Here is a 144,179-nt window from a genome sequence, read left to right as displayed (position 1 = left end):
TGGATACCCAATAATTATAAGGCACAGAGGAATCATCTTCCGAAACTTTTCCCTCCTTGTGAGAGTAACCCACGCCTCAGGGCCTGTGCGATGGGAGGGTCTGAGAAAACTGTCCCAGAACTTTGACAGTGTTCCCCTGCCTCTGCTGGATGGCATTTGTGTCTCTCTTGCCTGTGCTCCTTCATTATTCAATGATCTGTGACCTCTGCCGCCAGCGTTTTCAAATGAGAATTTTTTTTTAAATAATTCCGCAACAAGGGCCTTATCATTCTGCCCCATTTTATTAGGCCTGTCCTGCGCGGAAATAAGAGACAGAAAATTCTTCTTGTAGCGTGGGTCTAGAAGTGTCACCCACCAGTAATGACTGTCACCCAAAATTTGGACAACGAGAGGGTCACAGGAAAGGCAGTGTAACATAAACTCAGCCATGTGTGTCAGACTGCTAACAGGCAAGACTTCCGTGTCCTCACCAAGAGGATGACTGACCATGCTCTCCTCCACATCCTCCTCCTCCTCCTTGTCCTCAGCCCATCCACGCTGAACAGATAGTATGACAGTTGTGCAGATAGTCTATAGCTCAGGAAACTAGCTACTGTTATTCCTCCTCCTCTTCCTCATTGTCACCCAATCCACGCTGGGATGAGATGAGGCTGGACTGTGTTTAATCACCCTGTAAGATTCCTTGCTCCATCTCATCATGCTCCGCCTGCAATTCATCCTCTTTAATTGTGAACAGAGACCATTTCAAAAGACAGAGAAGCGCTAATTATGGCTTCATCGACGGTCACCATCTTGGTGGAGTCCTCAAAGTTTTGGAGGATGGTACAGATGTCTGACATCCATGTCCACTCCTGAGGTCTTATCTCAGTCTGACCTGAATACCGATGGCTTTGTTGTTGCTAGTAGTCAACAAATGCCCTCTTCTGCTCACAAATCCTTCCCAACATCTGCAATGTAGAGTCATGTAGAGGCTTTTTTCTTGCCATAATACAAATTCTGACAGTCTATTCAGTAGGACTATCAGCTGTGTATCCATCTGACTTCTGCACAACACAAATGATGGTCCCAACCCCATTTATAAGGCAAGAAATCCCACTTATTAAACCTGACAGGGCACACCTGTGAAGTGAAAACCATTTCCAGTGACTACCTCTTGAAGCTCATCGAGAGAATGCCAAGAGTGTGCAAAGCAGTCATCAAAGCAAAAGGTGACTACTTTGAAGAACCTAGAATATAAGACATATTTTCAGTTGTTTCACACTTTTTTGTTAAGTATATAATTCACTTCACAGGTGTGCCCTGTCAGGTTAAATAAGTGGGATTCCTTGCCTTATAAATGTGGTTGGGACCATCAGTTGTGTTGTGCAGAAGTCTGGTGGATACACAGCTGATAGTCCTACTGAATAGACTGTTAGAATTTGTATTATGGCAAGAAAATAGCAGCTAAGTAAAGAAAAACGAGTGGCCATCATTACTTTAAGAAATGAAGGTCAGTCAGTCCGAAAAATTGGGCAAACTTTGAAAGTGTCCCTAAGTGCAGTTGCAAAAACCATCAAGCGCTACAATGAAACTGGCTCACATGAGGACCACCCCAGGAAAGGAAGACCAAGAGTCACCTCTGCTTCTGAGGATAAGTTTATCCGAGTCATCAGCCTCAGAAAACGTAGGTTAACAGCAGCTCAGATTAGAGACCAGGTCAATGCCACACAGAGTTCTAGCAGCAGACACATCTCTTCAACAACTGTTAAGAGGAGACTTTGTGCAGCAGGCCTTCATGGTAAAATAGCTGCTAGGAAACCACTGCTAAGGACAGGCAACAAGCAGAAGAGACTTGTTTGGGCTAAAGAACACAAGGAATGAACATTAGACAAGTGGAAATCTGTGCTTTGGTCTGATGAGTCCAAATTTGAGATCTTTGGTTCCAACCACCGTGTCTTTGTGCGACGCAGAAAAGGTGAAAGGATGGACTCTACATGCCCGCTTCCCACCGTGAAGCATGGAGGAGGAGGTGTGATGGTGTAGGGGTGCTTTGCTGGTGACACTGTTGGGGATTTATTCAAAATTGAAGGCATACTGAACCAGCATGGCTACCACAGCATCTTGCAGAGGCATGCTATTCCATCCGGTTTGCGTTTAGTTGGACCATCATTTATTTTTAAACAGGACAATAACCCCAAACACACCTCCAGGCTGTGTAAGGGCAATTTGACCAAGAAGGAGAGTGATGGGGTGCTACGCCAGATGACCTGGCCTCCACAGTCACCAGACCTGAACCCAATCGAGATGGTTTTGGGTGAGCTGGACCGCAGTAATGATGGCCACTCGTTTTTCTTTACTTAGCTGCTTTTTTCTTGCCATAATACAAATTCTAACAGTCTATTCATATCAGCTGTGTGTCCACCTGACTTCTGCACATTACAACTGATGGTCCCAACCCCATTTATAAGGCAAGAAATCCCACTTATTAAACCTGACAGGGCACACCTGTGAAGTGAAAACCATTTCCGGTGACTAGCTCTTGAAGCTCATCAAGAGAATGCCAAGAGTGTGCAAAGCAGTCATCAAAGCAAAAGGTGGCTATTTTGAAGAACCTAGAATATAAGACATATTTTCAGTTGTTTTACACATTTTTTGTTAAGTATATAATTCCACATGTGTTAATTCATAGTTTTGATGCCTTCAGTGTGAATGTACAATTTTCATAGTCATGAAAATACAGAAAAATCTTTAAATGAGAAGGTGTGTCCAAACTTTTGGTCGGTACTGTATATTTCCACCATTACCATTCCTTTCTTAATCCTTGGTACCCAGTATATATACATTTCTATAACCATGTGCTTTGGCATATCCACATTGATTCTTATGACTGTAGTCTAATAAATACACCCACTACCACAGGGTGATCTTTTTCATTAGCCATTATTCATTTAGTATTATTATTCATTTCAGCCAGTATCATTTATTATCTATGTATTTAGATACTATTGTGTCCTATCTATTGAATGCTCTGGTCTGTGATATTCTGGTCACGTTACCAAGTTATATTATCCGCCAATTCAGATATAGTCCCTTTCTTTTATTATACTATGTGTTACGCAGTATTAAGGGACTGTGGTAGCTAACCAAGTCCCTAGAACTAGGGACACCCTGGTCTATCCCTGTCCCCCGGGCTACTCCTGAAGGTGTTAATGTGCCTTACTAAGCTCCTAAATTAACCACTATATGTCCCCACCATCCCTACCAGGGAGGTGGGAAGCTGAAGTGTATAGGAATACACTAACCAGACAAACAAGGGTAGACGGACAGAGATAAATGAAAATAACAATCATACAAAATACATGCACCAAACAACAGAGTGGAACACAGGAAAGTTAAAGGTAGGAGAAATCAAATTGGAGAGGAAGGGGATGTGCACTGAAACAAAACTCCAAGCAACAATCCCCTTAACAATCCAACCTCCAACTCCACACCAGTCAGTAAAAACTAACACTGGCACCTCATAAGTGCCAGAGGCCAGCATATATAGAAGAGGGGAGTGGCAGACACTGAACAGCTGAGACAATCCAGATAGGAAAGCTCCAGGAGCTTCAACTGAACAGATTAACTTTTGCAGTGCTAGCAAGATAAAAAACCTGCACTGTTTAATAAGATGGTGAAGTACTCCTAGCCAGTGCAGAAGTTTATGTAACAGGACTCCACAATCGTCTGGCCCCTTTTTGTCAAGATATCCCCATGACAGTAACCCCCCCTTCTAAGAGGAATCTCCGGAACCTCAGAGCCATGTTTTTGTGGGTGAGCCACGTGAAAAGACTGGACCGACCTGATTGCATGAATGTCAGATGCTGGTACTCACATTCTCTCTTCAAGACCAAAACCCTTCCAGTGTACCAGATACTAAAGAGACCAATGAACCTAGCGACAATTGATAATCTTAGCCATCTGAAATTCCAGATTCCCATCAACAATGACTGGGGAAGGTGGGGGTGGGTATTGTTCGGAGGAAGCAATGTATTTTTTGAGTAGAGATCGGTGAAACACATTATGAACCCTAAAAGTGGGTGGCAAAGCAAGGGGAAACAATACTGGATTCACAATCTTATTGGAACTGATGAACCAATTTCCAAGAAGCAGCCTTCAACTTAATTTCATCAAGGACAACCACACCAAATCACCAACACACTGGTCCGGACCCACAAAACGTCTCCGATCAGCCACACTTTTATATTTGGACCACATCTTCTTCAAATTATCAAGAACACCTTGCCACACTGATGTAATAAATGAAGAAAACCCCTGAAGAAATATTCCTATTGAAATATCAGAATTGAGGATGAAATCCATTTGCCCGAAGAACGGGGACTTTCTAGTAGACTCAAGACAACGGTTATTCACAGTGAATTCAGCTAGAGGTAAGTAATAAATCCAATCCTCCTGATTCTCAGACACAAAGCACCTAAGATATGCCCATTAGACTGTGGATGAAAGGAGGAAGAAAATGAAAGATGGACCCCCAAACAAGCACAAAATTCTTTCCAAAGTTTGGAAATAAATTGCACTCTCTGATCAGAAACAATATCAGCAGGAATCCCATGTAACTTCACAATTTCTTTGATAAAAATTAGCGCCAATGTCTTGGCATTAGGAAAAGCGGTTAGCGCAATGAAATGTGACATCTTGCTGAATCTGTCCACCACTACCAATATAACAGTATTACCTGCCGACACAGGTAGATCAGTGATGAAATCTACCGACAAATGAGCCCAAGGTCTACAGGGAATTGACAAAAGTTGAAGAGCCCCAGATGGATGAGTATGTGGGGTCTGTCAGCGGTTTGGCTACTACTGAAAAGTTCTTGATGAAGTTCTTGATAAATGGTAGTAATTGGTGAAACCTAAAAACCTTTGTAAAGCTTTTAAGTCTTCAGGATGATCCCAATTCAGTACCAATACCGCCCAAATTTTCGCCGGATTCATGTGAAAACCTGTGGATGATAAGTAATAGCCCAGCAAAGGGATCTCCTGGACCGAGAACATATATTTCTCTGGTTTGACAAATTATTTATTGTCTCTGATTATCTGTAAGACCTTCCTAACATGTACCTGATGTGATTCGAGGTCAGGAAAAAAAATCATTATGTCATCAAGATAGACCACCATTAATCTACCTGCCAGGTGACTAAAAATGTAATTTACAAAGTGCTGAAAGACGTTAGTTAACCTAAACGACATCACAAGGTTTTCATAGTGTCCTTCAGGTGTATTAAAGGCTGTCTTTCACTCATCCCCCTTCTTAAATCAAATGAGATTATATGCCCCCCTGAGGTCCAGTTTAGAAAATCCTTTTGTCCCGACGATCTGGTTAAAGAGGTCTGGAATGAGAGGGAGCGGATATGGATCCCGGATCGTGATCCGATTAGGTTTGCGGAAATCTAGGCAGGGGCGTAACCCCCCCATCTTTCTTTTTAGCAAAGAAAAATTCTTGTGGCTGGGGGAGATAAGGAAGGTCTGATATGACCCTTTGCCAGACTTTCTGCAATATAGTCCTTCATGGCCTGCCTCTCCATACCAGAAATATTATATAACCTGCTCTTAGGCAGCTTGGCCCCAACAATGAGATTAACGGCTCAATCATAGGGACGATGACAAGTTCTTGTCACCCCTGTTCCAAAAACACATCCCCGAAGTCAGAGAGGCATTCCGTCAGAGACCGGGTAACCACCCTGGCTAACCGGGTGCCCAAGCAGTGTTCTTGTCCAATACGGCAGGGTTCTCCAACTCCAGTCCTCAAGGCCCAACAACAGGCCATGTTTTCAGGATTTCCTTAATATTGCTTAGGTGATAATTGCATCATCTGCTCATGAAATAATTTCATCACCTGTGTAATAGTTAGGAAATCCTGAAAACATGATCTGTTGGTTGGCTTTGAGGACTGGAGTTGGGGAACACTGCACTATGGGATTGTGCAAAGTAAGACAAGGTAGTCCAAGAACCACAGGAGAGGGCAAGCCCTCTAGCACAAAAAAATCAGTTAATTCTGAGTGCATGGCCCCCTACCTGCAGGTGTATCACTCGAACGACCTGAGTAAAATACCCCTGTCTCAACGGTGCAGAATCAATGGCGATTTATGTGTATCGGTCTAGACAGTTTATGTGGCTTGAGACCCTGGTCCTGGCCGAACTGGGTGTCAATGAAACCTCGCCCCACTGTCCAGAAAGGCTAAAGTAACCAACTGACTTTTCCCAACATGGATCTCAGCTGGTAAAAAAATTGAGACCTACCCAAAGAGGATATATGTACACCGCTATGTTGCTAACCTCCCTGCAACCTGGGTTCCTTAATTTTGCGGTGGCACTTTGCGGTTAGGCATGGAAGGAAAAGTACCCACAAAATGACCCTTCCCACCACAGAAAAAACTTACTCCCCTTTTACACCAAACTACAGGAGGACCTATAAAATGAGTCATCCGTCCTGAACTGCATGGGTTCCTCAGTTGACTCAGCCCTAGGTTCCTATTACTGACAGTTCACAGTTTAACTAGATGTAGCAGAGTCGAACCGGTTGTAATCGACAGTTTTTTCACTTAGCTGACTCTTGCTCCTCATCAGGCAGTTGCCAGCTGAGGCCGGTGTTGATTTCTTCAGGCGTCCCCGCCCAACCAATGCTCCGTCTTCTGGCAGCAGCGGGCGGTCTCCGGTTTTACCCGCTGAGCCCTTAGTCCATAACAGTGCACCTCACGTGCTTGGCTCCACCGACCCTGCGTCTCTTTTCCCTCTAGTCGGCTTGACTCCTCCGGTCCACTGCACTCGGCTCTTGCTCCAAGTACTGGAGCCAGGAGCCTGGACCCTCTCACACTGCTCTGCTCAGCAGGACCTGGCTCCGCTTTCCCGCGCAAACGTCCTCATCTCTTCCTCTCTCTAGCCACGCCAGGCGTTCCCCGGTCACCTGACCTCCCAGGTCTCCCTCTCGACACGCCCCAAGCTTCCCAGCCACCTGACTCCTGTGCTGAAAGTCTGTCTTCCCCCTGCAACCAGAGGTACGGCCCCGGCAGTTCCGGATCCCTTGCTCTGAAAGTACTTACACCCCGGTCTTCCCCCTTACAGTAGAACTAGGGACGCCCTGGTATATCCCTGTCCCCCGGGCTACTTCTGAAGGTGGGCACACCGATTTCATGTGCCTTACTAAGCTCCTAAATTAATCCTTATCTATCCCCCCACTCACCCCCAGAGACACCCTGGTCTATCCCTGTCACCTGGGCAACTCCTGAAGAGGTTAATGTGCCTTACTAAGCTCCTAAATTAACCACTGTATGTCCCCACCCCCCTACCAGGGAGGTGGGAAACTGAAGTGTATAGGAATACACTAACTAGACAAACAAGGGTACATTAACAGGGATAAATGAAATTAACAATCATACAAAATACACCCACCAAACAACAGAGTGTAACACAGGGGATGTAAAGGTAGGAGAAACCAAGTTGTAGAGCATGTAGGGGATGTGCACTGAAACAAAACTGCAAGCAACAATCTTTTGAACAATCTCCAAGGGCCAACTCCAATCACAGACAACACCTCCAACTCCATATCAGGCAGTGAGAACTAACGCAAATCATAAGTGCCAGAGGTGAGCATTTATAGAAGACCGGGAGTGGCAAACACTGAACAGATGAGATAATTCAGATAGGAAAGCTCCAAGAGCTTTAACTGAAAATATTAACCCTTGCACTGCTAGCAAGGATAAAATCTGCACTGTTTGACCAGTTTACCCCCAAAGGCTGTTTGCACGTTAATGACCAGACCAATTTTACAATTCTGACCAGTATCACCTTATGAGGTAATAACTCTGGAATGCTTCAATAGATCCCACTGATTCTGTGACTGTTTTTTAGTGACATATTTTACTTCATGATAGTGGTAACATTTTGAAAATTTTGCCATTTTAAAACTTTGAATTTTCATGCCCTTAAATCAGAGAGATATATCACACAAAATAGTTAATAAATGACTTTTCCCACATGTCTGCTTTACATCAGCACAATTTTAGAACCAACATTTTTTTTGTTGGGAAGTTATAAGGTTGAAAAGTTGATTTCTAATTTTTCCAACAAAATTTACAAAACCATTTTTTTGGGACCACATCACATTTAAAGTGACTTTGAGGGGCCTTTATGACAGAAAATACCCAAAAGTGACACCTTTCTAAAAACTGCACCCCTGCAGGTGTTCAAAACCACATTCAAGAAGTTTATTAACCCATTTAGGTGCTTCACAGGAATTTTTGGAATGTGGAAGAAAACAATGAACATTTAACTTTTTTTCACAAAAACTTTATTTTTGCAAGTGTAATCGGAAAAAATGGACCCCAAAATTTGTTGTGCAATTTCTCCTGAGCACGCCAATATGTGGGGGAAAACCACTGTTCGGGTGCACGGCATGGCTTGAAAGGGAAGGAGCGTCATTTGACTTTTTGAATGTAAAATTTGTTGAATAATTACCGGACGCCATGTTGTGTTTGGGGAGCCCCTGATGTTCCTAAAAAGTATAAACCCTCCACAAGTGGCACTATTTTGGAAACTAGACTCCTCAAGGAATTTATTTAGAGGTGCTTCACAGAATTTTACATTGTGGATCTGTAAAAATGAAAAATATATATTTTTCCCACAAAAATATTGTTTTAGCCCCAAATGTTTTTATTTTCAAAAGGATAGCAGGAGAAAATGGACCCCAAAATTTGTTGTGCAATTTTTCTTATGTATGCCAATACTCCATATGTGGTCGAAAACTACTTTTGATGTACAGTGCAAGCTCAGAAGGGAAGAAGCACCATATTGGAGTTCAGATTTAGCTGGACTGGTTTGAGGGTGCAATGTCACATTAGCAGCTGAGGTGCCAGAACAGCAGACCCCTCCATAAGAGACACCATTTTACAAACTACACCTCTCAATGAATTAATCTAGCATATTGACACCACAGGTGGATCACATAATTTTATACCATTGGGCAGTGAAAAGAATAATAATTACATTTTTACCACCAAAATTTTGTTTTAACCCCAGATTTTAGATTTTCACACTGGGAAATGGGTAAAAATGTCCCACAATTTCTGATGAATCTAGAAATACCCCATATGTGGCTTTGCAGTACTGCTTAGCCATACGGTGAAACTCGGAGGGATGGAGTGCTATTTGCCTCCTGGAGAGCAGAGTTTTCTAGAATAGTATGCAGACTCCATATACAGAGCCCATAAATGCTAGAATAGCAGAATCCCCCGTCAAGTGACCCCATTTTGGAAATTATACCCCTTTGGGAATTTATCTACAGGTGTAGTGATAATTTTGACTCCATGGGTCTTTTCCAGAAACAACCAGCAGCGGATGTTGCTGAGTGAAAATAGCAAACTGCCGTTGTAGTGACCAGTAGGTTGTAGTGACCAGTAAGTTGTGCCCTTCTCATGTTTCTGGAGACACGCACCTGTAAATTATGCAGGCTCTCATCACTACAGAAATGCCAAACATGTGGACATTAACTGCGGTTTAAGCAAACACTGGGAGGGGGGCATTTGGATTTGGGAGTGCAGAATTTGCTCAATTTATTTTGGGTGGCGATGAGCCATGGTGCTTTTCCAGAGCCTTTGCCAGTAATGTGAAGCGCCCCTATATTTCCGATAACAGACGACGGACCTGAGTGGGTACTTGCTTTTTTTGTGGCCTGAGTTGAAGCTTTTGTTGGGAACATTTTACATAAGATTTTGGATCACATTTATCCTGTGCTTTACGCTGAGCCCTTTTATCAGGGTTTCCATCTAAATCTCAGAGTGACGTGATTCAGCCTGAACCCCCGAGGGATCCATTGACTATAATGAGGCAGTTACTCTGGATTCCGTCTGGCCTCTGTTCAGCATTGTCCTTTTCAGAAGTGCACAAAACTGTGGGAGACGGCACTTTTATGCATACCTAATAAAAAGGCGGATGCAGACAGATCATAGGCCAGATGGCGTCCACAGTGCCTCCATCTGCCTCATTATAGGGAATCTTCCACCGGGGGTTCTGTCTGAATAACGTATTTCAGAGACTTATACGGAAACCCCGGTGTAAGCGCAGAGTGCAGTATAAATGTGAGTTGCGCCTTACTGCGATATTTGGGAGGTAGAATGAACAAATCAACAGCAGGTGAAGAATTGGTTTTATTTATTTTTTACGCCATTCCTGGTGCAGTATAATTGATTAGGCGACTTTATTCTTCGGGTCGGTGCAATTACAGCGATATCAGATTTATAGCAGATTTTTATGTTTGGCTGCTGTCACACACTAAGGGTATGTGCGCACGTTCAGGATTGATTTGATTGCAGAAATTTCTGCAAGGTTTCAGTATCTCTTGTCAGCAAAATTGCATTTTGCCGCAATTTTGATGCGTTTTTGATGCATTTTTGTACAGCAATAAATACTTTTTGGACCTAAATAAAGAATTTGAAAAAAATATCCTGGGACATCGCTTTAACCTTTGGATTACCATCAGACCTGGGGTGAGTATATTGGTTAATTTAAATGATTAAAGAATGTGTCTGCTGTATTTCAAATAAAGTGTTTTACTCTCAGTGTGTGTGTTTATTTAACTCTTTACTTACAGGTTTGTTTAGTAATGAGGACTATACAAATGAGTACTAAACAAAGAGCTTGTTGTCAGCAACACTTAATCCTGTAAACCCTAATCACATTAGCAATAATTCCCATTGATCTCATTTCTGGGGCAGCTGAGAGCTGCTATTTTTAGCCTAGGAAGTGGCCAGTAGGCCAACCTGTTCCCTGGCTATTAATAACAGCTCACAGCTGTTTGGTTAACCACTATGTCCCCACGATCTGCAACTAGCAGCGATTTGGATGCAGCGTATCTTCGCTGCATCCAAAACACTGTATTCTAATGCCGCACTTGTGTTGTCAGTACATGCGGATCCACCGCACGTAATGACATTTAAATAGGTCAAAATCTGCAGAAATTGACATGCTGCGGGTGAGTTTGGGTATGTGCCCATGATCAGAAAATGCTACGGGTTTGAAGCTTCATATTTATGCAGCGTTAAACCCGCAGTGGCCAGATGTTACAGCATAGTGGATGGTATATCTAGAAATCCCATGTCCACTATGCGTGACATTGAGGCTGAAGATCACCAGCGGCTACTGACATGTGGTGCGTCTTTCAGGACCGCAGCATGTGAAATTCACTTGCGGAGTCTCTAGTCTCCTCAACAGAAATTTGACCACTAAAATGTTTTGAATGTGGTAAATCCGCATGGTTCAGCGAACACATGCGAATTTACCTGCGTTCAATAGAAAGCAGCTTTTTTTTTAAGCAGCAAAAATGTGCTGTGTCCAAAGCGCTGCTACGTCCGGATCGTGGGCAAATAGCCTAAAATGAAAAAAAATGGCTTGGCTCCCTCGTCATTTTCATAACCAGCAGAGGGAAAGCTGACCGCTGGGAGCTGATGTTAGTGGCTGGAGAAGGGGCCATTAGCCAAAAATGTTCCCTGGCTGTTAATAATAGCCCACAGCTTTTTGCTTAGCCTTTACTGGCTAGCTTACAGGAGGACCCCAGAATAAATTGACGTAGGGTCCACCTATAAAATCTAACCAGCAAAGGTTAGGCAACATCTTCGGGCTGATATTAATAGCCAGGGAAGGGGCCATGGATTCTGGCCCCCTACGAGGCTAATAATATCAGCTCTCAGCGGCCCCAGAACTGGCGCATACATAAAATGCCCCAAATCTGGCGATTAGGCTCCACTCTTCCCACTTTCCCTGGTGCGGTGGCATGTGGGGTAATAGGGTTGGGGTTTATGTCAGCCTTGTATTGGCATCTTATATGAAGCCCAGGTTAGTAATGGAGAACATCTATAAGACGCCCCCATTACTAACCCCGTAGTAAAGTTTTTGAAATAAAGACACGTCCAGAATAAAGTATTTTTCTTTATTATGTTTTAAATAAAATTTCACATGGTTTTAATAATTTATGTAAAAATAAAAAACACAGTATACTCACCTAACGCCTAATCCCCGAAGCTCTTGTCTGCTGTGAGAAACCAAAAATAAAAAACAACAATATTCCTCACTTGTCCGCCGTGATGTCATAATCCACAGTGTCCCACGACGATCTGGGTCACTTCTACAGCAGCCACACCAGCAATCACTGATGTGACTGTTGTAGAGGACAACACAATATTCACAGACAAGTAGTGTAATCACTCGTGTCAGTGTATAGCTGAGCTGCTGGGACTGAGGTCACTTGAGTTCAGCAGCTGAAGATGAGTTGATCAGCTCCGCTGACCTCCCTTACTGCATCGGTGTTGCGTGGGAAAATTCTCACGCAGCACCGGTGCCGTAAGTGAGGTCACCGGAGCTCTCTGCTGATCATCAGCTGATTGAACTCAAGTGACCTCACTCCTGGCAGCGGAGTGCAATACACTGCCAGGAGCGATAACGCTCAGTGTATAGAGTGCTGTTGGGTGATTGGATCGTCATGGGACACTCAGGGTATGATGGATAGGTGAATATAAGGTGTTTTTTAATTTATTTTACCTTTTTTTTCACACAGCACACAGACGTCGGCTGAGGAGATTACTTCTCCCCTTAGCTGCGCCTGCTCTCGCTATTGTCAGCTGGAGCGGGCGTGGGATGATGGGAGGAGTAGTCTTACGCGGGCAATTCTTTGTGCGTCATTGCCGCGTTTTTGACTCATTGACTTGAATTGAGTCAGTCAAATACGCAGCAAACATCCGCAGAAAATCCGAAAATATTTCTGTACTTACGTTTTTTGCTGTGGATTTTGACTGACTCAATTGAAGTCAATGGGTGAAAAATGCTACATAAACGCACAAAGAATTGACATGCTGCAGATTTAAATGCAATGACAATCCTGACAGGAAAATTCCTGATCATGTGCACAGTACTTCAGGATTGTCATTGCATTAGTAGGCACACGGATTACCTAGCATTTTTGGCCCATTGCCAAGTGGAAAAAACACAGCAAAAATGCACTGTGTGCACATAGCCTAAAAGATGCTTTTATTGCAAAAAATAATTTTTGCATCGCCATATTTTGAGACCTATAATTATTCCATGTTTCAGCCGACAGAGTCATGTGAGGGCTTGTTTTTTGTGGGATGAGTTGATGTTTTTATTGGTACCATTTTTGGGCATGTAACGTTTTTTGATCGCTTTTTATTCTGATTTTTGGGAGGCAGAATGAAATAAAAACAGCAATTCAGGAACTGTTTTTTTTTTTTTCTGTCGTTTCGTGTGTAGTAAAATTGATAAGGCAGCTTTATTCTTCGGGTCAGTATGACTACAGTGATACCACATTTATGTCTTTTTATGTTTTGGCGCTTTTACACAATAAAAACTGTTTTATAGAAAAAATAATTATTTTTGCATTGCTTTATTCTAAGAGCTATCACTTTTTTATTTTTCCGCTGATGGAGCTATATGGCAGCTTGTTTTTTGTGGAACAAGATTACGTTTTCAGTAGTGATGAGTGAACGTGCTCGCAATTACTTGGTACTCGCCCAAGCATCACAGTGATCGACAAGCTCGGCGAGTATTTCCGGGTTACTCGAGCTGCTGCTGAGTCAGAGAGATTTGCTTGTTTATAGTTAGTATAGGTATTCCACAACTGCAGTGCATATAGTGCAAAAGGGTCCATTGCATGTTCTGACTGATCCTGCTATTACAGATATTTGTAGACATATCCCCAGGTATCAGGGGCCAGGGCTATTTTTTTTTATCTTAATCCTGAGTATTTGCTTAAAAAGCAATGCAGAGTGCACAATTTTTCTGCTCCATTTGCTTGTTAGCACTGAATAATACAATACAGCCAGATCTTTTCCATATTACAGCGATAAAAATCTAGAAATTTGTAGTGAATGTGGAAAATATTGTCCTCCATTTTCATTTTGTTGCAGTGTGTCGGCGAGGCTATTCACACGAGGTTGCTGTGAAGAATAGTATTAGTAAACTACAGGCCTGCTATTTAAAACCGTGGTTCTCCGTCACACATATCACATATAACTGCATTCCAAAATCAGCCATTTCTGGCCTCCATTTCCATTTTGTTGCAATGCGTCAGCGAACCTATTCACATGAGGTCGCTGTGAAGAATAGCATTGGTAAACTACAGACCTGCAATTTAAAACCGTAGTTCTCCGTCAGACTTATCACATATAACTGCGTTCCAAAATCAGCCATTTCTGGCTTCCATTTCCATTTTGTTGCAGTGTGTCAGCGAAGCTATTCACATGAGGTCGCTGTGAAGAATAGTATTAGTAAACTACAGGCCTGCAATTTAAAACCGTGGTTTTCCGTCAGACGTATCACATATAACTTTGTTTCAAATCCAGACATTTGTACTGAATGTGGAAAATATTGTCCTCCATTTAAAATGGGCAAGGTGCGTGGCAAGGGACGGGGAAGTGGAAGTGATAGTGATGGTGCATGCGGAGGCTGAGGCCATGGGCTAGCTGAAATTGTGCCACAACAAACACCCACATCTTGTCGCTCGATCTTCCTGTCCCAATTACTAGGAGACTGCAGAACACCACTATTGAACACAGAGCAGTGTCGAAAGGTTGTTGGTTGGATAGCAGATAATGCTTCCAGTCACTTTGCCACCACCAGCACCACAACCCTGTCTTCCACATGACTAAGTATCAGTAGCCGAGAGTCTGGACCCCATATTCCTCACCCTGATCCTTCTTCCTCCAACCATGTCGAGTGGCCAGAGACAACTGATCAAACACTTGGACACTCAGAAGAGCTGTTCTCTTTTCTATATGTACAGATGCATCTCACTAAATTAGAATATCTAGCAGCGAGTATTTACAGCTGCTCGGTGATAAGGTTAAATCGCTCCCGTGTGCATGATTTGCAACTGTTTGACAGCTTTATTACATGTGAAGAATGTCTATTTCTTACACATTCCTCACATGTAATAAAGCTGTCAAACAGTTGCAAATCATGTACACGGGAGCGATTTAACCTTATCACCGAGCAGCTGTAAATACTCGGCGCTCGGCCCGAGCATACTTGGACAGAACATACTCGCTCAACCCTAATTACAACCAATGAAAACGCAAAAGTCATTATCTTAGTAAATTAAAATAATTAACAAAAAACACCTGCAAAGGCTCCCTAAGCGTTTAAAAGGTCTCTTAGTCTTAGTCTGTTTCAGTAGGCTCCACAATCATGGGGAAGACTGCCGACTTGACAGATGTCCAGAAGGCAGTCATTGACACACTCCACAAGATTCCAGAGTTACAATTTTAATTTGGAAATCAAGGTCCCAGAGTCTGGAGGAAGAGTGGAGAGGCACACACTCCAAGCTGCTTGAGGTTTAGTGTGAAGTTTTCACAATCAGTGATGGTTTGAAGAGCCATGTCATCTGCTGGTGTAGGTCCACTGTGTTTTATCAAGACCAAAGTCAGCGCAGCCATCTACCAGGAAATTTTAGAACACTTCATGCTTCCCTCTGCCGACAAGCTTTTTGGAGATGGAAATTTCATTCTTCAGCAGGACTTGGCACCTGTCCACACTGCCAAAAGTACCAATACCTGGTTTAAAAACAACAATATCACTGTGCTTGATTGGCCAGCAAACTTGCCTGACCTTAACCTCACAGAGAATCTATGGGGTATTGTCAAGAGGAAGATGAGAGACACCAGACCCAACAATGCAGACGAGCTAAAGGCTGCTATCAAAGCAACCTGGGCTTCCATAACACCTCAGCAGTGCCACAGGCTAATCGCCTCCATGCCACGTTACATTGATGCAGTAAGTGATGCAAAAGGAGCCCTGACCAAGTATTGAGTACATTTACTGAACATACATTTCAGTAGGCCAACATTTCGGAACATTTTTCAAGCTGTTGTTATAAAGTATTCTAATTTACTGAGATAATGACTTTTGTGTTTTCATTGGCTGTAAGCCATAATCATCAACATTAACAGAAATAAACACTTGAAATAGATCACTCTGTTTGTAATGACTCTATATAATGTATAAGTTTCATTTTTTGTATTGAAGAATTGAAATAAATTAACTTTTTGATGATATTCTAATTTAGTGAGATGCATCTGTAGATTCGGGCCTCTCGCCCGGCCAGCTTCAAGCGAGTCAAGAGGAGAACACGTGTAGCGATGTCCAAATATTTGAGCAGCCACGGTCACATGAAGGCAACGGTGGGAAAGTGCAATTACTGTTGCAAGAGGTGGATGATGAGATACCATTGCCAGAAAGTCAGGAGTAGGACCAGGGTGTGGAAGTGGAAGACTTGGCAGGGGGACATGCAGAGCGAAGAAAGCAGCGTACAGGGGGAAAGAGGCGTAGCACCACAACAGGCAGGAAGAAGCAGTGTGGTGGCCGCAGACACAAGGCGGGAAAGCGTTCCCTGTAATGCCAACATGACGGAAGTTGCCAGTACAACTGTTAGGTCTTCCAGAGTCTGGTTGTTTTTTAAAGATTCTGCAGATAACCTCAAAAAAGCTATTTGCACCACCTGCCAGGCCAGCATCACCAGGGGTAGAAAAACTAGCAGCCTGACCACCACCAGCATGATTAGCAACATTGCAGTAAAGCACCCGACTAAGTGGGCCGAAACTCATGGTCCAGAAACAGTGTCTGCGGGTGACACCACTGTTTATTCTGCTGTTGTGTGTCCCCAGCCGCCACAATTTCTCCCAGTGTGCCGTGTCCGCATTACATGAGCACGTGTCCCACAACATTAGCCGTGCCCTTAACAACGAAGTTACTGACAAAAGTCCAGTGAACCACGGACACGTGGACAAGTGCTTGTGGGCAGGGACGGTACATCTCGCTGACGGCACACTGGGTTAATATAGTGGAAGCCGGGACCCAGTCGGACCTTGTGATGGAAAACGTCATCCAGACGCCAAGGATTGAGGGTCCTGGGTCAATCAGGGTTGCCCCCACATTCTACAGCTCCTGTGTTAGCACCCTCCTGTTTGTTTTTTTCCATCTTGTGTTTTGCGGTCACGTGACCACCGGCCTTTATATTCCAGCTCCGCCCTTCTGGCTGTGCTGGACTTCAGTGTTTGACTGTTTCTCTAGCCAGGTGCTTCGGTGCCTATCTCTGCCAGTTCGCTTGGTCTTTCTGGGACATCTAGTACCTTTTTGTCAGTTTGTCTTTTTGTGTTCTGCAACAACTTTCTCTGTTCAGGAGGTGTCCCATTTTTGTTCCAGTCCTTAGTTCTTTTAGGGACTCCTTCCTTTATGCTATAGGTCTTTGTTCAGACTAGCCGAGGACTAAGGCGGGTCTGTTCGCTAGGAACAGGCAGCCCGCTACATCGTAGTGATTCAGCTTAGTCTTACTGTAGGGACAGCTTTCTTTTTTCTTTCCTTAGTTCATGTTGCAGACCATAACAGTAAGTCCAGCCCAAAAAACTAAAATGAAAGAAATTCGGGGATCAGTATGGTTTCCGTCCAGGATTTGGCTCAACGCTTGCAGGGATTGTCTCTGGAGGTGGCCAAGCTCCAGCAACACGTGAGTAACTGTTCTGGAGCGCATTTTGTGGAACCCAAGGTAGGACTGCCTGATGTTTTTTATGGTAAACAGCAAGATTTTTTTTTCCTTTAAAAATGCTTGTGTGTTATATTTTCGTTTGAGACCAAGGTTCTCTGGGAATGAATCACAGCGCATTGGTTTTATTATGTCACCTTTGCGCAATGAACCACAGGGGTGGGCCTTTTCTCTCCAACCTAATGATTCATGTTTAAGGTCGGTAGAAGAATTTTTTTCTGCTATGGGGCTATTATATGACGATCCTGATCGAATCTCATCCGCTGAGGCGTTTGAATCAGGGGTCAGGTGATGTTGAAAATTATTGCACACACTTTAGAAGATGGGCTTCAGAAGTTAAATGGAATGATCCTGCTCTGAAATGTTTATTTCTTGCTGGTCTGAGTGAAAGGGTTAAGAATTTGCTAATTGCATTCACCGCACCTGAGACTCTGCAGGATGCCATGTAATTAGCTGTTCTTGTGGACAGGAGGCTGAGGTCCAGGGTGAATGAGGTAAAGACTCCTGTAATGCCAGGTCTTAGTCCCCAGAAAATCTGCTCAGACGGCGGAGAACCGATGGAGGTTGGGGGGATGTCACTCCGCTCTCAGGAAAGAGACCGGAGGTTTGCCGAGGGATTGTGTCTTTATTGTGGTAAAGCTGACCATTTGATTAAGTATTGTGAGCTTAGTTTAAGTAAAGAAAAAAAAAAGGTCAGGTACGCCCGTATAGCTTGTTTACGCTCTGCAGGAGCATTTCTTTCTGGGAGTACTACTTTGCAGGAAAATTTGATTGAATTTCAGGTATTTGCTGATTGTGGTTCAACACTTAATGTGATTGATGAAGGGTTTTTGGGAAAACTTAAACTGAAATCCAAACCTTTGTTATCACCTATTTCTGTGATTGCAATTGATAACACTCCCTTGAAATGAATTACTCACAAGGTTGCTGCATTTCCCCTCACTATCAATGGAGTTCACCAAGAAATTTTGGACTTGGTTGTATTAGATCATTTACCCTCTCCGGTCGTTCTAGGTTTGCCTTGGTTAAAACTGCACAATCCTTTACTGGACTGGTCTACTGATTAAGTTTTGGAGTCCGAAGTGCTATGATAAATGTTGTAATGGTCGCATTGTGGCTGTGGAAAAAAAAAGGTTTTTGGAGGTTTTTTTTGGAGGAGGAGTGGCAAGTTTTACCTCCTCATAGGGATTATGATTGCGCCATTGAGTTTGTTCCGGGAGCTACTCTTCCCAATAGTCGCTTGTTTAATCTGACTATCCCTGAAAGAAAGGCCTTGGAGGAGTACATACACACTAGCCTGGCTGCTGGTCGCATTAGACCTTCTAAGTCGCCTGTGGCAGTTGGATTTTTCTTTGTTAAAAAAACGGACGGGAGTTTACGTCCATGTCTGGATTTCGTGAAATTAATAAGATTACCGTACGCAATTCCTACCCATTGCCGTTAATTCTTGACTTGTTTAACCAGTTAGTGGGGGCCAAGTGGTTCTCTAAAATTGATCTCCTGGGGGCATACCATTTGTTACGAGTGAAGGAGGATGATGAATGGAAAACTGCTTTTAACACTCCGGTAGGTCATTTTGAAAATCTTGTGATGCCTTTTGGTCTTACCAATACACCTGCATTTTTTCAGAACCTTATTTATGACATCCTGAGACCTTTGATTGGTAAGAATGTGGTTGTGTATTTGGATGACATTTTGATTTATTTACCAGATCTAGAGTGTACGTGAAGTTTTGCAGTTATTGAGTGATAATTCACTCTTTGCTAAGCTGGAGAAATGTGAGTTCACTGTGCGGAAAATTAGTTTTTTGGGCTACATTGTCTCCAGCGAGGGCTTTGAGATGGACCCGGTGAAGGTTCAGGCTGTGCAGGAATGGCCTAGGCCTATTGGTTTGAAATCTATACAGAGATTTCTGGGTTTTGCCAATTATTACAGGAAATTCATTAAGAATTTTTCTGTAATTGTTAAGCCTCTAACCGATCTCACCAGGAAAGGTGCGAATACAGTCCAGTGGACTACTGAGGCAATTGAAGCATTTAAGTATCTCAAAGAGAGGTTCAGTTCTGCCCCTATCCTTATGCAGCCTGATGAGACCAAGCCTTTTTTGGTCGAGGTCGATGCTTCATCGGTGGGGGTCAGAGCAGTTTTGTCTCAGGAGAAGAGGGATTGAGTACATCCTTGTGCCTTCTTTTCGAAAAAAAATTCGGAAACTGAACTGAATTATGATGTTGGAAATCAGGAGTTGCTGCTATTAAACTCGCATTTAAACATCGGCGTCATTTTTTGGAAGGCGCTAGATTTCTTATTCAGGTTTTCACGGATCATAAGAATTTGATCTATCTGGATGCTGCCAAGCGCTTGAATGCCCGTCAAGCTAGGTGGGCACTTTTTTTTTCTCGGTTTCATTTTTCTGTTACCTATATCCCTGGTACTAAGAATGTTAAAGCCGATGCTTTATCTCACAGCTTCTCTCCTATGGTCGGTGCCGAGGAGGAGGAGAGCATTTACAGGAAGGAGTTGTGGTGGCGGCATTGGACTCCGTTTTGGAGAATGGGATTCTGAAAGCTCAAGATGATGCTCCATCTAACACTCCCCATGGGAGGTTTTTCGTGCCTTGAACCTTTAGGAGAGATTTGTTTGTGGAGTGTCATGAGTCTCGGTTGGCAGGTCATACAGGAATTTCGGAGACTAAGAGACTTATCAGTCGCAGTTTTTGGTGGCCTGGATGGCAAAAAGAAGTCATCAAGTGGGTGCGTCAATGTACGGTGTGTGCTAGGTCAAAGGCTTCACATACTCCTTCTGCGGGGTGGCTTTGCCCTCTGGAGGTTCCTAGTGCACCTTGGACGCATCTCACAATGGATTTTATTACTGATCTTAATGTGTCCGAGGGTTTTACTGTCATCTGGGTGGTCGTGTACCGTTTTAGTAAGATGTTTCATTTGATTCCATTCATTAAGTTGCCCTGCGCCAAGACACTCGCTAAGGCGTTTGTTAAGGAGATTGTCAAGCTTCATGGCGTTCCCATGGATATTGTTTCTGATAGAGGACCTCAGTTTGTGGCTCATTTTTGGCGTGCTTTTTGTGATTGTTGGGAGTCCATTTGTCATTTTCGTCTGGGTATCATCCTGAGTCTAATGGACAGACTGAAAGAAAGAACCAGGATGTAGAACAGTTTTTGCGTTGTTTTGTGGCGGACAATCAAGAAGTGTGTTCGGAATTTCTGCCTCTCGCAAAATTTGCTCTTAACAATCATACGTCCTCCGCGGCTGGGCCTTCTCTTGGAAATCACTCTCCCTGGACGCTGGGGCCTCCGTGACTCCTAGCCCTGGTACTGTAGTCAGCGTTTGGTAAACCTGGGACCTGTAGTCCTCCAGGGGTTCCGGTGGTCCCTACTGGGTATAAAGGGACCCCGTAGGCGTGGACCCGGTGTCCGGTATATATATCTCGGGGTGAGCCTGGTATGCTCCTCTGCTCCCTCGCTACTTCTTCCTTCTCCTCTCACGTTCGGCCACACTCAGGGCACTCACTCGTGCTGTAGGCCTTGGCTCGCCTAAGCACAGCAGCCAGCGTGCTGCCTCTTCGCTGCTCTCTGAGCATCAGCACGCTCTCAGCTCACTACTCACTGAACTGACTTCTTGACTGAACACCCAAACTGAACACTAAACACTAACTGAGCTGTCTGGCTCCACCCTCCCTATATATATCCCTAACGGGCTCCCTCTGCTGGTCCGAGGTGGTAGGGTGGAGGTGTGTGAATGTGTGAGGGCCTCTTGTGGAGAAGTCCATCCATGCACGCTTCTGGGTTCTGTGGCACCAGTGCGCAGCAGGGCGCCACATCCCCCCCTAGTAAAACGCAGTACTCCTGGTCTGAAGCATTTTTTCAAAACAGGTTAAACAATAACATTTCTTCCCTTCATGGGAGGCACTTTTCTTGAACGTTACAGGTAACATTATAATTCAATAATATAAAGTATCTTCAGAGTTTCTCAAATCAGTTCCAGTGAGAGCCCAACAGTGTATCCCTCTCACTGGTTAAAGTGCAAAGGTAGCTTGAGGGACCTGTCCATAAACCCTCCACGTAGGCCCTGGGCGTGGCTGCAGGGCACAGGCGATCCGGGGTCGGACCACGACTTCTGCCACGCCAAACAGGTTTTTGTTCTGAGGTCGCTTAAAAGGCACTCCAGGGAGTGCAACTATGTACATGACAGTTTTTGGGCTGCTCACAGTCCTCAGGACCGAGTCCTTTATATATACCCTTATGGGTAACTAAATGCAATGAGAAGTGTCCGTGTCACATTAATTGTCCATTAACAAGGCAAAATAAATCAATAAATAAATACATGAAATTATTATAAGAACATACCCTACAGGGTAACTATTTATACTGTCAGTGTTTCTCTATTCACTCCCTATACCTGACAGGGGTCTGGCCTTTTGTGCTACGCGATGACCTACGTAGTACTGGGATGCGTGTAGTGTGGATGCTTGTGATATTTTCCGCTCTATCAGCTCTATGTGTTGGTGGACTGCAAGACTGCCTTAACCTCTCTACGGGACTGGCAAGTACACTGGTTACTGGGCCTACTGGTTCTGCTTCTACCGGCGATCCTTCTTCCGGGGAGTCTTCCTGAGCAGGCTCTTCCGGGGCACTTACAGGTCTTACTTGCATTGGAGAGCCTTCTGGCTGTTGGTAGAAATGTATCACAGGTATTATGACCGTTCCATTCAGTTGAGGCCAATCTGCCGGGAAATCTCCTAAGACAGTATGGAGTACTTCTTCTTTAGGCTCCTCCGGTACGGTGAGAGGCACTTCCTCCTGGGGTTTCAGCGGACTTGGGCACAGCTTCAGATGGTCTCTTGATACCGTTTCAGTTGTTCTTCCTCCATCTTTGCTAATTAGACAGGTTTTCCTATTGTCGAATCTGGAATTCAACACAGTGTAAGGTTCCCTTCCCCACTGGTCGTCAAGCTTGTGGCTTCTTCTCTTTCGTTTCAGCACAACTTCTCCAGGTGTCAAGGGTTCGGCTGGTGCACTCTTGTTGTACTGCGCTTTCTGCTTATCTCTCACCCTACTTAGACTATCTTCGACACAGGCCTGTACTCTCTTGTACTGCTCCTGTCGAGTCGTATCTCAGTCTTCAGTGGACATATCTGCTTCTGGCTCTACCACTCCAAGCTCCAGGTCCATGGGCAACTTTCCGGGTCTTGCTCTCATGAGGTACGCTGGAGTACAATTGGTGGAACTCACAGGTATGTGATTATACAGATCTACCAGGTCAGGTAGTTTGTCTGTCCACTGGTTTCTTTCTTCTAGAGGTAAGGTCTTCAACAGGTCGATGACTATATTATTCATCTTTTCACATAACCCATTGGTTTGGGGGTGCTATGGTGTAGTCCGGATCTTCTTACACCCGCACAGATGGCAAAACTCTTTGAACAGCTTGGCTTCAAAGGCAGGGCCTTGATCCATCAGCACTTTATCCGGGTATCCATGGGGCCTGCAGAAATAGGCTTGAAACGTCCTTGCTGCAGTTTCTGCCGTCAGATCCTTGACGGGGGCTACCACCAGGAACCGGGAGTAGTGATCCACCATGGTCAGGGCATAAGATTAGCCTGACCTGCTGGGAGACAGCTTGACGTGGTCCAGAACGACGATCTCCAGGGGCTGGGTTGTCTTGATGGACTGCAGGGGTGCCTTCTGGCTGCTGTAGTCTTTTCTTCTGAGACTGCAGGGTCCACAATCCCGGCACCACCTCTCTATGGAACTCCGCATTCCAACCCAATAAAACCGATTCTTCAGGAGGGTTTCCAGCTTCTTCCAGCCAAAATGCCTGCTTGATCATGGTAGGCCTCCAATACCATCTGGATGTCTGTCCTGGGCACTACGATCTGCCATACCATCTCATGGGTCCTTGGGTGGACATACCTTCGGCACAGCTTCTCTCTATAGATGAACAGCCGGCTTCTCTCATTCCACAGTTGCTTGGCTTGTGGAGAAGCGTCCTTCTCCAGGGAGGAACCTTCCTGGGTTATCAGTTCCTTGATACAGCTGACAACCGGGTCGCTGTCCTCGGTCTCTTTCCAACTGTGATGAGGTAAAGGGTTTAATGTCTTACCACGATACCTCCTGGAGGTGCGCTGCTCGTGGACCATCCCATTTCTGTGGAAGGTAGGTAGCTCAATCTCCTCCAGGTCATCCACTTCTTCTTCAGTGTCTGACTGGTGAGGCATCCTGGATAGGGCATCGATGCTGGCGTTCTTGTGGCCTGCCCGGTACTTGATGGTGAACTGATAGTTTGACAGTCGGGCCATCCAACGCTGTTCCATGGCTCCCAACTTGGCTGTCTCTAGATGTGTCAAGGGCTTGTTGTCAGTATAGGCCGTGAACTTAGTGGAGGCCAGGTAGTGCTTGAATCGTTCAGTGATGGCCCAGACCAAGGCCAGGAGCTCCAACTTGAAGGAGCTATAGTTTTCTGGATTCCTTTTGGAAGGACAGAGTTTCCTGCTGGCATAGGCAATCACCTTCTCTTTGCCATCCTGCTTCTGACTTAACACAGCTCCTAGTCCCTCGTTGCTGGCATCAGTGTACAGCAGGAAAGGTTGGCTGTAGTCAGGGTAGGCCAGGATTTCTTCGCCAGTCAGGATCTCTTTCATCACTGCAAAGGACTCAGCCTGCTCTTTACCCCACTGGAAGGGGGGGGGTTTGCCTCTGTGGGACTGTCCTACCAGGAGGTCTTCTAGAGGTGCTGCCTTCTTGGTGTAGTCCCTTATAAATCTCCGGTAATACCCGACCAGTCCTAGGAACTGACGTACCTCCTTGAGATTCTTCGGTTCTGGCCATTTCTGGATGGCAGTGACCTTCTCCGGGCCTGGTGCTACTCCTTCTGGACTGACGATGTGCCCCAGATACTGGACCTTCTGTTTGAGCAGGTGGCACTTGGAAGGCTTCAATTTCATCCCATACTGGGACAACGACTCAAATACCTCCGCCAGGTGCTTCAAATGGTCCTCATACATCTTGGAGTACACTTTCACGTCATCCAGGTATAGCAGCACGATCTCGAAGTTACGGTGTCCCAAACAGCACTCCATCAATCTCTGGAACGTTCCAGGGGCATTGCAGAGTCCGAACGGCATACTGTTGAACTTGCAGAGTCCCATCGGGGTAGTGAAGGCCGTTTTCTCCCGGTCCTCTTCAGCAACTGCTACTTGCCAGTACCCACTAGGTAGGTCAAGGGTAGAGAAGTAATTTGCAGACTTTAGTGTAGCCAGGGATTCCTCTATACGGGGCAAAGGGTATGCATCTTTATGTGTTATGCGATTTACCTGTCTGTAATCTACACACATTCTCATGCTTCCATCCTTTTTCCTGACCAGGACCAGGGGAGCTGCCCAGGGGCTACAGCTATCTCTTATTACCCCTGCTTTCTTCATGTCATGCAACATTTCCTTCGCTTTCTGGTAGTGTGCTGGTGGAATGGGCTGTAACGTTCTTTGATGGGTGGATGGTCACCTGTGGGTATATGGTGCTGTACCCCTTTAATCCTCCCAAAATCAAGTGGGTGTTTGCTGAATACCTGTTCATATTCCTGGACCACCCTGTATACCCCTTGTTTTTCATGGACAGGAGTGGCGTCAGTCCCAACATGGAGCTGTTGACACCAATCCTCCACCTGGGTTTCTAAGTCATTGTCCTCCACGGTGTCTGGTGGGGTCAAGGATTCCACTGTGTGTATGGCATCATCATTCACAGTATACAACCTGGCAACAGTGGCGTATCTTGGTAATTTAACTTCATCCCCCCCACAATTTAGGAGATGTACGGGTACCCTCCCATTGCATACATCAACCACCCCCTTAGCAGTTAAGAGTGTAGGTCTGTGCTCTGAGCTAATGGGCTCCACTACCACCTGGTAGTTCTGTCCCTTGAGACCTATTGCTGCCCTACACCAAATCAGCATCTCACTCATTGGGGGGATCACAATGGGTATCGGGTCTGTCACCCGTACATTACCAATCTCACCATCTGTTAGATTTACCTGTTGCTGGTACAGGAGGGCTCGTATCTCTCTCTGGAGCACCTTCCTCTGCGCTGGTTTGGCAGTGTCAGCAATCTGTTGGAGCAAAAACAACACTTCTCCCAAACAGTTACCGACAATATTTGTACCAAGTATCATATACAAGTCTGTATCACCAGGGTTAGATTCTACTACAATCAGTCCTTGGTCCTTTAGTTCCGCTCTCCCCACCTTCACTGTCACGTCCTTAACCCCTACTAGGTTAAGAGGAAGGCCGTTGGAGGCATACACAGAGAGGTTCAGGACTGGCGGCCGGAGTTCATCTACGGACCAGTACCTTTTGTAGAGGACATCAGGTATGATGGTTACCTGTGAGCCAGTGTCCAGTAATGCAGGTGTGGCTATGCCGTCCAGCACGATGGACAGGAAAGGCCTTCCTCCTACGAACCGGTGATACCAGCTTGATCTACTCCTGGGTGTCGGCCCTCGGCCCCAGGGTTTGCTCGTTTAAAGGACAGCTCCGCGCTGTGTGGCCTGCCTTATGGCAGCGGTAGCAGATAAATTCTCCTGGAGGGTGACATTGGTCGTTGGTCCTCCCACAGGGTGGCGGTGTCCTCCTCCGGGGTGGCGTTGTCCTCCTACGGGGTGGCATTGTCCTCCTTTTTCTCCTCATCCAGGGGTCGTCCTCAGGGCTGTCGGCCAGTAGGATCCTTCCTTCCGAGTCAGGCTCCGTCTGTAGCTGCAGGGTGCTCAGGACGGTGGCCAGGGTTTTACTTAACTGGCGCACTTTAGAGCGTAGGCTGTCCAGCTCGCTATGAGGCACTGTTTGCATCTTTGTTTCTGCCGTTAATGAAGGAGCAGTGGGTGCTGCGGGCACTGGGGTGGCCCCACTCTGGTAACGCTGGATAGCAGTATCTGTTGTTTCCAGGGGCTGCAGCCCCCTTATAGCCATGTCCTTAAGGGTGTCAAAGGTGGCATCTGGATGGTCTAAGGCCCACCACCGTACAGTTCTGCTCTCCTCCTGGGACCTCAACCCCCGGATGGACTGTTCTGTCAGCATTTTATTTTCATTTTGTATGCTGGCTGGAATAACCTGTTTCAGGGCCCGCAGAGCTTCCTGTAAGCGCCAGGCGTAGTCCCGGACACTGTCCTCAGGTTTCTGGGCACAGTGGTAGAACCTCATCCGGAGATCTATCTCAGTGCGGTTTTCAAACAAAGTTTGCAGTCTCTTAAAGATGATGGATACTGATTCCTGGTCTGTTTTCAACTTCCCGCTCTGCGGCACCAGTCAATTGTCCCCGCACAACAGCAGCTCTCTGTTTACCAGTCATAGAATACATGTCTAGCACACCGCATATTTTTCTCTTGAATCCGGACAGGGTGTCTGGTTTGCCATTATACTGGGGAAGCCATTTCGCTCCAGGGATATACGGCAGGGCCATGGGTATCAACGGAGTCACGACTCCGGTTGGTGGAGCGGCCGCTCCGGTCTGTGCAGCGCTGGGCGCAGGTTGGGCATCAGGAGCATTAACCGGTGCTCCAGTGGCTTGCTGGTCGTCGACCATGGTTGCGCCCCCCTAGTAAACCGTAGTCTACCTTCTTCACTTTTTATCGGGTAGGCCGCAGCTCCGCGGCCGACGGTATTCTTCCAGGACCTTGTGTCGCTCGCGTCTGACATCAGAGCTTCCTCTGGGCTCCTTCCAGGACCTGACGCTTCCTGGTTCGACGTCAGGGGTGGGGCGTGTCCTAGGCTTCGCGCGCTTCCAGTGGTTACGCCTCTCCGATTCCCGCGGTTACGCCCCTCTTCTTCCCGCGCGGCGACAGGAAAATGGCGGACAATGACGGGAAACTTCACCACAGTGAGTGAGTATTACAGTCTTTTAAGGCGCACAGTACCCGGTGGCAACGGGCACGGTATCCTGTTCGTGACGTCAAGGCTGACGTGCCCCCTGGGCCATGGGGTACTCGGCAGCCGGGCCTCTGTGGATGCCGGTGGGGGATATCACAGTGGCTGGCCCGGTCTGTGATCCAGGGCGGTCAGTAAAAGGGGGGGAATATTTATAGGGGATTTGGAAAGTGTTCATGATGCCACCTGCGGAATGCGGCTAAAGGGAGCCGCCGCTGCGGAGCAGTCCTCTGGAGCTGGTGTTATGGCAGCAGGGATGGTGTGGCTCTCCACAGGTAGAGCTAGCTCAAGGGCAGTGTAGGGGTAGATGGTGGATGCTGGGGAGAGATGGCTGGACGGTCCCGGAGGAAAGACGGACACTCACACGGGGGTAAGCTTCAGTACCTTTACTGGTGATGATGCAGGCATGGTCCAGGGTACTCCGGATGAAGGGCGCACTTTTGGACTCTCCCCAGTGAGCGGGTATAGGGCCTCATGATCCGTGGCTTTACTCGCTAAGCTTCTGGCCTGCCTGGAACTAGGCCTAGCTTGGTTACGGTCTCTCTCTCCCTTGCACCTGCTGACCTGGTGGTAGGGCCTTCTCTTGGAGATCACTCTCCCTGGACAGTGGGGCCTCCGTGACTCCTAGCCCTGGTACTGTAGTCAGCGTTTGGTAAACCTGGGACCTGTAGTCCTCCAGGGGATCCCTACTGGGTATAAAGGGACCCCGTAGGCGTGGACCCAGTGTCCGGTATATATATCTCGGGGTGAGCCTGGTATGCTCCTCTGCTCCCTCGCTACTTCTTCCTTCTCCTCTCGCGTTCGGCCACACTCAGGGCACTCACTCGTGCTGTAGGCCTTGGCTCGCCTAAGCACAGCAGCCAGCGTGCTGCCTCTTCGCTGCTCTCTGAGCATCAGCACGCTCTCTACTCACTACTCACTGAACTGACTTCTTGACTGAACACCCAAACTGAACACTAAACACTAACTGAGCTGCCTGGCTCCACCCTCCCTATATATATCCCTAACGGGCTCCCTCTGCTGGTCTGAGGTGGTAGGGTGGAGGTTTGTGAATGTGTGAGGGCCTCTTGTGGAGAAGTCCATCCATGCACCCTTCTGGGTTCTGTGGCACCAGTGCGCAGCAGGGCGCCACAGTTGAAAAAAGCATGTAGCAGAGAGTTGGTTGCAATGATGCTTATAATGTAGCCTGGTTGGTTTTGTCCTGTGGTGCAGTGACAGAACTGGAGGGTGGAAGAGGGGAATAAGTGTGGGTAGTTCCTATAAATATGGCTAAGGATAGTGCTGACCTTCCTCCTGTTTCCATGCTGAACCTTGTGCGGCAAGGTTAAACTGTGAAACAAGTTCTGCAAAGTGGTGTCTAAAGATCAGTGTGAAGTAACGCAGGTTTGAGGTCCCTGTGGTGCTAACAGGGACCTGAGTGTTATAATTATTGTATTAAAAGTCTGTTGTCATAATATGTCATTCATTGTGAACTGCAACCATCAAGCTCTAGTGCCTTGTATGATATTTGTAACTATCTAGCTTGTTGCTCCACTGTGCATCAACAAAAAAAAGGTAAAGCTCTTTTGTTTTAGCCAAACTTGGTCTGTGATAGTTTTTTTTTTTTTAAGAGGGGGACATTCAACCACCTTCTTACATGTTATCTCAGAACAGAATATGATATAAGTGTACGTACAATCAAAGCTGTCAATCAGCCTGTGAAAGAGATGTAATCAGGACTCTCACTGTCATTTCTAGCAATCCAGTCAGGATTTACTCTGCTTCTTGGGGCTCATTCAGACATCTGTGCAAATTAGTCCGAGATGGGACTGCAATGCACAGACTGGTCGCTGCTCTCCTCACCGGAGCATGACAGCTTTGTGTATTTCTATGAGGCTGTCACGCTTGAGTTGGGAGACTCGCGGTCTGTCTGTACATTAGCGTTCTGTGCTCGGACGGACTTGCATGGATGTGTGAATAAGCATTTACTCAGATATCTTTGTCCAGACCATATCAACCTATATAGATCACAAAGCTCAGCTTCTTTCCTTCTATCATATCCTACTCTATCATAGCGTAGCATGCCTGGTTGTCAGTAAATCTGCTTGAAAATAAAATGAATTCTAATTGTACTCACAAAATGTTAATCTGAATATCACGCAATTGTGTCCAGCAAAAAAGACAACACTGGAATGGAGGTCAATCAGAAATGAAAGACTCAAGCAAACAGATACATTGGGGGAATGTCCATATCCATTTTTCGACTTTCCAGATGAAACCACTGAATGGAATACTCATCATGGAGCAGAACGTGATATCAATCCTCCCTTATTTTGATATTGAGTTATATTGCTTTTGGCCAACATGGGAAAAACCCTTATAAAGGGATTAACTGTTTTATCTTTTGACCTCAAAGTGCTGATCCAGATGCACTCCCCATGGTCCTCCATAAAATATAGTGCACCCTCCATGGTCCTCCATATATTAAAATGCTCTCCGCATGGTCCTCCATATAATAAAATGCTCTCCCCATGATCCTCCATATAATAAAATGTTCTCCCCATGGTCCTTCATACAATATAATGCACCCCATGGTCCTCCATACAATATAATGAGCCCCCCCATGATCCTCCATACAGTATAATGTACCCCCCATGGTCCTCCAAACAATATATTGCGCTCCCATGGTCCTCCACAAAATATAATGCACGCAACATAATTCTCCGGACAGTATAATGCACCCCCATGGTCCTCCATACTATGACGCTGAGTCACTTTTCACGGCCAGGCCGTTAGACGGGATAGTCAAGGAGTCCGAAGTCAAAGCCAGGAGGGTACGTCATAAACAGAGGGAAGAGGCAAAGGCGTAGTCAGGTAACGTTCCATTGGTCAGAATACCAGGAGGATAACAGATCAGAGCAGAAGGGGTTAAATAGACAGATAGTCAAAACAAGGTCCAAGATCAGGCAACAGAAGATCAATAAACAGAACTCAAGGCACAAAGATCAAACCTCACACTAGCCTAATGTATGTCTGGCAGAAATCTGGGACAAACATCTCAGTTATGTAGCCAGGCATTCAACTGGGATAATGAACACCTGAAGATAGCCAGTGCCTCCCAGTCTCAGATTGGACAGCCGAGCTGTCAATCACCACACTGACAGCTATTGCATGCCCCTGTACCAGATTGGATGGTTGAGCTGTCAATCACAGTACTGACAGCTCCAGCACGCCTTTGTACAAGATTGGACGGCTGAGCTGTCAGTAACTGCATCCCAGACACAGTGAGAGGTGGAACCGTGACACATACACTATAATACACCCCTATGGTCCTCCATACAGTATAATGCACCCCTATGGTCCTCCACACAATATAATGCACCCCCACACTGTATTATGGCCACCGGTCACTGATTTTAAAAAATAAAATGCAGTACTCACCTCTCCTGGTTCCAGCCCATGCCCCAGTCTCCTAGCATGTGGTATGAAGGTCAGAGCAGCGGGAGCCCTCTAATGACGTCATCGTGCCCGCTGCTCTGAGATGTCAGACGCCGAGGAAGAATGATGAGGGTGGAAGCGTCTGCTGACGCTCCTCCTATATCATTGTTGCTCGCGCAGACGGTCAAGTAAAGCAATGATGATGGAGGAGGGAGCGTCAGCAGATGCTTCCACCCTCATCATTCTGTGCGGGCGACCGGCTGGGTGCTAACAGGCAGAGGTGGGGCGCCATGTGGGGAGGGCCCTGTATGGTGAGGGCCCGCTGAGGGACCCCCCCGGCTCACGGGCCCCATAGCAGTGGCGTGGCCTGCCATTGGCGGTACGCCGTGGCTTGAGCTTGAGGAGCTGTAAGTGCATCCTCATGACATAATGCACTAGCAGACTGATGTATACAGAACTTCAAATGTAATTTCATGGAGGGTATAAAGGGATCAACTGGATTATCTTTTAAAGGGCTACACAGTATTACAAATAGTTTGGAGGGGGGGTAGAAGTTTTTGACAAGTTTCCTTTAAGTGATTTATGCAAAGGAATATGCATATTTGTAAATTTCCATTGTATATTTATTTGTACCTGTCACAGTAAACGAAAACATCACCAATGAATATAGGTCATTGCATCTTCCATTCTGTCAAGTTTAAAAATACTATTTGCATGTTTCCCAGTTATATCAACAGTGTTTCAGGGACAGATGTATGACAACCACCACAAATACCCTTGGGGTTGCCACCTAGGTTTCCGAGACTCATAAATATTTTATCTGCCTAGTTATGCAGTGACACATTTCTAGTCTTGTTTTGCTAAACGGTTTCTCCATGCCGACTGTTGCAGATCAGCTTTTATTCTCTTCATTTGGAGCTGATCTGCAGTACCCAGCAGTGGTCACTACACATTGATCCTAGCTCTGCAATGCAACTCCATTCAATATTTACATCTGGCTGCTGACGGAGATTATAACAGCTGATCAGTAGGAGTACCTGGTGTTGGACCCCCACCGATCTGACGGTCATCAATAATATACCGCCAGATAATGCAACGTTATGTGAATACCCTATTTATTATATTGATGGTGGAACTTTTTACCATGTACCTTTTGTGTCTCCCCTATTTCCTCTTAGACTGTAAGCTTGCGAGCAGGGCCCTCACTCCTCTTAATACCTGTTGAATGTGTTATTCTGTAATGTCTTTATTATCTGTACATATCCCCTCTGAAATGTAAAGTGCTGTGGAATATGTCGGTGCCAGAGAATTAAAAATTATTATTATCCCTTTAAATTGCTTGTCAAGTTTGCTATTTTAGGGTTGCTTATGAGAAAAATATAACTAGATACTGCAGGGGTGAAGGCTTTTAAGCTGTTCTCATTGTATTTACTTGAAAAACATTTCCCTTTTTGGAGGGTATAGTGAATACAGCATTTTGCATACCATTCTTACTCTGCAGTGAATAATATGATCAATGTCAGCAGGTTTGAATTACTCATTGTGAACAGCTTTTCTCACAATGGATGTCAAATTTGCTGACTCCTGCAGATGAGAAAGAGGTAGGCACGTAATGTTGAATGGCAAAACATCTAGTACAAAGCTACAACTCATAAATAGGTGCGTCCTTATGATACACACTGATAGAACAGGGTCTTTAGATCACATATAAATTGTAGATTATGTATTACTGTATATATAGTTAAATTATTTTCTAGTGGCATATTTATACACTAATTGCATAATTCCTCTGTGCCTTTAGAATGATAGGACTATATTTAATCAGAATTCAATGTGAATATTACTATATCAAGCATCCTGGCATTTTAATTCCCCTTAGAAATCTTGGTACAAGAATTTAATCACACAACCTGGAAATCCATTAGTTTTAGTAGGAAAAAAAAATCAGCTCAATCTAATTCTGATGAAAAACCCAACAAATATGAGATGTCCCCACACTGCTAAATGAAAACATAAAACGTGACTGAATCAACAAGAGCATTACCTGTAAAACGCTTACCACAATGTTTATTGAGATTTGCAATTTCTATTTTAAAAGTTTAACCGGCATTTGACTGAGGATAACAAGGGCAGTTTCCAATCAGGAGGCAGTTCTGTTAGCTTTACAGGAGGCATTCTGATAGGCCCTCTGTCCCACCACTCAAATCAAGTGGGGAGACCCTATTGAGCCACTATGTTGATCATGGTTCACATCAAGGAATACCTCTTCTCACATTGTATAAGCTTTTATCATTTAATTTCACTATACCTTAAGTGCCATTTCCCTAATGCCTTTGAGGACACAGTAGTTGTGGTGAAACGTAATCTTTTTAAAAAGGTATTTGGGTAAAAAAAAAGTACCAGAAAACCACTGGATAGTTGATATCTACTTGATTAGTGATCATACAATCACAAGACCCCTCATTAATTGCCAGAATAGGGAACTTCTTTCCAGTTTGAATGCAAAGCTTGAGTATGTCCACTGTTCCACCATTCATTCTCAATGGGACTGTCGGAAATAGATGAGCAATTTTTGTCTCCCATTTGAATTGAGCGACAGTCAAGCATGCATACTACCACTGATGTAGTGGTAGTATGCATGCTCGACTGTCGCTCAATTCAAATGGGAGACAATAATTCTTTATTCTTGCAATTGGTGAGGATTTCTGTGGTCGTAACCCCACACATGAAGTAGACATAACCTATTTTGTGGATTTGTGATACCTTCTTCTTACCCAAATATTCCTTTGATAAGGCACAGAGTCCATGGCTTCTCTCAAACCCTTGTGGGGGTTTTTGGCTGGTGAGACTGTATGGAAATAAAGATGTAAGGTCTCATGCACATGACTGTATTATATGGAGCTATAGGATACACAAAATTCTACGGGGTATTTTCCCCAGGTAATGTTTGGTCTAATGAATCTCTACCTTGGTGTAGTGTGGGGGAAGACACAAGACACAGACACCAAATTCTTAGAGGTGAAAACATTTTTGCCCTTCCAACTGTGCAACGTCTTCTAATGTATGCTGAAAAGTGAATGCCAACTTGCTCCGAAAGCTAGTGTTGAGACTAGGTGATGCAGCAGCTACTTTGACATCTCAGCCTCTACAGCCACTAGCTATGCAGAATGCAGCAGTTGACTTTGCTATTGGCTGCTGCACTCTGCACAGGCGGTGACTGAGATGACAGAGGCTGAACTTAGGATAATGAACTTGAATCATGTGCAGAGAGCAGCTGAGAAGCTGATGACAAAATCCACCTTGGAGGACCAAAAGAAAGGAATTAGTCAGGAGCCCACCCAGAGCCATATTTTGCAGAAGGATCAAGATTACAACATGGTGAGGCAAGAAAATGAGAATCGCACCCTCTCTCCCCAGATTTCAATACTGTTACTGAAACATTTTCTAAAAATTAAAAGCAAACAATATTAAATACATTTAAATATACTACCATTAAATGCATTTTGATTAGTTATTTACTTAAAACACAATATTTGTGCTTGGGGAAGACGGGGTTCATTACTAGACTAGCGGACAGGAGCTTGCGGGGTTGCAAACGTCTTTCCTTCCCCTGGTGTGACACCTGGAGCAAATAACCCAGTACACCTGGCAAGGGTCGGATCCTTCTTGCTGTCACAAGGGGGTGGTGACCGTGCTCGGTTCCTGGCGCTTCAGTGCAGAGAAAATAGACACATATTTGTGGGTGTGCAAGGGTTAATGCCGGTAGTACTGTCCCCTTGCCTCTTTGGTGTTTGATGGTGTTCCCCGTGGTGTTGATGTGATGGAGGGAGACAGGAGAGTCAGGAGGCAGTTTAGCAGTAAAACATATGAACTTTTATGTGAAAAGCAGCCAAAAAGATACAAAGACATAGATGGTGATACATGTTCAGATAACAAAAGTTCCAAAGACAGGCACATAGTGATGGATGCATGAACACCACATATGAGGCATGATAAGCAGCGAGCACAGTCAGAGCCTACAGTACAGACCAAAAGTTTGGATACACCTTCTCATTTAAAGATTTTTCTGTATTTTCATGACTATGAAAATTGTACATTCACACTGAAGGCATCAAAACTATGAATTAACACATGTGGAATTATATACTTAACAAAAAAGTGTGAAACAACTGAAAATATGTCTCATATTCTAGGTTCTTCAAAGTAGCCACCTTTGGCTTTGATGACTGCTTTGCACACTCTTGGCATTCTCTTGATGAGCTTCAATAGGTAGTCACCGGAAATGGTCTTCCAACAATCTTGAAGGAGTTCCCAGAGATGCTTAGCACTTGTTGGCCCTTTTGCCTTCACTCTGCGGTCCCGCTCACCCCAAACCATCTCGATTGGGTTCAGGTCTGGTGACTGTGGAGGCCAGGTCATCTGGCGTAGCACCCCATCACTCTCCTTCTTGGTCAAATATCCCTTACACAGCAGGTGTGTTTGGGGTCATTGTCCTGTTTGTCCTGCGTACTGTTTCCATTAGGCTAAGGGTGCTGTGATGACCAGGGAATTCCTTCTGCCCATTGGGTTCTAGTCCTTAGGCTATCCTACAGGTTTGCTTCAGGTCAGTCTCTGTCTTTTCAGCCCACTGGAACGGGGAGAATATTTCCCCTCAAATGTTTTCTGAGCTATCCTTTTGCTGATCTCCAACTGAACTGACTCTAACAGTTGCAGCCATTTTTAGTGTACCCAAAGACTCCACCCACCAAGCTATTCTCCTAGCAATTGGCTCAGTGAGGAGGTTAACTCTTTACTACCTGAACTGATGCAGTAAGTGTTGGCTCACAGTGACATACAGTACATAACCATAATACAGATTCCTACAGAAAATAAAACTTCCATATCATAAATAACATCATAAAACATTATGAAACTAAAAGGGAGAAGATACAGACTAGATATTAGAAAACACTTTTTGACTGTGAGGGTGATCAATGAGTGGAACAGGCTGCCACGAGAGGTGGTGAGTTCTCCTTCAATGGAAGTCTTCAAACAGAGGCTGGACAGACATCTGGCTGAGATGGTTTAGTGAATCCTGCAGTGAGCAGGGTGCTGGACACGATGACCCTGGAGGTCCCTTCAAACTCTAACATTCTATGATTCTATGATTCTAGTAATACCCAACTCTAGGGTATTACACTGGCAGCCCACACTTCGCCTCTGTCTTACATGTCTTACAGGCAAACACATTTCTGTAACAAAGTAAAATCAGAACTATTCCAAAGTACAACAATTACTAATTAGACAATGCCAAGTTTATTAACAGTTTATTGGTGGATGACAAGCTTACGTTTGGTGGCCAGTGTCAGGCAGCTACTGCAAAGGCAAATAACGTAATGGGATGCATTAAAAGAGACATAGATGCTCATGAGGAGAACATAATTTTACCTCTATACAAGTCACTAGTGCGACCACACTTAGAATACTGTGTACAGTTCTGGTCTCCGGTGTATAAGAAAGACATAGCTGAACTAGAGCGGGTGCAGAGAAGAGCGACCAAGGTTATTAGAGGACTGGGGGGCCTGCAATACCAAGACAGGTTATTACACTTCGGGTTATTTAGTCTGGAAAAACGAAGGCTCAGGGGTGATCTTATTACTATGTACAAGTATATGAGGGGACAGTACAAAGACCTTTCTACTGATCTTTTTACTCTGAGGCCTTAGACGGGGACAAGGGAGCATCTTCTACATCTGGAGGAAAGAAGGTTTAATCATAATCACAGACAGGGATTCTTTACTGTAAGAGCAGTGAGACTATGGAACTCTCTGCCGCATGATGTTGTAATGAGTGATTCACTACTAACATTTAAGAAGAGCATGGATGCCTTTCTTGAAAAGTATAATATTACAGGTTATAAATACTAGATTCCTTGATAGGGCGTTGATCCAGGGAACTAGTCTGATTGTCGTATGGAGTCAGGAAGGAATTTTTTTCCCCAATATGGAGCTTAGTGTTGGCCACATGGGGTTTTTGCCTTCCTATGTATCAAAATGTTAGGCTAGATGGACTTAATCTTCCTTCAACCTTAAAAACTATGTATGTTACTATGTATGTTACTAATTAGAGTATGCCAAGTTTATTAACAGAACAGCCAGGATTGGAGAAAAAGACTTGACCAGTCCTGTGACTGTAGAATTCTGATGGCTCTAGATCTGTTCCCAAGGGTCATCAAAACCCTCTCCAGTATATAAACAACCAAGCTGGTAGATGGACATACCATCTGACATCACTGTCATACTCTTACACTTAGATTTTCTATGTCCTGTTTCCCATTTGGTCCTGATTTTCTGCCTTCTCATATGCTTCTATGAGCTGCCAAGTAACCAATGTGGTTTGGATCCTGGCACGTCTGACATCTGGTTTAAAGCTATTACAGCTCTACAAAGTTGATTAGCTAACTGGGCTAACAATCAGTCCTAAAGTACTAAGATTGGGTTTCCATATTTCAGTTTCACCTGGCCTGTTTTATACCTGAGCTAGACAAAATTGATGATAAAGTTTTGTACTTTGTGCAGCATTCATTGGAGGATCAAATAACGCTGCAGGCAATGTTTTTTTAACTGTCTCTAGGACAAGTCCACCACAACAACAATTGGTGTGCTGGATTACTGGAAATAAGCCCAAGAGATCCAAGGGTATGTTCACACAACATTTTTTTTCAGGAGATCAATATAAATTTTTCTAGCTGAAACTGCTTAAAAAATGCCAATGTTGCTTGGAAATTTTTATCCTGAAGCCTTTTTTTTAACGTTTTGTTGCTTTTTCCTGAAGTGTTGGTAATGTATTTCTTAGACATTTTCTGTCAAAAGTTCTTTTGAGCATCATAGAATTTTTTTGACGAGTTTCTGTTTTTGAAATCCATGATAAATAAAACTATTACAAAATGCTCAAAAAGATGTCCAAGTATCTCTTCTGCATTTTTTAGCCTTCCTACTGATTTCTATTACAATGTATGGAGTGACCTCATAACGGAAAATTCTTGAAAAATGATCAACTCATTTCATTTACCCACTTGGCATTTTTGGAAACCTGAAGCGGTTAAAAGAAGCTTGAAATCCAGATCATACGAACAATAAAGTAGTTCTTTATCTATAGAAGATAATAGGAAGTGTTTTTTCAAGCATTTTTGAGGTGTTTTTGGATCCGACCAGCTAAAAAAAATACCTGAAAAAAACATTGTGTATAACCCAATTGTTTTCCTTCCTTTACCACTATGCCAAAAAAAACCCATAAATGGCCTTATACATATAGAAACTAAGATTTTAGGGGAACCTTTCAAAACTGCAAACGACTCTAAATAAGTGACCTGGAAGCGAGTTTAAGGCCGGAGTCATCCAGCCATCTATTCTTTCATACAAAAAAATTGGGCCGATTATGCTAATGATACTCGGATCAAACTCTGTGTCACCTTAGTGTAATCCAAACTCATAGGAGAATTGCAAAACAGGTGACATCCAAGTGCAGTCCGATGTTTCACACCGTTCACGTTACCATATAATATACTGAACAAAGGGAAAACAAATTCTAAATGCAAATTATGCAATTCTGCTGTAGGTTTTTGGGTTTCATTTTTACTGTGTTCAAACGTGTGGTAAAAATTACCTGTTGACTCGATTCTCACGCTCAATATGATTGTGGTGGTACCAAAATCATATAAATTTTATATTTTACTGCTCTTAAAAAATCAGAATGTTAAAAAAAAAAAAATTTGTGTTCTAAGGCCACGTGCACACACTGAGTATTTGGTGAGGCTTTTTTTTATCTCAGAATTTGAAAGCTAAAATCAGCAGTGGAACAATCAGAGGAAAAGTATAATAGAAACACGTCACCACTTCTGTATTTATCACCCACTCCTGGTTTTGGCTTACAAATACTGATGTAAAATATTCCCCAAATACTCAACGTGTGCACGTGGCCTTAGGCTACATTGCCACTATGAGCTTTTCAGGAGTTTTCCATGTTGCAGATTTTCTGCACCCCTTAAGTAAAATAGGTAACTGACTGGCATTTTTTTGAAAATATGCAGAGTAAAAAAAATCACCAAAAACTCATCATTGGAACGTAGCCTAAGTTTTTTTTACCTCAGTATGTGTAAACCAAAACCAGGAGTGGGTGATAAATACAGAAGTGGTGACGTGTTTCTATACTTTCCCCGATTTTTCCACTCCTGGTTTGGTCTTAAATACTGAGGTAAAAAACTCCCCAAATACTGAACGTGTGCACTTACCCTTATCTCCCCCATGTTGTCTTTGCTAAATTTGGACCTCTGGTACCTCAGTATTTGTAAGCCTAAACCAGGAGAGGAACAATCAGAGGAAAAGTATAATAGAAACACATCACCACTTCTGGATTATCACCCACTTCTGGTTTTGGCTTACAAATACTGAGGTAAAAAAACTACGCAACGTGTGCACATGGCCTAAGGCTGAATCCAGAAAATTTGTTGGTGAAATTTCAGTGACTGAAAATAAATTTCATTCATCTCAATGCAGCTGATTTGGTGGCAAACGCATGGATATTTTTAATCCCCATTCAGATAAAACATTTAGACATTTATGGAACAAATCAGGTGAGGATGAATTCACCCTAATATGTGCTCCCCAACTTAGTTCACTAAATCTATGGTGACCACAGTGGTGTACCGCCAATGGCGGCAGGCCACGCCACTGCTATGGGGCCTGTGATCGGAGGGGGGCCCGTAAGCCAGGAGGGCCCCAAGCAGCATGGGAACAAGGAGGAAAGGTGAGTAGGAGTTTGTGGCGGTGGAGGAGAGGGGTGCACACAGTAGCCGCTGCCCCAGCTACCACATGTGCCCGCTGCTAAAGGGAAATTAATATTCCCTCTTCTCCACTCCCATGGGCATTGAGAAGAGGGAATATTCATTCTCTTTAGTAGCGGGACCGGAGGAGCACTGAGCCGCGGCTCCTGCTGTCAGTGCCCGCTGCTAAAGAGAATGCATATTCTTCTCCACACCCATAGTCCCGGCGTGGAGAAGAATGAATGTGCCGGCAGCAGCTCACCTCGGCATCTGAGAGCGCGAGCTGCTGGCAGGCAGGACGCAACGCTGGAGCAGAGGTGGGGAAGGAAGGTGAGCATAACTGTTTATTGTTTTATGTGTGCAGTGATTGGGGGATTGAGGAGGCCACACATACCAGGATTGGGGAAATTTACCAGTAGCTGCTGCATTTCCCACCCTGGGCTTATATTCGAGTCAATACATTTTCAGTTTTTTGTGGTAAAATTAGGGGCCTCGGCTTATACTCGTGTCGGCTTATTTAAAATATACGGTATTTTAAAATCAGTGCGTATGTGGAGCCCATAATACTGCAGGACTGTGGGATGCATTATACTATATGGGGGCTGAATTTTACCCTATGAGGTGTGTAATATACTGTATGGAGGACTATGGCGAGTGCATTATATTCTATGGAGGACCATGGGAAGTTCATTATACTATATAGAGGATTATGTGGGGTGCATTACACTATATGGAGGATTATGGGGGGGGCATTATACTATATGGAGGATTATGGGGGCGCATTATATTATATGGAGGATTATCGGTGGTGTAATATACTATATGGAATGCTGTGGGACCATTATAATATTTTGAGGGCTATGTGGGGGGCCATTACACTGTATGAAAGCAATTATACAGTGTGAAGGTTTGTGTGGGGCCATTATACTGTTTGAAGGGCTAGTGCAGGCCGTTATACTGTATGTAAGCCCATTATACTGTATGGAGGGCTAGTGCGGGCCATTATACTGTATGTAGGCCCATTATAGTGTATGGAGGGCTCTGTGTGGGTCACAGTTGGGGGATTATACTGTGTTAGGGTCACCATACTTTGCCTTGGGGGTTGAAGTGGGGTACAGTAGGGTCATTATACTGTGCATGTTGAGGCTAATGTGGAGGAATACACCATGGGAGTATCATGCTGTGTTTGGGGGGCACTTTTGTTGCCATCATACTTTATGGGGTAATTAAAGAGGAATCTAGGACTTCAGCAGGAGCAAAATTACTATGTAAGGGTATGTGCACACGATGCAGAAATGAAGCAGAAAATTTCTGCATAATTTCTGCATCTCCCTGGCAGAAAAAACGCATGCAGATTGTGCATGCGTTTTTCCTGCAGAATACATGCGGATCCACATGCAGATTCACATGCGTTTCCGCATGCAGATTGACAAGCGCTTTCCAGGCGATGTTAGCATCACCTGGAAAGTGCTTGATAACTAGGTCACACTATATAAATCCATGCAAACAGCATGGATTTATACAGTGTGAACCGAGAGAGTGTATATACTTACCTCCGATGGCCCGCGCTGTCCTGCTCAATCTGTTCTCCCTCGCCGGCAACTTTGAATTGAAAGACCTGCCGACGTCAGCGTCACGTGACCCGTCACATGACTCTGACGTCACCGCAGGTCCTACAACTCACTGCAAGTGCCGGGAACCAAGCGGGAGCGCTGTGCGGGCCGACAGATGGTAAGAATACATTTATTTTTTATTTTATTCTTCTTTTACAGCTTTTTTAATGGTACCTGGGTGTGGATGAGACTCTCCTCTCCTCCACACCCGGGTACCATCCGCACATTAGAACGCACCAATTACGCAAGTACAAATGCAGTCTTGCGGAATTGGCGCGTTCTAATGCAAGTCAATGGCGGCGAAATCGCCGCGTTTCCGCAAAATTAATTGACATGCTGCGGATTTTTGACCGTAGCGTTAACGCTGCGGAAAAATCCGCATCATGGGCACAGCACATGCGGATTTCCATTGGGGAACATTGCTTCCCTTCTACCATGCGTTTTTCATGCGTTTCCGCGGCGTTTATGCAACTGCAAAAACGCCGCGGAAACGCATGAAATACGCATCGTGTGAACACAGCCTAAAGGCTGGAAAGTTGTAAGATCTGCTCTTCTGTGACACAGACAAATATTTATTTATTTTTTGTGGGGAGGGGGCCCAATTAGAGCTTCTGCTATGAGGCCCCAAGATGTCTATGTACGCCCCTGGGTGACCGTATACACAGAAGTCATGCTTTAACAGAAATGTTAACTCAGATTTTTACATTTAATTCCTGCAAACATAAAAGAAAAGATCTGTAACAAAGGTGTAGCAGCCTGGACGGGGTGCTATTTTGGTGTTTAGAAGATGGGATATGTATTCGATCTGATGCCGCATGGTTTTCTATTTGCATAACAATCCTTTTCCTTATAAGCAGGGATCCATGCTAATTGTGCATTAATTCCTTGGATGCATAATTGAGATATTGAATGCAGCAACATAAAAACTAAATCTTGTTCTGCACTCGATGTAACATGTTCTAAGCAATGACTGAATCATGACCACCATACATAAGTCTTCATTAATCAGCCTTAAAACCGGCAGGGCTATTAGAAGCAGGAAGAGTGTACATTTTGTGCATGGTCCAATTTAGATCTAATTTACATATGATGAACCCATGGAAACATGAATTTGTAAGGTAAGACAAACACTGCACCCTGTGAGACAAAAAAAAAAAATGCCTTCTGGCAAAGGCATTCCATTCTTATTTTTAATAGTCTGTTTATTGTACTTTTTTTACACTTTCATTTTTGATTAATTAAAAGAAAGTAATCATGTTTTAAACAAAGCTGCTTTCCCCCTTGGTTTTGACAAAACGTTACTAATATTACATGCATTTTTAAAGGGCCTGTGATCATACCAATTGAAATTACACTGTGTTCCAAATTAATATGCAAATGCTATTTTTCTCTGATTTTGCAAATGAGTCAGTATAATGTTCTAATCATCAACCATTAGAGTATAAATCAAATTTTATTGGACAAACCTCCCAATGATAATGAAAACTAAAAAAAAACCCTCAAAATGTTGTAAAGAACTGAAAATGGTCATTTGTTGATTTTTCAGCGTTAAGTGGTCACATTTACTGAAATCAAAAGCTTTTTCAATCAAAAACATCTTTACAGGCAAAGTTACATGTTAACATAGGACTTCTTTGATATCACCTTCACAATTCTTGCATCCTTTGAACTTGTGAGCTTTTGGATAGTTTCTGCTTGAATTTTTTTTGCAGGATGTCAGAATAGCCTCCCAAAGCTACTGTTTGATGTGAACTGCCTCTCACCCTCATAAATCTCTTGCTTGAGGATACTCCAAAGGTTCTCAATAAGGTTGAAGTCAGGGTAGGATGATGGCAACACCATGAGTTTCTTTCAATTTATGCCCATAGCAGCGAATGAGTCAGAAGTATTCTTTGCAGCATGAGATGGTGCATTGTCCTCAATGAAGATGATTTTGCAATGAATGACATGGTTCTTCTTTTTGTACCATGGAAGAAAGTGGTCAGTCAGAAGCTCTATATACTTTGCTGAGGTCATGTTAACACCTTCAGAGATCCTAAATGGGCCTACCAGCACTATCTCCATTATTCCAGGCCAAACATGACTCCACCACCTCCTTGCTGAGGTCACAGCCTTGTTGGGACATGGTGGCTACCCACTAACCATCCATCTGGACCATCCAGGGTTGCATGCCATTCATCACTAAACAAAACTGTTTTAAAACTAGACTTCATGTATGTCTGGCCCTCTCCAAAAGTTTCTGCTTGTAAGCAATGTTTAGGAGTGGCCGAATAGTAGATTTAACTGCAAGCCTCTGGAGGATCCTACACCTTGAGGTTTGAGAGACTCCAGAGGCACCAGCAGCTTCAGATGCCTGATTGCTGCTTTATAATGGTCTTTTAGAAGCTGCTCTCTAAATCCAATGAGTTTGTCTGGCATAAACCTTCCTCATTATGCCTTTACCTGCATGAATCAGTCTGTGCTCTGTATCAGTCACAAATCTCTACAAAGTACGATGATCACGCTTACGTTTTCGTGAAATATTTAATGTTTTCATAACTTATCCGGGGCATTGCACTATTTGACACTTCTTGGCAGCAGAGAGATCCTTTTTCTTTCCCATATTGCTTGAAAAATTTGCCTGCTTAATATTGTGGAACGTCCTTCTTAAGTAGCTTTACTTTAATTGGGCTCACCTGGAAAACTAATAATAATCACAGGTGTTTGAGTTTAGATTGATTTCACTGATCCAAAGAGCCCTGAGATACAATTCAATCTATGAGTGTATTGGGAAAACAAAAAAAAAATACATTTTTGTGACATTTAAATCTAATCTGAATAATAATTTGGAACGCGGTGTAATGTGTCTGTTTTTAAAAAAATGGACAGAACCTGTAAAACAAAAATGGATGTGTGCATGAGCCCTTAGGAATAATTTTACCCCTTAGATACCGGACTAGATATATAGCATCCTGGGCACCACGGTGGTTATATATGAGTAAACATCACATGTGTAATACTGCATGTAATTTAAGAATGGTATTCACACTATGCATAAGTATCACTGTGTTAAACCTCAGTAATCAAGCCTCAATTATGAGGTGTCAGTTTATGTTATAATAGATCTGGAATGTTTCAACATATTCTAATGATTTTCAAGCTTTCTTTCGTGACACATTGTACTTTATATTAGTGCTAAATTTAGGTCAATATGTTTTGCATTTATTTATGAAAATATCAAAAATGTTATCAAAATTAAAAAAAGGCAATTTCCACATTTTGTCTACTTTATATCAGTAGCATGTTTCAAACAATCATTTATATTGATAGGATATTATCTGAGCACAACCAGTCTCTAGATCACTACATAGAATGTTTCCGTAAAAAAGTTAAATCTGACATTATGGACAGACACCACAAAGTGCCACACAATATCAGTATGAAGGAAAGGAAAGACATAAAATATTTAAAATCTAACAACAATATCATCAAACCAGCAGACAAAGGAGGAGCTGTAGTCATCATGAACATGTCAGATCACATCCACAAAGCACATGGACAACTCTTGGATATAAAATACTACACTCCACTTCAATAAGATGGAGAGGGGGCGCCAATAGCACTGTTACCCAGACAAGTAGTGGTATAAAGGAAAAAGGATGAGATGGCTTAAAGCGTGATGGCTGCTCCCCACTACGAATATTCGTAGTCATTGAATTGAACTGTCCCCAGTCCAATTAGTAGAAATCGGCAATAAGATGGAGAGGGGGCGCGAATAGCGCTGTTACCCAGACAAGTAATGGTATAAAGGAAAAAGGATGTCAAGGATGACAAGCTATGCACTGATGAAGTGGACAGGACGTCCACGAAACGCGCCTTATTTTAGCTTCTAAATAAATGGATTCTTAACCAAGCACTGGGCATTGCATCACTTCGTTTGACCCGGAGGAGAGTGGAATCATTGGCACTTTCTTGCATCCACAACTTATGACACTCCACTTCAGGAAGATCCCAACAAAACATACACAGAGGAACAAACACATATCATCAATGGGTTTGATTCTATTTCATCCTCACTGTTGGAAATAATACCAGACAATCTCCAAACAGGTACCTTCTACATGTTATCTAAAATACATAAAGTAATCCTGGGAGGCCAATCATCTCTGGTATAGGGACTTTAACTGAGACTATCTCAGGCTGGGTGGAGAATATTCTGAAACCATAGGTGAGGTGCACACCCAGCTACAGTATATCCAGGACACCATGGATATTCTCTGCAAATTGTCAGCTCTGGGCCCACTTCCGGAGGACACAATACTAGCCACCATGGATGTAGAGTCTCTCTACTCCAACATTCCTCATGAGGATGGGATTGTGGCATGCAAACATTTCCTACAAAAAAAAAACAATCTGCAAGCATTGAGTAAATCCTAAAGGCATCTTCGGCATCATGCGTCCATAAGTATGGAGAAATTGCCCTCTAAAAAAACACTACGGGCAAACAAGGTTTACGGTGGTGCTTTGCTTCATAAGACCAAAGTGCAGATGTGGAGAGAAAGAGAAAAGCAGCACTCACCACTCCTTGTAAAATCAGTCCTTTATTCCATGCTGCAGGACATGTTGGTGGCAGTTTCTGGACCCATGGAAGAGTTCTGCTGAGCGCGAAACGTCCGTTGCCCGTCTTCTCTCCCTGGCACCCCCCGCCTGCCAGCAGCATGCCTCGCAGCATGGAATAAAGGACTGATTTTATAAGGAGTAGTGAATGCTGCTTTTCTCTTTCTCTTCACGTCTGTACAGAATTGAGTACTTCATCCTTATAAATGGATGACGTCTCTCTGTCATCTACGTAGTGCCCGAAGTCTCATGTCTGCAAAGTGGAATCAGAGAGTTATGTAGGCGCACCTTACTGTGCCCTATTAAACAGCCAGTGATTCCACTGCGCAGATGCGAGACTTTGGGCTCTATGTGGATGACGGACAGATGTCATACACCTATAAGCAGTTAGAAGAGGCGGCATTTGAAGGGACCAAGGCGGCACTTATCACAATTTGGAAACACCCATCGGACCGGACAATATATATATATATATGCAGCGTGAGACAAGTATAAAACACTTTTTCTGAAGTATGCAGGAGCACCTCTGAGGATATAAAGGGGTTGCAGAATCATCATTCTTTTGATCTTATAGGTGATGGGCATAGTTTAGAAGCAAAAAAAGTGGTGACAGATTCCCTTTAATGCCGAATTATGATGTAGATACTACCACACCAAATGAAACAAATGCAGGATGTATGAATCCAGCCACAGTCTACTGAATCTCGTTACATTGAGATCACTGACAAATGTGAGAAAGCATATTTATTTCTGCACTTTAAATAAAAAAAATCTATAATCCTCAATTAAAATATAATCTTAGGTCAAACACTAATAAGCCTAGTCTAACACTGTATCTTAGAAAAAGTTATAAAAAAAGAGGTGAAAATTACTCAACAGCAAAGATCTAAAAAGATAGCAAATATTCTCTAATTCGCTAGGTTACGAACATTCAACTTACATACGACTCAAAGTTAGAAATGTCAGATGTAAAAATAAAGGATACTCATATAATCGCTCATCTCTCTGGCCGCCCCACTGCTTGCCATCAGGTCTTCTTTCTGCCGTTGCGTACCACATCTCCAGCCTTTTCGGTATAGGCCAGGACTTCTGGACACATCCAGGTCTCAGAGATTATTAGGCGTCATAAGGTTGTGGTGATTGTCTTTATGTTGCAACCTTAAAACACGCAGTGACCTCTGAGGCCTTGAAGCAGCTAGCCTATAGTGAACAGGTCAGAGATGTGGCACTCAACGGTGGAAAGAAGAGGACCAGATGGTGGGCAGATAGGCGGCGAGAAAGGTGAGTGATGTAGTGAGAACTGGAAAAAAACAAAATAATCAATACTCACCTCTCCATCTGCCCAATCCTCTTCTTTCTGCCATTGTGCACTGCATCTTTGGGCTCTTCACTATAAACTAGGATTTTTGGCCGAGTCCAGGCCTTAGAGGTCACTGTGTATCATAAGGTCGTGGTGCACGTCTTAACATTGCCTCAGTGATGTCCAAGGCCTGGACGCGGCCAGAAGTCCTGTCCTACAGCGAAAAGGCTGTAGATGTGGTATGATATGGAGGAAAGGGGGGGGGGCGGGCAATGAAGCAGACAGAGGTCAGCGATGAGGTGAATGTTAGGGTATGTGCACACGTTCAGTATTTGCAGCAAAAAAATCTGCTGCAAATACTGATGTGTTGGTGCGTTTTTTAAGTGTTTTTTGCGTGCATTTTTTATGAGTTTTTCCCATTTATTACTATGGGTGAAATCTGTAGCAAAAACACTGAAAGAATTGACATGCTGCAGATTTAATTCAGCTACTATCGGGTTACGAACAAATTAACAAAATCTACCTAATTTGAAATCCGGGGACTGCCTGTATTTCTAACTGAACAACTAGGGTTAACTGGCTGCAAAACTGCTAGCTGAACAAATGAATAGACTCTAATTATTAGAGTATTGTGGCACCAGAAAGCATGCTGCTGCAAACAAAGTCTATGTACAAATACAAGAAGCAGAACGGGGATTGTCTGGGTATATGGTATTGATGAGATATCTGCAGACTAGGTACCCAATAGCAGATCAGGGAGGGTTCAGCACCTCCACCCATTCAAAGTGTAGCGACCGCTGTCGGCTAATGCAACACAACTTCTATGCAAATAAACAGGAGTTGTTCTGCAGTACCAGGCAGCGGCCACTACACTTACTCAGCAGCTCTGTTCACCGTGTTTACATCTTGCCGATGCCAGTGGAAAAAAAAACAGCTGAGAGGTGTTGGCATCAGACTCTTCCCAGCCTGCTATTCACCACCCATCCTACAGTTAGGGCATCAATACGGTATGCCCAGACAAGCCCCTTTATTAATATTGATGCAATACGATATGTTAAACACCAGAGCCATGATGGTGGATGCCGGCAACATTATTTGCGCAGTACAATGCACTAATGATCAGAACCTTGATGATTTACTCTGCTACCATAGATGCCAGCAATGCATGGAGGCTAAGACGCTGCATATTTAAGCACATTTTTGGCTGTGACACTGACATCATTTTTACTCACACTACAGTGGCGTTAAAAAGTGTTTTCCCACTTCCTGATTTCTTATTCTTTCGTATGTTTGTCACACTTAAATGTTTCAGATCAAAAAATAAAATTTAAATATTAGATATTTATTATTAAGAGAAAAAGAAATCCAAAATTACAGGGTCCTGTGTGAAAAAGTGATTACCCCCTAAACCTAATGATGTTCCTTTTCTGAAATGCTGTATTACTTCTACGCCAGATGTAATAGGACATGCACCTTCCAAAAAGTTCAACTTTTGTCTAGTCAGTCCAGAGTATTCACCCAAAAGTCTTGGCAGTCATAAAGATGTTTTCTGGCAAAACTGAGATGAGCCTTTATGTTCTTTTTGCTCAGCAGTGGTTTTAGTCTTGGAACGCTGACATGCATGCCATTTTTACCCAGTCACTTATGGAGGATCCATGAACACTGACTTTAACTGAGGCAATTGAGACCTGCAGTTCTTTGGATGTTGCTGTGGGGTGTTTTGTGACCTCTTGGATGAGTCGTCACTGCATTCTTGGGGTAATTTTGGTCGGCTGGCCACTCCTGGGAAGGTTCACCACTGATCCATGTTTTCGCCATTTGTGGATAATGGCTCTCACTGTGGTTCGCTGGAGTCACAAAGCTTTAGAAATGGCTTTATAACCTTTTCCAGACTGATAGATCTCAATTACTTTGTTTCTCATTTGTTCCTGAATTTCTTTGGATCGCAGCATGATGTCTAGCTTTTGATGATCTTTTGGTCTACTTCACTTTGTCAGGCAGGTCCTTTTTAAGTGATTTCTTGATTGAGAACAGGTGTGACAGTAATCAGGCCTGTGTGTGGCCAGGAAATTAAACCCAGATTCCCAAAGTAGTGATAAACCACAGTTAATTTATGTTTTAAGATGAGGGAGGGGATCACTTTTTCACACAGGGCCCTGTAGGTTTGGATTTCTTTTTCACTTAAAAATAAAGATCTTCATTTAAAAATCGCATTTTGTGTTTAGTTGTGTTATCTTTGTCTAATATATGAATTTGTTTTGTGATCTAAAACATTTAAGTGTGACAAACATGCAAAAGAATAAGAAATCAGGAAGGGGGGGGGGGGAACACTTTTTCACACCACTGTATGTGTGTGTGCTCCATGACAGTGGTGTCTTGTTGCTATGACTAAACTGAGCTGCTCTATATAGCTTGTGTGTGCATCGATGCCCCGGATATTGATGGGTTATTGTTTATGAATTGAGTGTTCAACTGCAGCGGTGACGTCTTCGGGGGTGATTAAATATTTAGCATCTTAGCCCACCAACAGAGCTCTGGTGATCAATACACTGTATTGCACAAATAACTAGTTTTGCTGGAGTACACCATTGGGGCTCCGGTGTTTAAAGGGAATCTGTCATCTGATTCATGCTGCCAAAATCCCGGGTATCAAGAATCACAGCCTAGTTATTTAGTAAGAAAGTCCAACCGGGTATCACAGCCAGACCAAACTAACCCAGAGCTGTCCTCGACACACTCCTCCATACATCAATGCAGGTGATTAACAGGTCTCTCTCTATGTACACAGACAGGATAGCCCTCTGAATCACCTGGGGAAGCGCTGCGAAAAGCTGGCTGGGGACCATAGGAACAGATGAGACTAGTCTGGTGCCGCCCTGGCCAGCTTTTCCCAGCGCTGCTGGGGTGATTGACATAACATGTATTGCAGTCTCAATATGCCCTTACAGATACTATTTACTTCCTTTGTAGCTCTCTGATATAGAGTCATTTTCACCTCTTTATTTCTTCCTCTAAGGCCTCTTTCACAGATCCCTGTCTCCAGTACATTTGGTGACGGTTTTCACACATACTGGAGACACTGACAAAGGAAGACCCATTCTAACGAATGGGTCTGTGCACATGCCTATGTATTTCCACAGACCATGTATCCATGGGTAAAACATGTTGAGATGTCGGTTTTTTGCACGCCGCACGGGCTGCAAAATGTCCAATACACGTGCACACAGATGACATCCATGCAAAACGTACCGGCGTCTGGGAATCAGCAGTTGTTAGCGCTGTTCCCAAGCGCCGGGTGCTGAAGGAATCTCTCATCATTGTCCCTTGCTTGAGCTGCAATCAGCACCACCAGAGGACAATGCTGAGAGTAGTATTCTGCCCCCACTGTCTCCTGGTGTACGAATAAAATAAAAAAATTATTACACTCACCTGTCTTGAGGCGACCGCACACGCTGAGGAGCAGAGGAGAATGACGTGCTGGAGCGAGCGGGCCCCTGCACTGCAGGGAGTCATTCTCCTCTGCTCCTCAGCGTATGTGGTCACCTCAAAACAGGCGAGTGTAATGATTTTATAATTTTCTTATTTTTACGGCGAGAGCAGAATACTACTCTCAACATTGCCCCCTGCTGGCGCTGATCGCAGCACAAGCAGGGGACAATGAGAGATTCCTTCAGCACCGATGTTTGGGAACAGTGCTAACTGTACCACTAATCCCCAAATGCCGGTATGTGTGATCCTGATGTGGCACACTGGCAGCACACAGTTGCCACAAAGGGACACAGACATCTCCGGTACTGGTCTTCCCAGTATCAGAAATATCAGGACGTATGAAAGAGCCCTAATAGCAGGTGCTGACGGCCGTAGATTCTCTCATTGGGTCGATTATGCAAATCACACTCTGATCAGAATGTCAGCAAAGTGTGATCCAATTCTCTCGGATCAGGAGAAAAAAAAATTCTCCATCTTCTCCATTCTGTCAATCCATGGAAAAAGGACGGCACACAGATGTCATCCAATTGTTTCCATGGACTCATTGACTTGCATGACCGAGTGCAATCCGAATATCAGATCAAACTTGCATGCAGAAATATTTTGATGCAGTCCAAGGAAAAAAAATCTAACATGTGCACGGCCCCACGGAATAACATTGGTCTGAGTCTGATCTAATGTTTTGTCAGATCGTGCGGAGACTGAATATACGGTCATCTGCACCTGATTTAAGATACAGGGTTACACTAGGATTATTTATGGGCAGCCTAACATTATATTTTAAAGGGGTTGTCCGGTCCAAATTGAAAAGTCTGCAGTAAACTTTGTGTGACCGTAGACTTATGAATCCCCCCCGACGCACCTTTTTATTAGCCAGGACCAGAGAGTATGTATGAGTTATACATACTCCAGACCAGAGCCCATTCAGTGGGCGCGGCCCTGTGCCATACACTTGTATGAAGCAAAGCCGTGCCCACTGGTCAGGCCCTGGCCAGGAGTATGTATAAGGCTTTGTGGCCACGATGCAGAAATGCTCTGGATTTTTCCTAAGCGTTTCTGCATCTCCCTGGAAGAAAGAACGCATGCGGATTGTACATGCGGATTGTACATGCGTTTTTTCAGCCAGGGACAAGCGTTTGTCATGCGTTTAGGACATGCGATTTCGCATGCAGTTTGTCAAGCACTTTTCCAAGCGATTTCAGCATCACTTGGAAAGTGCTTGACAACTTAGTCACACTATATAAATCCATGCAACCGGCATGGATTTTATATAGTGTGACCAAGTTAGTTAAAAAAAATGAATAAAAATGGTAAAAAAATTTTAAAAAAACATTATACTCACCTTCTGATATCCCCCGGTCTCCCCGATGGCTCGCGGTGGTGTAAAAGGACCTTCCATGACGTCATTTAGTCATGTGACAGGTCATGCGACCACCGCCATCAGCGGTCGCATGACCCGTCACATGACGTCATGGAAGGTCCTTTTAGACCATTGCGAGCTGCCAGAGAGACAGGACGCATCAATAAGGAGACCGGTGGCCATCGGAAGGCAAGTATAATGTTTTTTTTTAATTCTGCTTTTTTACAGGTACTATGGTACCCAGGTCTGGATGAGAGTCTCCTCTTCTCCAGACCCGGGTACCATCCGCACATTGAATCGCTTAATATCCGCATGTGCACATGTAGTCATGCGGATATTAAGCGATTCAATGCAAGTCAATGGCGGCAATTACGCCGCGCTTACGCAAAATAATTGGTAGTGCTGCGTTTTTTTCCGCAATGATAATCCGCAGCGGAAATTTCCACAGCATGTGCACAGCACATGCGGATTATCATTGGGGAACATGGCAGACCTTCTACCAAGCGTTTTTTAAGCGTTTCTGTGTTAAAAAACACATAGTGGGCACACAGCCTAACTCATACATACCCTCTCTCACACATACCCTCTGCGTGCACTGAGGGGATTTATACGTCTGCGGTCACAGAGTGACTTTCCCCAGTTCCGATGCATTTTCCATAAGGACATGTGCACACCATAGATGCAGCAGACATTGCTGAGCCAAACAAGCTGCTTCTTGGTAGGAGAACCTCTGCATTAAACACTTGCATTTTTTATGCTTTTTTCCTCATTCAATTGAATGAAAAACATGGCAAAAATGCTGAAAGGCCGGACAGGCTGTAGATGGAAACTTTCAAATCTGCAAGGTAAAATAAGCGGCGTGTGCAGGGACCTCAGACATAGCATTCACTTTGCTGAACCTGTAGAACACTTTTTTTTTTCACAGCAAAAACTTAACGTGTGAACAAGCCCTACATGTCGTCATTTGTGCTCACATAGCCGCTGCCTGTGTGGAGGAGCAGTGCTGGATGTACCGTCCATTCCCCGGAGCAGAACACCGGAGTCTGGTGACAGGGAGGCGGTCAGTGCAGAGCGGCCGAGCCCGGAGAATATCACAACCGAGAGCCGCTCATAAACCAGCCACAGGCACACACTGACAGCGGCCACGCCCACACTTAACCGTCACGTGCTTCCAGGAGCGACCAATCACAACGCTCCTCTTGGAATCCAGTCACGCCTATCGCAAACCCCGTATTTGTGCAGGTGCTCCGTAGCCTGCATAGTGATTGGTTGTCGCTGAGTGGAGTGGGCGGGTCAGGGTAATGTTTTGCAGGGTGAGCGGCTAGACTGCTTCCGGTAGCCGGTGTCCAGTGTTACTCAGCAGCTCCATACCACACCGGCTGGCTCGGTACTGCTGGAAGGTAACGCGTGGGCTCTCCGTGCAGTGTGTGTGGCGGTGGGGAGACTTGCTATTTCCCGGCAGCAGTCTGTGGCTTCCTCTGCTTTCTAGTCTGTCGCTTGCAGTGACCCAGCGGGTGGCATTGATTAGTGCAGTGCAGGTTCCCTGCTCCTCAATGATGTCTATAACTTACCTCAGTAATGAGGGGTCCATCTGTCGCCTGTTCCCTCCTCCCCCATACACCCCATTTCTTCTGTCTAGGCACATGAGGGATAATAGGGCTCCATGGCTGCCTCCATCCTGATGTGATGGGTGTGTGGTGATGCTGGGCCTCAGTGACCTCGGTGATGAGGAGCAGACCATGGTACTAGGGGTCTCAGGGATCACACATCTCTCTCAGGGGGTCTCATAGGGCTGAAAGCACGCTTCTTTTTAGTGTTAGAAGTAGGCAGATACAGCGACTCCTCCTGACACTTTAGTTTTGTTTCTTTAATGAGCAGTATGTACCTAATAAAGATTTCCCGTTGTTTTTCTAAATAAAGCTCGTCAGTTTTCTAATTTTATGTAAATATTTAAAGAGAATCTGTCAGCATGATTGCGTAATGTAAAATAGCTGTAATCCAGATTACATTCATACCTTTGGTGAAGAAATGCAGTTTCTGGTTCTTCTTTAATCACCATTTGGAGTTTTCTGCCATTTCTATATCGGCGCACAGGGGAGGACTGTAGACGGGGTCTTCCTCCTCCTCCTATCTGTGCTTCCCCAACCTCTCTGCCCACTTCCGGTCTGTGCTTCCCCAGACCCTCCGCATTCCTCCGGACTTCAAATGACAGCACAGTACTGAGATTTCAAACAGACCGGAGGTAGGCCGGGGGAACCACAGACCGGAGGTAGGCCGGGGGAACCACAGACCGGAGGTAGGCCGGGGGAACCACAGACCGGAGGCGGGCCGAAGGGCCGGGGGAACCACAGACCGGAGGCGGGCCGAAGGGCCGCGGGAACCACAGACCGGAGGCGGGCCGAAGGGCCGGGGGAACCACAGACCGGAGGCGGGCCGAAGGGCCGCGGGAACCACAGACCGGAGGCGGGCCGCGGGAACCACAGACCGGAGGCGGGCCGCGGGAACCACAGACCGGTGGGGCAGAGGAATCAGTGACCGGAGGGGGTCGGAAAGGCAGGGGAATCACAGCCAGGGAGGAGAGGAGAAGACCCAGTGTACAATCCGGCCCCTGTGCACGGAAATATAATTTGCAAAAAACTTCAAATGCTGATTAAAGAAGAACAAGCTGTATAAAAATTATTAGCACTGTATCTGCTACTGGTCGAGTGCCTGAGAAAATGACTTTCCCAGAGCAAGCATTGCCTAAAGTCAACTGATGAACAGGGAAGTCCCCCAACATGTAACATCAGGGGATGTCAGGGTGTACCAAACTCTTGGGTATGTCAAAGGTGCACACAAGTTTCCTCACTTGTTTGCAAATTAAAAGTAAATTTTCTCAGACACTGAATCAGTAACAGTGTTAGTATGATTTTTATAGGGGTTAATTCCCTTGTATCATGGTATACCTTGTTTAATATGCAATTTGTAAATTACAGGTTCCGATTAATTATTGTGTTACTTAGCGTGTAGATTTCTACTATATTAGTAAAGAGGCATATGCCTCTACATGATTCAGGAGTGTTGGACGCGTGGTGTACACCTCATCACAAATCCTACGCCAGTCCCTGCTGGGTGAAAATGGCATGAAAACTCCAAGTTGCATAATATTAGTGCACCTTTCAGTTGTGTCAAAACTATGCAACTTTTCCAAGCTTTTTACTCCAGAACACTGACGTAAAAGCCTTGATAAATCGGGCCCATAGTGTATGACATGCAGGGAGTGTAGCTATAAGGAGTGCAGAGGTAGCAGTCGCACCCAATCCCTTGTCCCTGAGCCGGACCACTAGTCTGTAACATAGGAAGATGACCGTATAATAAATAGCACATAGTAGATGGACAGCTATTACAGGTGGGCCCAGGAGTTTGAAGTCACCACTAACAGATTTAATACCACTCACAGCTGAGCGTTTCTTACAATACATCCTCTTCCTTGTATTCTAGTTGTTTTTCTGTCATTTTTTTCAGGTCTTAGGCTGTGTGCCCACTATGCTTTTTTCAAGCGTTTTTGATGCGGAGTTTCCGCAGCAGAAACACTTTAAAAATGCTTGGTAATCCGTGCCCCATGATCCCCAATGAAAATCTGCATGTTCTGTGCCCATCTGCAGCATGTCCATTATTTGTGCGTTTCTGCATGCAGATTTGAGGTCCCAATGCACTTGAAAAACGCATGTCAAATCCGCGTGTAAAATCCGCAATCGTTTTTGACTGCCAAGACCATGCTGAAACGCTGCAGAAATTTTCTGCTTCATTTCTGCATCGTGGGCACATTCCGAGTAAACCATAAATCTTTTACAAGTTAATGGACTTTTCAAAACCTTGCGCACAATAATGTTTGGCTTGTCGTTTTATTTAGTAAAATAGCAGCACATTTTCCACTATGCAATGCATATTGTAATGTGAAATGAATGTAGCACTAAGGTGCATTAACAGCAAAATTATCATGAAACGACTGTTCCTTGGATGGCTCGTTTCACCATAATCTTGCCTGGTAAATAGGCTGCCGATCAATGAGCAAAACGCTGGTGAACTGACTTTTAAGGATGCTTACAAAAGTCATCGTTCTGTGCGGTGCATCGTCCTGTGTAAAGATGACATGTGCGGCCGAGAACAATGGCAGCCTATGTGCACTAAGCGATATATTACTGAGCATTCAGTCTACACGGTTCTGCATTGGCTGCCTATGTACATAGGCCATTAAATGACCGCCGAAATGCAAATATTTACCATTCGGCTATAGTATAGTGCCACCGGTCATCCATGCAAGCAGACTTACATTTTGGTCATACAAAAAGTGGAATTATCAGATCAGTCACATCTGCACACTGGTCATCTTGCAGCTCTGTGCGCTCATCTGTTTCGCAAATGGCTGACTTAACTATCTGCCATTAAAACTAGGACTCTCAAGTGCAAAACTAGGGCATATTGCATTTTTTTTCTTTTTCCTATGGACTGAGTTGAAAAATTGCTTGTGAAATATTAACTTTCACTGTAAGTGTGAACGAAGCCTTAGGTCATGCTCACACTGAGGTATTGATGTGGGTTTTGAAAATGATCCAATTCAAAATCCATGTCAAAAAGCTTAGTATGAACATACTCTTGGACCGTAATATATGGAGCATGGCTGAAAGTGATGGCACCCTTGAAATTGTTCCAGAAAATGAAGTATTTCTCCCAGAAAATTATTGCAATTGCACCTTTTGTTATACACGTTTATTTCCTTTGTGTGTATTGGAACAACACCAAAAAAAAGAAAAAAAAGCAAATTGGACCTAATTTTGGGCTGGACAAAATTCTTGGCACCCTCAACTTAATATTTGGTTGCACACCCTTTGGAATAAACTGCAATTAATCGCTTCCTATAACCATTAACAAGCTTCTTACACTTCTCAACTGGAACTTTGGACCACTCTTCTTTTGCAAACAATTTCAAGAGTGCCAACACTTTCGACCATGACTGTATATGTTGTAGGGTTTTACTCCACTGCTTTTGAGGTATGCACAGGAAGCGATTTCTTTAAAAATGTCCAAGGTAGATTTATTGTAACTGCATAAACCGCTCCGCATCAGCAAAACAAAACACAGCCTTGTCCGGCACAGAGTAACAAAACAGAAAATAAACAGTCCATGCAGCACTGCGGGGTCACCCACTCACGGTCCGTGTCCTTTAGCACAAACACGCTGGAGATCTCCACACTTCTAGCCACAGAAACTGAATGAGACAATCTGCCTCCATTTTATACACAGGCCCAGGGGTGTGGATATGTGAGCAGCCATTCCCTCCCATCTCTTATGACTGTTCGTAAAAAACGGCCCTGATACGCCCTCTCAGCACTACGTGTGCTGGAGCATGCTTTCCCGGTTTTACATCACCGAAGCTATCAACCTCGGTGATACATATCTCCCCTCAAGGACCTGTCCGGCAGCCATCTTACAATGTCTATGAGACTGTTGAGTTTAGATCAGGAGAGCTGTGGGCAGTTCGTGAACCAAGGGTAACATCTGCCAAGTGTTTGTATGTTCTCCCCGTGTTTGTGTGGGTTTCCTCCGAGATCTCCAGTTTCCCCCAACACTCCAAAGACAAACTGATAGGGAATCTAAATTGTGAGTCCCAATGGAGACTGTGATGATGTCTGTAAAGCGCTGCAGAATATGATGGTGCGATATACAGTGCATTGTGAAAGTATGTGGCCCCCTTGAACTTTTCTACCTTTTGCCACATTTCTGGCTTCAAACATAAAGATATAAAATTCTAATTTTTTTGGGAGGAATCAACAACAAGTGGGATCAATCGTGAAGTGGAACGAAATTTATTGGATATTTTAAACTTTTTTAACAAATTAAAAACTGAAAAGTGGTGCATGCAATATTATTCAGCCCCCTTGAGTTAATACTTTGTAGCGCCAACTTTTGCTGCGATTACAGCTGCAAGTCGCTTGGGGTATGTCTCTATCAGTTTGCACATCGAGAGGCTGAAATTCTTGCCTATTCTTCCTTGCAAAACAGCTCGAGCTCATTGAGGTTGGATGGAGGGCGTTTGTGAACAGCAGTTTTCAGCTCTTTCCACAGATTCTCGATTGCATTCAGGTCTGGACTTTGACTTGGCCATTCTTACACCTGGATACGTTTATTTTTTAACCATTCCAATGTAGATTTTGCTGTATGTTTGGGATCATTGTCTTGTTGGAAGATAAATCTCCATCCCAGTCTCGGGTCTTTTGCAGACTCCAACAGGTTTTCTTCCAGAATGGTCCTGTATTTGGCTCCGTCCATCTTCCCATCAATTTTAATCATCTTCCCTGTCCTTGCTGAAGAAAAGCAGGCCCAAACCATGATGCTGCCACCACCATGTTTGACAGTGGGAATGGGGTTTTGAGGGTTATGCGCTGTGTTGCTTTTATGCCAAACATATAGTTTTGTATTGTGGCCAAAAAGTTCGATTTTGGTTTCATCTGACCAGAGCACCTTATTCCACATGTTTGGTGTGTATTCCAGGTGGCTTGTGGCAAACTTCAAACAAGGCTTTTTATGGATATCTTTGAGAAATGGCTTTCTTCTCGCCACTCTTCCATAAAGGCCAGATTTGTGCAGTGTACCACTGATTGTTGTGCTATGGACAGACTTTCCCCCCTCAGCTGTAGATCTCTGCAGTTCATCCAGAGTGATCATGGGCCTCTTGGCTGCATCTCTGATCAGTCTTCTCCTTGTTCGAGATGAAAGTTTAGAGGGATGGCTGGGTCTTGGTAGATTTGCAGTGGTCTGGTACTCCTTCCATTTCAATTTGATCGCTTGCACAGTGCTCCTTGAGGCCATGTGCCCACGTAGCGTTTTTGTAGCGTTTTTATGGCTGCGAAAATGCTTGTAAAACAGTCTGCCATGCAAAGCAATGTGAATTCGGATGTGCTGTGCACATGATGCGCTAATTTGCGCCCCGAATTCGCATTGCGTTGCAAAACGCAGCATGACCATTCTACCGCGATTACGCTGCAAATGCTTTCATTGAGGAACATTGAAACGCAGCAAATCCGCAGGTATATGTGGATTTTCTGCGTTTCAATTAAATTCAATGGCCGCGAATTTGCAGCGTAATCCTCTTCATCCCGGCTACCACGCAGTGAAAAAAAGAAATAAAGTTAAAAATAAACAAAACCTGTATATTCACCTCTCCGGCGGCCCCCGGTCTGCTCCCGACCACGTCCTCTCTCCTTGGCGTCCCGCCGTGTACTGTCAGGACCTGCGGTGACGTCATTTAGTCACCTGATGGTCACGCGACCGCTGACGTCGGCGGTCAGGTGATGGTCTCGTGACCATCAGCTGACTAAATGACGTCACCGCAGGTCCTGACAGTACACTGCGGGACGCCGAAGAGAGAGGACTCGGCCGGGAGCAGACTGGAGGAGACCGGAGAGGTGAGTATACAGGTTTTATTTTATTTTTAACGTTTTAATTCTCTTTTTTTTTTTTACTATAGATGCTGCATTTAAAGCATCAGTTGTTTACACATTATAAATCCATGTCGTTTGCATGAATTTATATTGTATGACCAACTTGTCAAGCACTTTTCCAAGTGATGCTAAAATCGCTTGGAAAACTGCTTGAAAAAACGCATGCATAAACGCATGTAAAAACGCTGAAAAAACACTTCTCTCTGGTAGAAAAAACGCATGTAAATCTGCATGTGTTTTTTTTCTGCCAGAGAGAGGCAAAAACACTCTGCATCAAATCTGCTACGTGGGCACATAGCCTGAGATGTTTAAAACTTGGGAAATCTTTTTGTATCCAAATCCGGCTTTAACCTTCTCCACCACAGTATCTCTGACCTGCCTGGTGTGTTCATTGGTCTTCATGATGCTCTCTGCACTTGAAACAGAACCCTGAGACTATCACAGAGCAGGTGCATTTATACGGAGACTTGATTACGCACAGGTGGATTCTATTTAGCATTACCAGTCATTTAGGACAACAATGGATCATTCAGAGATCCTCAGGGTATGTGCCCACGTAGCGTTTTACAAGCGTATTTGATGCGGAATTTCCGCAGCAGAAACGCTTGTAAAACGCTTGGTAATCCGCACCCCATTGTTCCCAATGAGAATCCGCAAGGCCTATGCCCATGCTGCGGATTTTTCCGCAGCGTTTTTGATGCGCACAAAAATCCGCAGCATGTCAATTAATTTTGCGTTTCCCCAAGCGGAATTGCCTTTTCTGTGCAATAATAAACGCAAGGCAATTCCGCATGTCTAAAACGCGCGATAAACGCTTGCGAAATTCCGCATGCGTTTTTCCAGGAAAGGACATGCGGAAATGAAGCGCAAATTTTCCGCTTCATTTCCGCAAAGTAAAGGGGCCGAATAATATTGCACGCCCCACTTTTCAGTTTTTAATTTGTTAAAAAAGATTAAAATATCCAATAAATTTAGTTCCACTTCACGATTGTGTCCCACTTGTTGTTGATTCTTCCCCAAAAAATTAGAATTTTATATCTTTATGTTTGAAGCCAGAAATGTGGCAAAAAGTAGAAGCATTCAAGGGGGCCAAATACTTTCACAATGCACTGTAAATAAGCAAAAACAAAGAATTAATCGTTGTGCTCAGACCATGATATATAATGGCTGTATTCGGCCTTCAGCTGGTACCACACATGCAGTGTTTGGTGGAGCCTGGAGTCAATTCCAAAGCAATGGGAAATACAAAGGAAGCAATTTTATTCTTTCATGCTGTATCCACTTCTGGCTTTGCCACAAAAAAACAAAACAAAAACCTGCACTTGCATCAGAACCACCTTTAAGAGATTCCACTCCCAAGTTCCATCAATTCTTCCATAAGAAAACATGTATTAAAAAAAACTTTCTCTTATAGTGGCTGCCACCCAAGTGAAAACCAAGTCGCCTTTTGTCTGTTCTCATGAAGTTAAACTCCAAACACCAGTGTGAACCTAGCTTATGTCTGGGATTTGTTTGTGCAAAATCCATAGTGAAAGTAAAGCACAATGTTAGTAAATGGTGTTGTCATGAATCCCATTCACTCTCAGCATACAAGTCAGCAGTTGTGAATTTTCACTGCAAATTTCATTCATTGAAACTGTGTGAAACATGGATTTCATTGGTGATTTGCTTGCGCGTATACATTTGCTGGCCATACTTACCTACTGCAGTATCTTATATCCATTCCTAGAACCCAAACTGGGGTGATTTAGACAGCTGTTTCAATTTTCTCTCTCTCTTCCTCGACCTGGGGAAATAGTAAGGCATGCTAAGATAACCCCTTTAACTATGGGAATTATCTAGGACTTTTTTTTTTCCAATGGGGCTAAGAACTTACCAGCAGGTAGTTGCTGCCTGCGACAATCTCTCCCGACTCGGGCAGTGAGTCTCCTGCTTCCTGTGACGTCACGTTGACAGAGCAGCTCTTTTTCTTTCGCTTGGCACTGCCAATGACATGCTGATTGATAGCTGGCATCCAGCTGCCTAACTGCGAGGAGCCGGTTGTCAGTCAACATGACGTCAACAGAGTACAGCGGAAACAAAAGAGCTGCTCTGTCGACCTGACATAACCGGAAACAGTAGAATCACTGCCTGAGCTGGGAGAGACCGTCACAGGGCAGAACAGGCAGGTGGATAAAGTTCCCAGATAACCCCTTCAAACATTTTCACATGTCAAGGATAGGTAATAACGTGGATTGGTGTGAACTCTACCTCTGAAATGTCCTTTCTGAACAGAGCAGCGGGAGAGCATGATTACACCACTTTATTCATTCTCTATGGGACTGCCATTCTCTGTGGTTCTGGCTATCTCCAGTCCCTTAGAGAATGAATGCAGTGATAGTACACAGCTACGGCCACAACTCTGCTCCATTCAGATAGGGCAGTACATAGCCCCGTTCTTGGGATTAGTGGAGGTCTGACCTCTCGTATCTGCAAGGCAAGGGCATGACTTTTATTGATCGGAATAACTCCTTAGAGACCCTGCCATTCTTCATTTCTGCTCTTTAATTTTTTACCTCTTTGCCTTCCAAATGCCATAACGTTTTTTTGTTTTTTTTTGCTTCATCTTTCCTACAGCATAGCCATACGAGGGATTGTCTTTTTGCGGGAAGAGCTGTAGTTTAGAATGACAAAATGACATTTATTTTACCAAAATGTCCTGAACAATGTGAAAGAAATTGTCTTCACATAGGAAGGGGACTTGAACTCAAGTGCCTCTGATTTGAAGTAGCAACCCTAAAAGTCACTATCGACCCTTTAACGAGCCTTGTCATATGACTTAGGATAAAAGCCAAACCAAAATCTCAATTTGCAGAAACTGTGTTTCAGGGGGTTGACCCTCCTCCATGCAAAGCATGAGGTCCGATTTGGCTAGGTGAGAGGCTGGGATCTAAGGCTCTCACCTAGCCACATCAGATCAGACAGGAGGCGATACCCCGAAACACTGTCTGCAAATTGCCATTCTGGTTTGGCTTTTATCCTAAATCCTGTGACAAGACTCGTTAAAGGGTCGATTGTGACTTGTAGGATTGCTGCTTCCAATAGGTGGTGCTAGAGTTCAAGTCCCTTTTCTCTCTGAAGAGACAATTTGCATATAAAGTTTGTATTAAACCTACATATATGACAAAAGAACAAGGGTACCATAAAATATAACATTTATTGGTGATATATAAAATCAGATAAGATCAAGGGAAAAGTATCACAAAAAAAGGTCATACCGGGGGCAATTAGTAATACAAAATCATATACATGCTGCAATATATATCATAGAATATAATAGTCCATAGATATGAAATAAACCATCAGTGAAGGCAAGGGCATAAATACATAATAGGGTATATAGAGATAATAAAGTGCATAGTGCAGTGTAAACAATGCTATATAAAAACCTACATGTGTATGTTATGATCGAAGTTGCAATAGTGGTTTAAACAGTTGTGCCCATGATAAATAGAGTAAAGCAGTATAGTTTAGACAGATCTATGCGCATGAGTATGTAGCTAAAACATGTAACTGGAATGAATGTTACTGACCCCCAAGAGACTGGCTGAATCCAACTCGCGTTTCGCCGATGGCTTTGACGAGGATGTCAAAACAGTGTCTGCAAATTGCGATTCTGGTTTGACTTTTATCCTAAGTCCTGTGACAAGGCTCGTTAAAGGGTCGATTGTGACTTGTAGGATTGCTACTTCCAATAGATGGTGCTATAGAGTTCAAGTCCTTTTTCTCTCTGAAGAGGCAATTTGCATATAAAGTTTGTAATGAAACCCAATTGAAAAATGATTTTTTCGCCCTAAATACATGCATTTAAGTAAAAAAATAAAATTGTCCTCCAAAGACGGACAACTTTTTTTTTTTTTGTAACTTAATGCTCACTCCTCGGTAATACACGTTGTTAATAAGAGGGGGTGCATTTTTTTATTTCATAGAACGTTGTGCGGACACCTTGAGTGAACGAACTGGTGGGTCTAACAGAAGTACTGAATGCACTTTACCTAGCACAACATTTGGGTAACACATTGTAAGGAGCACAAAAGCCTGTAGTACAGACCAGAAATGATATGTAGGAGCCGTGCCCCTCCAAGCTTACATCCTATAAGGAACCTTTTCTGTTGTGGTTACTATTTAGTGTACGCTTCATGCCTGCGGATTCTTCTGGAAGCTTTGTATGGTTGCAGTCTAAGCTGTTTTTTCTATTGTTTTCTGCAGGGATGTGTTTACCAGGTCGTCGACCAGTTACTCCAAGAAACAAGTTAGAGCACACCATTTACTGGTCACGGCTGTTTGATCTACATGACGTCTTGGTTTCCTATGTTAACAGTCCTGAGCATGTTTTACTACATTTGCCTTCGGCGCCGTGCCCGGTTAGCTAGTAGGGGGGAGATGATTAACAGCCGCAGAGCCATTGAGTCAAACAGCCGTGCTTTGCCAATGTCCACTGAAACTGTACAGTATGCCAAAGAAGTTCTGGATTTCAGTTCTCACTATGGAAGTGAAAACAGCATGTCTTATACAATGTGGAATTTAGCTGGTGCCCCTAATGTCTACCCGAGCTCTGGGGATTTCACCCAGACAGCTGTGTTTCGGACGTATGGAAACTGGTGGCATCAAAGTGACAGCTCGGCTATTCCTTTCAAGAGAACCTCACCAAGTTTCTTCAGTCAGGATTACGTAGAGCTTGCGTTTGAGGAACCAGTTTATCCTACAGCGGTTCATATCCTTGAAACCTATCATCCAGGATCCATTGTGAAGATTCTTGCTTGTTCTGCAAATCCTTACTCTCAGACCACTCCTACTGAAGTAAGGTAAGACCCCTATGTCAGTGGGCTATGAGTGTCCAAGATGGTTCCATATCTCACAGATGATGACAAGACTACTGTATAAGAAGTCTAGTATCTGCACAGAGTCTTCAGCTTGTCATAAATCTCAAAGGGATTGTCCACATTAAAAAATATTGACATGTGTTATTGATGCAGTTCTCTAACTTATAATGTACATAAAAAATGTGAAAAAAAGAAAATGTCTTGCAGGGAGATTATAGCCCATCTATCCCATATTCACAAAATGTTTTGGCTGTCGTTTTAGTGTTTCAGTGTGACTAATAGCTGGGAATGCTTTTAGTTTGGGTCATTAAATTTGTGGTTGAGGTGGGTGTGAGGGCACTAAATTGCGGAAGTCTGAATGAGGCCATAGATAGATGTTAACGGGGTCGTCCGCTATTTTGATATTGATGACCTATCCTTAAAGGGGATATCTGGGACTTTAAAAAAAAATGTGCCTAAGCACTAACACACATGTAATTACTAACAGAGGCAACTACCTGTCTGCTGTACTCGGCACCGGTCATTGACCACTCCTGTTAACAGAGCAGCAGTTTGTCTTCCTGTTGACAAGGCGGGAGTACTGGTGTCATGCTGATTGACAGCCGGCTTCCCCCAAATAGGCAGCAGAGAGCCTGCTGTCAATCAGCATGACACCAGTACTCCCGCCCTATCAACAGGAAGACAACTGCATCTCTGTCAGTGGGCATCTGTGACCGCTCTATGCCGGCGGAGAACGGCGCTGGGCACAACAGGGCAGGTAGGTAGCAACTATCTTCCTGTTAGTGCTTATGCACATTTTTTTTGTCCCCCCCTATTGGTCTGGGTCTGGCACCCAGCACTTCAGCTCTGGAGGCGGTTGGTTGAAAGCAATTCTCTTCAATAAGAACAGCTGCCAGGGAACGGCCACTAAGCAATATATGGGGATGTGCTGCTCCAGCTCCGTACACAGCTTCCATCCAACCTGCAGCCAAAGCTCATCAGTGGGTGGTGCTTGATGTTGGACCTTCACTGATCTAATATTGATGTGCGTATCCTAAGAATAGGTTAATATAAAGGTCGTGGACAACCCGTTTAATGTGAGATTAATCGTTATAAAGGTATATAGGGAAGGGTCTTTCTTTAGTCTTAACTTTTTTGTATTGAAGCCTCCAGCTGCTCCTGAAAACTTATGCCCTTCTTTCAAAACTCATGTGGCTCAGTGGTTAGCACTGTTGCTTTACAGCGCTGGGGTCCTGGGTTCAAATTCCACCAAGGACAACATCTGCAAGGAGTTTATATGTCCTCCCTGTGTTTGTGTGGGTTTCCACCGGGTTCTCTGGTTTCCTCCCACACTCCAAAGACATACTGATAGGGAATCTAGATTGTGAGCCCCAATGGGGACAGTGATGATGATGTCTGTAAAGTGCTGCAGAATATGTAAGCGCTATATAAGCGAGGAAAATAAAAAATATAAAGTGCTGTGGAATTAATGGCATTATGTAAATGAGAAAAAGAAATAAATCTAATGAAACATGGAAGCGATTATGAGCAGGTGGAAATGCTAACGTACTCTGTGTCATGTCTAGATGGGAAACAATCTGGTCGGCAGAACCCACCCGTGTCCATTCTCCTCAGGCTCGCCAGTTCACACCCTGTATAAAAGAAATCAATTTCCCAACCAATCTCCTACGCCTGGAAACTAATAGCGGTCTCTTGGAATATTACACCGAGTTAGATGCTGTGGAATTACATGGTGTCAAAGAGAAACCCATGCTTTCTTTAAAGACAGTCGCCATTGATATGAATGATCTGGATGATGATGAATATGATAAAGATGGCTGTGGAATAGACTGCCTTACTAATCAGTTCAGTAGCTCCAGCCTCAGGGATTGGACAAATAATGGCTATTTTGACAAGCTGCCTTATGAGGTAAGATGACCTACATCCGTGAGTGGCTATGCTACTATTCCTATGGTGGAAGTGATAAGTTCTACATCACTGGCCGCAGAAAACATATTGTTACTTTAAGATGCATCATTTCTGTATTTAGTAACCGGTTTCCAGTGGGGAGCAACATGTAAAAGTATTTACCCCTGCTGCTGTTACCTTGTGGTCAAGGGTCTGGCACGTGCGTTATCACAGGCTGTGCCAGCGCGGACACTTTTCGGGAGGACTGGTCACCCAATTTATTCCTCTGTAGAGGAAGATGTGATAATGTATTTAGCCTGAAATCCAAACTAGTGAAATGTTATTACTAAGTCTCTTTATTACGCTGTGTGCCCACTATTCATTTTTCAAGCGTTTGTGCCGTGGAATTTCCACAGCGAAAATGCTTAAAAAACACTTGGTAATACGTGCCCCATGGTCACCAATGATAATCCGCATGTGCTGTGCACATGCTGCGGAAATTTCCGCTGCAAATTATCATTGCGGAAAAATACGCAGCATGTCCATTAATTTTGCGGACACGTAATTGCCGCCATTGACTTGCATTGAAACGCTTGATATCCGCATGACTACATGTGCACATGCGGATATTAAGCGATTCAATGTGCGGATGGTACCCGGGTCTGGAGAAGAGGAGACTCTCATCCAGACCCGGGTACCATAGAACCTGTTAAGGAAAGAATTTAAAAAAAAAAAATAAAGATTTTACTTACCTTCCGATGTTCCCCGGTCTCCTCAGCGATGCGTCCGGTCTCTTGTACGGCTCGCAATGGTCTAAAAGGACCTTCCATGACTTCATCTAGTCATGTGACAGGTCACACAACCTCTGATGTCGGCGGTCGCGTGCCTTGTCATATGACTAAATGACGTCTTGAAAGGTCCTTTCACACCACCGCGAGCCGTATAAGAGACCGGACGCACCGGAGAAAAGACCGTGGGCCATCAGAATATGAGTATAATCTTTATTTTTTACCATTTTTATTTTTTTTAACTATTAACTTGGTCACACTATATAAATCCATGCCTTTTGCATGGATTTATATAGTGTGACCAAGTTGTCAAGCACTTTTCCAAGTGATGCTAAAATCTCTTGGAAAAGTGCTTGATAACCTACATGCAGAAATGCATGTGAAGAACACTTCTACCTGGCAGGAAAAACGCATGTAAAATCCGCATGTACAATCCGCATGCGTTTTTGCTGCCAGAGAGATGCAGAAAAAATCTGCAGCATTTCTGCATCGTGGGCACTTAGTCTTAGGGGCAACTGAAGACTTCCACATCCTATGAGTAACTGCTGGGCTCAGTAGCCCAAATGATCTAGGAGTTCTTGTCCTTAGTTCCATACTGGTTAGCAATACTGAGGAGTGTTTGGCCCCATTCTCATCCAGGAGAGTTGGACTATTTTTTCTCACTTGTCATCTGTGTGCTGTCCTTATACAATCCGATTTTTTACTCAGCAGCTATTAATCATTTCGTTTCCTATGTTACAGAATTCTAATGTAGCTGTAAAAATCACGTGCTTTACTGATGGTCCATATAGCATGCGATTTTGCAGTGAGATTGCAGCTTGCTTCGATTTTTTTCTCATGCTGAATACAGCTGAGAAAAAAGCCCTTAGAAAAACAAACTTAGTATTGGAAGTATAGTGAGAGCGTCTAAAGGCTCGTGCAATTAGCTCCGATATGTGCAGCAACTTGTGGCAGGCTGCCCTGATCCCCCTGGTAAATGGCAGGTTACGTTATAATGGCCGATCAGGATTTAGAATGAGTGTGAAATCAAACAATGCTGGAAGTAGAGTTAGAAGAGACATAAATGCAGACTGGAATTAACTTTATCTAAATTTGGCTAAGAGCTCATTCACACTCTATATTTTCGGTCCAAGTGCTGTGAGAAACAGAGCGCACTGGGATCAATGTTGTTCAATGCGGCAGTGCAGGGGGGTTTTTTTTGTTGTGTTTTTTCATTGACCGAATTGGCATGTGAAAAAAATTGCTGCGTGCACTAGTTTCTTCCGTAAATCAAATGAGACTCACCCATTCTGCTGTAAAAAAAAAACGGACTGCACACGGATTATAAGTGAGAAAACAATTGTCCCACGTTTCTGGATGAAACTGAATGATTTTTTTATTATACGCTTTTGTGAACCTACCCTAAGGGTCCCTGCAAATGAACGTATGAAAAATCGTCCAAGTTTCATCCAGAAAACTCTGACGATTATTTTAGTAATTTTCGTCCGTGTGTCTGTTTTTTACATCTGTGTGTGACATCCATTTTCATACAGCTAAATTAAAACATGTACATGATGAATACAGTTTCCTAGCTTTTATAATAGAAATCTATCTGTAAATATCGGATGGTCCGCGTGGAATCTGATTTTTTTTTTTCTCGCACCCTTAGACTTGATTGTGTGAGTCTCATTAAAGATTCGGATGAAAGTAGTGCATGCCGCAATTTTTTTACTCACGGACTGAGGATAAAAAAGGTTCATCTGAACAGCCTCATTCAATAAGATGGGTCTGTGTGCTATCAGATTAAAAATCAGCCAGCACACATCCGATTCATACAATCGTCTGCACTAGCCCTTAGGCTGACTTCACATATCAGTTGTGTCTGCCACTTGTCATGTGCAGAACACAGCTGATCAGAAAGTTGACCAGAAGACTCTGCATGCTACATTTTTGTTGTCTGGCTTTAGGACCAGGGGTACAACAACTAATGTGCCAAAAATTATCTAATAGAAAACAATGGAATTGCTAATAGCTTCGATTTCTCTACAGCAGTTCTGTAACACACCACAAGGAAAAAGCATCAGATGAGTCTATAGACATGAACCCACCCTTAGTAGCTTAAAGTCAGTTTCTGAATTTGTATAAAATTTGCAAGAGGAATGAGATAATGTAATAAGATACCCCTAACTCGTCTTTCAAATCCCCCACTGCTCCGATGGTCCCCGTCAGTTGTGCCACTAGTCAATTGGCTCCTTTCCCCATTTATCAGTCACTTCTTCCTCTCCACCATGCCTTGTCCAGACAAGATGGATTTGTGGTGTCATGTGGCACAACCCATTTTACTCCTATCAAGAGAATTACGGAGAGCAATCAGACGGAAACACTGAACCATGGTGCTGAGCTTTATAACAAGTCTTTTACCTAACATCAGAGTTTGATTCACATCCAGACAGTTCATCTTTGCAGGATAATGTCCTACAGGCTGCCGCAGCTTCTGTCTGTTTGCTAAAAATATCAGGAATCCTCCTCTGTGTGTATGCTGCGTATGGCTGAGATTACTACAGCTAATGTCCTCCTACCAGTTCAGAGTGGCTTGCAAATTAAAGAAGTACTCCTATCAAATTGTATTCTCAGAGTGGAGACTGAAACGGAAACGCTGCCGTTGAGAGTACAGTTCATTTTCTCCTCGCAGCATTCGGCTACGTGCAGGCGCCGGGCAGCATAATAACGCTTTTAACCCTGCAGATTAACTCCATATCTGCAGGTTAAAAAAGTTTTTTCTGGTGACAGGTTTCCTTTAATGACAAAAAAATACCTGAATGAGTGCTCATATGGAAAAATAAATATAATTTTGCATTATGAGTTTTTGTTTCTTAAATATGTACTCAAACTTGAACAAATCTTCAAATTCCTTTTAAAAATTTACAAATAATAATTTGCATGAAATAAGATTACTCACTAATGTAGCTTGGATGCCTCTGTAAGCCGGTTTGACATGTACAGTACAGACCAAAAGTTTGGACACACCTTCTCATTTAAAGATTTTTCTGTATTTTCATAACTATGAAAATTGTACATTCACACTGACTTCTGCACAACACAACTGATGGTCCCAACCCCATTTATAAGGTAAGAAATCCCACTTATTAAACCTGACAAGACACGCCTGTGAAGTGAAAACCATTTCCGGTGACTACCACTTGAAGCTCATCAAGAGAATGCCAAGAGTGTGCAAAGCAGTCATCAAAGCAAAAGGTGGCTACTTTGAAGAACCTAGAATATAAGACATATTTTCAGTTGTTTCACACTTTTTTGTTCAGTATATAATTCCACATGTGTTAATTCATAGTTTTAATGCCTTCAGTGTGAATGTACATGAAAATACAGAAAAATCTTTAAATGAGAAGGTGTGTCCAAACTTTTGGTCTGTACTCTATGTGCCTGGTATTTTGCATCTTACTTGTGTGAAGTCTTTCCAACTGAGCATGTCTCTTCCTCTTTACCTGCCAGTATAGAACATCACACATAGTATTCCACTTATCTTAAAACTGCTCACTGCTTTCCCATTCCTTATCCATCTTTGAAGGCATTGTCCCTGATTTATCAAGATGAACATTGTTCACACATGAGTTGAGTGAGACACGCCTGATTCATTAAAGAGGTTGTCCACTACTTTTAACATTGATGACCTATCCTTAGGATAGGTCCTCAATGTCTGATCGGTGGAGGTGCGACACACAGCACCCCCGGTGTTGGCAGCAGCAGGAACTGCTCAGCTCTGTCAACTCTATAGTGGGCACAGCCGGGTACTGCACATGCATGACCTATTTAAATCAATAGGGGGCGGATTTGCCGCAGCTACTATTCCGTCAGACTACACCGGGAACAGCTGTTCGGAAGAGGCGCCGAGTGTCACACCCTCACCGATCAGACATTGGGGACCTGTCCTATGGATAGGCCATCAATGTTAAAGTAGTGGACAATTTCCTTAAGAAGAGCATTCTTCTTTATGAATCAAGCTTGTTTTAAAAGTGTTGTGCGCCTCGTCACAAATCTAACTCCAGTTTGGGACTGAAGTAAGATCTGTGGCGTAAAGTACGCCACGGTTCGTCATGAATTAGACAAGCAGGGGTTGGCCACACTCCAGTTCCACTAATTTTGGTGGATTTGGTAGGAACTGAGGTGAAAACGTCAAAAGTTACAAAATTTTAGCGCAACAGAGTTTTCAAAGCTTTTTATGCTTGCTGAATTGAGGCCATTGTGTTTCACAGAGGACAACAGAAGAGCATGGCAGACCAGGAGTATTTATGCACCACTTTACAAATTGTAATAGCGGGGTAAGGAGACAGCTGGAAATGGCAACAATATCAGTGAGAGGGGAGAGAAACCATTGGAACTGTACTCCTTTGGACTCTTTACATTTATTTAATGCCACCAACAATAATCCCTGCACGGATCAAAACAAAGATGCAGCATAGAAGTGTGCAAGGTATTGCACATAATTACTTCATATATTTGAGAGCATAACATAGTAATCATTCAGACATGTATGTACCTACACAAATGCTTCTCACTAAATTAGAATATCATCAAAAAGTTAATTTATTTCAGTTCTTCAATACAAAAAGTGAAACTCATATTATATAGAGTCATTACACACAGAGTGATCTATTTCAAGCGTTTATTTCTGATGGTGATGATTATGGATTACAGCCAATAAAAACACAAAAGTCATTATCTCAGTAAATTAGAATACTTTATAACAACAGCTTGATAAATGTTTTTAAAATCCGAAATGTTGGCCTACTGAAATGTATGTTCAGTAAATGCCCTCAATACTTGGTCGGGGCTCCTTTTGCATCAATTACTGCATCAATGCGGCGTGGCATGGAGGCGATCAGCCTGTGGCACTGCTGAGGTGTTATGGAAGCCCAGGTTGCTTTGATAGCAGCCTTCAGCTCGTCTGCATTGTTGGGTCTGGTGTCTCTCATCTTCCTCTTGACAATACCCCATAGATTCTCTATGTGGTTAAGGTCAGGGGAGTTTGCTGGCCAATCAAGCACAGTGATACTATTGTTTATAAACCAGGTAATGGTACTTCTGGCAGTGTGAACAGGTGCCAAGTCCTGCTGGAGAATGAAATTTCCATCTCCAAAAAGCTTGTTGGCAGAGGGAAGCATGAAGTGCTCTAAAATTTCCTGGTAGATGGCTGCGCTGACTTTGGTCTTGATAAAACACAGTGGACCTACACCAGCAGATGACATGGCTCCCCAAACCATCACTGATTGTGGAAACTTCACACTAGACCTCAAGCAGCTTGGATTGTGGCCTCTCCACTCTTCCTCCAGACTCTTGGATCTTGATTTCCAAATGAAATGCAAAATGTAATTTCTTCTGAAAACTACACATTGGACCACTGAGCAACATTCCAGGTCTTTTTCTCCTTGGCCCAGGTAAGACTCTTCTTACGTTGTCTATTGGTCATGAGTGGCTTGACACAAGGAATGCAACACTTGTAGTCCATGTCCTGGATACGTTTGTGTGTGGTGGCTCTTGAAGCAATGACTCCAGCAGCAGTGCACTCCTTTGAATCTCTCCCAAATTTTTGAATGCCCTTTTCTTAACAATCCTTTCAAGGCTGCGATTATCCCGGTTGCTTGTGCACCTTTTTCTACCACACTTTCCTTCCGCTCAACTTTCCATTAATATGCTTGGATACAGCACTCTGTGAACTGCCAGCTTCTTTACCAATGATCTTTTGTGGCTTACCCTCCTTGTGGAGTGTGTCAATTACTGCCTTCTGGACATCTGTCAAGTCAGCAGTCTTCCCCATGATTGTGGAGCCTACTGAAACAGACTAAGGGACTTTTTTAAACACTTTGGAAGCCTTTGCAGGTGTTTTTTGTTAATTATTTTACTGAGATAATGACTTTTGTGTTTTCATTGGCTGTAAGCCATAGTCATCAACATTAACAGAAATAAACACTTGAAATCACTCTGTAATGACTCTATATAATATGAGTTTCACTTTTTGTATTGAAGAACTGAAATAAATTAACTTTTTGATGATATTCTAATTTAGTGAGAAGCACTTGTATGTCTATAAGGTCAGAAAACCTCTTTGGAAAATCAAGAACTTTTTATATTGTCTGCTGCTTATCTTTCAAAATATGGTGTTTAACCAAGATTTTACAATCCAAAATGTTGCATTATAAAATAAGTGATAACTGCATATGCCAACAAAGGGCTATTTTCTTTTGAAGCATTTTGTGCCATATACATAGGGAAATAGGTGTTGTCCCACCCTTGAGACTCTCACCTATCGGGAAAGCAAAGATTGAGAATGACCGCTGCTTTCTCCATACTCTTTGAATGTTGAGGAGGTTGAGCGTGTCCCTCTCCGATGAAACTTTTGGGAGTTATAGAAAGAGCTAAATAAACAAGCAGGCCCGTTCTTCATCTGATCGGTGCAAGTCAAACCTTTAGAACCCTCATCTATCAGACAGTTGTGGTGTTGGATATTGATGATGTATTTCAAGTTTGTTTAGAATGTATTGCAGTGCTTTAAAAAAAAAAATAAAAAAAAAAAAATATATATATATATTTTTTTTTTTTTGACCCCTACTATGGATAACTTTTCTCTCTTTTCCATATAAATTTCCCTGTGTAGTTATTCAGTCGGAAAGTAGAACATATCGCTAGATGCTTTCATCTCTATATTATTTATATGTATTTTACAATCATGATCGTGAGGTCTGAAATTTGACCAGCAAATTCTAGCCTGACACTTTTCTAAAATAGAGGATGTTTGTGTGCTATATATTTGTTTATTTAGAAGAAGGTGACAAGATACAAGTGACCATTACAGAAGCATCTGGTCCTTTTTAGACATATTCCTGTTTGGCACCCATACCAGTCTCTCTTGGAACGTGGCCACATAGCTCTTCCGGCACCAGAATGTAAATAACATACAACACTGCAGCATTTCAGTATTTTCTGCCAAATGGGAGCCAAGCTACTCTGTTGTATCTACTGATGAATCTTGTTACATTTCTGGAGCAGTGATATTGGTATAAGCAGAATTTAATGTAGTTCCTCCATATAGGTCTCAGTAGAACCTGAGGGTGTTTTATAATATATGTGCATTATAAAATATGCCTCTTTCTCAAGAAGTTTTAGGATATGACCCCAAAAACTTCCTAGATTCAAAGTAGATCTGTCAGCGCTTACTGATGGTCGATATAGGAGATGCGTACTTGTCTAATTTGTCGTATGTATGTGCCGATGTGCATGCACCATACACAGTGAACTGTTTACTGGGAAAAGGGCATTAGTATTACTAACCTCTTACTTTACGTTTTGTCTTTCCTTTAGCTAATCCAGTTGATCATTAGCCACTTAGCACTTCCAGACTTGTGTCGCCTGGCACAGACTTGCAAGCTCCTGTATCAGCACTGCTGTGATCCCCTTCAGTACACTCACTTAAGTTTACAACCTTATTGGGCCACTCTGACTGATGCCTCTTTGGAGTATCTCTTGCCTCGTTGCACACTAGTCCAGTGGCTGAATCTGTCTTGGACTGGAAACAGAAGCTTGATCACTACCTCAGGATTTAGCAGGTAATTGAAACTTCCATCTCCTGTTGTTAAAGGGCTATTCCAACTGAGCTGTTCATGGCTGGGCCTGGAATAACACCGTCCAAGCCAAAGGTAGGGCTATGGAAGTGTCTGTACAGTGTCCATTTTAGGACATGATCAGATATCAAAGTCAAACATCAGAATAATGTCAGTTATACCCTGTCTGAGAACTGACTTTGACATCTGATAATAATAATAATAAAAAAAATTCACTGTACGCTGCTGGGACTTGAACCCAAAACTCTATGTCTGGAAGCCAGTAGACTTACCATTGAGCGATACACTCAGTTGAAGAAATGTAGGCATTCTATTTGGTTATGTGATTTTCAGTGCAAACCTGTCTGAAACTCATTGGAACTTTCACACCGACCTCCTCCAAGCCAAATTCAAATGGTGTGACTTTGATATGTGATTCTGATATATGACTTTATTCAAACATCAGAATCGCAATGATTTTTAGACACCCTGAGTATTTTCATAGTTGATCTCATAAGCCAAGAAAAGCTACCAGTCACTATCACTTGACCCTATGGCTGAATGGTAAAGCTTCAGCCTCATAGAGTGGAGCTTTGAGGTTCAAATCCCAGGAGCAGAAGAACTTTTTTTTTGTTTTAAATTATGCTGGAGTTTTCAGCCATTGAGTCACACCAGTTTTATCAGGAGGAATGGGCCCAAATTCCGACCAACTATTATGAGAAGCTTGTGGAAGGATATCCCAAACATTTGACCCAAGTCATTCAGTTTAAGGGCAATGGTACCAAATACTAATGAAATGTATGTAAACTTTTGACTTTTGCATTAAGTAATAAAAATGCCTTAAAATATTCTTTCTCATATATTATTCTGACATTTGGCAAATATTAAAAATGATGGTAATCCTAATTGACCTAACACGAGAAAGGTTTATTCTGATTTCATGTCAGATATTGAGAAAAACATGAATATGTGTCTTTTTATATAGTGTATGTAAACTTCTGGTTTCAACTGTATATACTCCTGGCTACATTCTGACTAAACTGTTTCCCACCCGCCTCAATACATTTGCAGTGAGCGAGGCCACGTCCGTCTAGTTGGGATGCATATTGCATACTTGCAGTCACATGTCCGCTGTTCCCAGTTGTGACACCGGAGAATCCTTACAGTGCGCAGTGCATGCAATGTGAGGATTCACAAGTCCGCAGTCACATAGTGACTACAGACTTATAGTTTAAGACTGGACAATCCTTTTAAAGTCTGAAAACAATTATTGAAACATAAGACATAACTTGTCTAACATAACACATATGCAGGTACAAAATGGAAGTCCTCAGCATGTAATTACCATGTCCCTATGGTCACGAATAGCAGTTGCAAATAGCTGGTGCATATATTATAGGGGTATTCAGATTAGAAAACCATGTCTGTGACACCGAGCCCTGCATATCCACAGGTTGCGTATGGTATTGCAGTTTTCTTGTAGTGACGGGCTGAACTGTAGTTTTACACAACCTGTAGACAAGTGTGACACTAGTTTTGGAAGAAATCTGCCAGGTTTTTCTAAAATCTAACTCTTTTAAATTGGCAAATAAAGCTCATATCCTAAAGCATTTATGCATTAAAGGTTTTTTTTTGTAAAGGCATTGATGTGAAAGAAGTCTTACTTATTTCTTGGAACCCCTGCTGCTTCGGTGGTCAGTCTTCACCAAGACTGGAATTGATGACATCCTAAACACATGGTCAGCTGAACTCTGATACTGATGGACTGCAGTGTTAAAGGGAATCTTTCAGCAGGTTTTTGCTATTTAAGTTGAAAGCAGCATGATGTAATGGCAGAGTGCCTGATTCCAGCTAATCTGTGTAACCCCGCCCCCACCACTTGCTGCCCAATCGGTGGTGTGGGTGGGGTTTTACACAGCTCCGCATTCTGAGCACTTCTACATATACAGGAGGGATTCTATCAAACTACGCCAAGCAGACCAGTAAGTGACACATCGCTGGAATCAGGCTCTCTGCCCCTACATGTTGGTGCGCTCAGATTACATGGCAAAAACCTGCTGACAGATTCCCATTCAGTGACTGGTAGGATGTTATCACTTCTAGTGGTATGACGTCCTGTCCATCACTTACAGTAGCCAACAATCAATCTATGGTTTGGTTACTGCATGAACTGGACATCAGTACTTCCAGGCCTGGGAGAAACCACTGGAGCAGGAGTTGAGAGAGAGAGAGAAGTACAATTATTTTCTTTATTCTACATTCATTTCTTCCATATTTGGAAATAGTGGAAAAACTCTGATATCATAAATTTCAGTACAGTATCAGAAGTGCAAATATTGTGTTCAAAGTCTCATGATTCGCAAAATGCACGTTTCCGATTTTTTTCCCTCGGACCGAGTGGTCTGCAAAAAATATCGGCGAAATGTCTAATTTTGCACCAAGAGACGGATCAAAATCGTCAATGCAAGTCTGTGGGTCCTTTAGAAAAAATCAGACTGCACTTGGATGACATCAGAGTGTGGTCCGATTTTCATGGACTGTGAGAGGAGAGAAGGCGAAGAAACTTTTTTTTTTTTTTCTTTTTTCCTCTCCACGTACGAGAAAAACTGATGACACTCTAAACAAACTCTGATCAAAATAAACGGGCCATTTTTTGGACGTGTGGATGAACCCCAATGCAGAAGATCCATCCTCCTGGTGGGATTCTTAGGGCATGTTTCCTAAGGGTCATACCGAATGTGCTGCAAATTTCACCTTCTACATTTTAAATCTGCACCACAGGTATTTTTTTTCAAAGCGTGTGAACGAGATTTCCTAACATCTCATCCTCTTTGCTCATATGTCTCCTAATGCAGCAGCTTTTCCCCACGCAAATCAGTAGTGGAAAATCCACAGCATATCTTTTCCATGAGAACATACCCTTCGGATCTAATGGAAGGTAGGAACCACCTCTCAATAGGGAGATGGAAGAATTCTGTAATATTTCCTTAGGGAATGTGCGCCTCTTCCCAAGCGTCATGATTCAGGACAGATAAACATAAATAGGCTGTAATGAAGCAGAGCTAAAGAGGCCGCAAACTGAAGAAAGCAGCACGGCATGCAATTATCACCACTAATAAAATCCATTCTTGGTCTCCTGATTTCCAGCAAGGAAAACACCTCCGTGCTACTGTGACATTTTGGATTAAGTAGCAGACCCATTATTCTCCAGGCCTCTCATCATGAAGTCCTAAATATAGTCAGATTCCACCTCACCTAAGTGCAATTACAACAAGTGGCTAATTGGTCACAAAAGAACCTGTTAACCGTTTCAGGTTAGGTGTGAAATATCAGTCTTCCTATTTAATTAAACCCTCTGGGCTGCATGAGGAAGAAGGCCGGCTACGTTTTTTCTTCCTAATAGTTTTGTGCAGACCCCGAATTTGCTTGAACGTCTGTTTAGCGCGCAGCATCATTCCAAGCATGTATCCTTGGCAGCGCTCCTGGACTCCGCCAGAGGCAATGACATAATAATTAAAAATCACATCACTCTTTTAACAAAATGTGCAACAGCGATTATAATTTAATAGACTTTCTAGAAGATTTTGTAAAAGTTTAACCACCTTGCTATTTTCAAATCCCCTCATCCTCTGGCTAAATAATTTGACATACATTTTTCCACTCGATTTGCAGTGTGCATACACAGTACACCGCTTCGGGCATGTAAATATCCAGAGGCAAGGCTGAAGGTAATTTAACTTATTGATGATGTTATTTATTGGTGAGCTATATGTCATTTGGCATAATATACACCCGGTTGTATTATTTATTTATTTTTACATTATTATCTTGGAAACTTGATAAAATTGCACTTTAAATGGCATTTCTGTCAAATGTAACACTTTTATTATTGGCCAAATACATTCCCACCAAGTATCGTAGAAGTAACTAAAGACCCAATTAAATCACGTGTTCTCCTTTTGAACACTATGACTTAATCTACATCTATATATATATATATATATTTTATATATATATATTTTATATATTATTAATTTATATTTGAGGAGTTATTCACTTTGTACTGATGCTAAGCTCTACATGGTAATTCAAGGCACCAATCTCTCAGTATTCCTTACCGGCTATTTATCTGCACACATCTTTCTCTGGCAATTTTGCCATTCGTGTAGTATGGGCCTAACAGCAGGTAGAAAACTGTAATCAAATGTTGCAAAGTTATCCAGCTGCATTATACGGAACTCATGTCAACTAAGGATAAGCGGACCTGTGGAAATTCGGGTTCTGGTATCCGACCCGAACTTTATTCCAAAGTTCGGTTCGGGTGCTAGAACTGTACCCGAACTTGAACCAGAACCTGAACCCCATTGAAAACAATGGGGACCCGAACTTTTGAGCTGGAAAATATTCTCTATTTTTCTCCTCCCAGAACTCCGAACATTGCAACGGACTTCCGAGAAGTCTGGGTTTCGGCGTTTAGCTCAAAATGATTATTATTTATTTATATAGCACCATTGATTCCATGTTGCTGTACATGAGGAGGGGTTATATACAAAATACAGATATCACTTACAGTTAACAAATTAACAATGATAGACTGGTACAGTGGGAAGAGGACCCTGCCCTTGTGGGCTTACATTCTACAGGGTAATGGGGAAGGAGACAGTAGGTGGGGGGGTTGCACCAGCTCTGGTGGTGGTGAGGCGCAGGTCTGGTGTTGGTAAGGCAGCAGCTCCAGTGGTGTTGAGGCAGCGTGGTCATTGCAAGTTGTAAGTTTTCTTGAAGAGATGGGTTTTCAGGTTGCGTCTGAAGGATCCGAATGTGGCAGATAATCAGACATGTTGAGGCACAGAACTCCAGAGGATGGGGGATATTCGGGAGAAGTCTTGGAGGCGATTGGATGAGGAACGAATAAGTGTGGAGGAGAGGAGGAGGTGGTCTTGGGAGAACCCGAAAGTACGTGAAGGAATATATAGAGATATTAGTTCAGAGATGTACAGAGGAGAAAGGTTATGGATGTTTTTGTAGGTCAGTGTTAGTAGTTTGAACTGAATACGCTGGGCAATTGGGAGCCAGTGAAGAGATTTGCAGAGGTGGGTAACAGAGGAGTAACGAGAAGAGAGATGAACTAATCAGGCGGCAGAGTTAAGGACAGACTGGAGATGTGCAAGAGTGACTGATAACTGAAAACTTCAGTGTGCATAACTATTCACCCCCTAAAGTCAGTACTTTGTAAAGCGTCCTTTTGCGGCAATTACAGCTGCAAGTCGCTTTGAGCTTTCGACATCTTGTCACTGGGATTTTTGCCCATTCCTCAAGGAAAAACTGTTCCTGCTCCTTCAGGTTAGATGGTTTCCTCTGGTGAACAGCAATCTTCAAGCCTGATCACAGATTCTCAATTGGATTAAGGTCTGTGCTTTGACTAGGCCACTCCAAAACATTTAAACATTTCCCCTTAAACCACTCGAGTGTTGCTTTAGCAGTATACTTTGGGTCATTGTCTTGTTGGAAGGTGAACCTCTGTCCCAGTCTCAGATCACTAAAGGTAACCGGATTGGAAGTGTTTCTGCACTCTCTGGAATTATGACATGAGTTATAGTAGATAATCCACTTCCAATCCGGTTACCTTTATGATATTTTATGGGAGCTGCTGCATCTGCTCTTTAGGCTTTTCAAGTGTTGTGTCTCTCACAATTTTACAAGGTGAGCCGTTTTATCTTTATTGATCATACTTTTAACCTGGATAAGACCCTATTGCGCTCTTGCATTTTCTTTACAGTTCTCAGATCACTGACAGACTGAAACAGGTTTTGCTCAAGAATATCCTTGTATTTTGCACCATTTTCCCTGTCCCTGCTGCCAAAAACCATCCCCACAGCATGATTCTGCCACCACCATGTTTTACTGTGGGGATGATGTTCTTGAGGCGATGAGCTGTGTTGGTTTGGGGCCAGACATAGCGTTTACCTTGGTGGCCAAAAAGTTCAATTTTGGCGTCCTGTGACCACAGAACCTTCCTCCATACATTTGGGGAGTGTTCCACATGTCTTTTGACAAACTCAAAACGAACCTTACAATTTTTGTGTGTAGGTAAAGGTTTTTTTCTGCCCACTCTTCCATAAAGGTCACCTCTGTGGAGTTTAGGGCTTATCGTGGACGTATGGACAGATACTCCAGTTTCTGCTTGGGAACTCTGCAGCTCCTTCAGGGTTACCTTTGGTCTCTGTGCTGCCTTTGATTAATGCCCTCCTTGCCCGGGCTGAGAGTTTTGGTGGATGGCCCTTTTTTGGCAGGTTTGTTGTGGCACCATGTTCTTTCCATTTGATGATAATGGATTTGATGGTGCTTCGGGAGATCATCAGATATTGGGATATTTTTTTATAACCCAACCCTAACTTGTACTTCTCAACAACTTTGTCCCTGACTTATTTGGAGATCTCCTTGGTCTTCATGGTGTTGTTTGGTTAGTGGTGCCTCTTGCTTAATGGTGTTGCGGCCTCTGTGGCCTTTCAGAAAAGGTGTGAATATAAACAGACCATGTGACACTTAGATTGTACACAGGTGGACTTCCTTTCACTAAGCATTTGACTTATTAAGGTAATTGCCTGCACCAGACATTTTTAGGGGCTTCATTGCAAAAGGGGTGAATACATATGCACATGCCAATTTTTAGTTATTTCATCCCATAAATATAATGTATAATGTATGCCTATATTTTTCTCATTTCACCAGCTTACACTATTTAGTGCTGATGCATCACACACAAGTTGGGTTACAGAAATATTTAAGCACAGGTTGTAATGTAACCATATAGGTAAACAGCCAATGGGGGGGTGAATACTTTCACAAGTCACTGTACATGTTTAGTACACAGCACTAAAACAAAGCCATTTTTCCAAATATGTAATTTTTGCATATACATCGGCTGTGTAAAGTCAGTGCTCTGGGACTTGATATATACTGGTGTCAAGTCTTTACATTTGATAAAATAGCTGACTAGGCAAACAAATGTAAATGAAAGTCAGGTTGTTTTCTGTTATAGGTAACGGGATCTTATGCCATCCTGGAATAATATGACATGGTTAGAGGAGAAGTATCCCTAGAGCAAAATATCACTTCAAGCCGATACCTTTTTCTATTATTCTTGAGGAAAAAAACAATATAATTCTTTGAATGCATCAGCATAGTTATGAGAGCCGCTAGTGCTGTCATTTTCAACACTAAACTGCGCTGTGCTTTGCAAGTCAAAACTGTATTTAGGAAGCACACTGAAAATGTGCAATTGTCAGGCTTGTGTAGGAAAGCAGAAGGTCGGAAAGGCGCTATCACACCATGAGTGTCTGGTGTCAGGAGCCAGGGTAGGTAAGCATTACACCTTTCCTAATTAATTCTTTCACAGGTTCCTCTCTTGCACAAGATGTTGGCTTGTAGCAATGATTTCCTAGTCCATATATTTCCATTTTTACCTATTGACCCCACAGTAAATGACTGTTCCTTTTCACAAATTATCAATGTGCTGTATGTAAGCTTCTGTCCTTACTTTCACAATAGAGTCTTCACACCTCTTTGTACTGGCATCGAACATATGGTAATATATTCTGCTATTATTTTTGTTGTATTAAATAGAGGATGGGTACATTAGTTGCAGTGTACGCTTTAACAGCAGGTATAAATTTCAATACACATTCATCCAATCTACACATATTTTAATTTAATTTCATCTAATTTGACTGCAGTTAGGTGTCATTCAGATGTCCATTTCTTTCCCAACCTTATAAAAAAAAAACGGACCGATTTCCAGCAATGTGGTGGATCAGATTTTCATCACTGTTTGGCTTCTTTTTTTATTGCATGCATATGAAAGAAAATATAGAATTTAACTTTTATTTCTTTTTCTATAAAAATGCACACTGGGTATTAAAAGATGGCCCTAATCTACCTAACCATTTTAGTATAACCACTTCTATATTTTGTTTTGATGACTACGTAGTAAATCAGCATTTGTTGTAGAATAGGACAGCGGTTTATACTAGCACGTGTCCACCCAACATGTTTCACCGCTTCAGCAGTGTCATCAGGGGATAAGACACTGGCATGAATGGCTACCAGCCAGACACACCATATACTTAACAAGAATGAGCTAGGTTTGAGGTTTAACCCATTATCTACCAATGTCCTTTTTTTGGGACGCCTAATTTTTTGCTTCTAGCAACTAAGATTTTCTAATTAGGTCCAAAAAAAACAAAAATAAAAATTGCTAATTTGGCAAGTAATGGGTTAAAAGTGAGATAAATGAAAGATTAATTTCCTGGATCTTACAATATGGGTTGATATGGCTGGAGATATCTAAAAAAAAAACTTCCAGAAAAGAGACTTGAACAAACAGCTTGCCCCATTGGGAGAGTTACCATCCAACCCCCCTAAAAAGGGGTATCCCAATTGGACAATACCTGAGAGAAAGAAGAAATTGTTAAAGAGAGGAGTATTTTTTGGAGGAGTGCTCTGACCTTTATAAACACTTCAGGGAAAAATGTTACCCTAGTTAACCGCTTAAAAAAGCATATCAGCGTGCAAGTCATACTGAAAGAGACCAACTTCTACAAACTAAAAAACCCTATATCCAAAATAATGCTGAACAAAGAATAAAGTGCAGTGGCACGTTTGATCAAAATGCAGAAGTTAGGAGAATAATGGCAAAACATTGGCATATTTTAAGAGAAGACAGTGATTTAAAAGATAAGATCTTTGAATATCCGAACATTACTTAATGTAGGGGTCAAAATTTGAGGAATTTACTAGTTCCTAGTCATTTCACATCTCTGACTGAACCTAAGAACAACTGGTTAACCAATAAAACCATGGGATATTACAAATGTGGCCATTGTAAGGCCTGTGAATATGTTTCTAAAATCAAGCAGTTTGCAGGCCCCAGACAACCAGAGAAAGTCTATACAATCAGAGATTTTATAAATTGCACTACATCAGGCATTATATACGTAGCAAGAGGTCCCTGTTTACTACTGTATGGAGGCAAAACGAAACAGTTCAGAAGATGGCTTTTGCAACATATCAGATCCATAAGGAATAACTACGATACCCCTTTGTCACGCCATCTGCGATTCCACCATAACTCAAATCCTTTTGCTATACAATTTTGGGGAGTCCAAAAATACGTTCTTAAACAAAGGAAAGGCAATCTCGATCAATTGTTATTGAGAGAGGAAGCTAGATGGATATACCGTCTAAAGACTCTAAGTCCAGATGGCTTAAATGAGGGATTCTCATACAGCGCTTTTTTGTAGATATACCAATAAGGTAATATGGCTGTGATAGTGGTTCGTTCACAGCCTAAATAGGGAGTTTTGTATGCAAGTGAATATTTAACGCATGGTAAGGGTATTTGATTTTAATGTTTTTAATTGAATCTAGCACTGCGTATAGCAGATTTAATATAGTGTATATATAGTCCAATTTGTATAATAAATTATTATCAATTGGGGTTAGTTTAGAGGAGTAAGAAATCTGTTCCTTTTTTAAATGTAATACAGTGTTTACAATTCCAATGTTTCCAATTTAATATAAAGATAAATTTAAGAATGAGACTTAATGGAAGATTGGTAATGTGAAGGAAAATTATTATTGATTGGGTCGATAATAAAGAATTTGATATTATATAAAACTTATTAACTTCTAATTAATAACAATTGATATGGTAAACATTGGAGATGTAAAGCCAATCGCAATCCCGCTAGTATATTGATGATGCTATGGTGTAATATACAAAAGAGTGAGGTGTGTAAGTGATAGCTGTTTTGTGAATCGCAGAGAGATGAAGGATCCGTCCAATCAGCAAGCTATTTTCACTCTGACAAGCTCGCTGATATATCCATTCAGCTTCTGCCATATCACTTAGATGATGTGGCGATGTCTGAATGGTGAGCTGCACGCATAGCCAATGAGCTTCTGCCACTTCAGTGTGATGACCACGATGACCCGGTCGCCTCTGATTGACTGTAACAAACGAGGATGTACATTGGAGGGATGTTCCCGGTATACAGTGACTGCTTTCTATTGGCGGTATCCGCGGTGACCACCGTGATGACGCGGCCACCTCTGAGTGGGTATAAGAAACGAGAGTGAATATTGGTGGAACACTCCTGGGACTTGGTAAGTATGTATTGCGTGCAGTGTGGTAATTTCCCGTTGAGCAAGACAATGCTATTGTATCATGTTTACATGACATCACTGATGATGTATCGGCATACAATTGGGGAGGAATAGAGAGTGAGACGGTGGATTGGTTAAAGGCTACCATGGTTACAAAGGGCAAAATGCTCCCCATGACAGCGTATCACATTACCTCTAACATCGTACCTCCTCTTACTATGATTGGATAGATCTCTTGATGATATAGATTGGCGAGCCGAGGTGTGTGATCATATCCTGCATTTGTAGAATATGCCCTGATTGGTTATTGATATACACACAGGGTATGTATGGAAGGTGTGTCTGGCTGGTAGCCATTCATACCAGTGTCCTATCCCCTGATGACGCCTCTGAAGCAGTGAAACATGTTGGGTGGACACATGCTAGTATAAACCGGTGTCCTATTCTACCACAAATGCTGACTTTCTACGTAGTCATCAAAACAAAATATATGATTATACTAAAATGGTTAGGTAGATTTAGGGACATCTTTTAATACCCTGTGTGCATTTTAATAGAAAAAAAAAAAAAAAGTTAAATTATATAGCCAAAAGTGAGGGGTATTATATGGGGTCTCCCCATTTGGTAAATAGTGTATAAACACCCCTCCAGGCTATATATAGTCTTCTAGTTGGCTTTTGCTTGAATAATATGTTCGAGTCCCCGTGGCTGCATGATTCGCGACTGTTAGAATGTTATTTGATACCATTCTAAGCTTTTGGCAAATATTTTAGATGTTTTGGACAACCCCTTTTTACACCTTCCATTTGGAGCCAATTTTCATTTTTGTTTTTTCACTTATTTAAAGAGCTAGGATTTTAATTTTTTTCCATCAACATAGCCCTATGAAGAATTATTTTTTATGGAACGAGTTGTAGTTTTGAATGATATTCTTTTTTCCACATGATATGTACTGCAAAACAGGAAATTTTCTTTTACAGTGGGGAAACACTGCCAGTTTTGCAAGTTTTCCCACCTACAAAGAATGGAGAGGTCTATAATTTTTTCGTAGGTACACTTCAACTGTGAGAGACAGAATCCAGAAAATCACCTTGTATGATTTTAAATAATTAAATTGCATTTTATTGCATGAAATATGTATTTGATCATCTACCAACCAGCGAGAATTCTGGCTCTCACAGACCTGTTAGTTTTTCTTTAAGAAGCCCCCCTACTACATTACCTGTATTATTGCACCTGTTTGAATTAGTTACCTGTATAAAAGACACCTGTCTACACAATCAATCACACTCCAACCTCTTCACCATGGCCAAGACCAAAGAGCTGTCTAAGGACACGAGGGACAAAATTGTAGCCCTGCACAATGCTGGGATGGGCTACAGGACAATAGGCAAGCAGCTCGAGGAGAAGGCAACAACTGTTGGCTCAATTATTAGAAAATGGAAGAAACACAAGATGACTGTCAATCTTCCTTGGTCTGTGGCTCCATGCAAGATCTTGTCTCGTGGGGTAAGGATGATTCTGAAAAAGGTCCGGAATCAGCCCAGAACTACACTGGAGGACCTGGCCATGACTTGAAGAGAGCTGGGACCACAGTCTCAAACATTACTGTTAGTAACACACTACGCCGTCATGGATTAAAATCCTGCAGGACACGCAAGGTCCCTCTGCTCACGCAAGTACATGTACAGGCCCGTTTGAAGTTCGCCAATAACTATCTGGATGATCCAGAGGAGGCTTGGGAGAATGTCATGTGATGAAACCAAAATAGAACTTTTTGGTATCAACTCCACCTTCCGTATTTGGAGGAAGAAGAGGGATGAGTACAACCCCAAGGACACCGTCCCAACCGTGAAGCATGGTGGGGGAAACATCATACTTTTGGGTGCTTCTCTGCAAAAGGGACAGGATGTCTGCACTATATTGAAGGAAGGATGGATGGGGTCATGTATCGTGAGATTTTGGTCAACAACCTCCTTCCCTCAGTAAGAGCATTGAAGATTGGTCGTGGCTGGATCTTCCAGCATGATAAAGAAACACACAGCCAGGGCAACTAAGGAGTGGCTCCTTAAGAGCATTTCAAGGTCCTGGAGTGGCCTAGCCAGTCTCCATACCTGAGCCCAATAGAAAATCTTTGGAGGGATCTGAAACTCAATGTTACCCAGCGACAGCCCCAAAACCTGAAAGATCTGGAGAAGATCTGTATGGAGAAGTGGGCCAAAATCCCTGCTACAATGTGTGCAAACTTGGTCAAGAACTACAGGAAATGTCTGACCTCTGTAATTGCAAACAAAGGTTTCTGTACCAAATATCAAGTTCTGTTTTTCTATTGTATCAAATACTTATTTAATGCAAAAAAATGTGATTTAGTAAAAATCATACAATGTGATTTTATGTTTTTTATTTTTAGATTCTGTCTCTCACAGGTGAAGTTTACCCAAGATAAAAATTACAGACCTCTCTATTCTTTGGAAGTGGAAAAACTTGCAAAATCGGCAGTGTATCAAATAGTAATTTTCCCCACTGTATATTTCCTCCCTCATTCTTCTGCTTATTCTTCTTAAATGCGTTGCAATATAGTATTTGCACCGAGCAAACTTTGGTCACACAGAAAAAGATGCTGCCAAAGTCGCTTGTAGCCCCAGTTCTTAATGAAGTTGAAAAAACATACATTAAGGAGATAAGATAAAAAAAACACGTTACCGTGTCAGGGGTTGAATAACTTTGCCAAGTCACTGATTATGCCACAATGAGGTCAATGACTGCTACTAACACTTTTGCAATAATTTTTTTTTTATGTTGTTGTAATGCATGTAAAATAAAAGTAACAATTGAGCCAAAAGTATTTATCAAAAATGGTCCAGTGCTTTGTGTCCATAGCTCTTATGCAGACCTTTGTGTGTACGTGATTACAGACTGCAATCAAACCTAGGGTGTTATTCTGTAGTCATGCTTTCCATTCCCTCTGCCCCCTATTAAGAGTTAGACTGGCCATACACATGGGATGGCTGTCCACTGAACTATACTTTGGCCGATGGTTTGGTTAACAGCCATCTCTGTCAACAATCCCATACACAGGAGTGCTTGCTCAGCCAAATGCTCCTGTGTTCTTTATTCAAGGAGAATAAAGCAATTTTTCAGTCTGAAGTTGGATATGCGCGATTGACATCTCCCCTGACCATCTATCGGCCATCACCATCATACACATTAGACTGTCGGTCTTAACCGTTGATGAGTATGGTGGCCCTTAGATAGAAGAGCAACACTTCACAGCTGTTAACAAGGAATCATTGAATAAAGACTGATTTAGGCTGAGTTCACACGATGCGTATTTAATGCGTTTCCGCTGCGTTTTTGCAGTTGCGTAAACGCCGCGGAAACGCATGAAAAACGCATGGTAGAAGGGAAGCAATGTTCCCCAATTGAAATCCGCATTTGCTGTGCCCATGATGCGGATTTTTCCGCAGCGTAAACGCTGCGGTCACAAATCCGCAGCATGTCAATTAATTTTGCGGAAACGCTGCTCTTTTGCCGCCATTGACTTGCATTAGACCGCATGGAATCCGCATCACTGTATATGTTGATGCGCTTTTCATGCGGTCTAATGTGCTGATGGTACCCGGGTGTGGATGAGAGGACTCTCATCCAGACCCAGGTACCATTAAAAAAAAAAGAATAAATTAAAAAATATATATATATTCTCACCTTCTGACGGCCCGCGCAGCGCTCCTGCTTGGTTCGCGGCACTTCGGGGTTGAATGAAGAAGGACCTTCGCTGACGTCAGAGTCATGTGACGGGTCACGTGACGCTGACGTAGGAAGGTCCTAAAGTCTTCACTGCCGGCAGCCGGGACCGAGCGAAGCAGGACACCGGGGGCCATCAGAGGGTAAAGTATATATTTATTTTTTATTTTTTGACATTCACACACTATATAAATCCATGCTGTTTGCATGGATTTATATAGTGTGAAGTTGACAAGCACTTTCCAAGTGATGCTAAAATCGCTTGGGAAGCGCTTGTCAACCCGCATGCGGAAATGAAAGTGAAGACCGCTTCATTTCCGCATGTCCCTGGCAGGAAACCACATGTACAATCCGCATGCGTTTTTTCTTGCCAGAGAGATGCAGAAACGCTCAGGAAAAAATCCTGAGCATTTCTGCATCGTGTGCACATACCCTTAATATGCAAATCCCTCTTAGGGTTTGTGCACACGTTGAGTGTTTGCCACGGATTTCTCTGCACTAAAAACGTTTCATGTAGGAAAAACAATACGCACATTTTTTATGCATTTTTGACATGTTTTTACTTGCTTTTTTTATGGATTCATTTGAATGACTGAAACAAATGTCATGCTCCAGATTTGAAAAAAGTAGCATGTTCATGACATTTCAGAAATCTTCATTTCTCTGGTACTGTAAAATGCTGCATTTTTTCACATGAAAAATGCACTAAAAAATGCTGCAGATGCTCAACGTGTCCACAAACGTTTGATTTGTAAAAAGCACACGTTATTTACATTATTTAACGAGATAGAAAACTGGTTATTGTAAAGGTTGTAAACTTTTTGGCAAAAACTGAATAAATTCAGTAAAAGTCGCTGAAAACCTTCTGTACTTTACATTTCTCACTTAGTTTTCACGACGAGAATGGCCCAAGTCCTAAAATCTCTAGCTTCATGTCCGAAAGCCTTACTAAATGCAGTGATTTAATGTTAGATATATTGTCACTACATAGAATTTTTATCTTTACTATGATCTTGTTTTGCCTCCGTAAGTAGTACAAGTATCTTATGTGCTTCCAAAAAAGAGACGTGTTCTAGTTTGTCTTACCAGACATGCAGATATTTTATGTTACTTTGTCCAGTTAAAATATTGTGTTTAAAAGTGCTACTTACCCTTCCTTGGCACCAGGATCGCACTGTGTTGGCACAATAACATTCACTCTGGGGGTCCTCTGTTCAGATACAGGCAATTATTACATTATCCTCTTTCGTAAAATTACCTCTTATTTTATATGTGAATACAATTAGTAGTTTGTTGAATGAATGATAAAATGCCTTTGTCTGTACATAGAGAATCAAATGTATTGGCCAACTACTGCTCATGTTGGGGGGTGAGAGGCTTATTACTGCACGGGGGCCCACCGGGGGTTTCACCTGTTCCCCCGGTGGGCCAGTCCGAGCCTGAGTGGAAGGCTCCAATAGTAAAAAGGTAAATATTAATACAATATTAATATTAATATTAAAATTTTAAACTGAGTGTTCTCTATTGTCACACAGACTTGCACCACTGTAATTTCGGATGTATATAAATTTATATAACCTCTTTACAAAAATGCAATGTTATATCTTCAAAACATTCCGGTCTTCAGTCTCTCGTTTTTTTGTATCCCATTTTCAGGCTCTTGAAAGTGTGTGGCCCTGAGCTAGTACGTCTTGAGCTGGCCTGTGGCCATTTCTTAAATGAAGCGTGTCTGGAAGTCATAACGGAGATGTGTCCAAACTTACAGGAATTAAATCTCTCCTCTTGTGATAAGCTACCACCCCAGGCTTTCAGTCATGTTTCTAAACTCTGTGGATTGAAACGCCTTGTTCTCTACCGCACAAAAATTGAGGTGAGGAGGACATCCTGATGTTTTTGTTTGTTTCATGCGTGGAAAGTTCTTTAACCCCTTAATAACATCTGACGTACTAATACGCGTCTGTGCCCTGGGACTTAAGAGCCAGACCCGTATTAGTACGTCATGGCGATCGCGCGCGCACACAGGCTGTGCGGGCGCGATCGCCGCTGGGTGTCAGCTGATTGTCACAGCTGACACCCGGTACTATGTGCAGGGAGCGGTCCTGCACCGCTCCCAGCACATTAACCCCCGCGATGCTGCAATCGAAGTCGATCGCGGCATTGCGGGGGCAAGGGGAGGTGATCGGCGATACTCACCTCCTCTTCCGGCTTCCAGCGCAGTCTGCAAAGGCTTCCCGGGTGTTGCCATGACGACCCGATGTCGTCATGACAACATCCGGGTCACCAGAGAGCAGGAAGATTGCTTGGGCATGCGCAGTGCATCTCCAAGCAATCTTCACACTGTGCACTTCTGACAGCCTTCATGGCATAGGGATGGTGCTTCATTCCTGTGCCATGCAGGCGATCAGAAAAAAAAAAGTGAAAGTCCCAGAGGGGGACAAAGTAATAAAGTGTATAAACTGTGTGAAAGTGGAAAAAAATAAAAAAATGTGCAAAAATATTATAAAAAAATAAAAAAAATAATGCACCAAAAATAAAAATATAATGTACCCATCAATAAATATTATTATAAAAAAAACAAAAAAACAATAAAAGTACACATATTTGGTATCGCCGCGTCCGGAACAACCTGACCTATAAAACTGTCCCACTAGTTAACCCCTTCAGTGAACATGGTAAAAAAAAAAAAAAAAAACGAAGCAAAAAACAATGCTTTATCACCATACCGCCAAACAAAAAGTGGAATAACACGCGATCAAAAAGACGCATATAAATAAAAATGATACCGCTGAAAACGTCATCTCGTCCCGCAAAAAACAAGCCGCCATACAGCTCCATCAGCCGAAAAATAAAAAAGTTATAGCTCTCAGAATTAAGCGATGCTAAAAAATATTTTTTTCTATAAAATAGCTTTTATTGTGTATAAGCGCCAAAACATAGAAAAATGATACAAATGTGGTACCGCTGTAAACGTACTGACCCGAAGAATAAAGCTACCTCATCAATTTTACCACACGCGGAACAGAATAAAAAAAAAAAAAAAAACAATTCCTGAATTGTTGTTTTTTGTTTTTTCTTCCTCCCAAAAATCGGAATAGAAAGCGATCAAAAAATGTCACGTGCCTGAAAATGGCACCAATAACAACGTCAAGTCATGGCGCAAAAAACGAGCAGTCACATGACTGTATGCCAAAATCTGGAAAAATTATAGCTCTCAAAATATGGCGATGCAAAAACTAGATTTTACAAAAAATGCGTCTTTTAGTGTGTGACAGCTGTCAGTCATAAAAACCCCATATGATTCTGGCATTGCTGTAATCACACCGACCCGAAGAATAAAGTCGTCTAATCACTTATACCGCACAAGGAACGGCGTCAAAAATAAACTCTTGGGTTAGGATTGGGCTAGGGTTAGGGCTGGGTTTGGGGCTAGGGTTGTGCTGGGGCTAGGGTTGTGCTGGGGCTAGGGTTGTGCTGGGGCTAGGGTTGTGCTAGGGTTAGGGCTGGGGTTGGGATTTTTTTCAAAAGTAAGAAAAAAAGATGACGATATGGCGACTAGTGTTGAGAGCAAGTGCTCGCTACTTGAGTTTGCATCGGGTGCTCTGGTATGCATTGAGTATCGTGGGTGCAACATGATATCCGCTAACAAATTGTCGGCTCAATTTGTTAGCGGATATCATGTTGCATCTAGAAAGGTGCCTTGGGGGGTCTAGTTTCCAAAATGGGGGAGCTCCAAAGTTTGGGCACAGAGGGGCTCTCCAAACGCAATGTGGTGTCCGCTAACAATTTGAGCCGATTTTCCATTCAATTTGTTAGCGGATACCATGTTGTATTTAGAGAGTCCCTGTGTGTCCAAACATTGGAGCTCCCCCACAAGTGACCCCATTTTGGAAACTAGACCCCCCAAGGCACCTATCTAGATGCATAGTGAGCACTTGGAACCCCTAGGTGCTTCACAAATTGATTCGTAAAAATGAAAAAGTGTTTTTTTTTTCACTTTTTCATTTTTACGAATCAATTTGTGAAGCACCTGGGGGTTACAAGTGCTCACTATGCATCTATAAAGGTGCCTTGGGGGGTCTAGTTTCCAAAATGGGGTCACTTGTGGGGGAGCTCCAAAGTTTGGGCACACAGGGGCTCTCCAAACACAACATGGCGTCCGCTAATTATTCAAGCAAATTTTACAATCAAAAAGTCAAATGGCGCTCCTTCCCTTCCGAGCCCTGCCGTGTGCCCAAACAGTGTTTTTTCCCCAAATATTGGGTATCTGCGTGCCCAGGGGAAATTGCACAACAAATTTTGGGGTCCATTTTTTCTTGTTACCCCTGTGAAAATAAAAAAAATTGGGTCTAAAGTAACATTTTTGTGAAAAAAGTTAAATGTTCATTTTTTTCTTCCACATTCAAAAAATTCCTGTGAAGCACCTGAAGGGTTAATAAAGTTCTTGAATGTGGTTTTGAGCACCTTGAGGGGTGCAGTTTTTAGAATGGTGTCACTTTTGGGTATTTTCTGTCAAAAAGACCTCTCCAAGTGACTTTAAATATGATGTGGTCCCTAAAAAAATGGTTTTGTAAATTTTGTTGGAAAAATGAGAAATCGCTGGTCAACTTTTAACCCTTATAGCTCCCTAACAAAAAAAATTTTTGGTTCCCAAATTGTGCTGATGTAAAGTAGACATGTGGGAAATGTTATTTATTAACTCTTTTGTGTGACATATCGCTCTGATTTCAGGGCTTAAAAATTCAAATTTTGAAAATTGCAAAATTTTCAAAATTTTCGCCAAATTTCCGTTTTTTTCACAAATAAACGCAAGTGATATCGAAGAAATTTTTCCACAATCATGAAGTACAATATGTCACGAAAAAATCTCAGAATCAGGGGGATCCGTTGAAGCGTTCCAGAGTAATTACCTCATAAAGTGACAGTGGTCAGAATTGTAAAAATTGGCCCGGTCATTAACGTGCAAACCACCCGCTGGGCTTAAGGGGTTAAGACATGAATTGAGCACAAGTGAAAAATAGGCTGACGAAAATAAAAATGACCAGATGGGAGGGTATTTCACTGTAGGGTTTGTTCCCTGAGTCCCCTGTAGAGTTCTAGATTTATTTGCACTTTTAAGACCATCACCATCTGTTATATATTATATGTGTTTTTCTGCAAGTCAATACAAAGATTTATATATATCGATGTCATATAAATATACAGTACAGACCAAAAGTTTGGACACACCACCTCATTTAAAGATTTTTCTGTATTTTCATGACTATGAAAATTGTACATTCACACTGAAGGCATCAAAACTATGAATTAACACATGTGAAATTATATTCTTAACAAAAAAGTGTGAAACAACTGAAAATATGTCTTATATTTTAGGTTCTTCAAAGTAGCCACCTTTTGCTTTGATGACGTCTTTGCACACTCTTGGCATTCTTTTGATGAGCCTCAGCAGTCCACTCCCTGTACCTTTTGCAGAATATCAGTCGGTCCCTGATGTTTTTTCTGGAGAGAAGTGGCTTCTTTGCTGCCCTCCTTGAAACCAGCCCTTGCTCAAAAGAGTCTCCGCCTCACAGTGCGTGCAGAAGCACTCACACCAGCCTGCTGCCATTCCTGAGCAAGCTCGGCACTGCTGGTAGTCCGATCCCGCAGCTGAAACAGTTTTAAGATACGGTCCTGGCGCTTGCTGGTCTTTCTTGGGCGCCCTGGAGCCTTTTTGACAACAATGGTAGCTCTCTCCTTGAAGTTCTTGATGATGCGATAGATTGTTGACTGAGGTGCAATCTTTGTAGCTGCGATACTCTTCCCTGTTAGGCCATTTTTGTGCAGTGCAATGATGGCTGCACGTGTTTCTTTAGAGATAACCATGGTTAACTGAAGAGAAACAATGATACCAAGAACCAGCCTCCTTTTAAAGTGTCCAGTGATGTCATTCTTACTTAATCATGACTGATTGATCGCCAGCCCTGTCCTCATCAACACCCACACCTGTGTTAATGGAACAATCACTAAAACGATGTTAGCTGCTCCTTTTAAGGCAGGACTGCAATGATGTTGAAATGTGTTTTGGGGGTTAAAGTTCATTTTCTGGGCAAATATTGACTTTGCAAGTACAGTAATTGCTGTTAAGCTGATCACTCTTTGACATTCAGGAGTATATGCAAATTGCCATTACAAAAAATGAAGCAGTAAACTTTGGAAAAATTGCTATTTGTCTCATTCTCAATACTTTTGGCCATGACTGTATAGGTGTACATATGCTTGTTTTATGAATGCTTGTGTATTTACCATCATTTTGTTCACGTCTCTAGTTTTTTTTACCCTTATTCCAAGTAGTGACTTGTTTTGTATAAATCAGCTATCTTCTTTTTTTTTTTTAGCTGATGTATAGTTCATTTATTGAAGTGAAATACATGTCCACAGTGTTCAGTAATGAGATCAGTTTTACAGGAAACCTGGATATTGAATTGTACTTGCTTCTTTTCTTTGTTCAGCTTTGTGCTTCTTTCATGCCTGGTAAATACCAAGGCTTGAAGTAGGGCTGATTACAACTGCTGTTTGATTTGTTCGGCCAAAAAAAGTGTGAATTGTGATCACCTTCTGACTGTTCGATGTAGCAGTGGCCAGAATGCTGAGCTGTTTATTACCCCCGACACACACAGCTCTGATTTGACAGCTTTCAGTATACACTATGTATTGTCAATAAGCTGCTTATCAGTGATAGGGGTGGCGTTACATAGCTTAGCTGGACTGGTTTGCATGTGACACCTTGTCCTGCAGTGATAATCTCCTGCTGGTAAAACATTGATTGTATTGAAACTACAGCAAGCTGTTGAGCAAGTGGCACATCCCTGGAATAAGGCTCTCTGCCCCATACCTTATGCTGATCTCAGATTAAATGGCAACAACCTGCTGATGGATTTCCTTTAACCACTTCGTGCCAGAGCCTGTTTTTGCCTTCGTGACCAGGCCAATTTTTTCAATTCTGACCACTGTCACTTTATGAAGTAATAACTCTGGAATGCTTCAACATATTCCCCTGATTCTGAGACTGTTTTTTCATGACATATTGTACTTCATGATAGTGGTAAAATTTGTTCGATATCACTTGCGTTTTTTTGTGAAAAAATCGGAAATTTGGTGAAAATTTTGCAATTTTCAAACTTTGAATTTTCATGCCCTTAAATCAGAGAGATATGTCATAAAACATAGTTAATAAATAACATTTCCCACATGTCTACTTTACATCAGCACAATTTTGGAACCAAAATTTTTTTTTGTTAAGAAGCTATAAGGGTTAAAAGTTGACTAGCGATTTCTCATTTTTCCAACAAAATTTACAAAAACATTTTTTTAGGGACCACATCTTATTTGAAGTGACTCTGAGGGGCCTTTATGACAGAAAATACCCAAAAGTGACACCATTCTAAAAACTGCACCCCTCAAGGTGCTCAAAACCACATTCAAGAAGTTTATTAACCCTTCAGGTGTTTCACTGGAATTTTTGGAATGTGGAAGAAAACAATGAACATTTAACTTTTTTTCACAAAAATGTTACTTTAGACCCAATTTTTTTATTTTCACAAGGGTAACAGAAAAAAATGGGCTTCGCAATTTGTAGTGCAATTTCTAATGAGCGCGCTGATACCCCATATGTGAGGGAAAACCACTGTTTGGGCGCACTGCAGGGTTCGGAAGGGAAGGAGCGCCATTAGACTTTTTGAATATAAAATTTGCTTGAATAATTAGCGGACGCCATGTTGCGTTTGGAGAGCCCCTGATGTTCCTAAACAGTGGAAACCCCCCACAGGTGACACCATTTTGGAAACTAGACCCCTTAGGGAACTTATCTAGATGTGTGGTGAGCACCTTGCACCCCCAGGTGCTTCACAGAAGTTTATAATATTGAGCTGTAAAAATAAAATTTTCACATTTTTCCCACAAAAGCGTTTTTCATCCCTTAATTTTGCATTATCATAAGGGTAATAGGATAAATTGCACCATGAAATTTGTTGTGCAATTTCTCCTGAACACGCCGATACCCCATATGTGGGGGAAAACCACTACTTTGGTGTACGGCAGTGTTCGGAAGAGAAAGGAGCGCTATGTTGGCTGGGATAGGCAGCAGACACCATGTCACATTTGAAGAGTCGCTGACATGCCAAAACAGCAGAAACCCCCACAAGTGACCCCATTTTGTAAACTACACCTCTCAAGGAATTCATCTAGGGAAGTAGTGAGTATTTTTTAATTTTTAAATTTATACCATTGGGCAGTGAAGAAAACATAATTATATTTTTACCGCAAAAAAATGTTTTGCCCTCAGATTTTACATTTTCACACAGGGCAATGGGTAAAAATGGTGCCGAAATGTGTCACACAATTTCTTCTAAAAGTGTCAATACCCCATATGTGGCTGTATTGTACCGCTTAGCCATACGGCGAGATATGGGAGGGACGGAGCGCTATTTGACAATTGGAGAACAAATTATTGTAGAATAGGCATTTGGATTTGGGAGCACAAAATTTTCTGAATTACTTTTGGGGGGCAAGGGCCATTTCGCTTTTCCAGAGCCTTTCTGCCACCAGTAACTTGGAAGTACCTTATATTTTTAACAGATGACGGACCTGAGTGGGGACTAGCTTTTTTTGAGGACTGAGTTGAAGCTTTTATTGGGAACATTTTACATTTTGTTTATCCGGCGCTCTATGCTGAGCACTTACATCGGGGTTTCCATCTAAATTTCCAAGTGATGTAATTCAGATGAAACCCCTGCAGGATCCATTCACTATAATGAGGCAGCAGAGTTACTCTGGACTCCGTCTGGCCTCTGTTTAGCGGTGTCCTTTTTTTCAGAAGTGCACAAAACTATGGCCAACTGCACTTTTATGCACGCCTAAAAAAACTGACACCGTGGGATCCCAGGCCAGACGGCATCCACAGTGCCTATATCTGCCTCATTACAGGGAATCTTCCGTCATGGGTTCTGTCTGAATCATGTATTTCAGAGATTTACACGGAAACTCTGGTGTAAGTGCTCAGCGCAGAGCGCAGGATAAATGTGAGCAGAGCCTTACTGCGATCTTTGGGAGACATAATAAACAAATCAGTAGCAGGTGAAGAATTGAAAGCCAGAGGCTACTGGGAGGAATAAAGTTCATTTCCTCCTTTCAGCCGGGCTTTCAGTGCAGCGGCCGGGCAACTTTGGAGCGCTATTAACCTACAGATTAACCCCATATCTGCAGGTTAATAATGTATTGGGACCTGACAGGTTCCCTTTAACGCTCACAAGCGTTATTGTACATAAAGGTTAACTGGTGTTGTGAGTAATTAACATCTGAAATCCACCTGCAATTGTTGAGATCAGGGATGATTCCCTATTCCTATTGCTTAACAATCCTAGAAATGGAATCCTAAAAAAAAAATATAAAAAGTGATCAGAAATTCATTCATAAATGTGATAGTGAGTAGTTTGTGAGTTGAACTGTTTTCTTACATGTTATTCAACATTTGGAAATAAAGATGGATTTTATATGATCTGGTTCTGCAAACTTCTAGCATTAATGCCATCTTTGTTGTGTGTTGTTTAACACATCCCTCTATAGTGAAATGTGGATTCCTCTGCTCCGAGCGATGTTGCCTTCTGGTGGTTTTGTGTGACCGGATAGATTTTGGTAGTTGACTTGTCAGCTCAGTGAATCCTGTGACACAGAGGTCAGAAATTCAATGCTGATTCTCTTCAGCTCTATTGGCATTTCTATCTGTCTGGATGGAGATGTCAGAGATTGTATTGCCCACCTTTTATAGGATGCTCGTAGGTCTCTGTGCTTACGACCCAGCTTCCCTACATCTTGAACTTAACAGTTCTTTCAAACAGAATTCCTTTGGGAGAATGCCTGCCAAAGTTAAAGAATAGATCTCTCCAGAGGATAAGAAATCACATCCAAAGTGACAGACATTTAGGCCTGTAATGATTTTTAGACTATAAACTAATCAATGTTTCAGATACCTAGGGACTCATTAAATGGCATTTGTAATGTTTGTATAGGAAGCCTAAAGCTGCATTTTAAGCAAGGCAGGTGATGACCCAATTGACCCCTTTTCTCTCTCATTTTTTTTCCTCTCCTCTCAAATCGTCTTTTGACATAATTCCAATGGCAGCAAACAGCTCTGCTTAGCATTCTGAACTTCTGTCCAGAACTGCAGCACCTTAACCTTGGCAGCTGTGTCCTGGTAAGTACCCAGAGCTGTGTTATCAGCTATTCTCACCATACATGTTCTATGGTTTTTATGTGTATATTGCATTTGTCGCTATACATGTTTGGCTAGGTTTACACTGGCGTTGGGACTTCCATTTTTATGTTCTGTTATTGGAACAAAAAGAGAAAAGTTCTGCAAGAAAGTATCCCTTCAATAACTGGCAAATGGTGACTGATGGATACCATTGACAATACTGGGGTCTGTATGGTGCTCATTATTTTAGCTTTCATTAAAAATGGCAAATCTTGTGACCGAGCCTCCTGATGTTGTCTCTGATACAAGTGTCAACCAACACTAAGATAGCTGTGTCCTCCTAAACTAAGATAGCTGTGTCCACCTAAAGTAAGATAGCTGTGTCCTCCTAAACTAAGATAGCTGTGTCCACCTAAAGTAAGATAGCTGTGTCCTCCTAAACTAAGATAGCTGTGTCCTCCTAAACTAAGATAGCTGTGTCCTCCTAAACTAAGATAGCTGTGTCCTCCTAAAGTAAGATAGCTGTGTCCACCTAAAGTAAGATAGCTGTGTCCACCTAAAGTAAGATAGCTGTGTCCACCTAAAGTAAGATAGCTGTGTCCACCTAAAGTAAGATAGCTGTGTCCACCTAAAGTAAGATAGCTGTGTCCACCTAAAGTAAGATAGCTGTGTCCACCTAAAGTAAGATAGCTGTGTCCTCCTAAAGTAAGATAGCTGTGTCCACCTAAAGTAAGATAGCTGTGTCCACCTAAAGTAAGATAGCTGTGTCCACCTAAAGTAAGATAGCTGTGTCCACCTAAAGTAAGATAGCTGTGTCCACCTAAAGTAAGATAGCTGTGTCCACCTAAAGTAAGATAGCTGTGTCCACCTAAAGTAAGATAGCTGTGTCCACCTAAAGTAAGATAGCTGTCTCCACCTAAAGGAAGGTAGCTGTCTCCACCTAAGCGAAGGTAGCTGTCTCCACCTAAGCAAAGGTAGCTTTGTCCCCATAAGCGAAGGTAGCTTTGTCCCCATGAGCGAAGGTAGCTGTGTGCCCCCTAAGCGAAGGTAGCTGTGTCCACCTAAACTAAGATAGCTGTTCAAGGAGGGATCACCAACCCCTTCTCTCTGCAGAGTGTTACATGTGTTCTCAGCATATCAAGAGGAATAAGCCAATTGGGCATGTTGTAATCCAACATGCTCGATCCTTTTTTACACTAAAATCTGCCTTCAGTGGAAAATTGGGGCATGCCCACACATAAATTAGATATCTAGCTCTAATAAAATATATGAAGCTGAGCTGCAGATGAAAGCTGTGGGAGAAAATTAAAAAAAAATGGACTTTTAATCCAGTGTTTTCTTATGTTGTTTTATAAATACGAGACATTAAATACTGAGTATTTTTCTTTTTCCAGATTGAAGACTATGACTTAATAGCTGGAGTTATAGGAGCCAAGTGCAAAAGGTTACGCTGTTTAGACTTGTGGAGGTGTAAAAACATTACAGAAAGGGGTATAGCGGATATCGCTTCTGGTTGTCCTCTTCTTGAAGAGCTCGACCTCGGATGGTGTCCTACACTTCACAGCGGTACTGGATGCTTTACAAACGTTGCCCGTAAGCTCCCACGTCTGCGAAAGCTCTTTCTTACTGCTAACCGCTCTGTGTGCGACTCTGATATTGAAGAACTAGCAGCAAATTGTCAACATCTTCAATACCTTGATATACTAGGCAAGTATTAAATCACATTACATTTAATTATTTCACATATATGTATTTTTCATCAGGGTAAGCGGGACACTTTATCTTCTTTTTCTTAACTCCTTCCCTCTGCATGACATATCATTACGTCATGGTGTGGGTGAGATGAATGGAGCTGGCACTTGAACTGAGCCTGCACCATGCCTAGCAGATGCCAGCCAAGTTGCAACACCATCTCTAGGTTGTGAGAGCATCAATCAAAGCTCTGGTTGTTCCTTTTAACTTCTTTGAATACCGCTGTCAGTCCCTGGAACCAGCAATTATGTTGCGCTGTCCCAGGCGCATGCTATGTGCTTTATCGTATACTGAGATCTTGCCTATATACTGCATTACAGTAGATTTGCAGTATACATGAAATGCATTCATTCAATTGGAGGTTCACATCCCCTAGGGGAACTAATAATAATACTAATAATAATTAATAAAAAAAAAAAAGTGAAAAGAATAAGTTTTTAAAAATTTGAATCACCCCTCCTTTTACCCATCAAAAATAAAGATGTCAATGTCAGAATTGTGAAGTTTGGGAGGGTGGATTAGTATTTCACTGTATTTGAAGATTTTTTTTTTTTTTTTTTTACGTCATTCAAAACTAAAACTTGTTCTGCAAAGAACAAGTCCTCATACGGCTATGTGGATGGAAAAAAAATAAATTATAGCTCTTGGAAGAAAGAGAGGAAAAAAATGAAAGCACAAGAAATAAAGTTTTGTTTCAGTGGGAAGGGGTTAAATAGAAATTATTTTAGACTTCTATAAATCTTTCAACTGCCTACAAGATAAGAGATGCAGTCATTTACTTTGTCTATGACTGGTGGGGTCTGTAAAATGTACATCATTATATTTAATTTAGTTTGGCTTTCTTGACACTGATCTACAGAACCTGAATATTTCAATTTCAGAACTCAATCCCTGAAAAAAGTATTGAACTATATTTATTTTGCTCGATTATGTCGCACCATCTTATTCCACAGCGCTTTACAGACATTATCATCACTGTCCCCATCGGGGCTCACAATCTAGATTCCCTATCAGTATGTCTTTGGAGTGTGGGAGGAAGCCAGAGAACCCGGAGGAAACCCACGAAAACACGGGGAGAACATACAAACTCCTTGCAGATGTTGTCCTTGGTGGATTTGAATGAAGTAACCCAGAGCTGCTAAGCAACAGTGCTAACCACTGAGCCAGTTGCATGCTGAGCCTGTTCTTATTTATTATAAAATTCCTTTACATTCTTAACTTCTCAAGGACACAGACAATTTTTGTTTTTGCATTTTCATTTTTTTCCCTCTCCCTTTTCAAGGAGCCATAAAATGTTCCAACAACATGATTCCCAACATCTATAGGGTTTCTTTTTTAATTAATATTATTTTCGTGGTTTAAAAAAATCTGAACTTTGGGGAAAAAAAATGGTTTATGCTGCCATATACAAATTTTTTTAAATTTTTCCATGGATTATGTGAGGGCTTGTTTTCTGCTTGGTGAGCTGGTAGTTTTATTTTTGGGGTAGTAATGATGTTTTGCTCCCTTTATTGCATTGTAAAAAAGTGCAATTCAGGCTTTTTGAAAAAAAAAAAAAAAATTCTACGACGCTGTGATATATATTTTATATATATATATATATATATATATATATATATATATATATATATATATATGTTTTTTTTTTCCCATTTCATCCTTTAGTTCCCTAAGCTAGAGGCTTGTGGTCGTACTGAATATACGCAATATGGTGGTGTTCCCTAGCATTTATGGGATTTATAATTTCAGGAGGCGAGTGTAAGGATGGCTAACGGGTCTCAATCATGCCTCAGTGGTCAGGCTATATCGGCACATGGGACAAGACTGCTCCGTATTTAGATCACGCCTTTTAAAATGCTCCTAGTCTTGATAATATGCCGCAAAAAAGTTTGATAAGGTGAAGATCGCTATGTACTGTAAACTTGTCCTATACTATGGGGTTGCCTGTACTCAACTGTAAATGCCAAATGCAGCCATGTAATTGGTTTGTATGTGTCGATCCTGCTATCCGCTTACCTTTATTGTACTCCTAAGACCCACAAGGTGAAAACCACCTTCTAGACAATTTACAGCCCCAATTTTGTTCACATGTCCAACCTGAATTGTGTTCATTAATAACATCTTCTGTATTTGGCTCTTTTTGTTCTAGGTACCAGACTGGTGAGTCCGCCATCTTTACGAAAGTTGCTGGAGTGCTGCAAGGAGCTCGTCCTACTGGATGTTTCCTTTTGTTCACAGATTGACAGCCGCATAGTTCAGGAACTTGCCTCCAGATTTCCTAATGTGTCCATCAAAAAGAGTTTTACTCAGTAAATATGGTCCCTCTATGTATTTCCTTCTACATATTGAGATATACTTCTTTTTTTAACCCTAGCTCTTCCAGATGTCGTCTTGTATTCCATAGATATATTTGCTGGGCTAACTTATAATATGAATAGAAAACAATTTTATGCTCAAAAAGACAATTTTGTTCTTTCAGTGGCTTTTTTTTAGATAAATTATTCTATTTTTGCCTTGTTTTTCAAATGCACCTTTCTATTGAAAACCACTTATTTAAGGTCCTCAGTGCCGATATACTGATCTATACAGATCTAACTATTTAGTAGGCTTAATGTGTTTTATGTAATGCTCTGAAAACAGAGATCCTAAAAATATCCCTAAATGAAATGCTTTGTGATGTGATAAATACAGAAAAAAAAACAAGCTTAATTAAAATTCTTGGAAACTTTATATAACCCTTCAAGTGCTAAATATTGTTTCTCTTCACCATGAACCTGTCTGTATTATACCGTGAACTATAATATGGGATGTTACCGTGTTTGGTTTATGAAAGCTAATAATTACAGAGGCTGCCAGCAATGAAATCAAGACCAGAAAATGTTAATTGTTTTTTTTTAATTCAGTGCCTTTACTGTGAACCCGCTGTGCAGGTCCTGTACCACTCTTATGGACATGCGACCACTGCAGCCAATCACTGGCCTTCGGTAACGATGCGTTAGACAGTGCTATTGTCAGGATCTAGCTGCAGTAATCGTGTGGTGGTCACAGCCAGGAGAGCTGTGAGCAATAAGTAAAGGGAATAGTTTTATTCATTTTTTTTTCTATTTTTTATGCTAAATATTATATATTTTTTGTCCAAAAGGCTTTTTTTTTCATATACATACACATTGAGGGAGCTTTACATTGTCTCAAACAATTGCGACACACTATAAAATGTTTCTAAATGAAAGCTGGAAAATCATTGTTTTTTCTTGCACTCTTTAATGACTTCCTCACCAGCCTCTTCATTAAACTGCACGTTAAAGTATTCTGATATTCGTAGCTATTTCTCAATATTATAGCCTTATCATACATCTTAATGGCCATTCCTAGCCCATTAATGAGTGCCAATCTGTGCTTTTTTTTTTTTTTAACTGGAACAGTTTACACAGGGTGGCGAAAACTGATTGGAACTAAGAAATTGTTAATATGATTGCTCCGTCCCCATTCAGTTTCATGTTGTCAGAAGCACGCTCCCTGTTTATACGGGGTGATGTGCCTGCGATAATGATGATTTTCTTTTTGCCAGAATCGACACGTTAATAGCCCAAAAAATGTGCATTTTGCTCACCGTAATGTTTACAAGAAACTCATGGAAAAGGACATAAAATTCAAAAAACATCACATATAAGTTAGCTGGATCTACCAACGCCAGGTCACAATATTAACCCCTTCATGACCGGAGCATTTTCCTTTTTTTTTTTTCATTTTTTGCTCCCCTTCTTCCCAGAGCCAGAACTTTTTTATTTTTCATTCAATATGGCCATGTGAGGGCTTATTTTTTGCGTGACGAGTTGTACTTTTAAACGCAATCACTGGTTTTACCATATCGTGTACTGGAACAAAGGGAAAAAATTCCAACTGTGGTGAAATTGCAAAAAAAATGCAATTACACAGTTGTTTTTTTTACCACGTTCACTGAATGCTAAAACTGACCTGCCACTATTATTCTCCAGGTCATTACGATTTCGTAGACACCAAACATGTATAGGTTCTTTTTTATTTAAGTGGTGAAAAAAAAATCCAAAGTTTGCTTTAAAAAAAAAAAAAAAAAAAAAGGCGCCATTTCCAAGACCCGTAGTGTTTCCATTTTTCGGGATCTGGGGCCGGATGAGGGCTTATTTTTTGCGCACCGAGCTGACGTTTTTATTGATACCATTTTGGGAAAAATCTGATGTTTTGACCGCCCGTTATTGCATTTTACCTCAATGTTGCAGTGACCAAAATAACGTAATTTTAGCATTGGGAATTTTTTTCTTGCTACGCCGTTTACTGATCGGATTAATAATTTTTTTATTGATAGATCGGGCTATTCTGAACGCGGCGATACCAAATATGTTTATGTGTTGGTTTTTTTTTTATTATTTTATTTTGAATGGGGCAAAAGGGGGGTGATTTAAACTTTTATATTTTTTGAATTCTTTTAATATTTTAAAAAACATTTTTTTACACTTTTTGCTTGCTTCTATAGTCTCCATAGGAGACTAGAAGCGGCAACTCTCCGATCGCCTCTGCTACATAGATGAGCGCCGATCAGTACATGACAACCACTGGGGTCTGCTGCAGACCCCGGGTTGTGATGCCCACCCATCAGTGACCCGCGATCACGGTCACCGATGGGCGGAGTAAGTGACACGCTTCCGACGCGGCGCTGTTAAATGCCACTGTAAGAGATTGACAGCGGCATTTAACTAGTTAACAGCCGCGGGTGGATCTTGATTCCAGCGCCGGAGCCCCCGCTGAACCGGCCTTCCCGACGTGGTGCATACTATTACTGACCAGAAAGGGGTTAATGCTCTGCATGATGCAGTGGGTCCCCATAATAAAGGCTGGAGTAACACAGGTGCTAAATGCTGATGAAACAACCACTTCCATTCATACTGTTCATCAAGGGGAGTTATCTAGTATTATATGCAGACGGACAAGACTTGCATAGGGCACCATTCACACTGGTGTAGTGCACAGTGTATTCATTGTAGCATATTAGTGATGTCCATACTCTTAGATCATACGGGCTGTCCGGCACTATGTAAGTGCACCCCACAAGTACAGACACCCACATTTCCCATTTAACAGTAAAAGACCTGGCTGCACCCTGCAAATGATAAAAAATATGCAACAAAAAAGATGTAAAAATGTGATTATTGGTCTATTGTTTGGCCAAAATACACATGACTATGGAGGAATATAAGGTAGCAGGTTTACTTGTACTCTAGTGATAATCTTCTGGTGATAAAACTGATTTTATCAAAGCTACAGCAAGCAGACCAATAAGTGACACATCGCTGGAATCAGGGTCTTTTTCTCTACATTATAGGTCTCCTCAGATAAGGTGTAAAAAAACTGATGACAAATTCCCTTTAAGGAGAAAATTCGGGACCATACAAGATTCGAACATGGACCTATAAGGGTATACACACGGCGTCTTTATCAGGTGGATTCCAGGCACAGTCACACCATAAAATTCTGTCTTGTATCACTTCTTTTAACCGCTTCAGCTGTGGAAACCCTGAAGCGGTTTAAAGAAGTGACATGCTCGTTTTTTGGATAGCGTCAGCTGGGAAGCTTCCACTAGAATGATGGCTAAGCCACTGGCGTTTTTTTCCCAAAGCCGCTAAGCCTGGGAAAACTCGGCAGCAGCGCCGGCATCTATTGATACCGTGAGCAAATACCATATGGCAGAAGTGCCTTTTGGTGATTTCTTGACTTTTTAACTTTCATCTGTCTTGCTATTCACTGTGTTAGGAAACAAAGAAATAGACTACTGGTTCTAATCATGCTAATACTGAGAGAGAGAGAGATACTGCTGCAGCTGCACTCTCCCGTCTCATTGATGGCATTTATTGGATTTTGGGTTTTTATGTGAATGAGGAGAATTTTGAGCTTTTACAGAGACCTGCAAGTGGGATAAAGAAAATGAATATAAAGTGGGATCTTCCTCCGCACCCACATTAGTCTCTAAGATCTATTACAAAGCTTTATACTATAGATTGACATTTGTTGATGGAAAAACATGTATAACAATCTAAATCACGGAACCATGATGTGTGGCTTTGGAGCCACAGATGGCTCGTGGGACAACGATGTGTGGTTCGCGGCTCTATGCCAGTATGGTGCACGAGATGTAGCAAACAATTCCATGAGTCACCTGGAGATCCACTCTTCGTGAGTAGCTCCAAACAGAAGAGCAGATCTGGATGCGCATCTACTGGACATGGAGGTTTAGAGATAAATGAAGTATAATAACCTGGAGATAAGATGATACTGCTGAAGCAAGGAAGTGCTGGATGAAAGAGTGTGGTGAGAGTACATAATGCAAGAATACCGAATCAGGGTAAGGTGGGAAGCCCCGATGTAAGTATGGGGGGGAGCAGGATGTCACTACTCCGTTGGGGCTGAATGTGGCTCGCGACCGTCTCTCAGAGCTGACTGCTGTTCTCCAGGTCACAGAGGTTGTGGACCACCTCTCTAAATGAACAGTTGTAGATATGACATCTGCAGGAAGCAAAAAACAAGTTAACATTGGAAATGCATGTTACGGCATCGTAAAATCAAAGAGGAAAATCTTTTTTTTTTTTCTGTCTTCATTATTTATTTTTACAAAGATTCATAAAGCCATACTAATGCCAATGTCCTTGAGGTAACAGACTCATGTGCCATCTTTTAGTTTGTTACTAATAGTTATTCCTAATAGTTACTAACTATTAATTCCTGGAAAGTAAAAAAGCAAGAACTGATCAATTCAGATTATACGATTATGGAGTGTGGGGAGTGGGTGTAAAGAGAGTAATATCAAGAAATCCCTGAGCGATACCTACAGTATATATAGGGAAAAATATCTTGCTTGTGCAAGCAATGCGTTCCACTGCCTGATACAACTACACAAAGTAATTTCAGCGTGATTTATTCTTAAGTCTAGTACAGAACTGTAATGGCAGAAGACTAATTTATACTCTTGTTAATTGTTATTGTTAACATCAGTCACTTTGAAACAGACGCAACGATTCCCCCCCCCCCCTCACAATGCAATAAACCTAAATGGAGTGTATAATTGTGTCTATGCAAGGCTCTGAGGCGTCACGGTACCCATAGATCGTAGCCAGGATGTGGCTGGAGTACGAGGCCTAATGTAACTAATGATCCCCGGTGTAGCATCTATTAATGTCCCCTGTCAGCTTTAGTCTTGGTGTTGCAGTGGTTATTAATGGGGGCTGTAGAGTGCAACATCCAGGAATCAAAAGTAAATGACTTATGACATAATTATTAGTTATTGTGATAGGGATAACTATAGATTTATTTGTAAGCACTGTTAACGATTTGCAGACAACGAGTGAATGAGTAGCTCAAAAGTATGGATTTTACATAATGAGTGCATTGTGTTTAGGGAGTTTGATGCAGTGTGACCGATGCGTATTACCATGTACAGAAGACAGGTTACTTTAAGCTAATGGTGTCATTTTCTATAATCCAAGATATGGAAGGAAAATAGTTGACAGCAGATTATATCTCTTCCGTTATATTTAGATGGTGCAGTAAAAACATCTGAAAAAAAGAACACGCAAGTTTTTTTTTCTCGATGCAATTGCAGTTTTTACAGCTGAAACTTGTCATAAGTGCAACTTCATCCATTCTTGATTAAATTGTCTCAACCGCATTGTCTGAATATACCACCAGCCCTTAGCCTTTTTCCGCTACAATTGACCAAATATAACCGAAAAGAACATCTATTAGGTTTTTCTAATTTATCTGCTCTTATTCCTTTCTTCATTTCCATGTCATTATTTATGTCCCACTGCTAATTAAATAAAAACTTTTTTTCACCTGAATTTTTTAGAACATTTCCTAAATTATGTAGCTAAAAAAACCAACTATTAAGTAGGACTTTTCAACCGCATGACACAGTGCTACATTTCTATAAGACGTAAATATCAATAAATGATTGTCTGTCCTAAATTTAATTCTGCACTTCTGGTTATTCTTTTAGAATGGATTGGCAATAAAAGTGCATGCCCAATTTAGTTTTTCTTTAGCAACAAATAAGAACTTGTGGTTATGTTCTGTCAATAATACAGCAGCGGATCAATCTCTCATTTTCCAATCTCTGCGTATTCCCCTTCTACTTTTGAAATTACAAGACTGGTTTTGAAGCATTTAATTTCACTACATGGCACTATCAAGTAATGACTTCATCTCTCCCGTATATCTCTGGTATTATGGAATGATTACACAGCATATTTAAAACATCAGTTCTCTTAAAAAATAAATAAATAACCCTTAATGTTAATATTTTTTTTTCTTGGCCAGCTTCGAAATGTTAGTTGGTACTATGCTAATTTGGTATTTCCACTGAGTATTAAGTCATATATCATTGCTTGAAGTTTGTACTAGCTGCATTTCACTTTTTTATTTTGACAATTTTGAAACCTAAAAAAAAAATGCTCTTGTGATTTTTTTTTTTTGTTTGTTCTTGCATAGGATGACTCTAAAAATATTTTAATGCAGAATTATAATCCTTGACGTTTGTTTTGTTTCATCAAACTTTGCCTAAATCAATAGCAAATATAAGAAATTTTGGAATCCTATCAGAGGAATGTTACATTTTTGCTCCACCGACAACTAAACTGATCATTCACTCAGAAATACTCCGCTAACATCCATCTTTCTTAAGACAACAAACTGCAGTTCACTGAGTGATCAGATTACAGTTGCCTTTTGAAGCCTATGGGAAGAAGAGGCTGGAGGAGCAGAATGATAGAGAAAGAGGTTGAGACTCTACTGCTTTCCAGAAAGTGCTTAATCTTACCCAAGGGCTGGACTCACAGCTACACTGCTCAGCACCACTGTATAATGTCCTCCATGCTGCTGTTTCTTGAACATGTAGTTTATAGACACAGGAGTGCAGCTAGTTTCCACCCTCTACTTGAGAGTACTGAAAATTAGCCTGCAGAAGGGAAAACGGGATAAAAATGAAAGATACAAGCAATACAATAGCCAGAAATTGGTATTCCTCTTGTACACTCACACATGACATGTTCTGAAAAGTTACCTTAAACAAAAAGTATGATTTAAATGTATTTATAGTCCTCTAAATTTGAAGCAATAAAAAATCCAATGTAGCTTCTAAAAAAAAAAAATACTGTAAACACATTAAAAATGTATTTGAACAGATTGCATCTCATGTTTATACAATATACAATAATCTAATGGTATAGGGTCACCCTCTTAGGACTACTGTATGCCTATTAACCGAAGAAGAGAGATAACTGTACTTAATTGAACATGTGAAATCAGTATGGGATGAGATTCACAAAAAAAACCTTAAAGGCTGCCTTTTTTATCAGTCTGGTCTTGGGGGTTCTTCAGGATCTGATAAAGTTTTTAGATTCTTTAATATATTAACAATCGTAGCAATCTTTATCATGCTTCCTATACAAACTACTATCTAGCAGTATACAGAATCTAATGTTTATATAGCTTCCCATTTGCTGGGTATCCATCCGCGACCCGGTCCTGCTTAGCCCTTATTCACATTGACGTCACTTGACACATGGTAAGATTTTAATGCTAGAGGTTAGGACCGTCCTGATTGTGGTACACCTTGACGCTAGTGGGATGGCTTTTACACTTTGGTCAAAAACTGTGCTTACTAAGTACCTTATGTTATTTATATGTACTATTGCTTTTACTTACAGCAGGGTACAAGTTAATTTTGTTTATGTCTTGAGTTTTGTCTGTTTAATGGCCAGTGTGAACATGCTCCTATTTTGGCCTAATAACATTAGGCCGACCTACCAGCGCCACCGTTTTTACATAATGCTCCTATTTTGCATGCATACCAACTTATAGTCCAGTTCATGTTTTTCGGGTAAGTTTCAGTTTTTTTGCACTTAGTGGCCTCCCTTTCTTTGAGTTGGACATTACGTTTATATAGCTTCCCATCTGCTGCATATTCATTCAGGACCCGGTCCTGCTCGGCCCTTATTCACATTGACGTCACTGACACATGGTAAGGTTTTAATACTAGAGGTTAGGACCATCCTGATTGTGGTACATCTTGATGCTTTTTTCGATTAAAAACAGTGTTAACTAAGTGCCCTACGTTATTTATATGCACCATTGCTTTTACTTATAGCAGGGTATATGTTCATTTTGTTTCTGTTTTGTCTCTAGAGTCTAATATGTAGCAAAAAAAAGATTTAGAGTGTGGGAGAAATAAAATCATGTATATGGGAGGGGGGTGTAATAATGTCATCGCAATCTTCCAACTGCTGCTTGGACCGTGCTAAAAATGCTTTGTGTTTTGTTCCAAGCTCCCTAATCTTTAGAAACAGCTCCTAAAACTAAATGATGTTAGTACAATGCCAGGTTGGCAAGCCTGTATGTTTTGCTTGAGTTAGAAGCCCGTAATGGACATATGGCGCATTGCAAGTGTAAAAACAGCAAACAACTTTCTACCATTAATTTAAAGTAAATACCATTGATCTAAACCGCCCCGCTTATAAGGAGACGCTTGTCACACGAATATTCTTAGTGAAATTTAAATCTTTTAGATCTTTCATTTTGTGTATACAGCTCCAGTGCAGACCTATGCGTCTCCATAGTACAAGACTGCAAACAAGCTTGTATGTAGCTTTTTATAGTGCATCTATAAAATATTGTGTTGGCAGCATTTTGACAGCTTTTGCTAATTTTACAAATCATTAGAAAGTTGAACTTTACACAGTTTATTGTGTGACAAACTTTCAAGACTGATGTAAAGTTCTGCATTAATTGAAATAATGGTAATGGGTATTAAGTGCATCAGCAATTCATTATGTTCAGTTGGCAAAGGGAAGGAATAATTTCAAACCTAAAATAATTAGCAGCTTCATAATTAAAGCGTACAAGACTTTATCTTTAAAAAGGGAAGTATTTCAAATATAAAATCATTACCCATGATTTTTTTTTGTGTTCCACATTTAAAATCAGAGCTGGTTCTTTCAATATTTCCATATCTGAGTACAGTTAGTAAGTGGAGTCTATGACATGAGGGCGAAGATTTCTTAAAAGGAATCTGTCATCAGCTTTTTGTTAAGTTATCTGAAAGCAGCTTGATTTAGGGACTGGGAGCCTAATTCCAGTGATGTGTCACTTAATAGACTGTGTGCTGCAGCTTCAATAAATCAGTGTTTTATCAGCAAGAGATTATTACTAAAGCACTAGGTTTCTTGTGCATTCTATTCAGCTGCTGTGTGTAATTCTCCCCCGTCCCCACCACTGATTAGCAGCTTTCTGTCAATCAGTGGTGTAATTGGAAGAGTTCTACAGGGCTCAGCATTCTGAGCACTGCTGGATCTTCAGCAGAGAAAACAGTGATTGTATCAAAATGACAGCATTCAGACCAGCAAGTGACATATTACTGGAATCAGGGTCTCAGCCCCTACATCATGCTGTTATCAGATTATATAGCAAAAATCTGCTGACATATTACCTTCAAGTGGGGCCTCCACATTATTAAACTCGTGTTTAATAATAAACTCGTGTGTTTTTAGCTTTAGACTTTATGGAAAATGCTATACCTGCTCAAATTAAATCCATGTGTATTTTGATCGAAAGGAGGATCAAATTGCAGCACAAAGAGGGAAAATATTCCCTGTGGAAATGTTACGGAGTATTTCCACTTTTGTGTGAAGACCCAATCCTTCTATTGAGACCCGTAACGAAGACATATTGCTGCTAAGAAAAAGCAAAAACGTTACATTAAATGAAATTGTTAGACTTTTTGCATATACTGTACATGTAATTAGCAAATTGAATGATTACCATCTGTATTACAGCAATACCTGTTTTATTGTCGCCTTACCAGAGTAAATCTGTTGAGCTTCTCTTCTGTGGCATGTAACCACTATAAGGGCTGAGGATATGATTCTTTACATCTCAATGGTAAATGGAGCTTTTGCCCCATTTAAAAATAAAACAATTCAAATAAATACACATTTAGTATCACTGCGTTCATAAAAGTCTGATCTATCAAAATATAAAATAAATTAATCCGATTGGTAAACGGTGTAACAAAAGAAAGAATCAAAAGGTCAGAATTACGTTTTTTTGGACGCTACAACAATGAAATAAAATGCAATAAGAGGCGACCAAAAGATCATATCTACCCCCAAAAGGTATCTGTAAAAACGTCCTCTCAGGGCACAAAAAATAAGCCCTCGCATATTGCTAAAAATGAAAACGTTACTGTTCTCGGAAAATGGCACCAAAAAAAAAAAAATTCCTACAAATTTCTGAATTTTTTTCGCTACTTAAAAAAATTATACTTGTTTGATATCTGCGTACTCATACTGACCTGGGGAATCTTATTACCAGGTCAGTTTTGCCATATAGTGAATATGGTAACGAAATTGTGAAATTACACTTTCTTTTGCAAATTCAATGAACTTAGTAAAAAAAAATCCATGTGATAGAATGAATTGTGTCATTCAAAAGTACAACTCGTCACGCAAAAAACAAGTCCTCATATGGCTATATTGATAGAAAAATAAAAAAGTTATGGCTCTTGGAAGAAGAGGAGGAAAAAACAAAAATGGAAAATGGCCATGGTGTGAAGGCGTTAAATTAGCTCTGTGATGCCAAAAATGAAGTCCAGGTATAGCAAGCATATAGTCAGTGCATTGTTTGACATTTAGGCTGAGTTATGACAACCGTAAGAACAATTGCTGTTTTTAATCCTGAAAAAATTAGTCAAATTTTCATCTGCATTGGCTCATACTGTATGTCCCCTTTCCACTCCCACATGTGATCTGTATATCTGTCTTTGAAATCTGATATGTTTCTTACATCCACAGCTAAAAAAATAAAAAGCCCAAATATAATTTTTACAATAGATCCGTTACAAACACTTGTAAATAAAAACGCTCACCTGAACTAGCCCATTCACTTATATTTGTCCATGTGCAATGTTTTTACAGCGCACAGACTGAAAATACATTAATCGGAACATGATCTTAGGCTATGTTTAGACAACTATTTTTTTTAAACAAAACAAAAATGTGCTACATAGGACCAATAGAAAGATACAAAAGGTTATATTCAAAAATGCACGCTGGATGAGAAGGAGACAACTGTTAGTGCAATTGTAAGAAAATGGAAGAAATACAAAATGACTGTCAATCGACATCGATCTGGGGCACCATGCAAAATCTCACCTCGTGGGGTATCCTTGATCATGAGGAAGGTGAGAGATCAGCCTAAAACTACACGGGGGGAACTTGTTAATGATCTCAAGGCAGCTGGGACCAGAGTCACCAAGAAAACCATTGGTAACACATTATGTCTTAAAGGTTTAAAATCCTGCTGTGCCTGCAAGGTCCCACTGCTCAAGAAGGTACATGTGCAGGCCCGACTGAAGTTTGCCAATGAACACCTGGATGATTCTGTGAGTTATTGGGAGAAGGTGCTGTGGTCAGATGAGACAAAAATTGAGCTCTTTGGCATTCACTCAACTCGCTGTGTTTGGAGGAAGAGAAATTCTGCCAATGACCCAAGGAACACCGTCCCCACTGTCGAGCATGGAGGTGAAAACATGTTTTGGCGGTGTTTCTCTGCTAAGGGCACAGGACTACTTCATGGCATCAATGGGAGAATGGATGGAGCCATGTACTGTAAAATCCTGAGTGACAACCTCCTTCCCTCCGCCAGGACATTAAAAATGGGTCATGGCTGGGTCTTCCAGCAAGACAATGACCCAAACATACAGCCAAAGAAGCACATAAAGGTCATGGAGTGGCCTAGCCAGTCTCCAGACCTTAATCCCATAGAAAACTTATGAAGGTTGAAGCTCTGAGTTGCCAAGCGACAGCCTCAAAATCTGAATGATTTAGAGATGATCTGCAAAGAGGAGTGGACCAAAATTCCTCCTGACATGTGTGCAACCCTCATCATCAACTACAAAAAAGTCTGACTGCTGTGCTTGCCAGCAAGGGTTTTGCCTCCAAGTATTAAGTGTTTGCCAGAGGAATCAAACACTTATTTCTCACTGCAAAATGCAAATACATTTATCTAATTTATACAATGCGATTTTCTTGATTTTTTTTGGATATTCTATCTCTCAATGTTAAAATTAACCTACCCTTAAAATTATAGACTGTTCATGTCTTTGTCAGTGGGCAAACTTACAAAAACAGCAAGGGATCAAATAATTAATTCCTTCACTGTATACACGCACACACACACAAACACAAGTCCAGAAATATTTGGACAGTGACACAAGTTTTGACATTTTAGCTGTTTACGAAGACATATACAATTATATAATCAATATGGGCTTAAAGTGCAGAATCTTAGCTTTAATTTGAGGGCATTCACACTCTAATTGGAATAGGGGATTAGGAAGTACAGCACTTTAATATGTAGCTACCACTTTTAAAAAGACCAAAAGTAATTGGACAGATATCTCAAAAGCTGTCTAATGGGCTGCATGGGCTCTTACCTCATTAATCCATCATCAATTAAGCAGGTAAAAGTGATTCCAAGTGTGGCATTTGCATTTGGAAGCTGTTGTTGTGAACCCACAGTATGCAGTCAAAGGAGCTCTCAACAGAAGAGACACAGACCATCATTAGGCTGAGACTCTGCACTTTAAGCCCATAATGATTATATAACTATCTTAAATATGTTTTGGTAAACAGCTAAAATACCAAAAGTTGTCACTGTGAAAATATTTCTGGACCTAACTGTGTGTGTATGTATATATTATATATGAAAGGGAGCTAGTGGGACCACATAAAGTAAAAAGGTGTTTTATTACCAAGGTGCCACATAAGAAACATCTCATAATGGGTAAAACCAGTGAGCTGTATCAAAACCTTTGCAACCTAATTGTTGCAAAATATACTGATTGCATTGGTTACAGAAAAATTTCTAAACTACTGAAGGTTCCAGTGAACAATGTTGGGGCAATAATCCAGAGGCGGAAAGAACATAATTTCACCATAAACTGGCCACAACCAGATGCTGTCCACAAGATTTATGTCCGAGGAGTGAAAAGAATTATCAGAAGAGTTGTTCAAGTGCCCAGGACCACCTGTGGAGAGTTAAAGAAAGACCTGGAATCAGCATGTATAATTGTTTCAAATAAAACTATAAGTTTTTATAAGTGCACTTAACCTCCATGGCCTTTATGCAGACTCACCACACAAGAATCCATTGCTGAACAAAAAAAGGGTCTAGCGTGTTCAAAGTTTGCTCAACAACATTTAGACAAGCCTGTGAAATACTGGAAGAATAGTCTGGTCAGAGGTGACCGAAATGCAACTCTTTGGATTTCATAATTCACACCATGGTTGTAGGCCAATAAGCATTGCATATCACCCCAAAAACACCAAACCGTTAGTGAAATTTATAGGTGGGAACATCATGATGTGCGGCTGTCTTTCCGCAAACGGCACTAACAAACTTCATTGAAGGATAGATGAATGGAAAAATGTACCAAGACATTTTTAATAAAAATCTGCTGCCATCTACCAAGATGATGAAGATGAAATGAGGGTGGACATTACAGCAAGGCAACGATCCCAAACACAGTCAAGGAAACTCTCAGTTGGTTTCAGAGAAAGAAAATAAAGCCGCTAGATTGGCCCAGCCTATCATCTGAATCCAATAGAAAATTTATGGAAGGAACTAAAGGTCAGAGTTCATAGAAGGAGCCCACGGAACCTTCAGGATTTGAAGAGTGTTTGTGTGGAAGAATGGGTCAAAATCAACCCTGAGCAATGCATGCGAATAGTTTCTCCATACAGGAGGCGTCTTGAAGCTGTCATCACCAACAATGTCATTTGTACAAAGTATTCATTACATTTCAGTAAGCATGTTCAATACTTTTTCTGTGTCATTTCTCATTATTATGCATAACTTAATTTATGGACATCTATGGTTTGAGTTATTTGCCTGTGTGGATTAGATGGGTTGTTACTAACATCCAGTGAGAATTTCATGTTAATAGCACCTTTAGAAATATATTTACTTAGAAAATTGGTGACATGTTCAATACTTATTTCACCCGCTATATAATATATATATATATATATATATATATATATATACATATACAGTGCTGGCCAAAAGTATTGGCACCCCTGCAATTCTGTCAGATAATACTCAGTTTCTTCCTGAAAATGATTGCAATCACAAATTCTTTGGTATTATTCTCTTCATTTAATTTGCTTGCAAGGAAAAAACACAAAAGAGAATGAAGCAAAAATCAAATCATTGATCATTTCACACAAAACTCCAAAAATGGGCCAGACAAAAGTATTGGCACCCTCAGCCTAATACTTGGTTGCACAACCTTTAGCCAAAATAACTGCGAACAACCGCTTCCGGTAACCATCAATGAGTTTCTTACAATGCTCTGCTGGAATTGTAGACCATTCTTCTGTGGCAAACTGCTCCAGGTCCCTGATATTTGAAGGGTGCCTTCTCCAAACTGCCATTTTGAGATCTCTCCACAGGTGTTCTATGGGATTTAGGTCTGGACTCATTGCTGGCCACCTTAGAAGTCTCCAGTGCTTTCTATCAAACCATTTTATAGTGCTTTTGGAAGTGTGTTTTGGGTCATTGTCCTGCTGGAAGACTTAATTTCCTCTAAGCGAGACACAGCTTTCTCACACTGGGCCCTACATTATGCTGCAAAATTTGTTGGTAGTCTTCAGACTCCCATAATGCCATGCACACGGTCAAGCAGTCCAGTGCCAGAGGCAGCAAAGCAACCCCAAAACATCAGGGAACCTCCACCATGTTTGACTGTAGGGACCGTGTTCTTTTGTTTGAATGCCTCTTTTTTTTTCCTGTACACTCTATGTTGATGCTTTTTCCCAAAAAGTTCTACTTTTGTATCATCTGACCAGAGATCATTCTTCCAAAACATTTTAGGCTTTCTCAGGTAAGTTTTGGCAAACTCCAGCCTGGCTTTTTTATGTCTCGGGGTAAGAAGTGGGGTCTTCCTGGGTATCCTACCATACAGTCCCTTTTCATTCAGATGTCAACAGATAGTACTGGTTGACACTGTCGTACCCTCGGACTGCAGGGCAGCTTGAACTTGTTTGGATGTTAGTCGAGGTTCTTTATCCACCATCCGCACAATCTTGCGTTGAAATCTCTCGTCAATTTTTCTTTTCCGTCCACATCTAGGAAGGATAGCCACAGTGCCATGGGCTTTAAACCTCTTGATGACACTGCGCACGAAAGACACAAGAACATTCAGGTCTTTGGAGATGGACTTGTAGCCTTGAGATTGCTCATGCTTCCTCACAATTTGGTTTCTCAAGTCCTCAGACAGTTCTTTGGTCTTCTTTCTTTTCTCCATGCTCAATGTGGTACACACAAAGACACAGTACAGAGGTTGAGTCAACTTTAATCCATGTTAACTGGCTGCAAGTGTGATTTAGTTATTGCCAACACCTGTTAGGTGCCACAGGTAAGTTACAGGTGCTGTTAATTACACGAATTAGAGAAGCATCACATGATTTTTCAAAGGGTGCCAATACTTTTGTCCACCACCTTTTTTAGGTTTGGTGTGGAATTATATCCAATTTGGCTTTAGGACAATTATTTTTGTATTTTTTTCATTGAAGACAAATTAAATGAAGAGAATAATACCAAAGAATTTGTGATTGCAATCATTTTCAGTAAGAAACCGAGTATTATCTGACAGAATTGCAGGGGTGCCAATACTTTTGGCCAGCACTGTACATACACCGTATTTTTTGGACCATAAGACGCACTTTTTTCCCAAAAATTTGGGAGAAAAATGGAGGGTGCGTCTTATGGTCCAAACGTAATTTACCAGTGGTGAGGTGGTGGTGGAGTGGGATCGCAGGGCCCTCTGTTCCCTTCCTCCATCAGGAAGGTGAGAGCAGCAGATGAAGAAGTGAGGCGGGCCGGTGTCTGGCTGGGAGCCGGGGCCTGGCCGAGTACTGGAGCCAGTGACTGGCTGTGAGGCAGAGCTGCGTGAGCCGGCGCATGCACTCTGCCACGTCGGCGGACATTTTATAGTAGATCCCATCTTCAGGAAGATGGCCGCGGGCTCCGGAAGCTTCTCAAGCCGCTCTGCCACGCCACTCACATCAAGACACCGGCCGCCAGACCGCGGCCCCCAGCCAGGCACCGGCCCCGCAGCATCTCACCTCTTCTGCTGCAGCCGCCGGGTACCTGAGGTAGGGAACGGAGGCCCCTCTGATTCTGCTTCACCACCACCACAACTCCCCGCTGCTGGAGCACCAGCTTCTCGCATCCAGGGTCCTCAGCATTCCTCCACTTCTGCCTGCTTCCTGAAGGACCCTGCCTCCTGTGACCCCTGCTCCACCCCCCCCCCCCCAGGTAAGATGCCTATTCAGACTATAAGATGGACCCCCATCTTATAAAAAATATTTTTTTTCCTATTTTCCACCCCAAAATTTGGGGTGCGTCTTATGGTCCAATGCGTCTTATAGTCCGAAAAATATGGTATATATATGTTTAAATAATATGGCACCCTATATTATGTATGGGATGTAAATATTAGATAGATATCTGTAAATAAAATAGTAGAACAGCACTGCAATAATGTGCAGTGGGTGCTAGGCCCGCTGAACAACTATCCAGTTGTTATAGTATATAAAGTGTGAAAAGATGAAGGCAGCATTCCAAAATAAATGTAAAAAATTTGGACTTTATTAAGCTCAGATGGCAACATTTCGGTTTCACAGAACCTTTTATGAAACCGAAACGTTGCCATCTGGGCTCAATAAAGTCCACATATTTTTGCATTTTTCTTGGAGTGCTGCCTGCTTCCATTCACATTTTTGTTAGAGAGATATAAATTAAATAGATAGATAGATAGATTAATACATATTTAAATATGGGATAGATAATAGGTTGATAGATATTGGATAGATACTGTAGATAGATGTGTGTGTGTGTGTGTGTGTGTGTGTGTGTGTGTGTGTGTGTGTGTGTTACGCATACGGTGTAATTACATATTATATTACACCTCATACATGACACTCATAGATAACTCATAATACATTATAAATTACAAATAAGACGCACACGGCACATTATATTCACCTATGCAGAAGTTTTTACCTTCTTGGGGTTCTGCAGCAGCTTCTTTATTTTTTTTCTTCCAGTCACATGAGGCTGTCATATGACACAAAGATCCTGGCAGGATCTTCAGTCTTTCCTGAGATTGAACGGTGGAGGAAGTAGCCTTTAGCTCCTTCCTCCACGTTCAATTTCACTGTCTGTCCCTGCCTACAGCTGTTTGGGCTGGTTCATCCAGTCAGCTTTGTCTTGCCACTGCTCCCTTCCACTGTGTGCGGGCACAGGGAGGCTGAAGCAGAAGGAGGGTCTGGCAGAGACTGGGGGTGGCATCAAGTTACCTCTAAATCAAATGATAAAATGAATTTGGCACTCCAAATAGATGCAAAAATTAAAGTTTTTATTGTACAGATTCTCTTCTGTTTGCATTGGTTTTAACGTTTCAGCCTTTTGTGTAATGAGCGCCATTACTTAGCACAGCAGTGCCTTACACCTGCGCTGTTTTCCACAAGCCATCAGTTCACAGCGCAGTTCAGCTCTCTGGACATACGTTCCCATCTAACACAGGCTTGCTGCTGAACAACAGACTGTTCTGAAGAAGGCCACTATAGGCCGAAAAGTTAAAACCAATGCAGACAAACGAGAATCTGTACAATAAAAACTTTAATTTTTGCATCTATTTGAAGTGCCAAATTCATTTTATCATTGGATTTGGAGTGGAACACTATTTGAGCACCCATCACAGGAGTGCCACATAGCCTCAACTCAAGTTAACTCTAGTGGGTGAACAAAACAGCAAAACACTAGTCGTGGTGTGACCAGCCCCTCTGGAATCAGGAGTGAGACTGGTCACATGCCTAAGTGCGGTGTCTAGGCAATGCTGACAGTGAATATATTACAAACTGTCAGCATTCTGCAGCCTAGATACACACATAATGGGAAAAGAGCCCAGACAACCCCTTTAAGACTTCATATCCTTGAAACTACACCTCATCCCAGCTCAAAAAGTGTTTTGCAGTAATGCTTTCTTAAGAGTGGAGTAAGGAGGGACAGGTTTTCCTGCATTCACATCATTGGGTCAGTATTTGTTTAATTTCATGATTATCAATTTGTATTAATTTATTACTATCATACCATTATTTACTATTTATTATTTATTTACTGGACTTTCTATGATTCCAAATGGGTTTCATTTTATGGTTATGATTTTTCTATTATATATTAACTAATTATTAATTCATGCATTAACTGGATTTTTTAGATTTATACTGGCTCTTTTGTTTACACTTGGCCCTTCTACGTAACTTTCCTATTGTAGCTATATTCTATTAATTTCAAATTTGCCTTCACACATTCCAACTAATGTGTTAGTGGCTTGATATTCACAATTACCCTATCCTTTTTCTATTACATAACTTGTGCCTGTCTCACTCTCCCTTCATTTTTATTATGTCTTTTGCATTTTAATTTATTTTTTTTTTATATACCTTTTAACGTGTATAGTCAATTATTATCAATAAAGATGTATTTTTGGATATAACTAGTGATGAGCGAGTATGTTTTGTTAACCCTTTCGCCGAGTATGCTCGGGGGAGCACTGAGTAGTTACAGCTGCTCGGTGATATGTTTGAATCACTCCCGTGTGCATGATTTGCGACTGTTTGACAGCTTTATTACATGTGAGGAATGTCTATTTCTTACACATTCCTCACATGTAATAAAGCTGTCAAACAGTTGTAAATCATGCACACGGGAGTGATTCAAACATAACACCGAGCAGCTGTAACTACTTGGTGCTCGGCCCGAGCATACTCGGCGAAAGGATTAACAAAACATACTCGCTCATCACTAGATATAACCTTTTGTATATTTGTATTGGTCCTTTGATAGACATTTTAAGCTTATTTGGTAAGGGGTCTACGAACATACCTCAGAAATGTGATTAGTATATATTATCTTCTAATACAGGATTTGCTTAATTATATTTTTTGCTCTTGTTTTATGTCTACATTAGTTCATTACTAGTGATGGGCGAGCACTAAAATGCTCCGGTGCTCGATGCTTGGATCGAGCACATTGGAATACTTGGGTGCTCGACCTGAGCAACGAACCCAATGTAAGTCTATGGGAAACTTGAGCATTTTTCAGGCGGCTCCCCCTGGCGGTCTGCAGAGGGCCTAAAAATTGCCCAAATCGATGGGAACAGTGCTCAAATGACATGAGGACAGCATGGGGAAGACCCCTGGAAGCATTTCTAACTCCCAGGTCACTGCTGTCAACAACGCTGTCAGAGGTATTACGCCACTTTTACGGACTCACAGTAAAACATACCAAAACGAAACCAAAATTTTCCTGGGAAATATGTTAAGGAACATCCTTTCCAGGGTAATGACTTGTATATAAAGCTAAATAAATAACGAAAAACAAAAATGCTCCTCCACACCTTGGGCTATGTTCACACGTAGCGTTTTTGATGCGTTTTTTCACTTTTGCATTGCTTTCAACCGTGACAAATGCATTCACCAGGAAATGTAATTTTAACATTTTACAACCTTATCTGGCCATGTGGTGTGTGAGATATCAACAGACACATCGTGTTTCATTTATGAAGGAGAGACTCTGAAAGTCACAAAGCCTATTTTTATAGGGCCAACAGTCGGCCATCACTATTCTTCGAGAGCCATCAGCCGGCTATGTTTTATTGTTCCCATTACTAAAGAGTGGGTCTCCTATAATGTTATTGCGAATGCAGTGAGTGGCAAGGCTACCCAAAATTTGGACGCACCCCAATACCACTTTGAAAATTTGGATGCACCCCAATACCCCTTTGAAGAGACTTAGAGGAGGGCCTCCTGAAAACAATGTTCCCATTATTAGGAAGTAGGTCTCCCATTGTGTTTACCTATGCAGTGAATGCAAGGGCTGCCAAAAATTTGGAGGCACTCCAATGCCCCTTGGAAGAGACGTGGAGGTCAGAGGGCCTGCTGAAAACAATGTTCCCATTATTAGGAAGTGGGTCACCCAATGTGTTTGCCTATGCAGTGAATGCAAGGGCTGCCAAAAATTGGGAGGCACTCCAATGCCCCTTGGAAGAGACATGGAGGAGGGCCTCATAAAAAAATGTTCCCATTAGAAAGGAGCCGGCCTCCTATACTTGTAATGCCCATCCACTAAGTGCATGGTCTCACAAACATTTACCCCTGGGGGGTATATATGAACATACTGTATAAAAAATTTTTTTTACGGGCATCATAAACACCCTTTAAAAAAATTATGTGGGTGTTGCATCACGGACCACGGTCACCCTGGTGATATGGTGGTGGAGGATGAGGAGAAAAGACACTGGATTTGAGTTTGTTACGCTGCTATCATTCGGTGGTGTTGAGAAGTCTGGCCCAATCCAGCCCTTGTTCATTTTTATAAGAGTCAGCCTGTCAGCATTTTCAGTTGACAGGCGGATGGGCTTATCAGTTATAATTCCACCAGCTGCACTAAAAACCCGCTCTGATAAAACGCTGGCGGCAGGGCTGGCCAGGACTTCCAAGGCGTAGAGAGCCAGTTCATTCCACGTATCCAGCTTGGATACCCAATAATTATAAGGCACAGAGGAATCACGGAGGATGTTGGTACGGTCGGCAAGGTACTCCCTCAGCATCTTCCCAAACTTTGCACTCCTTGTGAGAGTACCCCGAACTTAGGGCTTGTGCGATGGGAGGGGCTGAGAAAATTCTCCCAGAACTTTGACAGTGTTCCCCTGCCTCTGCTGGATTGAAGTTGTGTCTCTCTCGCCTGTACTCCTTGGTTGTCCAACGAAGTGTGCCCTCTGCCGCCAGCGTTTTCAGATGGGAATTTTTTTAATAGTTCTGCAACAAGGGCCTTCTGGTACAGCCCCATTTTTGTAGACCTGTCCGCCTCAGGACTAAGAAATATAAAGTTCTCCTTGTAGCGCGGGTCTAGAAATGTCACTAACCAGTAATGACTGTCTCCCAAAATTTTGAGAACGCAAAGGTCATGGGAAAGGCAGTGTAACATAAACTCAGCCATGCGTGCCAAACTGCTAACAGGCAAGACTTCCGTGTCCTCACCAAGAGGATGACTGACCATGCTCTCCTCCTCCTCCTCTCTGTCCTCTGGCCATCCACGCTGAACAGACGGTATGACAGCTGTGCAGGTAGTACCGTCTATAGCGCATTAAACTAGCTCCTGTTCTTCCTCCTTCTCCTCCTCTTCCTCATTGTCACCCAATCCACATTGGGATGAGATGAGGCTGGGCTGTGTGTAATCACCCTGTATGGTTCCTTGCTCCATCTCATCGTGCTCCGCCTGCAATGCATCCTCTTTGATTGTGAGCAGAGAGCATTTCAGAAGACATAGAAGCGGGATGGTGATGCTAATTATGGCGTCATCGCCGCTCACCATCTTGGTGGAGTCCACAAAGTTTTGGAGGATGGTACATATGTCTGACATCCATGTCCACTCCTGAGGTCTTATGTGTGGAGTCTGAACTGAATACCGGCGGCCTTGTTGATGCTGGTACTCAACAACTGTCCTCTTCTGCTCACAAATCCTTCCCAACATCTGCAGTGTAGAGTTCCAACGCGTGGGGACATCACACACTAATCTATGAGCCGGAAGCTGCAAACGCTACTGAAACAAGGCAAGGGCGGTGGAAGCTGTAGGTGACTTTCTAAAATGGGCACACAGGTGGCATACTTTAACAAGCAGATCCGGCAGCTGCGGGTAGGATTTGAGAAACCGCTGAACCACAAGGTTAAACACATGGGCCAGGCATGGTATGTGTGTGAGCTCGCCTCGCCTCAGAGCCGCCACAAGGTTTCGGCCATTGTCACACATGACCATGCCTGGCTGTAGGTTCAGCGGTGTGAGCCACAGATCTGCCTCTTGTGACTTTAGCATTACGCGGTTTGTCACCTAAGCATATTAGCTTCAGCACAGCCTGTTGCAGCTTGTCCGAGGCAGTGCTGCAGTGCTTCCAGCTTGTAACTGATGTGGTCATTTCGGAAATGGAGGCTGAAGAGGAGGAGCAGGCTGAGGAGGATGAGGGCAGGAGCTGTAGACCGTGGGGGCAACCCTGATTGACCTAGGGCCCGCAATCCTTGGTGTCGGGAGGACGTGTTCCGTCCCAAAGCCTGACTGGGTCCTGGCTTCCACTATGTTAACCCAGTGTGCCGTCAGCGAGATGTACCATCCTTGCCCACAAGCACTGTCCTTGCCCACAACCACCACGTGTCTGTGGTTAGGTGGACTTTCCCGGTAACTGCATTGTTGAGGGCACGGCTAATGTTTTGGGATACGTGCTTGTGTAATGCGGGGACGGCATACCGGGAGAAATAGTGGCTTGGGACCGAGTTACCGAGGGACAGCCGCTTCCATCAGGTTGCAGAATGCTTCCGTCTCCATGAGCCTGAAAGGCAACATTTCGAGCGCAAGCAGTCGTGAAATGTGAGAATTTAGTAGTGTGGCCTGTGGGGCGTTGGCTGCGTATTTGAGCTTGCATTCCAAGGACTGGGGTATGGACAACTGAACGCTCCACTGGGACAAGGACGTGGACGTGCTTCCTGATGCTGCTACTTGAGAGTGTGCAATGACAGGTGCAGGGCAGGAGGCATCTTTACATGCACCATGGCCAGGGGATTGGCTTGCATGCACAACAGCGGAAGAAGCAATGGTGCCACCCGCAGACACTGTTCCTGGACCCTGGGGTTCGGCCCACAAAGTCGGGTGCTTTGCTGCCATTTGCCTGATCATGCTGGTGGTGGTCAGGCTGCTAGTTTTGCCACCCCTGCTGATGCTGGCCTGGCAGGTGGTGCTAATGGCCTTTTTGGGGTTATCAGCAGAGTCTTTAAAAAACAACCAGACTCGGGAAGACCTAACAGTTGTACTGGCAACTTCCTTCGTGTTGGTGTTACAGGGAACAGTTGCCTGCCTTCTGTCTGCGGCCACCATACTTCTTCTTCCTGCCTGTTGTGGTGCTCTGCCTCCCTCCCCCTATGTGCTGCTGTCCTCGCTCTGCATATCCTCCTGCCAGGTTGGGTCAGTTACTATATCATCCACCACCGCGTCTTCCACTTCCGCACCCTGGTCCTCCTCCTGACTTTCTGTCAATTGTGTCTCATTATCGTCCACCTCTTGTGACACTTTACCACCGTCGCCTTCGTGTGACCGTGGCTGCTCAAATATTTGGGCATCGCTATATGCGATCTCCTCTTGCCCCACTTCAAGTGAACTGGGCGAGAGGCCCGAATCTATAAATGGAAGAGTGAACAGCTCTTCAGAGTGTCCAAGTGTGGGATTAGTTGTCTCCGGGCACTCGGCATGGTGGGAGGAAGGAGGATCAGGGTGAGGAATATGCGTTCCAGACTCATGGCTACTGAGACTTGACTGTGTGGAAGACAGGGTGGTGGTGGTGGCTAAGTGACTGGAAGCATTATCCGCTATCCAACCAACAACCTTTTGACACTGCTCTGGGTTCAATAGTGGTGAGCTGCGGTCCCCTAGGAATTGGCACAGGAAGGTCGGGCGAGAAGATGTGGGTGTTTGTTGTGGCAAAATTTCCGCTTGCCCATGGCCTTGTCCTCAGCCTCTGCATGCACCATCACCATCACGTCCAGTTCCCCATCCCTTGCCATGTGCCTTGCCCATTTTAAATGGAGGACAATATTTTCCACGTTCACTACAAATGACTGAATTTGGAGCGAACTTACTGTATATGTGATCCGTGTGACGGAGAAACCACAGTTTTAAATACCTGGCCTGTAGGTAACTATTTTGAACAGCAAACTGGTGTCAAAAACTTCGCTGACACAGTGAAAAAAAATTTGAATGAAGGCCAGAAATGGCAGTATTTTCTGAAAACGTATATGTGATCCGTGTGACGGAGAAAACACAGTTTTAAATAGCTGGATTTTTTGCGCTGTAATATGGAAAGGACCTGGCTGTATTTTGCAGTGCCAACAAGCAAATGGCGCAGAAAAACGGTGTTCTCTGGTTTGCTTTTTAAGCAAATAATGAGGATTAAGATCCAAAAAAAGTATTCCTGGCCCCTGAGACCTGGTCCTTTGTCTAGAAATATCTAACAGCAGCAGAAGGCAGAATTGGAATGGAGCCTCTTGTACTATATGCACTGCAGTCTGCTATATACACTGCCTGCCTGCCTATATACACTTCCTGCCTGATATGTCTGCAGATGAATTAGTCCTCAGAAAGACTGTTTGTTAAGACAGATATGTGTAATGTACGCTTTTTCTCCCTACGCTGCCTAATACACAACCAAATCTCTCCCTAGCTCAGCAGTACCTCTCCCTACACTGCCTGACTGCGGAGTAGACTGACGAGCACAGCGGCGCCAGGTCTGATATAGACCTGATGACGCTGTGCTGCCATCCAATCACTGTAATGCCACAACCAACATGGCTGCAGCATTACAATGAGTGGCAGGCAATCCCTGCATGTTGATTGGCGCTCTAAAGAGCGCCAAACATGCAGGGAGGGGACCAGAGCATCCTCCTGAGCATCTCGCAAGTACTCGGTGAGCTCCGAGCATCTTCAGTACTGAGATGCTCGGGCGAGTATGCTCGCTCATCACTATTCATTACAAAAATATATATATAGGGTCCACACACCTTTCGTATTAAATAAATGTACGATTACACAAATACGCAGTGTGGCCAATTTACAAACAAACACAATGCTTTAGCGCACTGCGACTAATGAATACAGGAACTCCAATATTGCTGTAGACGCTAAGTACCTTACTCTTTTCACATTTATAGCAATATTGAAGGTCATGAATTCATTGTATATTAGTCATGAAGGAAAAATCTAGATGTGGGAAACAGAGCGCACAATATGGTGATACCCTATGGAGGGAGAGTAGGAGAGTGCTGGTTATGTTCACCTGGTGGAGTTGTGATAGGCAAAACTCCTATGTAGGCATGAAGAAAAAAAGCTGCTGCCGCCTCCAGTAACTTTTGGATCCAGTTGGATAAAACATGTTAGGTGGGCTGCGCTGCTGGAGTAATCCAATTATTCAACTATGATAATGCTTATAAGGTTTTTTTATTTTCAACGCGTTTCGTACCAAAGTGAAAAAAAAAAATGTTGCATTTTTTTTTCACTTGATAAAGACACTGAGACGTTGTTGAAACGCATTGTGAATAAAAAAAACCTTATTATCATCATTATTGAACAATAGGATTGCTCCAGCAGCGCAGCCCACCTTACGTGTTTTATCCAACTGGATCCTGTATGTTAGTCACAGCATATTTGTTGACAGAAAGTTGGCAATAAGACAAGTAACAACTGTACATCGTGAAGATCTGATTCCCCCCAAAAAGTATTCCTGTTCCCTATGAAGTGTGCTCCACTGATTGCACAGTAAACCTTGTCCTTTCGCTTGCTGCATGCTGTTTATGTCCTACTTTGACTATTACTATAACTTGTTGAACTCTGCATGCATCCACAAAGATTATATCTGACAGCCTCTGTCTAATGGTTTGAAAATAAATGGAAACTGCAGTAACAACCGCCCTGAGACTCTTTTGCTAATGAAGTCTCAATTAATAATTGAGTTAGGTTGAGCTTAATTTATGATTTCTAGAATGTGAGTCTATTTAATTTTATTTTATGAAGCATCAGGAGCATTTACTGCTGTCAATACTTACATCCCGCAGCAATGTTATAACTATCTATTTTGAGGACACTGATAAATTGCACCAGGCTGGCGTTATATTGCAACCAAGGGAGTCTACGGTACACAAGACACTAGATTCCTAGTTCGTTCACAGTGCTTATTTTCAGCTAATTTATAGCATTCAGCTAGCAGGCGCCTGATTGGAATTTCTTAGTTGTTTTGCAACAAAAACGTCTAAATTTATTGGCTTATCAGAATGTATCTACTATATTTCTCTTAAAAATGTAAAGGGTAACTCCACCTAAATCCTCAACCACAGCCCTCCTTATGCTACAGTCTGCATTGCATAGTAATTGGCTCTTCTTTAGGAGTAGTGGGAAAATATTGGTCATTTCTGGCATTTTGAATATGTTCTAACGGGCTTGTATATGACTAATGACTTTCCCAGACTGAAAGTCTATGTGACATGTTGGGAAAATGAGTTTTCAGTAAATGAGACAATGGTGATCTGCATCACTTATTATGCAACATTCACATTTTAACCAGAGGTTTTTGACATTAACACAGTTTTCTGTCTTCACCTTCTTGGTCTGCTTTTGTAGTAAAAAAAATAATAAAAATAATAAATGCGGCATGTACTTGCCCTTCTCCTCTCCACTACACCTCCGCAGATTCTTAGTGAACTACTGAAAATATGAGAAGGAGCATTCAGTGAGCTCTATACTAAATGCTCATGGACAGTGATAATACCCCTCAATACTTACAAAGGAGGCTCCATATTTGTTTCTCCATCATTCTTCACATTCCGTATTTATTGTTAGGCAATGTCGAGAGATATATTACCTTTACTGCTTATAGCACTGTAGTAGTGAAAACTTGAGATTTCCTTATAAATTCTTGCCTGAAATGATGAAGACAGCGCAATTCTCTATTTTCTTGCTTCGTAATATATGTGTGTGTTCAGCAACAATCAATATATGCAGTGACTTCACAAATCTCTTGTATTTTTATAATTTTTTTTTTTTTAATGATCTATTTCTTGTCCAGTTGCTATAAATGTGTCTCCTTCCATACCGAGTAGCTCTTCTCTTTAGACCAATGGCCAGATTCCTACTAAGGTTACTGCCTATTTCTTCATGCTGGGGAAAAGCCATGCATTTCTTTAATCAATATGGCAGCTTGAATCTTTTAAACAGGTTGGTTTTGAGGAAAGAAGAGCATCATTATGATGGATATCAGCTAAGGGGTAAAATTTCTTTGTGTTGACAGATTTGGACTTTAAAGGGCAATTCCCATATCCTATCTTCAGGAGTACGCCGCTCCCATGCCTCCCTGCTTTCTGCTTGTTAGGGGCAGTTCTCTCCTGAAGATTGACTGTGTGGTCCAACGGCATGATTGAGCCGCTGATCTAAACTGCGTGCCCTCCAATGCTGCTGACAGAGGCAACGTTGCCTCTGCAGCATCGCAGGAGCACTTGGACACTGAAATGTTGGCAGACATATAGCAAAGCGCTTTCAAGCACACTCTCCTTTCCTAGGAAGCTGACCACCTCTGATAGACTAAAACCTACAAATATAACATATATTTAACATACTTGGTTCTATGTCACATTTGTAGGTTTCATTATTGTTTGGATATACAATCACATTTTAATGTGGATATAATGTAAATCACCTCTGATAGACTGCAGCGGTATCTGGTAACCCAGGCAAAGAGCAGCAAATTATAACATTATAAATCCCTCTGTTCTTGAGAATAGAGTTAGTTTTTAACAGAGGTAAATTGCTAATTTTTGCAAGCCTTTGCAATTCTGCCAATATATCATGATAAGATAACCTTTTTAAACCCTTGTAATTATTGGTGTGATCAATAAACTTGTTATTCTGTTAGATTGCATAAAATATTAAAGTTTTTTTAGGTGGAATGCTCCTATTTCTAGTTATTGTTGCTTTTATATTTCTTATGGCGCCCCCTGGTGGTCTTCTGTATACCACTCAGAATGTTTACCTAGCATGTCAAGTCCTAGTGGGCATACCTGAATCTACCTGAATCCTCTTGTACACGGGCACCTACTGTGTAGTAAGAATCCCCATAATGGCAGAAGCAGTTCTTCTCTACAAAGAATACATTTAAGGGAATAAATTAAGAACAGGAGGAGGCACCATAACAAGTATGTTATAGCAATAACAATATCTGGTGTGCCTGATCTAACAGGTAACAATCCTGAGATAAAGAAGATTTCCCACGTATACACTGTGTGCGTAATTATTAGGCAATTTGGATTTTCATGATTCATTTTATTATTGAACAAATACAGTGCTGTCGGGCAGTCCAAAGGGTTAATAAACCTGAAATTTGAATATTTAAGAAAGTAAAAGTGAGGTTTTGCCTTTTATAAATACATTTCTGACATTTCAAAAAATGTCAGTGACCAAGATAGCCCCCTTTCTTTTCAATAAGTCGTAAGCCATCCATCCATGGAGTCTGTCAGTTTCTTAAAGGGAACCTGTCAGTTGAATCATCCCTCCTAAGCCATCTATATGGGCATGCAGGTCATAGAAAGCTGAATAAAATGATAACTTGATATCTGTGATCCGATGTCTTATTCCAGAGAAATCCCTGTTTTTCTTAATATGTAAATGAGCTGTTAAGATCTATGGGTCGATCACTGATCTCCCTGAGTATCTGTCTCCAGAGCTCATTTTAAATGAAAGAAAGCGTTACTAGTGTGAGACTTGTAGACCATGGAAGCAGACTATCAGTCTTTGCATGTCTCACACTGGCAACGTAGAGATCGCCGATATCAAGCTATCATTTTATTCAACTTTCTAATCCTCCTATTTAAGAAGGGACACAAATTCTTAATAGGGTTTAGGTCAGGTGAAGAAGGGGCAATGTCATTATTCTCTCCTCTTGAAGGCTTTTACTGACTATCCAAGCATTAGAGAACTTTGATGTATGGGATGGAGAATTGACCTGCATAAACATGGTTTTCTTGAAAGATGCAAACTTTTTCTTGTAGCACTGCTTGAAGAAAGTGTCTTCTAAAAACTGGCAGTAGATTTCATTTGTTGCTCCAGCTCCGCACAGGGCTTCCAGAAGGCCTGTAATCTTTGTGTCATGTATAAGTTGTAATATAATATATAAAATTACACCCTATACATGAGACACACACTATATATAGATATATATAATATCTTACATATGTAAAATAGGATGTAATATATTCTATACATATGCATATATATATCTATAATATAACGCTACAGGCGTCCCTCTGTCTGAAGCCTCTACAGACTGCGCATGCGCAAAGCGCAGTCTGGCTCCAGACAGAAGAATGCATGGAGCCATTACAGGTAAGAGGAGTGTATGCAGCCGGAGATCGCGGTATGTGTAGACACTGAGCGCATACCGCGATCTCCGGCGCCATACTTACCTGAGCAGGAGGAGCGTTGCCGCGACGCCTCTCTTCTCGCCGGAGACCGAGGGCAGAGTGAAGGAGTCGGAATCGGCGCATGCGCATAGCGCTATCTGGCGCCATTTCACTGAAGATACATTTACAGTGTGTCTTCGGCAAAATGGCGCCAGACAACACGGTGCGCGGGCGCTGCACTCCTCCCCCGGCCTCTGGCAGAACAGGACACAGGGAAGAAAGGTGAGTATAAGTGTTTATTTTTTTTGCATGTGTACAGCATGAAAGGGATGAGGGGTGACATACATACTAGGATTGGGGGATGAGGGTGCCATACATACCAGGATTGGGGGATGAGGGGGCCACACATACCAGGATTGGGGGATGAGGGGCCACACATACCAGGATTGGGGGATGAAGGGGCCGCACATACCAGGATTGGGGGATGAGGGGTCACACATACCAGGATTGGGGGATGAGGGATACCATACATACCAGGATTGAGGGATGAGGGGGCCACACATACCAGGATTGGGCGGTGAGGGGGCCACACATACCAAGATTGGGGGATGAGACGTGCCATACATACCAGGATTAGTGGTGAGAGGTGCCATGCATACCAGGATTGGGGGATGAGGAGTGCCATGCATACCATGATAGAGATGAGGGGGTCATACATACCAGGATAGAGATGAGGGGGGCCATACATACCAGGATTGGGGATGAGAAAGCCATGGATACCAGGATAAGGGATTGGGTACCATACATACCCGGATTGGGGATGAGGGGTGCCATGCATACCAGGATTGGGAGAAGAGGGGCGCCATGCATACCAGTATTGAGGAGTGAGGGGTACCATGCATACCAGGGGTGAGGGGGTACCATGCATACGGATACCAGGATTGGGGGATGAGGGGTACCATGCATACCAGGATTAGAGGAGGAAAGGTACCATGCATACTAGGATAAGGGATCTGGGGGGGCCATGCATACCAGGATTCGGATGAGGGGCCATGCATACCAGGATAGGGATGAGGGGTACCATGTATACCAGGATAGTGATGAGGGGTACCATGCGTACCAGGATTGGGGATGAGGGGTGCCATGTGTACCAGTATTGAGGGTGATGGGTGCCATGCGTACCAGGATTGAGGGTGAGAGGTGCCATGTATGCCAGCATTGGGGATGAGGGGTGCCATGCATACCAGCATTGGGGATGAGGGGTACCATGCATACTAGAATAGGGATGAGGGGTACTATGCATACCAGAATGAGGGATGGGGTGCCATGCATACCAGGATGAGAGGTACTATGCATACCAGAATAGGGATTTGGGGTACCATGCATACCAGAATAGGGATGAGGGGTACCATTTTTACCAGGATTGGGGGATGAGGGGTACCATGCATACCAGAATAAGCAGGAGGGGTACCATGCATACCAAAATAGGCATGAGGGGTACCATGCATACCAGGATAAGGGATTGGGTACCATGCATACCAGGATGAGGGGTACTATGCATACCAGAATAGGGATTTAGGGTACCATGCATACCAGAATAGGGATGAGGGGTACCATGCATACCAGGATTGGGGGATGAGGGGTACCATGCATACCAGGATTGGGGAATGAGGGGTACCATGCATACCAGGATTGGGGGGGTTAGGGGTGCCATGCATACCAGCATTAGTGATGAGGGGTGCCATGCATACCAGCATTGGGGATGAGGGGTACCATCCATACCAGAATAAGGATGAGAGGTACCATGCATACCAGAATAGGGATGAGGGGTACCATGCATACCAGGATAAGGGATTGGGTGCCATGCATACCAGGATAAGGGATTGGGTGCCATGCATCCCAGGATTGGGGGATGAGGAGTGCCATGCATACCGGGATAGGGATGAGGGGTGCCATGCATACGATGATAGACGATGAGGGAGCCATGCATACCAGGATAAGGGATTGGGTGCCATGCATACCAGGATTGGGGGATGAAGAGGTCATACATACTGGAATTGGAATGAGGGGTGCCATGTATACCAGGATGAGGGGTAGCATACATACTAGAATAGGGATGCAAGGTACCATGCATACCAGGATGAGGGATGGGTTGCGATGCATACCAGGATGAGGGGTACCATGCATACCAGGATAGGAATGCGGGGTACCATGCATACCAGAATGAGGGATGGGGTGCCATGCATACCAGAATGAGGGGTACTATGCATACTAGAATAGGGATTTGGGGTACCATGCATACCAGAATAGGGATGAGGGGTACCATTTTTACCAGGATTGGGGGATGAGGGGTACCATGCATACCAGGATTGGGTAAAGAGGGGTACCATGCATACCAGGATTGGGGTGTGAGGGGTGCCATGCATACCAGGATAGGGATGAGGGCAGAACATAACAGGATGGGGGAACAGGATTGAGGAGCACAAATACCAGGATCGGGGCAGCACAAATCCCAGGATGGGGGCAGCACATACCAGCATGGGAGACCATATACCAATGAAAATGCTCACCACCTGGGCGTAGAACAGGCTCAATAGCTAGTCTATAATATAACGCTACAAGAGTCCCTCTGTCTGAATCCTTTATAGACTGCGCAAGCGTGACAGGTAAGAGGATTGTGTGTGGCGCTGGAGATCGCGGTATGCATAGACACTGAACACATACCGCGATCTCCGGCACCATACTTACATTCTTACCTGACCGGGAGGAGCGTTGCCGTGGCGCCTCTCTTCTGGCTGGAGACCAGGGCAGGAGTGGCGGCGTCGGAATCGGCGCATGCGCATAGCACTATCCGGCACCATTTTACTGAAGGCAAATTTGAAGCTCATCAAGAGAATGCCAAGAGTGTGCAAAGCAGTCATCAAAGCAAAAGGTGGCTACTTTGAAGAACCTAGAATATAAGACATATTTTCAGTTGTTTCACACTTTTTTGTTAAGAATATAATTCCACATGTCTGAATTCATAGTTTTGATGCCTTCAGTGTGAATGTACAATTTTCAAAGTCATGAAAATACAGAAAAATCTTTAAATGAGAAGGTGTGTCCAAAATTTTGGTCTGTACTGTATACCAGGATGAGGGATGGGGTGCCATGCATACCAGGATTGGGGGATAAGGAGGCCATACATACCAGGATTGAGGGATGAGGGGTGCCATACATACCAGAATTGGGATGAGGGGTACCATGTATACAAGGATGAGGGGTACCATACATACCAGAATAGAGATGAGGCGTACCATGCATGCCAGCATGAGGGATGGGGTGCCATGCATACCAGGATGAGGGGTACCATACATATCAGGATAGGGATGAGGGGTACCATACATACCAGGATGAAGGATGGGATGCCATGCATACTAGGATTGGGGAATGTGTGGTGCCATGCATACCAGGATGAGGGATTGGGTACAATACATATCAGGATTGGGGGATGAGGGGTGCCATACATACCAGGATGAGACATGGGGTGCCATGCATACCAGGATTGGGATGAGGGGTGCAATGTATACCAGATTTGGAATGAGGGGTGCCATGCATACCAGGATTGGGGATGAGTGGTGCCATGCATACCAGGATTGGGGATGAGGGGTGCCATGCATACCAGGATTGGGGATGAGGGGTGCCATGCATACCAGGATTGGGGATAAGGTGTGCCATGCATATCAGGATTGGGGATGAGAGGTGCCATGCATACCAGGATTGGGGATGAGTATTGCCATGCATACCATAATTGGGGATGACAGGGCCATGCATACCAGGATAGGGATGAGGGGTACCATGTATATCAGGATAGTGATGAGGGGTGTCATGCGTACCAGGATTGGGGATGAGGGGTGCCATGAGTACCAGTATTGAGGGTGAGGGGTGCCATGCGTACCAGGATTGAGGGTGAGGGGTGCCATGCATACCAGCATTGGGGATAAGGGGTGCCATGCATACCAGCATTGGGGATGAGGGGTACCATGCATACTAGAATAGGGATGAGGGGTACTATGCATACCAGGATAGGAATGCGGGGTACCATGCATACCAGAATGAGGGATGGGGTGCCATGCATACCAGGATGAGGGGTACTATGCATACCAGAATAGGGATTTGGGGTACCATGCATACCAGAATAGGGATGAGGGGTACCATTTTTACCAGGATTGGGGGATGAGGGATACCATGCATACCAGGATTGGGTAATGAGGGGTACCATGCATACCAGGATTGGGGTGTGAGGGGTGCCATGCATACCAGCATTAGTGATGAGGGGTGCCATGCATACCAGCATTGGGGATGAGGGGTACCATGCATACCAGAATAAGGATGAGGGGTACCATGCATACCAGAATAGGGATGAGGGGTACCATGCATACTAGGATAAGGGATGGGGTGCCATGCATACCAGGATAGGAATGAGGGGTACCATGCATATCAGAATAGGCATGAGGGGTACCATGCATACCAGGATAAGGGATTGGGTGACATGCATTCCAGGATAAGGGATGGGGTGCCATGCATACCAGGATTGGGGGATGAGGAGTGCCATGCATACCAGAATAAGCAGGAGGGGTACCATGCATACCAAAATAGGCATGAGGGGTACCATGCATACCAGGATAAGGGATTGGGTACCATGCATACCAGGATGAGGGGTACTATGCATACCAGAATAGGGATTTAGGGTACCATGCATACCAGAATAGGGATGAGGGGTACCACGCATACCAGGATTGGGGGATGAGGGGTACCATGCATACCAGGATTGGGGAATGAGGGGTACCATGCATACCAGGATTGGGGGGGTTAGGGGTGCCATGCATACCAGCATTAGTGATGAGGGGTGCCATGCATACCAGCATTGGGGATGAGGGGTACCATCCATACCAGAATAAGGATGAGAGGTACCATGCATACCAGAATAGGGATGAGGGGTACCATGCATACCAGGATAAGGGATTGGGTGCCATGCATACCAGGATAAGGGATGGGGTGCCATGCATCCCAGGATTGGGGGATGAGGAGTGCCATGCATACTGGGATAGGGATGAGGGGTGCCATGATTACGATGATAGACGATGAGGGAGCCATGCATACCAGTATTATTATTATTATTATTATTTATTATTATAGCGCCATTTATTCCATGGCGCTTTACATGTGATAGGGATATACATAACAAAAGCATTTACATAATCTTAACAAAACGAGTCAGCGACTGGTACAGGAGGAGCGAGGACCCTGCCCGCGAGGGCTCACAGTCTACGAGGGATGGGTGAGGATACAGTAGGTGAGGGTAGAGCTGGTCGTGCAGTGGTGTTTACTGCAGGTTGTAGGCTTGTCGGAAGAGGTGGGTCTTCAGGTTCCTTTTGAAGGTTTCCACGGTCGGCGAGAGTCTGATATGTTGGGGTAGAGAGTTCCAGAGTAGGGGGGAAGCACGGGAGAAATCTTGTATACGAGTGTGGGAGGAGGAGATAAGAGGGGAGTAGAGCAGGAGATCTTGTGAGGATCGGAGGTTGCGTGCAGGTAAGTACCGGGAGACTAGGTCACAGATGTATGGGGGAGACAGGTTGTGGATGGCTTTGTATGCCATGGTTAGAGTTTTGAACTGAATTCTCTGGGCAATAGGGAGCCAGTGAAGGGATTGACAGAGAGGAGAGGCCGGGGAATAGCGGGGGGACAGGTGGATTAGTCGAGCAGCAGAGTTTAGGATAGATTGGAGAGGTGCAAGAGTGTTGGAAGGGATGCCACGGAGCAGGAGGTTGCAGTAGTCGAGGCGGGATATGATGAGGGCATGCACTAGTGTTTTTGCAGAGTCTTTGCTGAGGAATGCACGGATCCGGGAGATGTTTTTGAGTTGGAGTCGGCAGGAGGTGGAAAGGGCTTGAATATGTGGTTTGAAGGAGAGATCAGAGTCCAGGGTTACCCCAAGGCAGCGAGCTTGTGGGACTGGGGAGAGTGAACAGCCATTGACGTTGATGGATAGGTCGGATGGGGGATGTGAATGAGAGGGTGGAAAGATGATGAACTCTGTTTTATCCATGTTGAGTTTTAGAAACCTGTCGGAGAAGAAGGATGAGATGGCGGACAGACATTGTGGGATTCTGGTTAGTAGGGAGGAGATATCGGGTCCAGAGAGGTAGATCTGTGTGTCGTCAGCATAGAGGTGATACTGAAAGCCGTGAGACTCTATGAGCTGTCCCAGGCCGAAGGTGTAGATGGAGAAGAGCAGGGGTCCTAGAACTGAACCTTGGGGGACACCGACAGATAGGGGGCGAGATGAGGAGGTGGTGCGTGAGTGGGAGACGCTGAATGTCCTGTCTGTTAAGTATGAGGAGATCCAAGATAGAGCCAAGTCCGTGATGCCAAGAGATGAGAGAATCTGGAGTAAGAGGGAATGGTCCACTGTGTCAAAGGCAGATGACAGGTCCAGAAGGAGGAGGATGGAGTAGTGTCGCTTGGATTTGGCATTTAGTAGGTCGTTTGTGACTTTGGTCAGGGCAGTTTCAGTCGAGTGATGCGGTCGGAAGCCAGATTGGGTGCCATGCATACCAGGATTGGGGGATGAAGAGGTCATACATACTGGAATTGGAATGAGGGGTGCCATGTATACCAGGATGAGGGGTAGCATACATACTAGAATAGGGATGCAAGGTACCATGCATACCAGGATGAGGGATGGGTTGCGATGCATACCAGGATGAGGGGTACCGTGCATACTAGGATAGGAATGCGGGGTACCATGCATACCAGAATGAGGGATGGGGTGCCATGCATACCAGAATGAGGGGTACTATGCATACCAGAATAGGGATTTGGGGTACCATGCATACCAGAATAGGGATGAGGGGTACCATTTTTACCAGGATTGGGGGATGAGGGGTACCATGCATACCAGGATTGGGTAAAGAGGGGTACCATGCATACCAGGATTGGGGTGTGAGGGGTGCCATGCATACCAGGATAGGGATGAGGGCAGAACATAACAGGATGGGGGAACAGGATTGAGGAGCACAAATACCAGGATCGGGGCAGCACAAATCCCAGGATGGGGGCAGCACATACCAGCATGGGAGACCATATACCAATGAAAATGCTCACCACCTGGGCGTAGAACAGGCTCAATAGCTAGTCTATAATATAACGCTACAAGAGTCCCTCTGTCTGAATCCTTTATAGACTGCGCAAGCGTGACAGGTAAGAGGATTGTGTGTGGCGCTGGAGATCGCGGTATGCATAGACACTGAACACATACCGCGATCTCCGGCACCATACTTACATTCTTACCTGACCGGGAGGAGCGTTGCCGTGGAGCCTCTCTTCTGGCTGGAGACCAGGGCAGGAGTGGCGGCGTCGGTATCGGCGCATGCGCATAGCACTATCAGGCACCATTTTACTGAAGACAAATTTGAAGCTCATCAAGAGAATGCCAAGAGTGTGCAAAGCAGTCATCAAAGCAAAAGGTGGCTACTTTGAAGAACCTAGAATATAAGACATATTTTCAGTTGTTTCACACTTTTTTGTTAAGTATATAATTCCACATGTCTGAATTCATAGTTTTGATGCCTTCAGTGTGAATGTACAATTTTCAAAGTCATGAAAATACAGAAAAATCTTTAAATGAGAAGGTGTGTCCAAAATTTTGGTCTGTACTGTATACCAGGATGAGGGATGGGGTGCCATGCATACCAGGATTGGGGGATGAGGAGGCCATACATACCAGGATTGAAGGATGAGGGGTGCCATACATACCAGAATTGGGATGAGGGGTACCATGTATACCAGGATGAGGGGTACCATACATATCAGAATAGAGATGAGGCGTACCATGCATGCCAGCTTGAGGGATGGGGTGCCATGCATACCAGGATGAGGGGTACCATACATATCAGGATAGGGATGAGGGGTACCATACATACCAGGATGAAGGATGGGGTGCCATGCATACTAGGATTGGGGAATGTGTGGTGCCATGCATACCAGGATGAGGGATTGGGTACAATACATATCAGGATTGGGGGATGAGGGGTGCCATACATACCAGGATGAGACATGGGGTGCCATGCATACCAGGATTGGGATGAGGGGTGCAATGTATACCAGATTTGGAATGAGGGGTGCCATGCATACCAGGATTGGGGATGAGTGGTGCCATGAATACCAGGATTGGGGATGAGGGGTGCCATGCATACCAGAATTGGGGATGAGGGGTGCCATGCATACCAGGATTGGGGATAAGGTGTGCCATGCATATCAGGATTGGGGATGAGAGGTGCCATGCATACCAGGATTGGGGATGAGTATTGCCATGCATACCATAATTGGGGATGACAGGGCCATGCATACCAGGATAGGGATGAGGGGTACCATGTATATCAGGATAGTGATGAGGGGTGCCATGCGTACCAGGATTGGGGATGAGGGGTGCCATGAGTACCAGTATTGAGGGTGAGGGGTGCCATGCGTACCAGGATTGAGGGTGAGGGGTGTCATGCATACCAGCATTGGGGATAAGGGGTGCCATGCATACCAGCATTGGGGATGAGGGGTACCATGCATACTAGAATAGGGATGAGGGGTACTATGTATACCAGGATAGGAATGCGGGGTACCATGCATACCAGAATGAGGGATGGGGTGCCATGCATACCAGGATGAGGGGTACTATGCATACCAGAATAGGGATTTGGGGTACCATGCATACCAGAATAGGGATGAGGGGTACCATTTTTACCAGGATTGGGGGATGAGGGATACCATGCATACCAGGATTGGGTAATGAGGGGTACCATGCATACCAGCATTGGGGTGTGAGGGGTGCCATGCATACCAGCATTAGTGATGAGGGGTGCCATGCATACCAGCATTGGGGATGAGGGGTACCATGCATACCAGAATAAGGATGAGGGGTACCATGCATACCAGAATAGGGATGAGGGGTACCATGCATACTAGGATAAGGGATGGGGTGCCATGCATACCAGGATAGGAATGAGGGGTACCATGCATATCAGAATAGGCATGAGGAGTACCATGCATACCAGGATAAGGGATTGGGTGGCATGCATACCAGGATAAGGGATCGGGTGCCATGCATACCAGGATTGGGGGATGAGGAGTGCCATGCATACCCGGATAGGGATGAGGGGTGCCATGCATACGATGATTGAGCATGAGGGAGCCATGCATTCCAGGATAAGGGATTGGGTACCATGCGTACCAGGATTGAGGGTGAGGAGTGCCATGCATACCAGGATTGGAGGTGAGGGGTGCCATGCATACCAAGATAGGGATGAGGGCAGCACATAACTGGATGGGGGAGCAGGATTGAGGAGCACAAATACCAGGATGGTGGCAGCACATACCAGCATGGGAGACCATATACCAATGAAAATGCTCACCACCCGGGCGTAGAACAGGCTCAATAGCTAGTCTATAATATAACGCTACAAGAGTCCCTCTGTCTGAATCCTTTATAGACTGCGCAAGTGTGACAGGTAAGAGGAGTGTGTGAGGCGCTGGAGATCGCGGTATGCATAGACACTGAACACATACCGCGATCTCCGGCGCCATACTTACATTCTTACCTGACCGGGAGGAGCGTTGCCGTGGCGCCTCTCTTCTGGCCGGAGACCAGGGCAGGAGTGACGGCGTCGGAATCGGCGCATGCGCATAGCACTATCCGGCGCCATTTTATTGAAGACACATTTGCAGTGTGTCTTCAGCAAAATGGCGCCGGACAGCGCCGCATGGGCTAGCGCGTATTCCGGCGCCGCCCTCCTCCCCCGGCCTCTGGCAGAACAGGACACAGCAGCGCAGGAGCACAGGGAAGAAAGATGGGTACAACTGCTTTTTTTTGTATGTGTGCAGCGTGAAAGGGATTAGGGGTGCCATACATACCAGGATTGGGGATGAGTGGTGCCATGCATACCAGGATTGGGGATGAGGGGTGCCATGCATACCAGGATTGGGGATGAGGGGTGCCATGCATACCAGGATTGGGGATGAGGGGTGCCATGCATACCAGGATTGGGGATAAGGTGTGCCATGCATATCAGGATTGGGGATGAGAGGTGCCATGCATACCAGGATTGGGGATGAGTGGTGCCATGCATACCATAATTGGGGATAACAGGGCCATGCATACCAGGATTGGGATGAGGGGTGCCATGCCTACCAGGATAGGGATGAGGGGTACAATGCATACCAGTATAAGGATGTGGGGGTGCCATGCATACCAGGATTCGGATGAGGGGCCATGCATACCAGGATAGGGATGAGGGATACCATGCATACCAGGATGAGGGATGGGGTGCCATGCATATCAGGATAGGGATGAGGGGTACCATACATACCAGGATAGGGATGAGGGATGGGGTACCTTGCATACCAGGATGGGGGATGGGGTGCCATGCATATCAGGATAGGGATGAGGGGTACCATACATACCAGGATGAGGTGTACCATACATACCAGGATAGGGATGAGGGATGGGGTACCATGCATACCAGGATGGGGGTGAGGGGGCCATGTATACCAGGATTGGGTATGAGGGAGCCATGCATACCAGGATGAGGGATGAGGGGCGCCATGCATGCCAGGATTGGGATGAGGGGTGCCATGCATATCAGGATGAGGGGTGCCATGCATACCAGAATAGGGATTTGGGGTACCATGCATACCAGAATAGGGATGAGGGGTACCATTTTTACCAGGATTGGGGGATGAGGGGTACCATGCATACCAGGATTGGGTAATGAGGGGTACCATGCATACCAGGATTGGGATGTGAGGGGTGCCAAGCATACCAGCATTAGTGATGAGGGGTGCCAAGCATACCAGCATTGGGGATGAGGGGTACCATGCATACCAGAATAAGGATGAGGGGTACCATGCATACCAGAATAGGGATGAGGGGTACCATGCATACTAGGATAAGGGATGGGGTGCCATGCATACCAGGATAAGGGATTGGGTGCCATACATACCAGGATAAGGGATGGGGTGCCATGCATACCAGGATTGGGGGATGAGGAGTGCCATGCATACCGGGATAGGGATGAGGGGTGCCATGCATACGATGATTAAGGATGAGGGAGCCATGCATTCCAGGATAAGGGATTGGGTGCCATGCGTACCTGGATTGAGGGTGAGGAGTGCCATGCATACCAGGATTGGAGGTGAGGGGTGCCATGCATACCAGGATAGGGATGAGGGCAGTACATAACAGGATGGGGGAACAGGATTGAGGAGCACAAATACCAGCATGGTGGCAGCAAATACCAGCATGGGAGACCATATACCAATGAAAATGCTCACCACCCGGGTGTAGAACAGGCTCAATAGCTAGTCTATAATATAATGCTACAAGAGTCCCTCTGTCTGAATCCTTTATAGACTGCGCAAGTGTGACAGGTAAGAGGAGTGTGTGTGGCGCTGGAGATCGCGGTATGCATAGACACTGAACACATACCGCGATCTCCAGCGCCATACTTACATTCTTACCTGACCGGGAGGAGCGTTGCCGTGGCACCTCTCTTCTGGCCGGAGAACAGGGCAGGAGTGACGGCGTCGGAATCGGCGCATGCGCATAGCACTATCCGGCGTCATTTTACTGAAGACACATTTGCAGTGTGTCTTCAGCAAAATGGCGCCAGACAGCACCGCATGGGCTAGCGCGTATTCCGGCGGCGCCCTCCTCCCCCGGCCTCTGGCAGAACAGGACACAGCAGCGCAGGAGCACAGGGAAGAAAGGTGAGTGCAAGTGGTTTTTTTTGGTATGTGTGCAGCGTGAAAAGGATTAGGGGTGCCATACATACCAGGATTGGAGGGTGAGGGGGCGACACATACCAGAATTGAGGGGTGAGGGGTACCATGCATACCAGGATTGGGGGGTGAGGGGACCATGCATACCAGGATTGGGGATGAGAGGGCCACACATGCCAGGATTGGGGGATGAGGGGGCCACACATGCTAAGATTGGGGGATGAGGGGTACCATACATACCAGGATTGAGGGGTGAAGGGTACCATGCATACCAGGATTGGGGGGTATGGGACCATGCATACCAGGATTGGGGGGTATGGGACCATGCATACCAGGAATGGGGGTGGGGGGACCATGCATACCAGGATAGGGGGATGTAGGGTACCATGAATACCAGGATTGGGGGATGAGGGGTACCATGCATACCAGGATTGGTGATGAGGGGTGCCATATATACCAGGATAGGGGGGTGAGGGGTGCCATGCATACCAGCATTGGGGATGAGGGGTGACATGCATACCAGCATTGGGGATGAGGGGTACCATGCATACCAGAATAGGGATGAGGGGTACTATGCATACCAGGATAGGAATGCGCTGTACCATGCATACCAGAATGAGGGATGGGGTGCCATGCATACCAGGATGAGGGGTACTATGCATAC

At 43.0% G+C, this 144,179-nt stretch overlaps 1 protein-coding gene across 1 annotated transcript; it reads left to right on the top strand.

Moving 5' to 3' along the window:
- Nucleotides 1-53,343: 53,343 nt before the first annotated feature.
- On the top strand, nt 53,344-103,761 carry FBXL4 (F-box and leucine rich repeat protein 4). Its single transcript, XM_073675743.1, has 8 exons — nt 53,344-53,476; nt 63,806-64,401; nt 65,985-66,327; nt 74,448-74,692; nt 90,251-90,464; nt 98,751-98,822; nt 100,217-100,529; nt 102,724-103,761. Exons 2-8 carry the CDS (start codon nt 63,890-63,892, stop codon nt 102,885-102,887), a joined length of 1,863 nt encoding a protein of 620 aa, XP_073531844.1. The 5' UTR covers nt 53,344-53,476; nt 63,806-63,889; the 3' UTR covers nt 102,888-103,761.
- Nucleotides 103,762-144,179: the final 40,418 nt, after the last annotated feature.

The sequence above is a fragment of the Phyllobates terribilis genome, unplaced genomic scaffold (assembly GCF_046119375.1).
Source record: "Phyllobates terribilis strain yellow unplaced genomic scaffold, ASM4611937v1 Scaffold_3__8_contigs__length_932513732, whole genome shotgun sequence".
Lineage (NCBI taxonomy): Eukaryota > Metazoa > Chordata > Amphibia > Anura > Dendrobatidae > Phyllobates > Phyllobates terribilis.
This window is presented reverse-complemented; position numbering and strand designations above follow the sequence as displayed.

What these genes read in the sequence shown, in the direction of transcription:
- FBXL4 (XM_073675743.1), top strand. Translation starts at nt 63,890, where the DNA reads ATGACGTCTTGGTTTCCTATGTTAACAGTCCTGAGCATGTTTTACTAC. An exon ending in ACCACTCCTACTGAAGTAAG is followed by an intron (nt 64,402 to 65,984) that starts GTAAGACCCCTA and finishes TGTCATGTCTAG; the next exon opens with ATGGGAAACAATCTGGTCGG. An exon ending in ACTACCTCAGGATTTAGCAG is followed by an intron (nt 74,693 to 90,250) that starts GTAATTGAAACT and finishes TCCCATTTTCAG; the next exon opens with GCTCTTGAAAGTGTGTGGCC.